The sequence below is a fragment of the Astatotilapia calliptera genome, chromosome 8 (assembly GCF_900246225.1).
Source record: "Astatotilapia calliptera chromosome 8, fAstCal1.2, whole genome shotgun sequence".
Classification (NCBI taxonomy): Eukaryota; Metazoa; Chordata; class Actinopteri; order Cichliformes; family Cichlidae; genus Astatotilapia; species Astatotilapia calliptera.
In genome coordinates, this window is record NC_039309.1 from 5,710,221 (window position 1) to 5,854,399 (window position 144,179).

The following is a 144,179-nucleotide window of genomic DNA, read 5'->3' on the forward strand; positions in this document are numbered from 1 at the left end:
AGCTTGATGAATTCAAAAAAACGCTCTTGAATACGGTTTCGTTGGTCAATGTATCTTAGCACCATGACTAACTGACAGTGTGTAGAAATGTCAGTGGTTTCATCAGCTTGAATGGCTAAAAACTTCGCTGCCTTTACTTCTTCCACGATCCTTTCTCTCAGAACTGCCAACATGCAATCCAGGATCTCGTTCTGGACTGTTTTCGAGGTGCCTTTAAATACAGTAGCATTTTCAAGGTGTTGCCTCAAGTCGTGATCAATTGATGCCATCAAGTCGACTAAACCTCTAAAAATCCCTGGATTGTCTGAGGAATCACTTTCATCATGTCCCCGCATTGCTAGCTCAAAAGCACCACAAAACTTAATACAATCGATGATTTTAGATAAAATATGACGGTTTTTATCTACCTCTTCGTTGTGCCTTCTTAAAGCAATCCGATGTCCATCATCTAGCTGCGCCGCTATGCTAGTTTTCCCTAGCACAGCTAGCTTTACACTGTTGTCCATATGAACTCGTGAGCTTTCACGTTTTCTGCAGGGGCGCAATTTTAAGCGCCCCCAAACCATTTAATTCAGCGACGCTGATAGGTCAAATATTTATTATTTTCCCCTGGCAACCATTTAATGATAGGCTATTTCGCTGCATATCAAGGGCGCTTTGACGAGCGCCCCAGAAGAAGAAAAACACCGTTTGTTGGTTGAACTTTAATGAGTCAGCTGGTGAAAATGTTAAAATACGCCTGGCTGTATATGGGCACACACATAGTAAAACTATCATTGATGAATTTTTTAAAAATATATATTTTTACTCCTCCACATTTGGGGGGGCGGAGCCCGAGCGCCCCCTATGGGCCAGCCGCCACTGGATCATTCTCTCCGACACATTTTTATAGAGCATTGTAGTGAAAAAAGTAACCTTGACTCTGTGACTGCAGCTTCTCTGATATGAACACTTCCAGATTTCTCCAGCCTGCTGTCACAGGAAACTCACTGTCAGTTTGGACTCTTAGGACTAAAATGAGTGTTGTGGTGTTGTGTGGAATGTCTTGTTGTCTTTGAAAAGGTTGTTTCGAGAACAACCAGGTCTTCAGTGGCTGTCTTTGTAGAAACTTTATTCTGTTGCTGTCCACCGAAACTACAACTACTTTAACTACCTTCATTCAGAGTTAAGCCATAATTCCTCCATAATTAGTGACGTGGTTGCTGCGTTCTCTAAGTGCGTTCTATCTAACATTCACACACATTCATCAGAGAGCAACTTGGGGTTATTATCTTGCCCAAGGACAGTCTAAACTTCAATCTATGCCTGATATTTCAATGTGGTTTCTATTTTTCCAGTGTATTAATCATTAAGTGATCATTATTGTCCTGATAGATGGGAGCTTTAGTCGTGCACATATTCCCATTGTTTCATATCTGGAGACTTTTTAATCTGAGTGTGACCTTTGTTCTCTTCCAGCCTGGATCCCAGTCCTGCCACTGCGTTCCTGAGACTGTCATCCACCTCCAGCCCTGGCCTCAAGGCCAGCTGATATACCCGAGGAACCTACATCATCTTTCATATTTTCCAGCATCACCCTGAGCAACAACACACCGGGTGCACTCCTTTTGGAGAAACGCCCAAAACCCACCTTCCGAGGACACCAGGGACCGGCCCCTAGGGACTGGCCCCTGTTATGTTTTGTTGACCGACTCGTCCCAACCGGCGAATGACAAGTGTGCATCCGAGGGTGGGGCTTGCCTCAGTCTCTCATGATTGGCTGCTGGATGGAATTAAGGTGAATGGAACACATGCCCAAGGAGCAGGACTCTAACCCATCAGAGGGAGAAGAGAAACAGTGAGTTTGAATTATGTATTTATTGTTTAACGTTAACACAGTTTAATGCCTCAGAAGCAAATTTTGAAATTTTGAAATGGCATCGTTGTTTCATAATGGCTGTTAAAAGTAAGCAGTAGTCGTACCAGTTCCTTTATAGCCATCCCATCTCCTTCTCTACCTTTAGCTTTCCTACTGTAGGTTGTATCTTTACTGAAGCAGCCATGATTTTTTTCTTAGTGCTGTAGAAAAGAGGTTTTCTGATAAGGCAGTATTCATTTTTCAAGATAAGCTAAGCATCGTCGTGTTCTCTTTTTTCCTCCGTACCACTCGCCCCTCTCTCCCTCTTGCCCTTTCCCTCTTGTCTGAATTGTTTCTGAGAAACTAGACCTTCAGCTGCTCCTGACCCTGACGTCCGCGCCCTCGCTCAGCTTCTTCAGACTGAGTCAGTCTAGCCTAAATGCAAACAAACATGGTGCTTTTTAAGCCCCTTCTCATTAATGAAAACATAATATTAGTGGAATGGACTGTTTTCTCATACTGCTAGAGGAAGGGGCCCCTCTGTATGGAAGAGGCCTCTGGGTAAAGGAAATAGTTATCGCTGTATATCAGGCTGCTTTGGGTTTGAAACAAGTCTTTAATTAGAAAGCACCACGATTTCCTTTCATTTGAACTGTGAAATGTCGAAGGTAAAGACACGTCGCCTTCACAGTTATTTGAAGGTGTAATGACAGGTTGGTTTTGTGGTTTCACAAAATAAGTGTTGAAAGCTTCATGAAAGCTTCTGTTTAATCACATCAGGTCTTTATTTTATAGTATTTGTTGTTGCCCATAAGTTCTTAAATGAGCAATTTTAACACAACAGAAATCTGTTTCACCCTTAAATCAAGTATACGTGTTTCTCCTCTGGCATGAATCTAGTGGAAACTAGCTGGTGGTCAGAATCTTAAGAAGTACACTATAGCAACACCTCTTTCCACAAATCATGACCTAGATATGTGTGTGCAGTTTCATGTCGGAACTGTCTGACTACATCCGCCAATTAAAGCGTGCAGCCAGCTAATTACAGCTCAGCTGAGTGGGTTCCCATTAGTGTTTACATCCTGCCACGCGGTCACGAGCATGAGGTCACGGGTAGCTCGTTTTGCACAGCGATACAGTTGATGGGGGTAGTTCGGTAGAAAGGAAGTAGGTCCTACATAAACCTGCTCACAGTCCTGTTGTATTTGAACAGATGGATTAATAGCACTTTCAGCTTTTGGTTGCTCCCTTTTGGGCTCACCACAGTAGATCATCTACCTTCAACGAGTATCTTCTTCTGTCACACCACTTCTCTGCATGTCCTACATTTGATTTTCAGGGTGAACTCTAACTTATTACAATAAAAAATGTATATATTTTGGATAAAACTGTCACAAAAACATGAAATGTTTGGATTAAATCATGCCGAAAAAGACCCTTCCTTACAGGTTTGTCGTCTTGTTGTCTTAAATGAGTAGTTGTATTTACACCATGTGGTATATACCATTTACAGGCTGAGCAGTCAGAGGATAAAGCGAGCATTTGAAGGCAGTACTGGACACCGGCATTAACATGCAGTGTTTGAATTTAACACCGGAACGTTTTCAGTCTTTCGTCTCCGCAGTCAAATTTATGTAAAATGTAAGGTCATGTTTTAGTTACCGTGTGGAGGGACTGACTGCCTGTTCCGCACCGTCAGAGGCCGACGGATTCCTAAGATAACACGGACACCTGTCAGGAGATTAACAGCTCTGCTGCCGGGGGAAACAGAAAGTCGGCGTGGCAGAAGACATCTTGCTTCATTTCACATGTGCGGGTGTAATAACTGAGTGTATCTCTGTTTACACGTGTACCTGCTGGCTGCAGTACTCTGCACGTTAAAAGGACGATGAATTAAGCTCCCGAGGCTACAGACTGGAGTGGTTTCTGCTTAGAGTGGATATCACTAGTGCGCTCAGCATGACAGTGGATTTTATTAAATTTCTACCCCTCCCTTCTGCGTGTTGTCAACCAGTTGTTGTGATCTGATCCGGTCCTTTAAAGTGGTGTTTTGGATACCAGAAGGCAGACGGAGAATACGCCCTCCTCCTAAAGATTGATTGATACATCGTCAGCCTTGTTCAGCTGATTTTTGTTTTCTTTTTTTTTTCTATAAATAAATCCATACAAATATACATTCTATGCACTAAATTTCATTCTCGGCACTCGCTTTTGATGCTGTTTTGCTTCGTGCTCCTATTAACATATTAAGATGCACAAATTGCTGCACATGTCGGATTCTTCCTTGCATCACTCCTCTGAACATGTCACCATAGCTGACGCAAGACTGCTTGCACTGTGTTGCATTAACAGTGGTAAAGGCTTACACCATACAAGTGTTGTGTAGTCTCTTGTATCCAGGAAACTTTGTTCACGAGGCGCGAGGCCTGTTTTTATCCTTTGGACTTATGTGAGATCCTCCCATCCATCATGCACGAGAGACGATCACAGCTCAGCTGGTGGTGCTTGTCTGCATGTGGAATCGTTGGCTTTCTCTGTGTACAATAAGTATTAAGTGCTCCTCTCAACTGTAAATAACATAAGATGGCTCGCAGTAATTGTGTCGTGCTGTTGGATTTGTGTCAGGGAACGCACTTAAGCCTCAAACAGACCTGCTGTTCTTAATTTCTACACGTAGAGACAAATGGAGGACGCCTGTCCTGCAAAGGAAAACAATGACATTGACACACATGGAGAATATGTGCTCTTTCTCCAAATCATATGCCGTATGTAAACCTAGAGATGGACTTAACGACTGTCAGGCCGATTATGAATGCAGTTTGGAGGTGCTGGCTGATGAGGACCAGTCCCACCAGATCAGTTCCAGTTGGGCTCAGCTGGTGTTTACATTCAGCAGATAACGCCGTGCAGTGTGTGCGGCGTGTAAAGATTCTAGTCTGAATTCTTCGGAACAGTCACTGCCAGACGTTCTCATTCAGATATTTTTTTAAACCTTGTTTAAAATTTGTAACTGACAGCCGCGATTTATGGCGTCACTGTTGCTTGGAAGATGCAAAACAAACACGAGAAGAGGAATGGCGGGCGAAAAAGTTTGTGACATAGAAGTATCCCTGCAGAGCGTCCCCTCCTTGGATGGTCTCGCACATTTTGATGACGCTATATACAAGCCGCACAGTGTTATGGTAAAAATAAAACCAGCTGTGATTGTTTGGCTCTCTGCGCTGCACAATTTCTTTGTTTGTTTGTTTCGTTTTTGCACACTACGTTTTATTCCAATCGTCACTTATTTGAAAAAGTGGGACGATCCTCATCGAAGCACGTGATTTTTATTTCCAGTTATGTCTGCTCTCTTGCATCTGAACGTAGTCCATAAAATGTCCAGTCATGGGACATTTAACTGAAAGATGAAGGTGAAAAACTGGGGATAGGAGCAAGAGTGAAAGGGAAGGTTTACAAGATGAGACCTGCTATGATGTATGGTTTGAAGACAGTGGCACTGACAAAAAGATGGTGGAGCTGAAGATGAAATGATTATCAGTGAGTCTGAAAGAGACAGTTCAGGCAGAGCAGTTTGGAGACAAAGTTAGCGAGACAAGGCTGACATGTTGAGAGGAGAGAGAGTGGATATACTGGACCAAGGATGTTGATGATGGAGCTGCCAGGCAGGAGGAAAACAGGGAGCAGAATGATATTATCAGCCATTAAGTGCAGTGCATAGTGGACTGCTTTAAGGGACTTCATGGTTATGCATTGATTGCAAAGCTTTGCAGACAGTCGTCTACATGTTGTAGCTGTTTCCTGTCGCCCCCACCCTCAAACCGGGCACGGCTGCCCCTCCCCGCGGCTGCTCCTGCTGGGAAGGAAAATGGTTTGATTGTTGGGGTTTTCTCCAGAACACTGCAGGGTCTTTATCATATAGTATAAAGCGCCTTGAGGTGATTGTTGGTGTTATTTAGATAAATAAACCTGAAGTGAATTTTTACGCCATCTGTGTCACTCAATCTGCATATTTTGATCTTCAAGCATGTTTTGTGCTTCTTTTTCTTTATGCACTCAAAAAAAAAATTTGCCCAAATTTCTGACTTGAATGTAAAATTTTCCCTGTAATTTTGTTACATAAGTAAAATTGTTACATTTGATTGAATCTGGTGAAGTACAATGTACTTGAATGAGCCTTTGATTGAAGGTGAAGAACGAGTGAAGGTTTGTTTCCTCACTGCCAAAGTCTCTGTGTTGGTCAGATTTTCCCACAACAGTGTCTTTGGTGGAACTGAGCACATAAACAACATTCAGCTTTTCCTTCCCCCTATACATGAGGATGTCCTGCTGTGCCCACGTTAAAAGCATTGTTATTCGCTCTCTTCCTATGGATTTTACGACTATTACTTCCTGTTCCCTTGTTTGTGGATGCAGAGTGTAGTGGTTTACACATTTGCCTAACCAAGCAAAAGATCCCCAGTTTGATCCCATGAGGAGATACAGATCCTTGTGGGGGTTGTGTCAGGAAGAGCATCCAGTGTAAAAATCTGCCAAATGTTTTTGACACTGTAGGCGACCTGTGGTGAATAGGGGATTAGCTGAAATAACTTTAAATGTCCCCTTCCTTTGTTCGTTGGGGACTTAAAAATGTATTTTGATCATCCTCGTTTGTTTGAGATCAGTGTGACCTGCAGTCTACCATCTTTTAAAGCTCTTAAACCAGAGTTTATTTCACAATTACCCCTAATGTGAGAGGCGGGTACCCATTAAGGCCAGGTGGGTGGGTGTCAATCTGTGAGTCAGTCGGCGTAAACCTCAGACTAATTGACTGAAACACTGTCAGGTTTTATTTCTGCATTTGTGAAAGAAAAGTCCCCCTGCAGGAGCTCAGTGATACTTTAAAGAGCTGTGAACATTTCACGGCAGAACTGCATTTGTGTTGTTCGATTTGGGTTATAAATTTGAGTTATTATATCATGATCACAGAAATAACAGCAAATACATGCTGCAGATCTCTTTGGTGTGGTTACGTGTAAAACAAGTGCTTCATACTGGCAAAAGCACTGGGATTTCTCTCTCATGATCATGTAAAACCACCACGCCCAGTATGAAACTGTGAAAACTTTCAGTGAGAATTGGTTTGATTCATGCAATATCAGTCTATATTCGCTTTGTCGTGTGCATTAGTCTGGACTGAGAATTGTGTGAATAAATAGACTTCAGCGCTACTATGTTTGCATGACAGATTAATTTTATTCATCCTGTCAAATTTGCTAAACGAACTTGCAGCTTTAGTGAAATCTTTCTTTAAAAAAAAAAAAATTCACTTCACAGTATCAACATAAATAAGTCTGAACCTCTATATTTATAACAGAGTGTATATGTGCACACCAGACACATCTGGATATGGAAAAAAAATCCAGTTAAATGTAGTCGAATACCTACTAAGTGTTTCCCTTTGGTTTTAGTTCAGAACATTTCAAGCTGTTTATATTTGAGCTTTTAACTACATGTTTATTATTGGTTATGTCTGGGTTACTGTAGAGTTATGGATTTAATCAGAGGGAGTTGTCTTGCTTTCACTCTGTGGCATACTACATCCCCTTCTTCCTCAGCCTGTAATTTAGAGTGTGGCGGGAACAAAGTGTCCATTAGCTCTGGATGTATAGGACGGGGCAGACGCAGCTGTTGGCCCGCAGCATGTAAGCACAACAATAGGCGACTGTGGCCCTCTAAACATAGGACAGGGGCCTCTTTCAGTGTTTGTTATGGATATAATTCTCCAGGCTATTTTGAGCATCTTTGTGTTGTTCTGTCTAAGATGCACGAGCTTCAGAGCAGACAGTTTCCGTTCACCTAGATTAAAAAAGGCAACAAACTCTAGCCAATCACAGGCAGAGTATCGGCAGAATGTAGATAAGTGTGAAAAAGGAAGAGTGAGCGTGGTTAGGAGGGTAAAAATATTACAAATATGTATTGATTACATAAAGAAAAACTTTAACTTTAACTGAGGTTACAACATACAAAAGTTATGAAAAGCTGTGTGTGTGTAATGCCACGGCTGTGGCTCAGGAGGTGGCGCAGGTCATCTCCTAATTGGAATGTCAGCGGTTCGATCCCATCTCTCCTAGATACTAGATACCATCCTTGGGTTGTCCCTGATGCATCCGTCACTGTGAATTTTAGGTTTAAAAAAAGCTTGTGTGAGCGAATGAGGCTTGTAGTAGGAAAGCGCTTTGAGTGCTCTGTTAGTAGGACCGATTATCTACAGAGCGCCTGCAGAGCTCTATAAATAAATATTTGCTGGCCTTTAGCAGCATAACACAAGGTTGATTCAGGGTCACCTGATCCAGTTCAAACTGTAAGCTTTATCAAAGAGCAAAGTTTAAATGTAGAGAGGTTTTCACGTCTTTGTCCTGCAGCCAAACTGGGAGCTGGTTCCACGGGAGAGGAGACTGATGGCTCATTGTGACATGTTGCATCATTAACATGGTCTAGAGTGCCAGATGTGCATTAATCCGCAGCCAAATATAGTCAACAACAAATGCTCTCACCAGCTGTTTTAGCTCCTTTTATAAATGCTATTTTTAAAAATGTATATGTCTCTAATGAGGGGAGGATTTAAGGCCTGAATGTCATTAACAGCTAGAGTATTCAGAGATTGTCTGTCTTTTTACGGGGGGAAATATATATTTACCCTTAATGATCTACACTGTAGTTCCCTGTGACTGGTGTTGGCTGCTTTTTATGTAGTGTATCTATATCTTTATTATTAAGTCCTCCAGTGTCAGTTACCTGACAGACCAGTAATACCTGTGTCGCGCTCACTGTCAGAGTCACAACTGGAGAAGCTGACTGTATAAGAGGAGCCTGGGTGGTACCAAGTTCCATGGATAGGAATAAAAGGGAGGGAGCGGCAGAGAGTATCCATGTGGGTCAGCAGGCTAAACATAGCACGAGTGGACGAGATATCAGTGTGAAGGAGAGTGGGAAAAACAGACAGTGTCCATGCATGAGGGCCGTGCACATCTTTAGCTGCGGCTTTAACTAGAACTGTACCTCAGCCATGCATATTTTACATTCCCACTGCTACATCAGGTCAGCACTATGTGTTTTGTTTGTGTCATCCTTTTGGCTCAAACTCTTGTTTCTTCTCTTGTGTATTTGTTTTTGGACCGCGCGGCCACATTCGGCACACATGTCGAGCCGCAAGGAATTCATCTGCTGCTCTTGAACGCCAGTTTAGGTTTTATACTGTTTACTGCGGAGAATGTAGAGTATGTGCATTGAGTTTTCCGAGAGGCACAGTCTACAGGACTCGCACATTTAGAACTGTGTTGCAATCTGTATCTCGCCGCGGAGCAAGACCTGGGAATTGAACTTACTTTGGTATGCTCGTATAGCACACGCTGTCCTGCCTCAACCTGCAGAGACTCAGATTCCATCAACATATATTCAGTTTAAACCCATGAACAGAAGGTCTTCTATGTGCTAAGTGACCAACGTCTTCCTCAACTGTGCAATACAATTATTTATATATATATATATATATATATATATAAAAAACAAATCTACTTTTCTGTTTGTTTGTAGCAACAAAACATCATAACAGATGAAGATGCAGCATGCCACTGTGAATCTAAACAGCCGTAAAAGCTTTCAGACTAAACCACTTTTTAAAATACAGTCATTTTATGCCATTATGTTATGTATTATACAGCTATTTTATTTTTCAGGGTCACTCGTCACAATGTCTGTCTTTTTTTAATGAGAGCTCTTTGAACAAAGAACACCTCTGAGGTTACTGCATAGACTGTATATAAAAGGCAGAGATAGGCAATGTAATATGACTCATTAGCTTCTGGATTCCCATATTAAAGCCTTGATTTTAGGCATTGCCATCTGGTAATAAGTTCTAAGTTGTGGTACCACAATGTGGATGTGACATCATGACTACATTTGAAGTTAGGGTGGGTTATAGCCTATTTTATCATGGCTTTAGCTGATGCTAATAGCATGCTTTTTACTGTGGCTAAAAACCTCTCTTGCATATTTGTAGAAACTCACTCTGTTGGTTACGTAATTCTTATTTTGATTTAATACAAAGTTTGTTTCTCTGCACTTGCGGCTGCTGTTGATCCTCATCTTCTCGCTGTTTTTCAAGTGGTCCACGTTAGCTAGCTAAGGCTAGCTGGCTGCTCTGGTCACAAAGGCCTAGAGACCAGTTAGCAACCACCGGTTGCTAGGGAAAAGTATTTCCTTTTTTCCTGTCACTAGTTAAAATTGGTCAGAAAGAGCTGTTGTTTCTGTGTTTTTGTTATTATTTTGTTATAATTTTCAGTGAATCACTAGTCATTACTCTGCCATTTGTTGCATCATTCATCAGAGCTCACGTTGCCGAGCTTGTGTTGCGGCACCTTAGGGTTTGTGCAAACTCTCTGTACAGAAATGCAGAGGTATAGGATAGTGTTTAGTGTAGTATAGAAGTATAGTCCTTGTAGGAGTGACAGAGACCTGATTAATGAGTATCTGATGTCATCCCGTTTGCTGATGTTCCCATCTGCACCAACATGCTGCTGCACTGGAAGACTGAGCTGTCACATAGCTGACAGTCTGATGGTTGTCGCCTCCAGCAGCTCCGTGGAGTGATGTTGGAGCCAGTTGGCAGAGGGAGAGATATTTACCTTTGAGTGGCATTGAGTGAAAACCCCATCGCATCTTTCTGCTGCTGTGACAGCTTTAATTCTTTTTTTTTCGCATCCTACTGGCACTTTAACTGACATGTTTGCCCACAAAGTGAATGAAAAACAACAGCCGTGTTCAAAGGCTCTCGGATTTCTTTAGGTATTACTTTGTAAAATATGCATATTGCATCAATTTGTTGTTGTATGTAGAAGTGTTGCTTCACAGGTGAGCAGCATAACTGCTAGAAATGGAGACGGTTGTCAGTGCCAGTAACATTATACCGTGCTTTTGACCACTGAAATCCACTAAAGAAGATACCCAACAGTCATGATAAATCAAGCCTTAATTCAACAGGCTGTTCAAGAGCCCAGTATAATACACATTTGTATTCTGAAAAGTGCAAAAGGGAACCATAGCTGAGAACAAGACACTGCTATAATTAAAACCAGTTTAAAATATGAAGGGTAGTTTGAGCCGGCATTCATGCACAATTATAGCAACTCGTGAGCCTGACAGGTAATTATATTGTTATGTTTCCCAGTTGGAGACAATGTTTGCTGGTGTGAAACACAAAAACATGCTCTCTTAGAGGAGAAAAGAAAAGCCTGTGTCTCATTTAGAAGCAGTAACATAAAACATGTTGTTTATCAGACGTGTGGTTTTTTTTTGACCAAGAGAGCAGAGAAGAAAAATGTGCTATATAGCCACAGAAACATTAAGCAATGAGTAACATGACTGGAGCTCATTTAGTGTAGAACTTTTTTGTTTTGTCTTTGTGTAAACAAGACATACTGAGAGCTGCAATCATGGCAGTATAGCGCTTTATCAAAGTCAAAGTCAAATTTATTTATATGGCACATGGCTGTACAATTAAGATAATCAAAAGAGAAAAACATAGGGAGACATGATAAAAGTTAAGAAAAACAATCATCAAATTAGAAGATTTGAGTAAAACATAAGATCAATAAAAGTCATACAAACTCATTCTGATTTAAAAGCCAGGGAGTAAAAGTTGGTTTTCAGACGGGTTTTGAAAGTTTCCAGTGTTGGGGAGGTCCTGATGTGAAGGGGCAATTTGTTCCACAATTTAGGAGCACCAAAGTCCCGATCTCCTCTGTACTTGAATTCTGCAGACCTCAGTGATTTTGCAGGAGTTTGCAGGAGTGTATCAATTTAAAAGATCGGAAAGGAATGAGGGTGCTAACCCATGCAACGCCTTAAAAACAAATAATAAAATCTTAAAATTAATTTGAAAACTAACTGGCAGACAGTGTAATGATGCCAGTATGGGAGATATGTGTTCTCGCTTGCGTGTGCCACTTAGTAACCGTGCTGCAGTGTTTTGGACCAGCTGCAGACGGCTAACTGATGACAGGCTAACAGCAGAGTAAAGACTATTACAATAGTCGAGGCAAGATGAAATGAAGGCATGGATAGCTCTCTCAAAGTCTCTAAAAAAGAGAAATGGCTTCACTTTAGCAAGTAGCCGAAGATGAAAAAAACTTGATTACAGCATTGATCTGTTTATCAAACATTACATTGGAGTCAAAAATCACTCCTAGGTTCCTCGCAAAGGTTTTTTTTTTTTTTAAACATTTCTAAGGGGCCAAAGTCGCAGTGGTCACAGGGACCAAACACAATCACCTCTGTTTTCTGTTCATTTAGGTTAAGAGAGTTTATCGCTTCATAAAGCAAGAAGGCTCCAGAAGCCACGCTCTCATGTTAAAACGCTAACTTCCTCCATACAGTTCATGGAGTCTGGATGGCAGTTGAATATTTTTGCAAGTCATTTGTTCAAATTATATCAAGCTTAAAGCTATTCTTTATTAAATGCATCAGCTAGATTTTAAAGCTCATCAAGCCACTGAACTGTCCATGTTGATGCTTTTTTGGATTTATTTCATGAAACAGTTCATATTGTTGCTATTCGTGAGTTTTCAGATTTACTGTTTTACAAAAAGGCTAGAAAATAGAAAAGCGTGTTATGATTTTTTTTGATTAAGATGACACTTATTTTCTCGCGTTCTTGAAAGTGTGCTGGGTCTAAAAATGTGAATTCACTGCTAGTATTAGGTAAGTTGGAGCTTACACTATTGTCCAATTGTGGCTTTAGAGACCAAGATGGCAACAGCAATAAGCTAAAGTTGAGACTTCTGAATTCAAGTATGCAAACAATGGCTGACTTCACAGTGGCTAACGCTCCTTTATCCATGTACAGTCTGGAGGAGACTAACCTACCTTTTATTTATTTGTTGTTGATGGCTAACAGGGCAACAGCTTGCATGAACTTTACTTAATAAAGGGATGATTTGTCAACTTGAGTTAGGAAGTTCAGTCCCATTTTAAGTTTACTATTCAAATCCACTCATATGCTTAAGTTAAGAGTATTTAAATTATTAAATTATCCATCTCTCTAGATGCCTGTCTTTGGATGTCTTATTGCAGTAGCTAATCAGGGACGGCTTGCCGTGACCGCCATTTGAACCCGGTTATGTCATTAGAAAGGCAGCGACTCTCTCATTAAAAACTCCTTTCATAAGATTAAAATGTAGCAGCAGAGGAAGGATCCTTTCACCCATTAATAAAGAGTACACTCTTATACATCTCTGTCACAGAGCAAATTTAACTCAGAGGCTTGTGTGTTGTGACCTAGAGTCCAGCAGAGTTGGAGCTCAGTTTATTTATGGTTGTAATGGAGTCCTGCTCCCTCTCCTGGAGCTGGCGTTAAAGGGTCCTGGTGTGGGAGGAGAGCCGGAGGCTGTTAGAGAGCAAAGAGCTGGACTCTTGGGATTCTAAACACATCCCAGACTTGCAGGGAGCACTCGCTGACTCCGGCCCATACTGTACTCGCTTTTCATAACCCCCCTTACCTCACCTCTCTCTGCTTTCATAACTCTCCTGCAAGCAGCCAGCTCCCATCTGCGCTTTACATGCCTTCCACATGTGTCAGCGTGGCTTCAGGTGTGTGTGCACATCCTTGCTGTGAATGCGTGTTGCTTTTGGCTGCATGGTTGACACCTACACTCTTTGCAGTTCTTGTCTTTCGGCTGCTATTGTGGGGTTTCCCCATGAGCGATCTCGTAATTGGCGTGGTTTTGGGGACCTTACTAGTATTCCCCGCAAAGTCTTTTTCCTGCTACTTGGATTCAGTTTGGGAGCACTTTCAGCTTTTACTGCCAAAATGCATCAATTTGCTGCAAGTAAAGCTGCCTTTTTCTTTGACATAAACTTTATGACTTAACTTTTGGTCTAGAGAGCTCAGTTACAACTGAAAATTAAAATTTATGGTGGCAAATCATGCTCCTATATCTCTACGTGATTTGAGTACCAGATGCTTGGCTGGTAAATGGATATAGGGAGAAGGTTTACACAAATAGAGAAGCCAGTTTACTTTCCATATATGGTTTAGCATGAATTATACAGATTACATTATCTCTTAGTCACTCGATCTGTTGTTTATAGATCTGTCCTGGAGCCCATTTATACCTGATATTAACGTGGAGACTTGGATTACTTGGAAAATGATATTTCCATCTGGTATTGATTCTCATTAGCTTGATTTTGAAGCTGACGAATCTCTATAAACAGAAGTGCTGACCATGTGTTTGCCAAAATGCAAGCTCAAAGCTACCATCTGTCATCTAAAGACATATAACAGAACTTACCTGTATTTATAATCAGTGACCACTGGATGGAACATAATATATCTGCTGGCTTCCCCTCACGATGTGGCCACATTGCTGATTGGTTTTGTTGGCATAAAGGGAAACGGTGCTATTGTATCAGATCTACTTATTTTCCATTCGCGGAGAAAGCATTTGTCTGCAGTTCTTTGATGTGCAATTTGAAAAATCACAATTGAGGGCACATAATCTGTCTGGCTGAACAACCAGACACCTGCCTGCAATGTGATGTCAGTGTGAGCCAAACCCCCTCCAGATGTGATTTGTCTGATTCAGCTCAGACTGTGATGTGTTTGGCATACCTGGCTATATATTTTCTTTATGACCTACATACATACAGCTTTACAGAAATAAGTGTTGTATATTTACAGGCGTTGATTGTTCCTCTTTGCTTGTCTCTCTTTGTTCCTTTGTTATTTCTCAGGTGGCTCAATGGCCCAAAAAGGAAGAGGAAGAACAGCCAATGTTCGGTGAAGAGCATGACTGGTGAGTGTCTGATGGATTGACTCTCTGGAGTGGCACCTAAGAAAAAAGCACTTCTCTTACCTGAAATATGCCTGACGTCTTCAGATGTACCCCTTTACTTTAGAGAACAAACAGTCTCCAAATATAGGTAACCATTCATTTTGAAAATTGCTTTTCCAGCACTTTGTTTTGGAGGTGTTTGATATATTTTTGGATTCTCTGAATCTTTTTTGCTTTATAAAAAAGGACTCTCAGTCTCGCCACAGTGTACCCAAGCACTGAGTGAGTGACTGCAAAGAAGTTAAGCACAAGATTGATTCCTGCCGCGTGTACATTACACTTTCAATTTGTCAAGAGCAAAGAGAAGAAGTAAAACATCTTGGCACCTGTCATCAATAAACGAAAGCCTTCTGCTTTGTCTGTTTTCATGTTGGATGCAGTTCATTGTCAGAGTGACAGCTCCAAATCCCCTGAGCTGGAAGAAGCGAGTGAGGAAGGGAGGTGAGAGATTGGGAGCGATAGAGTGGGAGGAACACCAACATAAAAATCCAAGTCTACAGGATAGCTGATTTAATAAAATATATCTCCCAAGGCTGAGTCCAAATGTTTCCCCTCCCAGCAGGCTTCCTCCCTGCATGACTGCTTGTGCCATGCTTTACCTGCCATGGTTCATTTGAACTGGGAAAGTATGACAGTATGTCTGTCTTAGGGGCATGGTTGTCTGAGATTCAATTATATACACTGTCAGAATTTTCCTCTGAGAGTGGACCAACCCTCAGCAAGTGAATGGATACCTTAACAACCATAATATCATTGTGTTGTGTCCATACAGTGCATTAATAGGCGACTAGCATAAATATAGACGATTATAATATGTTAATAATGAAGCCAATAATCTAAGCCTAGGTAACCAAATCATCTTGATAAATAGTAGATTTACAGTAGAGCTACTTTACAAGAGTAGCTTTGCATGAATCGCTAATGAGCCATTCATGTCCTTATTATCCATATGGCACATTTGGTGTAATTTCAGCTTGTCGTGCCCCTTCCAGTTCTCCAGGCTGGACACAGAAGTGTACAATCAAGTCAGTTATATGTGCAGGAGCGCAGAACTTCTCAGATTACACCAAGGAAAAGCTGAAACAGCTTGAAAAAGTTTCTTTGTTTTTAATCAATCGGTAGAAGATTGCAAGAAGTCCAGAGCACCCAAAATGCCAGGATAAGTGCTTACAGGGCTGTGATGATGTTACAAACTGTTGCATCCTTTAAACCAAAAACTTGTACGAGCTTTGACTGCAGACTGAAGACTGAGGTTTTGGATTACTGGCATTACTGGTAATATGTGCATCAAACATTTTAGGTTTTCGATTTTGGATGCAGGGCAAGCACAGTGGCATGGATGTCAGCACTGTTGCCTGAGTTCAATTCCACCATCAGGCCGGGGTCTTTCTATGTGGAGTTTGCATGTTCTCCCTGTGTTTGCGTGGGTTCTCTCCGGGTGCTCCGGCTTCCTCCCACAATCCAGAGACATGCAGTTAGTGGGGATAGGTTAATTGGAAACACTAAATTGCCTATAGGTGTGAATAGGGGAGTGAATGTGAGTGTGGTTGTTTGTCTCTGTCTGTGTGTTAGCCCTGCGACAGACTGGCAACCTATCCAGGGTGTACCCTGCCTCTCACCCTAAGACAGCTGGGATAGGCTCAAGCGCCCCCCGCGACCCTGACAAGGATAAGCAGGAGCGAATGCAAGGATTTTGGATGCACTGATTCTCTTTTTTTCCTTTGCACATTACTCTATTTTCCGTTCTCTCAAAGTGCACAAGCCTTCTGCCACCTCAGTTTCTTGTCGCTCCCTTTGTCTGCATTTTCACATCTTCTGTAAAGGAACCAGAAACTGGCTTTTGCCCCTGCAGGATTATGTTCCCAGGCAAAAATAAACCCTCCTCTGACAGAGCAACCCTGTGCCCACCGCTATTTTAGTTTCATTTTAACTTAATTCATTTATTAAAAGTTCAAGGACGTCCACCGCTTAAAAGAAGGCTGTTTAAAACAAAAAGCACCAGACAAAAGCGCATTGACCAAAACGATTTTTGCCACGTTTGCCATAATTGGTAGTTTGATCAATTCTTCTCGGGCCCTTTCAGCGGTACATAAACACAGCATTTAATCCATTTACAGCAATAGATTTTAAGTGGCATTCAGGGAAGGGACAATAAACACAGCTGCACTTAGCTTTGCGTAATAGCTGTTGATTCAACTCCAGCTATCGGTGTAGTATTGTCCTCCGGTGTCATCAGTGTTTACAGTTTCAAATGTCACCTCGCTTGGATGTTGTCATGTAAGGACCTCTAAGAAACAATCCCGAGACTCCTTCAGGGATTCAAACGCCCCTCCCCACCCGATTTCACTCACACACACAGACATACTCTCACATGCACACACACTTTGATAAAACAAAAACGGCAAGTGTTATGGTGGGAAACTTGCGGAGACAAAATATTTATCTTGACTCAGCCACACTTGAAAAATCTCCTTCCTTTTCCTGCGTTTTGCTGGTGGCCCGTCTGGGAGGGGCCGGCAGCCAGAGCCAGAGAGCTGCAGCGGTATTGATTTTGGGCTTGGCTTCCAAACACAGCCACAGCAGCGGCTCGGGGATCCGCCTGCTGCTGCCTGCCCTGCCAACACAGCGGGGCTCACATTTTATCTTATGTGATGGTTCTCTGGTTCTTCTGACTCCTTTTTAAACCTCTTTCCCCTCCTGCATTCTCCCATCTGACCTTTTGTCATTTCTCTGGCTCACCTCCCTTTTACTACTTTTCTTTCTTTTTCTCTTTTTAGATAAGTTCTTCTTATCTTTTTTTTTTTTTTTTTAAATTTGACAGAAAGAAGCCGAGTGCTCCTCAGTTTGGAAAACTGTCACTTTTGTGCCTTAGGCAAGTGCTCTTCTCTCTCTTTTGTCTTTTTTCTCTTCTTCCCACTATCCGCTTCTTGCCTTCCCCCTCCTCCTCTAAAATCTGTAACCGAGCCAAAAAGGCAGAGCCCAACTGACACTGCCAGTCACTGCTCTCACCACGCCTTGGTGTACGCACACAGACACACAAAAGCGTATATCACTGGATCCATTTTTAACCGCTAAAAATAAAGAAAAGCAGGCTTTCAAAGATTTCCCTCATTAGATTTTCTATATCATTTTTTTAATAGAAATATAATCAATAGAAAAAGTAAAACTACATTAAATCAATACTTATTGTGTACTTTGCCTTTAACATCACCGGTTTTTCAGCTTTTTTTTTTCTTTGAATCACCGAGAGCTTGCCACAGTTCTTCTGTGGATTCGCTTCCGTCTCCTAATGTAATCTGAAACTCTGTGGGGACCGAACCATCTGTTGCGCGAACCTTTAGTCTTCTTTCTTTATTATTGGGGTCTTTGTCGTGCTGCAGAATGAATTTGGGACCAATCAGACGCTTCCTTGGTGATACTGTGTGATAGATCACAATCTCAACACCCCGATCCTCACACACAGTGCGTGTATGTGCAAAGTGCAGAGATTTGTGTGGGGCTGCACTTAAAACACCCACACTGAATTTTTTTGCGACTTGTAGTGCATCGTCTCCGCCCCTCCCAGCTTCATAGCTACTGTAAATATCACATGAAATGTCTGCAAATCTGCTATTTCCTGTGTCTCCTTGCTTGCTTTTTTGGTCTCGCAGTATGGAAAAAAGAACAAACTGTGCCTTTTCTGAGTTTAAAGCAGAGGAACGACTGTGAAATAGGACAGAAAGAGAACAATCCAAATACTGTCACTTTAGATGAGCTGGCGCTGTAGTATCTGCTGTGAGAACCTCAGCTCAGTTAGGATCAAACCAAACAGTAAAGCTCTTGTGTGTTTAATTGTGTGACCACAGTAATTTGAGTAGCTTTGTGTCAGTACACAACTTAAAGGAATGACTGAAGTAGGAAAATATGCATAGTACTTTTTTCTTGTTTTAGTTTAAAACAAAGTTTGCAGACTTTCCAAAGTAATTCATGTAATACAGCTTCCTCCCAGTCTAACCCTATTAGTTACTTGGAAACCTTGTTGAATATCCTGTTTGCTAATTAAAGACTAATTACAAATGGGGGTTCACTTCTTACATGCTCTCCTCAGAGCATTATCATATGCCAGTGTAAAAAGAAGTATTTCAACTCCGGCCACATTTACTGTAGCACCAGAGGGTAAGTGGGGTTGATTGTGAGCTCTGCTGCCTCTGTAACCACACAGCGGTGTCACAGTGCACTGATGTGCTCGTCTGCATGGCTGTAGAAAGGTTAAACCATTACAGTTTACTAGGAGGGGAGCTTTAAAGAGACGAGAGCTAAAACCGTTTGGCTTCAAAGGTCACAGTAACATAAGTAACTTAGTTTTTTATTATGTGAATCATGCAAAATTACACTAGTAAAGTCTAAAACTAAAAATATGATGCTGGAAAGTGAACTCCCATTGACCACTTTAAAGGTGCCACAGGCTGCGTAGCGGTACTGTTCACCACAGAAACTGTGTGGGTATAGTCTAGTGGCCCTATTTGAATTATTAGCACTTGTCCCTATTAGAAAGGTACTGACTGCGTTACCCTGCAGGTTAAATGATGTGAAGAAACAGACGATTTTTTTTATTCAGGCATCACAGTGAAAAACTCGAACACTACTGTTGTGTTCCTTCCAAGGTCTCCAAATGTGCTTTTACTTTCTTATTCAGAGGTTTGAATTCACAGTGATGTACAGTAGCACAAAAAGGTAAGGACGACGATGATGAAGTACTTCTGCCGTGGTAGGATGTAATTGTTTTATAGATGCTCGCCCACAGCATCGGTGAGAAACACACGATCTGTCTTTTCATTGGTTCTTTCTCTTTCAGGGTACATTCCCAGCTACCTCGAAAAGGATGAGCCATGTGTGGTGTGTGGCGACAAGGCCACGGGTTACCACTACCGCTGCATTACCTGCGAGGGCTGCAAGGTACACACACAAACCCAGAGAAGCCCACAGCAGGTTCATAACCCGCATAATTGCTGCAGGAAAACTTAATTTAATGCCTTCGAGGTCAAGTGCCAAGACACACGACTCACAGCCGTGCACGCGCACACTCTTTTATAGTGAACAGCCATGCACCGAGGTCATACACATATTGCTGTCACTTCATCTCTGAGCCGTGTGTCATTTGTCTTCCTCGCTGTCAGTGTGCTGTGTGATCAGACTGCTTTGCTTCCTTTTGCTCATGTGTTTGTTTATCATTTTATATTTAGGCGTCACTGAAGGGATTGAGCGTTGCTGGCAATGATGCATTTGATGTCTCAGTTATTGGGCAGCATTGGGGGGGAAAAAGACTTTTTTTCCTTTTGTTTTTTTCAAATAAATCTGATTTATGGTAAATATTTCATGCTCACTTCCCTTCGGTATGTAGAAGTATCTACGCCTGTCAAAAGAATGCTTTAGATCTAATAATACAAGCATAATATTAAATCTCCTTTCACATTTCCATCTACAGTTTGTTTGTCTTGTGCGTAGATCATTGGGCCGCCGCGTAGCTTTCACAGAAATTGCCTCAGATTTAGTAGCAAGTGGGGCTGACAATACGTTTAATCAAATTTTGCATTAAACACATAAATTTCACAGTAAAGACGCAGCAGCGGTAATTAAAATGTCTCCCTTCCCGCCAGCAGCGGCTGCGGCTGGAAGCAAAATGTTTTCAGGGCTTTTACTGTGCTCGTATTTCTCCATCTGTGTCACATCCACGTCTGCCTGCTCTGTCTACCTCCAGGGTTTTTTTCGTAGGACCATTCAGAAGAACCTCCACCCGGCCTACTCCTGTAAGTACGATGGTTGCTGCATCATCGACAAGATCACCCGCAACCAGTGCCAGCTGTGCCGCTTCAAGAAGTGCATTGCTGTGGGCATGGCCATGGACTGTGAGTGCACGCACAAAAATATAAAACGAAAATGAATTGATGTCACTTGTTTATTTTTTTAATAACATTCAAGAGGTAGTAAGACTAAACAGCACGGGGACCTAATATTTCACAGCTGGAGCTGCAACTTTATATATATGCAAACAAATTTCAGGTGATACACAAGCAGTGTGCCTGCCTTTTTTTTCTAATTTCTTCCTCCTCCTCTTCCCACCTCCTTTTCCCTCCAGTGGTACTGGATGACTCAAAACGGGTGGCTAAACGGCGCCTGATTGAGGAGAACAGGGAGCGGCGTAAGAAGGAGGAGATGGTAAAATCCCTCCAGACCCGTCCGGAGCCCACGGGGGCTGAGTGGGAGCTGATCCGCTTGGTGACGGAAGCCCATCGTCACACCAATGCTCAGGGCGCACAGTGGAAGCAGAAGCGCAAATTCCTGGTGAGAAGCTACGGCACAGTGATACACAGCCAATTGTGATTGTGCATTTTCTTTTCTACATTGTTGCCGCACTGTTTTTCCAGCATATTTAAGTGATAGCTTAGGGTTACCTCAGCTGGGATTTTTCATTGCTGTCATTTCTTTAGAGCAATTTAAGGCGACTTCTTACATTACAAGATTATCTACTGAAAAAAGTAGCTTGTTAGGTTTCACCATTACCTTAGAAAAAAGCTGCTTCTCCGACAACATAAACAGCAACAAGCTCATTAATTTTACTCAGTGACAGCCTTAGCCGAACTAAAACCTAGCCATTGCTGTTTTGAAGCTGGCTTAATTGCCTTCCTCAGCGGGCTTCACAAACAGTGTTGGGGGACTGTGATTAGCTTGCAGTGACTGAGGTGGAGCTCACAGACACTTATTGATGTTGTTTGTGTCAGTTTCACTTGTAAGTTCAAGGTGATTACGGCATGATGTAAAGGTTGTCCTTTCTGAAATCCAGCACGCTGAGCTACAGATAAACGCTGTGGCAAAAGTACAATTCATTGTCTTTCAATATAAAGGATCCATAGTAGCTGCACACATACAGAAACTGTGGGGCAAGGAACAAAGGAGTACAGCAGCCTTTTAACAGCATAAAATTGCTCCTTTAAAAAAAATCTTTTGTTTTGTTTGGTTTTTTTGCATTACTTCATTTGCAAAACTTATCTGAGAACTCTTTACATCAGGAATACAGGTGAGAGACATCCGAAGCAGATTATCAGAGGGTCTTTTATTTTGAAAATTCTCTTTCTTTTGAAGGCAAACAATCTGCACTTCTGATTTGTGTCAAATTTTCACACTTTCATAACCACTTAGTGGGCGAGTTCTTATAGACAAGGCATTGTCTTTCATGTAAACTATGAGTGACTGTGGCAGTCTGCTAGCAACCACAGCAGTCACAAGGAGGCTCAAAGTGCAGCACTGTACACACCTTTGCAACAAATTTCACCTAGCAGCAGCAAACAATACTCATCAGTGTTCCATTTATGGAATACTCGGAGGTTGCCGGGGGTCTCGCCAGCCAGTCTCTAGACCTGTTCACTGGGGTTTTAGCTGTCAGTTTCACAGCAACTGCCAGCAACGTCCAGCAACCACTGGGTGAAATCAGAAAGCACTACGCCACATACCTCTTTGCGATTGTTTTGGTCTCAAAGTAATGGATTGCCACAGTCACTTTAGGTTTGAGCGGTGGTTGAAGAATAGTCATTTTTCCCTAGCAACCAATGGTTGACAGGCTGTCATCAACTGGTCTTTAGGCCTTAACATCATGACCTGTTTACATCGATGACGAATCAATTATCTTATTTAGTATTTTGATTTATCAACCTTTCCACTTCAGATTTTTCCTCATTTTGAAAAAGTTCATATTAAAAATATATTGCATGCATCTTAATTTTGGGATGATTTCAAAGATACCCAAGCTTTTATAGAAGCCATCACACCCATATTTCTTAACCTGCCTGCATACACAGAACCAGAGAAGCTCTCTGTGCATGTGTGAATATGTGTGTTTGACAGTGGCAGGGATAATTACATTTACCCCAAAAGATTTGAGGCTTATATGAACTTTTAATTTATATTCATATTTTGGGAGTAAAAAATACCCATTGCAGAAATAAAAAGAGAACCACTCCTGACAGAAGCATTCCCACCTGACTAATGTTATAATATTTCTTTCAAGTCATCTCCTTTCACCGGTGTGGGTTGTTGCAGGGGACACATCAATAATAACTGCACTTATAGTACTCTAACAAGTTCCTTTGGATGGATTCAATTCAATTCAGCTTTATGTATACAGCCCCCAAATCACAACAACAGTGACCTCAAGTTGCTTTAGATAATACGGTGAAGACACTACAGTAATACAGTGAAACTGAAATATTCAGACGACTCCCTATGAGCAAGAACTTGGCAACAATAGGGAGGAAAAACTCATTTTTAACAGGAAGAAACCTCTGACAGAGCCAGGCTCAGGGAGGGGCAGGGTGAGGGGAGAAGAATAGAAAGGCCATTACAGCCGAAACAAGTTTAAGTCACATTAAGGTCATTTTAAATCTGTTTAAAGCACTAAATATAGGTTGAAAATACCCAATAAACACAACCACCACAATCTATTTCACACAATAAAATTCTGTAGCTCTATTTTAGTGTTTTCCAACAAACATGCAGTCACTCACATGTCTTTATCGCTGTGTATTCCCTGGTCTTTTTCTATTTTTCTCACCTCGTCTGTGCCTTTATTCCTCAGTTCCCTCCAGAGTTGTGAGTTTTATTCATTCAAATCTTCTGGGTTCTTAACGCAGACATAATTCTCCACATAGTTTTCACCTCAACTTTTCGTTTCCACTTTAATCTCACGCTCGTCTTCATTTCTTTGTTTTCTCTCTCACTGTCCCTCGGCGTCTCCCCTCGCTTTCCTTTCTGTTTTGCCCATCTGCTTTCCGTAAGATCCTTTCTTATCTCAGCCAAGGCAAATCCTCAGTCATTAGCGCTCATCTGCAAGTTGGCAGGCATTGTGTGTGTCTCTCACACACTGCTCTCCTGCATGTGTTAGTGCTCAGATTCATCCTGGACAGCCCCGTCTGGGTGTCCCCGTCTGTATCAAGCTCCCCTGTCACGCATAAACACAGACTCTGACCTTATGTTTTGGCTCAGGCTTATCGGAGATACTTACACAGTTTTAAGTGCCTGTCAACAGCTTTGCAGCAGAATGAGATGATATGTCACGTACAAATCAAGGCGCTGTATTTAAAAAATTCTATCCCACCAAGGTGGAGAGGGTTTCAAAGCATTTGTGGCCTGCTTATTTCAGAAGGCAGTGGATGGATGTGATGAGAACGTACTCACATAGCTGCATAGCTTTGTCCTGTCACCACTTCCTCATGACTCATGACTTGGTTGAAGGCTACAGTGAGCAGGTGGAAGGTCAGAGTTGGTGTTAAAATTAGGGTTAAACATATTTTTAACAGCACTTAAAATTAAAGCGCTTTATGTTACGGACGGGTCTTGCACCAAGCAGAATTTAAAGCTCAGCACAGTAACCCTGAGCTTGGTTCCTCTAAAGGATCAACTGTTCCATTTCACACGGCATTCACACACTAACGGGGCGCTGGAGTCACTTAACCCTGAATATCTAAATTTAAATGCTAAGCCAACCAGGATGAGCCCATTCTGCCCTATGAGGACTACTACTTTAAAACAGCAGCAATCACACTTCTTCTCATACATTGTACTTCAGCATGCAAATGATGCCGGATGCACTGAGGGATGACCCTCCTCACTTAAACTGCAGTGTTTTCCTGAGAGAAGAGAAGAAATTCAGTATGTTGGAACGCTAGTTTCATTGTTACGCTGCATATATCAGGTACAGATCAGATACAGGCACAGAACAAATAAAGAATATGGGGGGGATACATGAGTACCTCGCATATATGTGTGGAAACCAGCTGCAACCCACACGAACAAATTGAAAATATGTAAATAGTTCGATTTCCTCTGGTGGCCGATTGAGGCTGACTACTGTAGCGATCAGTAGCGGTAGACTCTTATGTGAAAATGGCAAATTCTAAAGTAGAAATAACTGCCTGATGCTAAAAATGGTTTTGTTCTCTATAGCTGACTTAAACCTTTATAAGCACAGGGGAAAGTTAAACTGTCGTGTGGATGCCAATGCACATTTTAAGCATGAACTCACCACACTCATCTGTATGGTGTTAAAAGTCCCTAGAACCCTTTTGTTCAAATATGGGAACTTTAAGACCATGGCAGGCAATAATCTCAACACAATGCAGCCTAAAGTGGAAATTTTAATTCTAATGCATCTTTTTTAATTTAAAAAAAGTAACAAAGTGCTTGAGAGAGGTGGTCCTTAGGTGTCTTTCACACAGGCCTAGACACTGGATAGCAACCTGCTGGCAACCTTCAGTCTCCAGGCAAAAACGTGTATTCTCCAACTGCTTCGCAAGAGGTTGCCGGCAGTTGGTAGGTGAAGTTGGTCTCAAAGAAATGTATGGTGCTACCCCGAAAACCTTATTACGATCAATTTGGCCGCTAGCAGACTGCCGCAGTGACTTGTAGCTTGCGACTTGTTTACAAGCACTTGCCAACTCTTTGGTAGCGGCAGTGAAACTGTTAATAGTGTGAAGCGCAGAGAGCATTCCCCTTCAGATTAAATGTGTTTGTTTCAGCAGTAAGGCACGACTTCTGGTCTGCTTCTTCTAGCACTTGTTGGGTATTTAATAGAGATGGCACGATACCACTTTTTTATGTCCGATACCGATACCGATATCATAAATTTGGATATCTGCCGATACCGATATGAATCCGATATAGTGTTTTTTAATCAACAAAACTGTTTTTTAAATATCTTGCTGCATTTTGTATAAGTTCATACTCAAGTTTAAAACAACAACTACACTAAAGCTATTCTGTTATACCTGTATGCAAAAAAAAATATTTCATAGTTCAGCAATACTGATCAATCTAATAAACTTAAACCTACACCATCCTCCCTATTCTGGTATTTTAAAGAGTACTTAGCATAAATATTAAGCAACCTAACTAATAGGGTTCCAACTCCCAGCAACAACAAAAATAAATAAATAAAAAATAGGGAACCACCCCTCACGCTCCACCTCATGATGCTTAATCGACGTAATCAACCTTAATTTGATGCAGTGTGAAAAAAATGCACAGAAATCAATTATTTTTCAAGAAATATTAAATAGATTCAACATCTTTCTTCAACAAAATTGCAGACTGCACAGATGGTACCTTCCCAAAGGAAAAAGTACTATAGCTTACTAGGGTATATATATTAGACTTAATAGTCACTATATACAGTAATTGACTTCTATTCATTTTACATCAAATTGAAACTTTGGTGTCAGATAATTATTTATTAAAAGCTAGACATTTTAAATGAGAATAAGAAAGAAAAGTATGTCTTTGTGCCCCCTTTTCCCTGTTAATGCCCTATCGGCCCCCCTGGCTAAACTTTGCTAGATCCGCCCCTGCACAGTTACCAGCGTCAGCTACGTAGAAAAAGATCCTGGTGTAGAAAGTAATATTAAATACATTCTAACAACAGCTGATCAAGCTTAAACGTGCTGCTGTTGTTCAGCCCCTGGTTTCCTCTTTCCGGTGCAAAGTATTTAACATACTTTCTATGTAAATATACAGGTGACCACTGGTTCTAGCAACCAGAGAAATTCAAAGTATATTTTTAGTGCCTTAGCCTAAGTGCAATGAATTTCAGCCAGTGACAGCAGCAGCCTACAGAATCCAACCAGTTGAGGGAAACACATTTTTTCCCTACTGACCAGGGGTTCCCATTGGGTTGCTGACTGCTCTCTAGCTCTGTGTGGCTGAGGCTTTACAGACTATAAAGGATAATAAGAAAACATCTGCTATCATTACACTTAATCTAATTTTTAGACCAAGAAGAAGTGACACATGAGCCACTCTGTTTCCATTTTTAGTTTTGTGTGCTTTGTTTGTTTGTCTCGTGGCATCACCCACAGCGCATTGTGGCAGTGTTGACTGCTTGTGAATGAAACCGTTTCAGAGATAATGCGGGGCCTGATGTTTCAGATTTTTTATTGTTGCTAAGACCAACTAACATATCTAGCCCATTGAATCATTTATGGAGGGGAACACACTGCTCTGACTTGTAACACAGTGTTCTCTCTCACACGCTTTGGTCTGGCATCTGGAAACGGCGTTGATGAGAGAAGATTCGGTTCAGCTGTGTGCGGCAGCTGTGCCTGTGTGGGTCTCTACATCGGTCCAAAGGTCATAGCATTCCTAATTGTCTGATAGCGTTTCTATTAAAAGTAATAGCAAATCTTGTTCGTTCACAGTTCAACGCAGTCTGCAGAAAATGCATGAGATAGTTTTGTTTGTGCACACCTACATATTCATGTATCCATCAAACAAGCTGCAGACGAGGTGTAACGTCTCGTCGACGTCAACAACCCCGTCTCAAAGAAAGGAATGTCAGCACACTGGTGGTCTGCAGCTTTCCAATGCAGTAGGATAAGATTGATTCCATGTGTATTCAAAAGGCTTTTCCCTCAATATTCAGATAGTTCTCAAAGATAGAACTACAATACACGGGATCATACAAATTTGTGAAGCATGAATGCAAAATTATTCACTCATATTTACTAACAGGCGGGATGGCGAGCTATCCATCTTCCTTCTACTTCCCGGCTACTAATGGTCAAAATGCACTACTTGTTCCAAGTTTTCTATTCAGTTTGTTAGGCGGGAGAAGTGAAGCATAAATCGTCACGGCGGCACTTCATCTCACACAAACCTCCTTTTTTCCCCCGATTGGTCCTGAACTTCTGACCTTTAAGCTGTTGCTCTCAAAAACATTAAAAGGCCTTGAAAAGCTCTCTCTAGCTACTTAGTTGTGCTGCAACCAGGCAATGAGAAACAGACATATGTGATTCATGCATGATGGGCATATGGTTTTGGTTGAACAGAGATATCCAGAGTTAAAAACAGCAGTTTTTTAACCTGTATTCATGAGGTGCTCTTACGATCATGCCATGCAGTTCATTTTACTCTACTGTGTATTTAAAGCACTGATATGCAAATGATATGTGACCTTGTATATCTAAAATTCTTGCACCTTGCAAAGTCGCTTCTGAGTGATTGGCACTGATAACAATTCAGCATGTTGTGGCAGTTTCACTATCAATGTTCCGTCACATTTCTGTGATTGGTGATAATTTATTCATTAGTAATGCATTTTAACCACACACATGTTCACTGTTTCACAACAGTGAACCCAATTTATCTTCTCCAGCTCTGCAGCAGCAAACTTTTTGCAGACCTATTGCATCTGATAAAATAAAAGGTCAGGATGACACTGCAGCAAAAAGTTTTTACTGTTTTCTCCTCTTAATGAGCAAATCCCCTGAATGTAATGCTGCTCATCTTCAAGTCTAAATATCTTTTGGCTTCCTTTGGGACACATTCTGGGCCTTTTCCTTTTCAATGTGCAGTTCAAGGAGAGCTTAACACTTATTAAAAAGCCTGCTTCGGCTCCCTGACTAACTAGTCTGTACAGCAGCAAACAAACACATAATCCCTTGCCATCTCTGCAGGTACAGCTGAGTGCTTTTCCTCAGTGTCACCCAGATGGCTATGCAGTAAATAAACAATAACAGTTGCAAGAAAATCACACGAGTCCATTAGAAAGCACATATGAGCATTGCATAGGCCAGAGAAGAGGAAACTATTTACAAATACTAATTAATACCCGTACATTCATTGTGCATGAACGGCTCTATGGCAATACCAATTCACCAGCTGCAGTCATGTGAAAAAGAACGTTTTCACAGGCCTCTATGCAGGGCTGTGAAAGTTTTAGAACATCCCGATAACTTGAAGTTAGCATTTTCTGTGTGACTTTTTCAGTCTCATATCCATGTGGAGGAATTTTGGCCCAATCTTCTTTACAATGTTGCTTAGTTTTAGGTTTGCAGGCATTTGTTTATGCAGAGCTCTGTTGCAGCATTACAGTCGGTTTAAACACGTGAGTCTTTCCTTTTTCAGTCATTCTGTTTTGGATTTGCTGCTGCGCTTGTGATCATTGTCATATAGCATGACTTAGTTTGGGTCAAACTCTACCTGCCTTCACTCTTGTATACCTCTTTTTGGTATACAAGAGTAATCTGCGGTCGACTCAGTTACTGAAAGTCTTGTGGTTGCAAAACAGGCCTCCTCCACCACCCTGACAGTTGGTTTGAGGGGTTTGTGCTGGTATGCTGTATTTGGTTTTCACCAATTCTGGCGCTGTGCGTAATGACCAGACATCAGCGTTTTGGTCTCATAGAACTCTTGTGTTTTATTCACATGCAGCTCTGCAGACTTGCAGCTCTATCCTTTTTACAGAGAGGAGGCTTTTTTTAAATTGTCCTGTCATCAGCTTTAGCATTTAGCATCCATGTTGGTGTTTATTTGTTGTTTATTTTCAGATTGTTTTGGGTTTTTTTTTTTTTGCAATTTCTTTGAGCATTGCACACCACGCATCTGACCTTGGGATGAACAGCCACTGGGAAGACTGTAGCATTGTGTTAACACACAGTTGAGGAATGAATCAAATACACTACTCACACATATAGCTGGTTAAAACTTGGAAAATAGTCCTGCAAACTAGATACACGAAACAAATGCTGTTGAGCGGATTCTTAAAAATTGTGAACTGTATCACTGCCAGAGCAGAACAATGCTGCATGAACTTTATTCAAAGAACTGAAGGCTGCATTTGCATTTTGTTGATTAGGCAAGCTTTACTGAATCGCTTTTAATTTAAAGATACTGGATGCCACCCCTCCATAATACGCACTTGGCAAACTATCAAGTCTACTTTGTCATGTTTAATTTAAAAGGTCGGTAAGTCCGAATGAGTAATTAAAGAGTTTAAAAGTGTTCTTGTGTAAATAAAATTGTACCCATGAAGTCGGGTAGTGACGATGGGATCTGTGGAGTGTTGCCTTTACAGATGCATTGGTTCAAAGAAGAGAAGACCATCCCCAACTCTGTCTGTTGCTGCTGCCATCATGTGGGGTGGTTTCTGCACAGGCTGCAAATATTGCACAGTAGATTTGTAATTTTAGCAGATCTAAAGCCTGCTTGCTTTCTTTAAGTGCTTCTCTTTTGTCCCCATTAAGAGTGAGGGACATCAGCTGATGTTAGCAAGTGACAAAGCACATAAGATCATTGAGAAAAGGAGCTGAGGGACGTTTTCCCAAAGTCTTCGGCCTCCTGGGTCTCCTCCAAGTGGCTATCGAAAAGAGCATCTTCTTTTTACACTGTCTGTGCACTCACCTTTTTACCTATACTTGTATTAACTAGTGAAGTGTAATAATCAGCAACGATTGTATTTTTGTGCCTGTGCAAACTTCACTGGGAATTACATAACATATTTTGCCAGAGGACCTGTGAGAGTCAGCGTCTGCGATTTGAGCTCTTTTCTTTCCAAGTTTTTTGTTTTTCTGCTGCCTCTTTTTCTGCTTGAGAATTTGAGTAGAGGAGTTTGCGTCAGCAAAGCTTGGAGCAGCATTTGTGTGCGATTTCATGACTCATGTTGCCACACAGCATGATGAACAGTTTACAGAAAATGCAGGCTGAAATCCATCAGAAGCAAAATCCCAAAGGATGATCAGATGGATGGGATCAATGGCAGCGTGAGCTGAGCGACATTTTTCCTAATGAATATTTGTAATCAAGTCTGCGGATGATGGTAGAAAATTTGAGTGAAATACAAACTTTGCTTATGCCATACAAATTCATCACACAGAACAGTGACATGATGGGATCATTTCCAAATCACATTAAGTCCCCCGGTAATACTAATCCTGGATGGATTGAGCTAAAGACTATATTACATTGTCATCTGTGTCAATTGTGAATCGTGACACAGAGCTAAACCCGAGAGATCTGCCCGTCTCTCTCCCGACAGCTGTTTTCCCAATACTGACATGAAAAATGGCCGCTGACCTCCACCAACAAAAGCAATGTTTTGTTTTGGCTCTTGCACGACAAGAGTTGCAGTCCATCAAAGTTATTATAACAACTACTTGAAATTTTCCATAATTGCCCGGCTTTCAGCCTCACAGCAGAGGACTGGCTGTGTTTGCACTGACTTACGCAATCCTTCTTCCTCTGCATCATGATTGATGACTCTTTGTTCGAGGTGATTATTCCTCTACTTTTATCTCATCCCATTTATAGCCGGAGCAAAGTCTGAATAAATGACTCTGTCCCTGACACATGCTTTATTTACTGGAGCGGGAAACAATATTTTTCATAGTCATAACATCAATTCAAACAACTCTGTAAACATATATATTAGTGATCGGCGGTCTCCCTTTAAGTAAGTGTTATCAGTTTGATTACATGTCGCCGTCCTTTCTCCAAGGACACTCCACTGTCCTCTGAAAAACTGTTCGTTGATTTGCAGCACTTTGTGGAAAACAAACCATTTAGAAAAATGTTGTGTTCTGAAACACCTTAAAGAAATCCCATAAAAAGGCCATAATATTTACTACTTTGTCTGAGGTGCTCAACTACAACAACACACCGTACGAACTGGAAAGGCAAGCAGCTGTGACTGGGAGTTGGCTCGAATCACTTTGCTATTTTAAAAGAAGGCTATGCGTAGTACACATAGACAAATGTAGCCACAGATATAAAAGTGCAAAAATGTCTGTCTTAGACTGCAGAGACAAACAGGAGGGATGCTTTCTCTAAGTCAAGAAGTGGATCACAGATTAGGACATCTGACTGCGAGCGCATGATATCCTCAGCACATTTCCATTCCATTTATTTTGTAATTTTGTGTAGGATCATGCTTTAAACTATCAAGCTGATGAATGACATCACTTTAATGTCAAAGAGACATGAGGGGTGTGTTCCAAAGTCTCTCCTGCACAGGCCTCCTCAGTGTCCTCTTAAGTCAGGGGTGTCCAACTCCAGGCCTCAAGGGCTGCAGGTTTCAGATGCATCCTTGATCCATCACAGCTGATTCAAATGGCTAAATTACCTCCTCAAGATGTCTTGAAGGCCTGGTAATGAACTAATCATTTGATTCAGATGTTCTGACCCAGGGTGAGATCTAAAACCTGCAGGACGCTGGGCCTTGGGGCCTGGAGTTGGACACCCCTGTCTTAAGTCATACTGGTTTCCACGATTGGTACAGAAGCACTGAACTACTGTCCACTGGATACTTAGGATATTATAGGCTTTGGACAACACTGAGCGTGGTTGTTTTTGATGTTTTTATGGAATTGTTGACTATAAGCATTTGAAACAATGCAACTGGCCCACAGTTCAGTCAGTTCAGTCTTTTGACTGCATTTAAAAGATGTAGGTAGCAATCGTGACATTGTGCATTGTTTAGTAAGCCCTACTTTATCCTTGTTTCTGACTCATAATTTACAAAATCAGCATTTTGTTGCACATAGGTGTTAAACCAGCAACTGAACCCAAAAATATTCATGAAAGTGTTTACTGAGGTCAAAGATCGAGGGACCCTCAGGGCTGGTTTGCAGTTGCTTGGGCATTAGAAGCCTGGGCTTCACTTTGCAGAGCTGTAAACTAGGTTCATCATATATGGATGAAACAGTTTTTATTCTTTTCTGCTTTACTAATATCTAATTTAACTTTTCCTCTGTGCACTAATCAACCGCCCACATTTATTTCCCCATTTAGCCAGAGAAAATCGGCCAGTCTCCAGTCGCTCCAACATCAGACGGAGACAAGGTGGACCTGGAGGCCTTCAGCGAGTTCACCAAGATCATCACTCCCGCCATCACCCGTGTCGTTGACTTTGCCAAAAAACTGCCCATGTTCTCTGAGGTGAGTGGCGGTTAATTTGACCTGAAGAGCACAGCGGAGGCCAGAATTAACACAAAAATTGGCAAAACTGTTCATTTACCACAGCTAAACCAAGATTGCTTCAGTTTACCAGAAAAGTCCAGCACACAAGGAAAGTGCTGATCATTTACATATTTCCTCAAGCAATCGCAGTGTTTGCAAAATAAACCGGCCTTTGTTTCTGACAATTAGTGAAGCATTCCTGCTCCTGTTTGGCCTGCCTCACTTAGCAGCACGTAATCATGTTTCCCTTCTGCGCTGCTTGTAATGAGACCTCGGGTGATTGGATAATTATCAGGGTGTATCAGAACTGTTGTCTAGCGGGACAGCTGTAGTGACAGAGCAGTATGACTGTGAGTCTGCTGCGTGATGAATTACAGAAGAGGAAAAAGTCTTTACTGTGATCTATTAGAGTTTATGAAAATGTCACTTTTTTATTTTTTAATCAGCATATTTTAATGCATTGTATAATTATTATACAAGAATCGCTATCATGATGGATACTACTAATCAAGTCAGTGTCTGAGCATAGATAAACTCCTCTTAGTTTAGCTATAACAAATTTAAAGTTTGAATATTCCAGACACAAGCACATGATCAGCAATGTTTAATTTCCTATCTTCTTCTCACATTGTAACATATTTTATTATAAAAGAAGCCATTTTAATCTGATTAAAGAGGCAGAGGGAGGGAACTTGTTTGGCTTACAAGCGATCTGTTCGTGGCTCTGCAATAAATTACTAATAAGAATCCACAGAAACAAAGCCAGCATTCATTTAGCCAGTAAAAATTAATCTGTTGCTTTTTGACAAATTGATGCAGTACTAACTGCATTATTAGGCATTTACTTTTAAGCCTGCCCCCTAGTTAGAAATTTACAAGACAAATCAAGCCAGTGAATGTCAATTAATCTGCTCTGCAGTCAAGAGCAACGAGGAAAGAAACCAGCTTACATCAAGGTACGATTAATTCAGCACATCAGAGGCTGCAGATTTAATTGAACAGGTTTTAACCCAGAGTTTCTAATATCCATGTAAATCAGGGTGTATTAGTCATAATCTGTGTTCATCAGTGGGGGGGGAGGTATGCCTATTTTCAGCCCATCTTCATATTTCTCCTCCTCCCATCCCTTCCTCTTTAGCACGTCTCTCTGCCTTCCTTGCTCTCATTTATTATTTAGTATCCTCTTTACCTAAATTCTCTCTGCCATTATTTGCTGTACTGCTTTATTGACACTTGGATAATGGCGAAGATGTGGGAAGGTAGCAACGCAGCTGAGTCATATCTAATGTGTGAGCACTAAGGCAATCAACTGAAGGGCAGATATTTCTCATTTTTCTATGAAACTTACTGAATTAAATAAAAAATTGGTGTCAAAGATTCAGTTTGTGGATGGCAGGTTTACAGGGCAGTACCGGCTGTGAAACCATGGATGTATACAGATGCCAGTGTTTGAAATAATGCTGCAGAAGACATTTTTTTGTTAGCTTGCTTCATTTTTGTAGTTATTTATTACTACGACCCGTTGATATCGGCCATAAAATGAGATGATACAAGCAGCTTAATTGAGTTTCCACTGAAGGGTGTCTGCGATCCAGATTGGCTGAGGAGCTCAGTAATTTGGGATGGACTCAGATTAGAGCCACTATTCCTCCACATTGAAAGGAGCTAGGTGAAGTGGTTGGAGCACCTGATTAGGACGCCTCCTGAACACCTCCTTGTTGAGGTGTTTTTGGCATGTTCAGCTGGAATGTTGGCCCCGGGCAAACCAGGGCTCACTGCAGAGAATATACCTCTCAGATGGCTTCTGGTGTTTCTGGAAGAAGAGCTGGTGAAAAGGAGGTCTGGGCATCTCTGCTCAGACTGCTGCCCCAGCCTTTAGATCCAGATAATGAGCAGATGGATGGATATTATACAGCAAAATGGTTTATAAAGGAACACAGCTCTCTGAAATACAGTAAACTAAATAAAATACAGTAAAAATGGGTTAATAATAAATTTGGTAAAAACATACAAGGACATCAACTTTCAGATGACATTATAGTGACTCAGCATAAACAGCATGTAAAGTATAGTGGTATCTTTTATTGAATGATTATTTATTTATTTAAAAAACCTGTTAAATCGTTTTGTTTTTGGTTTTTTTGCACTTAATGTTCACGTTTATTTTTAGCCTTTCGCGTGACCGCTTGTCTGTGAAAAGCGCTTCATAGATAAACTTTTCTTACGTACTTGCTTTGTTTTTGAGAATATGACAATATGTTTGCTCGGAAATGAAAACGAACGTGTTTTTCATTCACCAGCTGCCTTGTGAAGACCAGATCATCCTGTTGAAGGGCTGCTGCATGGAGATCATGTCCTTGCGCGCAGCCATGCGCTACGACCCGGAGAGCGAGACGCTGACGCTCAGTGGGGAGATGGCTGTGAAGCGGGAGCAACTGAAGAACGGCGGGCTGGGCGTGGTGTCGGACGCCATCTTTGATTTGGGCAAGAGCCTGGCGCAGTTCAACCTTGACGACACGGAAGTGGCGCTCTTGCAAGCCGTGCTTCTCATGAGCTCAGGTTAATGCTAAAACCTTTATTCCACATATTTAAAGCTACATGGCAGTCTCTGGACTTGTTGCACATGTTATTAGTGATATATCAGTTTGAATTTAATGCAATTTAAATGCAAATTTTTAGAGTCCTTTGGCCTCGCAGTTGCAATACAAAGACATCATTACTCGATACTCTACATATTATACAATGTAGCCTATTTTGAATCAAAATCTAATTATAGTCTGAAGATAAATGTCCACATGCATATTCAGTGTTGGGAGCTCAATTTAAATGTGATGAATAAGTCTTTGCATGTCTCTAGTCTTGGTTTATTTATTGTAGAACATTTATTACGTACATGCGCAAAAGTGCAGTTTTTTCAAATAGTAGGATGCAAAAAAAGAGGGGATGCCCTCGTCTCTCTCAGTGCATCCACCAATTATTTAAAATATGGCAAATATACATAAATAATATATGAATATATATTTGGTGCTGCTGCCCCATGGTTAGCACCATCGGCTCACAGCAAGAAGGTGCTGGGATCTATGTGGTCATTTCTTTTCATTTTGTTGAGTGATATTCCGGCCTTCTCCCACATTCCTAAAACATGCATGGTTAAAGTACTTCTAAACTGGCCATAGGTGTGAGTGTGAATGGTTGTCTATCTCTATGTGTTGGCCCTGTGATAGACTGGCACCCTTTCAGGGCCTACCCAGTCTTTAGCTCTATGACAGTTGAAATAGGCTGCAGCGCCCCTGAACTGGATAAATGGAATAAATTGGATAGATGAATGAACGTAAATAATTTAAAGTTGTTTTTGTTTTTTTTTACTGATATATATATATATATATATATATATATATATATATATATATATATATTAATAAACTGGAAAATTAGGATTTTTTTCTGGGTTGTAATCACCCAGATGGCACCATGATAATATAATGCTATTTGCAGTAAGAACCTTGGACATGATGCTTGATAACAGGTCTCATCTTATTTAGTATTGCTAACATTTATAGTTCTTACATCTTCAACTATGTAGTACTCATTGTCCATATGTTCTCTTTTCCCTTCTCCTTCTTCTATCCTTTTCCCATATTTCTTCTCCAACCCCCTCCCCACCGCCATCTGTGCTCCCTCTTCCCGCTCGCCTTCTTTGCTTTGTGCAGATCGCTCAGGCCTGACCTGTACGGAAAAGATCGAGAAGTGCCAGGAGACGTACCTGCTGGCGTTCGAGCACTACATCAACTACCGCAAGCACAACATTCCCCACTTCTGGCCGAAGCTTCTGATGAAGGTGACGGACCTGCGGATGATCGGGGCGTGCCACGCCAGTCGCTTCCTTCACATGAAGGTGGAATGTCCCAACGAACTCTTCCCCCCGCTCTTCTTAGAGGTCTTCGAGGACCAGGAGGTGTGAGGCACACTTGCCGGCACGCAAAGGGAAGAGAAAGTTGGAGCGAAACAGAAGATGGGTTAGTCCATCGTGCTTGTGGGGGAAGAATGGAGGGAGAATCCTCTCTGCAGGAATCTGCATTTCTCTGACATCACATTCACAGTATGTGGTTTTAAAACTGGAAACAACAATATCAGAAACGACACACCAGCAACAGGAGAGTGAAGCAAACAGAGGATTTTGTTTTGTGAACACCCTCTTCTCCACCTCTTTACCCTCCTTATACCAACCCCTGTTTTAAAATCTGTTTGGGGGCCCTTCTGTCTGAGCATGATGTCTTATCTAGTAAGAGTTGTAGCCATTTGCCAAGACACAAACACACACAGACACACACACACACACTCACAGCCTGTTCCACCTCAGTTCTTCAGGGCAGCACTCTTTGGAGGGTCAGTTCCCCCTCCTTGGTTTTATTGTAGCGGTCACAGATTTACACTTGTCTTGAAGCCCATGTTTCCGGCGTCAAAGCTGGCCAGCACCTCTCAGTATTATTTCTGAATAAGTGTTAAGGCATTGATTCAGAAAGTATGGACAGTAGTGTCATCTTGTTGCTCACAGTCATGCAGGCGCACGAATTTAGCAGACACTGCACATAAAAATTTCAGCAGACGTAAACGTTTCCGTGGTGCATAACGGCGGCAGTAAAGCAGAGCAGCCACACCACTTATCAATTACTCAACTCAATCTGAGCCATGACAGCTGTTTTTGGAGCTTGTTCTTCTCATATCCCTGTGAAACCGGTGCTATATTTATATAAGGCTACTCCAGTTTTATGAAATTGTGTTCTCTACCTTTGAAAAACATACAGACCATGGCTTCATATCTACTTTCATTTTTGTCATTGGACCGGTTCCTGTGACATACAACACACACATACGCACACACACGAGCAGACTTGCCTTGTCATTGCCTATGCTGCTTGTGCCAGCAGCCTACCATCTTATGAATGACAAGTAAGCCCTTCTCTGTCTGAAGAGTTACAGCATTGAAGGAAGGGAAGGAAGAGAAAAAGAAGGGGAAGGAGAAAGGGAGATGCTTAGAGGGGAGGTGGGAGAAAAGGAAGGCGCAGGGACAGAGAGAGGAATTACAACGTAAAAGCTGGACTGTAGCCAGAGTTCAGAAGTAAATCTCCCACACCCAACCTCCGAGGAGGCTCTGAATAGCAGCAAACACCAGCAAGACGGCAGGCCTCATCACATACACACTGACTCTCTTTTTGTCTTTTTAACTCTCTCACACACACACGAAAACACACATCACCTCAGAGTAACGTGAATGCCTCATTTTACTGAATGCACTGCACGGCAGTGTTGATATACAGCCCTAACCTGCAGGGTTTGTACAGAGTCCTCTTATCGTGGGCTCAACTCAGTGTGGCCCCTCCAGGCTTCCATACACATTTGCCTTCTGTTTTGTTTTGTTTTTTTTCTTGTTTCTTGGTTATTTTATTCTTTTTTTTTTTTTTTTTTTACCATGGACGTCACTGAGAGCAGGCAAATGCCAAGAAGGCTACCATTTACCTCAAAGTGGACACACCCCTAGGCTGGGGCAGCATTACTGCCCCTGTGGTGTCAGGCACTACCTCACCTCTGTGGACACAGGGCAGCTGCCCACAGCCTACACACAGACATACACCATTCGAGTTGGAGTATGTGTAGAATGATACACAGATGTGCATAGCTTTTTGCATAGGTGCACACTCGTAGTCATGGAAAGACTAAAACACTCACAGAATACACACATACACACAGCGCTGTCACTTGGTTCAAATGAAATACCACTGAAGACAGGAGGGCCAACCATCCCCCTGGAAGGTTTTACCCCCTTCCAGGGAGTGGTACCCATAACATTCGGGTTATCTCTTCTTCTTTTTCTTTTTCTTTTTTTTTATCAAGTGGGACCAAGTGTCATCTTTTCAAATTTGGATTTACCAGTTTCTCTAAAGACAGAAACCGGCTCGCAGAAGCAACGAAGGACAGCGTGGGATGTGCAGCCCATTAAAGCAAAAAGCAGCAAGAGGAACGATTACACGGAGTAACTGAAAAGTCAAGGTGGCCACGCCCGTCAAATCAGCATGTGGTGATGACGTACCACGCTACACTTACGATAGCTGCCACTGGAGCTTGGTAAATATTTTCATGGAAAATTTCAGCTTTCTGTCATGCATGGGCAGTGTGTTTGACATAAAAAATGATGGAGTGAAGCCTCCTCACAAGCAACTCAATCGCACTTCTAGCTCCCCAACGCTCACTACTATAGCAGTAATATCTCAGCTCAAACATCCATGGCAGATATGACAAGTTTACCCTCCAAATGACCATACAAGAGTGTTTGATTTGATTTCAAAAGCTCACTCTGTTCAATCCAATTCTGGGGCCAAGCCAAATCTCACTGGGTTGAAAGAAATCTAGTTTATTTTCTATCCAATACCAAGCAGTAGTTTATACTGGGCACATGCACAGGATGGGTTATCCACACCTCCTCAGAGCTTGAGTGCAGTTGGGAGGGGAGAGGAACTGGAACGCCATCTTTGGGCACAGCGGTGGAGTCTGGTTTGACTCTTCCTAAAGTGCATCACCACCTCTAGAGATCCATCCCCACTCTTTTCTTTTCTACCCTCCTCTTGTCCAGTCCGTGACACTGCCCTTTCTGGAGCCTAGCTCAAGTCTAACCCCCCTCCTGCCATCAATATGATAACAGACCCCACTCAGCCAGGCTGGTGGGAGTTTTTGCACTAATGCAACACCCCATAAACTCTCCTTTTCGGGTTAGTTTCCCCAATTAAAATTGACCACAAATGGGTATCCTGAACTGCTCTGTTTAACTGGGCCTTTGCACTTGCAGTGGGCTTGGCCCTAAACCTGTCCTGTTGTCAGCATTACACCAGTAGAGCCAAAACAGCCCAAAAGCAGTGGGCAGAGATCCCTCCATAGGAGGGCTTTCTCTTTATCCGTGTAGTACTCACTGTCCCATACTAGAGCCCACTCAAAGTTCACTTTAAGCCCTCTTCTGAACACTGAAAATCCTCTCCTTTACCCAAAGCATCCTAGCTGTCACCGCTGAGCAGTTCATACCCAGTTTTGTCCAGATTCATTCACACCAAACAGGATCCAGGCCTTGTGAAACAAGGCTGGCCATAACTGCCCTTTTAGAGTGGCGCCACCAATTGAATGTGACCGACAAAGCAGCAGGGACGAGAGACTGGAGTGTGAGAATGCGTGGATGCAAGAGAAGAAGAAAGGACAGGAAACAAACAAACAAAAAAAGCTGAGGGCCCCAACTCTCACTGCCATCATTGACATGGGCGAGAGGGGGTGATGTGGCTGGTTGCAGAGACAATGTCGTCAAACACAGGGAGGAAGGGCAGATGTCCCCTTCGGCTCCCACGCAGCCCCACGCAAACCCCCGCTCCCGTGCCAGCTGACGACCCCAAATGTCCTCCCTCAGCTCCCACTGTAAGGATTACCTCCAACGTTCAGATTGTGAGGATCAGGAAGACAGATCCCGCAATCCTGAGATGCAGGTTTGGGATTCCAACACATCTTTGTACAAGAACCGATAAAGAAATCGACGGCCTTTGTTTTTGTGAGCTGACTGGGTATGTGCGTGTGACAGTAGGGGTTATAATGCTGCTTTTTACCTTCTGAGTCTGATGTAGATTAAGAAAACAAAAGATATATGAAAAGGATTTTACATCCGTCAAACAATATGAAAAAAAAAGATGACTTTAAAAAAAAAAAAGACTCCGGAACAAAATTATTGGAGATTTTTTTTTTTTCATTTTATCATTGTTTTCTTATATTTCTGTTTGTTTGTTTTTTTTGACCCTTCAACTGCTCTGTGTAAAAGAAAAACAAAACAGCTGTTGTCACTTTTTGACCATGTGTGCAGTGTAACATATTTCACTTCTTTTTCACGTCTATAGTTTGTGTTTGTAAGCCAACTGATCTGTTTGTCCCTGTCCCCGTGTCTGTCCAGTTGTCCGTCCCCTTTTATCAGGAGGAAATTTACAACCAACAAAAAAAACCCAGGAATTTCTTTTTTTATATATATTTTGTTCCTTTTTTTTTTAATGAAATACATCTTTGGAGGAAAGAAAAAAAAACAAATAGAAAAAAAATAACGCAACAAAAACTGAAAATACAAAAAAAAACTGAAACACAATCTTGTCATACCTCACACAACACAAGACTCAAAGGAACTTGGGAGGAGTCATATTTTGCAGGCACATGTGAAAGTTCAGAGATGCATATATAGATTTTAAAAAAGTGTACATGTCGAGATAATATGTGCTTGTGTACGCATCAGTGTAAGTTACAAAAGGACTCTTCCCTCAAGCTTTGGTGCCCTCTACCTTATTGATTTGGTTCTCGAATGACAGGAGGTGCAACTTAAATTCAAGAAAATGTCGAGACATCAGCTCTGAGCGCTGCCAACGTGAGCACTTCTCCACCTTAAAGGCACAGTCTTTAGACGGTAAACCTAAAATGTGAATGGCCCAGAGACTGAGGGATTGACTTCTGTAATAGCTGAGTGTTTTATGGAATTGAATGTAGCTGACAGGAGGGGGCTGGACCTGACCCCGGCACCCACAACCTAACTTCCACACACCAGCAGAGAGGATAGTGGTGTCACATAGATGTTACAAAACAACCAACAAAACTGAGAATATATATATTGCCCATCTGCAAGGTGCAATACTATGTTATGTATTTTTCTATGTTTTGTGTTTTGTTTTGTTTTTTTCATTTACAGCTTATTTTGGCCATAACCAAGGATGTAAATACAAAAACATACAACACTCGAAGATTCATTGTAAAAAGTCAATTTAACCGCTCCATCCCATTGTCATGCAAGTGGATAAAAGTAAAAAGAAAAAAAAGAGCAAAGTAATGTGTAATGCTTGTTACATTTTTTTTATGTGTGCACCCTCTCACATGTGCATGCAGATCCATATTCAGAAGTGCCCTGTGACATTAATCGTAAGCCCTGTGCCTCGTGTTGTTTGCAAAGAGATGGATGCATACCCCTCGTGTTCTCACGCTTCACATGAATGACTATAGTTTTGTGTGTGAGTGTGCGTTTACCTATGGGATCAGATTCCGTTTTTCCAAACTATTGATGTGAGTGTTGCCAGCAGCTGTGGCAGTTAAAGGTCAGGAGTGCAGTGGGGGATGTTTTATTAAAGAGACGCTTCACCCCAAAGTCAAATCTACATGGCCCATAGTAGAGCCGGGGTTCTCTAAGTGTGCTCCAGTGGCTCTCAGTGGCATTTTTGTGGCCCAAGTAAGAATCCACTACTATTATAATTTCATATATTTGCATATATTTTATTCATCCACAGTTCTATCAGGACTGAGAAGCCAAAAGTAAGACATGACAGGAAAACAAGGACTTTATTAAAGTGTCAAAGAGCAGTGGATAAAGAGGCAGGTCGAGCTAGCAATAGGGAACCCAACAGAAAAATAGGGAAACAACAGAAAAGACTTGGGAAAAATGAGGCTTGACCAAGATGGATAGGTAAGGGTGATAAGCAACAGGTGAATTCAATCAACAGAACATGTTAAAAGAAAATTCAATAATCAACTAGTTTTCTGAAGATACACACACTTAAAAAGCCTTTGATTAAATGTGCATTTTTCTTGTGCTCCCTAAATCTGCAATTGGTCATCGAAACACCGAGAACCCCTGACCGAGATTATGTTGGTGTGAGTTGCCTTTTTCTTTTCCAGAGACATGAGCTGCAGAAACGTCAGCCTTCTCTTGAGGAACAATAATTCTAACGGGCCCATTTACTTTGTGCTTCTTAAAAACTCCCCTGTCCAACTGAGCTTTCAGTCGCCAAGTCGCTGCACTGAAGGAAAGCATGCATCTACCATGTGACAAGAAGCTCGTGCCTATGACAGAATGTGAACATGACCGGCATTCATTTCAGCTGAGCGGTAATGCTTTTCATTTGCAATGGCAGGCTTAGTTTAGTGCAAAGAAAACAGTCTGTACCTGAAACTGGTCATGTCGCAACACGGTTTCTGACTTTTCTGTAAGTAACTTCACATTACTTCTGAGTTTTATAGATTTTGGGGCACTTATGTTATAATTAAAGAGAAAACAGGCGTATCTACAAATTATATATCCAAAACTCTGCAACTCACACCAAATACTCCAGGTAGATAAACGTGTATATTTGATTTTGGGTGACTTACAAAGGAAAGTTGGAAGTGGGATAGGGAGCAGGGTATTATTGGGCATGAATGCCAAACAGCTGTTTAACACCCACATCGTAGTTGTCAAAGTCTAAAATGGATTTGTTCACCAATGCCCCAAAAAGCCAGCCTAAATACACTGAATCCGAACTTTCTGTGAGGATCAATTTAACTGAAACCTGAAGTAGTTTGCAACAAGTACGTGAGGCCTCATTAACACAAGTCATTTCAGATGCCATTGGGGCCTTCTTCCACAGGTCATTTGCTGATGTGGTTGCACTTGTGAGGCATAAAGATTACTTGTGCATCTTGGAAAGACAAATGTGTATGTATAGCATTTCAGTAACTAGCTAAAACGAGTCTGGAATCACCTCTCGAATTAGTTTCAGTAATCAGATCTCAGTCAGTTTTAAATGCTTTTCTGGATCCATTTCCTTTTTTCTGCTTCTATGAGATTGAATAGCTAACCAACCTTCCCACAATGCATAAATGAAAGTACAAATGGTGTCTTAAATGATGCAAGTTTGAACCAAGCATCATATTTTCAGCTCCAACTGTTTAAAGCTGAAAGTAATTTTGGTTTATAACAATTGGTGACACCCCGAGCTCACACAAATCATGCTGTTCCTCACCACAACAAGCAGACTGATGTTTTTGAGGCTGGCTTTGTGGAGCTTCTCAGCCCTTCCCCTCCATGGATCCTGGTTTATTCTCACATGTTGACATGTTGGACAAGGGTGGAGATTGTCTGTAATGTCTTTTGGTTTTATGGTTGTTTTTGGTTTCCCTCTCCCCTCCCCCATGCCAAATGTAGAGTTTGTTAAGACATGCAAGTAGCAAGATGTCTATGCAATTTTCCTCCAAATCCCTCCAAAAGACATGCTCACTGTAACAACTGTGAGCCGGTCTTGCTTATGAAATCAGATTTGGCCCTTGCTTGAATTCCAGAGGTTCTTTGCATGACCCAGAGACCCTTGCTACTTTCTGTGGGTGTGGGCCAGAACTGTTGGGGTTAGCTGGCCTTTAGCCCAGCCTGCTGGCTGGTCCTTAGGCTCAGTAAATCTCCACAGTCGTCTGGGACCCAGAGAAGTAGGAGGGGTTCCGGGGATGTTGTGGAGAACAAGGATTCTACGAGACGTGCTGTTTTTTTGTAAACTGCTCAGAAAGTGGTGTGTGTATGTATATGTGTGTTGTTTGGAACTTTGCTTGTGTGCGTCGAATGCGATGCTCTCATTGTTTGGTGTGTCTCAGAGCCTCAAAATATAAAATTAAAACCAGGCCCTAAATTCAGTCTTTCTTGAAAATGTAGCTTTAATCTTTGCATATCGCGACCAAGTTGCTGAAATTTATGTAGCACAAGTAAGGTTAGTTAACCATGTGCTTACCTCTTCTTTTGAAATGTGAGGCAAGTGTTTGATAGCAAAAATCCATTTTCCTTTAGCACTTACTTAGAAGCACTTTGAATTGACCAAACCAACAGTAGGTAGAAGATTCTTCAGAGGTAATACTATAATTATGAATATATATATATGTATATTTAAATTGCACCCAAGCCAAATGACTTTTGCACCATTAAATTTCTGTTCAATCTGAAAGTAAAAACGGCAGAGGCCTTTGGGCAAAGCCATGCAATGAAATAATCAATTATAGCGTTTACAGTTATTTTGAATGAAGTGCAATAAGTGGCCGAGTAAACATTGTGAATTTTATTTGATTTTTATGTCTAATCAGATCTCTTTCTTACATTTGTGTGAAAATAATGCACTGTCCCATGAGAGCATCGGCAAGACCCAGTACACACACACAGACACACACACGTGCACGCACACACGCAAACACAGACCACTTTTTGTGAATGGGTAAAGGAAGCTATTGAAGGATTCTCTCAGGTAAAAGAACATTTTCTAATAAATGATGATGAACCTTGGATGAAAAAACCATTGTTAGCTCCTCTTTTTTGTCTCAATTTGCAATCACCAGTGTTCATTTTACACTTGTTCTGTCATCCTTTCCTGGATGGAAAGGAGTAGACATCCAGGTTCCCAGAAATCGGACCCCAAGTCCAACCTCGGGCAGACATAACCAGGCCCTCACTGCTTTCTTAACCCTAAATCGAAATCGATTTCTTTACATGTGGGGAGTGTTTTGTCTGTTGGTTTTTGTTTGTTTGGGTTTGGGTGCTTTTGTGTATCGCTTGGGTTTTGTGCCGCACTATATGGAAGACCATTCCTGCCAGAAAAAAAGAAAAACATCTGAAATATTAGGAGTATTTTTTAAAGCATCAGATTGATAAGAAAATGCTGAGAGACCAAGTCATCATTTTTACTTAAAGGAGATCGACTCCCATGTTCAAGTCGTATATTTTGATTTCACACGGTGATTATCATCACTTAACTCATTCACTGCAATTGACGTCTATAGCCGTCAATTGCAGTGAATGAGTCAATGGGTTTAACTCATTCACTGCCAATGGCTGGCAGTGAATGAGTTAATTTTGACATTTGATTAATTTAAAGTGTTAATTACGGGGTTATAACATCAAAGTCACATATGTTTCATGAAACACTTCTTTCATAAAAGATCATGAAAGAGAAAGTCAAGATCTGTTGTTTTTGACTCCGTTTGGTCAGTTTTTTCGTGGAATAGGTGAGTTACCATAACACAGTAAAGACATACAAAATGATTGATTTTGGTTACAGTTTTATTTTTGATTATCAATAAATTACATTCGCATAGATATGTGCAAGAAAAACTGTGTGCAAAAATTAATTCATCCTTTCATGTCAGCAACACTCTAGCGTCTTTGCACTCTTTAGGGTCAAAGTGCCAGCAGCAATATTCAGCTTTTCCTCATCCAATTGCTTGTGGTGTACATACAGCAGTGCATGGCTCCCATCCAAGCCAGGCACTATTTGCCCTCAGCGGGGCAAATGAACTGGCTGTAGTCCTCCAGCCACAGGCCTCTTTTATTTTCTGTTTAACTCTCAGTTGTATGGCTAAAACCAAGGCTGTGCATGTATATAAGTGTGTGCACGTGGATGTTGCTGTTTCACATGAGAACTGTGCTGTGTGCAAGTGAACGTTGAGTGTAAGTGTGTGAATGCTGAATGTCTGATGGACCTGCTTTGCGTCCCCTTCCAAAAATCCCTAAAGCACCTTTTCAGGCCGCGGTGTGTGACGGAAGTCTGTAAAAACAGATTCCTGTCACATACTTGTGTTATTTCCTTTGAAGAATGTAACCAACACTGTGTTCAGCGGGCTAACAGAGAGGAAGTAGGAGGGGTCACTTGGGAAGCATTTCTACTTGAGTGTGGCGGGACTGCAAGAGATAAAAAACAAAACAAAACTGTGAATTTCAGGAGTGGGTGATATTTTAAACTAAAAGCTGCATCAATTCTTACAAATGGACTGTTGCTGCAGAAAAGAGCAGCCACGGCTGCGCTTCGAGGCTTTGCAATTTTGGGTTCTCCTTTCCAATGATGGCCTTATCGATTGTTTTTATATCCCTCCTCTTGTGTGGCATTGCTGTACAGCATGTTTCATAGGACTCCAGAGGATTTATTATGAAGGCTTGCACTTAGAAATGCTGTGGAGTTTGTTCTCGGGGAAAAGAATGAATTAATATGCTGCATGGTAGGAACTGAGGACTCCCAAGAGTGACTTTAAGGTTATCACTACATACAATATTAAATGACTATGTCCAAGCTAGTACTCCCTTTGTGGCTGCATTAGTGCAACAAGAAAATCAGAAGAGAAAATTGAAACCCATGAGCTAAACAATGTAATCAAAGCACCAAATGTTATTTATTGGACAAGCTACAAACATTGTTACAAGTTTCTGACAATGTTCAGTAAGCGTGAATTATAATTGACTGTTAGAGTATGTTTGGATAGCTATGCATTAATGGCTGAGTAAGATGCATATAAATTAAGCTGTATTGATCAAGAGACTAAAGTCACCCCGTTTATCCAAGGTTACATTAAAGGGAACAGTTATCCTCATTTCCAGCTAAATATTTTTTATTCTTGGACTGTACTTGAGTTGCTCTGAATGAGTCACAATTCATTATTATCCTTGTTTACCTCATGCTCCAGTCACACTACAGAAAACAGAGGCTGGAGACACAAATTATTGCAACAGTGTGCAATGAACTTGCAATCTTGTTACCTTTGAAATGGTTGCTTTAGAGACGGGCGACCACTCGTCAGTTGCTGCCATCAAGACAATGATAAAACATTTGCAAGGTAATTCCCCTGCTGCAAAGACGTGTCATAGATGAGTTTTGCTGATTGGCGCAGACTATTGCTGATTGCATTGTGTTGGCAGTCTGTCTGGATTTATAAATCCGACTGTAATTATTTGCAAACCTGTTCCAGTTTGTTTGAGAGTGATTGCACGCAGCCCAACTCAGATCACGTTTGTTTGGAGACTGGTCGCCTCCCAACTGGCAATCTGTGCAATTGCCTTGTGATCAAATGTGGTCACTGAGAAGTTGAGGGTGTTGCACGCTCAACCGCTGCAACAATCAATGCAATCACTGGGCAACCGCCCTTTTTTCTTTGTCGCACGGAGGCTGCCTTTTTTTACTCTCATGTGACTGAGCCATCATACTCTGTCACTATTATACTTTACGATTTTACCCTGTAAGCCAACTTTCTTCTGATTGGCTGCCCCTCATAAACAAAACAAAAAAGGAAACTTCTGTGCTGGCAGCCTGAGCTGTGTGCCTGAAATTACCATATTAGGGGATATCTGTTCTCAGCGACATCACACCAAGTGAAGAGCACACTTATTTAGAAAAGATGAACTTTGCCACCGTGGCACCCAATTATTAGGGAAGTCCCATCTTGTGACATTCACAGGAATTACCCCTTTGTGGCCATTAGAAAGAATGCTGGTTTAAGGCACTTTCACAGTGCCTTTAATAGTCACACCTATGTTTTATATGCAGTTTATAGCCAAGAGTAGAGAAAACTATCTGAAATTTGAGCTTATGGCTCACAGGAACTACTTGAACTTATCTCAACCTCATTATTTGAAACACTGATCATGTTTAATATGAGTATCCAGAGAATATATGTGACAGAAAATATGTAAAAGTATAGTTGGTCCCCTGTTAGCTGAGTTCAGTGCTGTATGATTTGGCCACTATGAATAACTTTATGTGGACACTGTTTTCCTTTTTACACCAAATACCAAGTAAGACCTGAAGATACTTATAGGTGGTACAGTGGTGTGGTCTTGGAATAAGTTTTATGCTGCTCTGACTGTCTGCATGGAGATTTATAGCAATGTTTTTTGTAAACGGGTGTAAAATGCATGCCTAGACAGATAAGAATGTACACGGATTAGCTCATTTATTAACAGTCTATCAATCAGAGATACAGATCAGAGAATATATGAATATATAAACTGTATAGTAGTTGTATGGAGGTGGGGGCTGCTTCTAAGAAAATTATGCAATGCTTGTCAGGTTGAAAAATTGGTTTAAAACTGCTCAGGTTTGATTAAAAAGGCCTCAAAGGGTGCTTTCATCCATCCTCTGTCTTTCCCACTCTATTGGTCCAAGATGTCTCACTTGTCCTGTTTTGTCAAACGCTCTCAGAGCATGTGCACCATCAGCTCTCATGGCCCATGAGCCCATTCTTGTACGCAAAATCCGAAGAAAACTCTCTCTGGTCAGAAAACCTTAAGGAAAGAAATCCATTTATTTCACTATGTAGCAGGTCCAAGTCACTTGATACAGCACCAGCAAATTACCAAAAACCACCATGGCTTCAAGGCGCCATGCCCACTGCTTACATCGTCTTTACTGCACACCTTTTTGCCCACAATGTTTGTAACAGATAGGTCTCAGTGTTGCATGTACAGAAAGCTTAGCATGCTTATAGTATGTTCTGTGAAACTCGCAAAAACTGTGTTTCAAGGAAGGTTTCATTTTACCAGGTTTTTGTGTCAGACTATTTCTAGATGGGGTTGTCATGTACAAATGTCTATGAGCTATATGTGTCTGTATTCACTATTTTACTATTGATTGTCCTATTTAAAAGAGACACTTTGTGCAACACGGGTGTGTGAGGCCATATGATAAATCAAGAACAAGTAAAGTCTTTAGAGCTGCAATTAATAGACTGAACGACTTAGTAGGATGTATTTTTTTCTTGATTTAACATGAAAACATCAGTTTCACGGTCTGTATTGTGCATTACCCTCAACACTTTTTACAAACCTCATGTGGTAAATATTACAGAAAAATCAGCCAATAGAAGCAAAGTAACCTCACAGTCGGAGATGAAGAGCTCTTTCGCTCTCTCCCTCTTTTTTCTCTCTCTTTCTCTCGCTCTCTGGGTTAAGTTTTAATTTGATGTTTCTTTGGGAATTTTCTTTCTCCTCTGATCTTCTCAAGGACAGTCTTTCAGCCTGCATATTTGTGTCGGTGGAAAAACACACTACAATACATTTAACAAAATTACAAAAAAGGAACCACTGTTCTTTGTTTGATACCACTCTTTCAAATGTTCCTTGTTTCACTGTGACTGCAGAAGCTGCTGGGAAAAAGATGTGTTCTGCAGACACTCAGGGGTTGACCTGACCAGTCAGGGATAATTGGAAGGTGCCAAAGACAGGATGCTAGGTGTTTTTGTTAGTTATTTTGAAACTTTTCAGCCAGGTTATTATCTTTGGAGCAACCACAAACAATTGTTACTTACCCCAATCCAGGATAATGTGTAGGATTTCATCAAGTCAGTGGCTCATGAAGTTCCTTTAGTTCATTTTAATTTAAACAAAACCTCACGTAATGAAGTGATTATTAGTTGCAACATTAGAAAAAGATTTGCATAGCTACTGTTACATGGTCATACTGTTACACAGTCCCATTTTGATGCACAAAATTAATGTTCAAAATAGATTACTTTATTAAATATGACTTAAAGCGACTGAATGACCCCAGAAACTCATCAGGACAGTGCTAAAAAGTCAAGACAGAAAACTGTTTTCCCATACAGTTCTATAGAACTCGAAATCTTTTTGCGACCACAACTATCGCCATCTGGTGGCCTCTAAATAGAATGCAGGTTTAAGACACTTCCGCATAGGCTTTATTTTTTCCACTCGGAAGCTATGTCCGCGTTTTATATTGTCTGTTAGTTATATTGGCAATTTTGGAAAAAAAAAATAGGCTAGAATCTGATTAACAATCACCAGTAACTAGGGAAAAATAAGTATCGCCAAAGAGGTTGCTTGCTTTGTTAGGTGAAACTGGTTGCAAAAAGGTATATACTGCTGCACCGGCAACCTCCTTGCGATTGCTTTGTTGCTATCAGATTGATTGACGCAGTTTGAATAAAACACACCAACTTGTTTGCAAATAGTCACCAACTACTCTCTGAGCTGTAGTAAAACAGAGGCACTTCACTTTCAAAGTAAATCAATCAATTGTCGAATGACTTCTACCGCTAGCAATGTCAAATGTCAAACATTGTTGATTTTAGCTAATTAAATCATGTTGTGCAAATATACTGAGAGAGCGACATGGTAGCCTGTGTAGTTCAACACCAATATGTGGGAAAAGTTGCACATTGCTGTGAATTATCACCCTGTTGTATAGGAACATAGTTACTAACATGTAGCTAACTTGGCTAATACTAACTGCTAATCGACAGGTGGTTAATTTGCCATGTGTTGATTGGTTGATTGATTGTTGCTATAATGATTCCACCAACAAAGATAAATGGTGTATCTCTCAGCGCGACACACATGTCATACAGTAAACACAACATACGATAACAGTGTGTCTTAGTACTAGTTTGGCAATAACGCAAACGGAAACAACAAGATTCGGACTTGACTTCACATGGTGGGTGTCATTAATAATAACAATTTTATGGCTGTTACACGAGAACCTTTAAAGTTGGCGCCAACTTCCAAGAAAGAAAAAAAGTGTTGCTTTATATTGTAAGCCAGAACAATAGAGATCTCCTGTTTAGCAAGAACTTGGCAATTGTGCTGCTTTTAGGACACTGTGCAAACATAAAAGAAGGAAATCCAGAAGCTGGTAGATATTTCTTTTTTATGGGCTCAAGAGAACAGCGTCATCTTGGAATTCAGTTATTAAAACACATTCATGGTTATTTTTCACTTGTCAATCACTGATATCCCTCATCTTAGAAGTTACTACGAAGACTGCCTAAAACTGGAAGAGTTTTTATTTTTATTATTCTTGAGCTGAATATTATGAGTCACTGAAGGATTGATGTCGAGGTCCTGGAACAGTACTAGACAAGGGGAGAGAATACAACTCCAAAGGAAATAAACACTGAGATGGAAAGCTTCAATAGAAAACCATTGAGACTGCAGGTACAGCCTTTGCTAGACTTTGGTGCATTATAGGAAACAGTGCACAGAAAATAAAGGCCATTAACTGTATGAGTACAGATCTCTCATTCAATCTTGATCCCGAGGTGCCAGACCGTCATGTATTATCAGGGTAATAAAAGGGTTACAGAAGGTCTTTAAAAGTTTACTCTTATGTTACTGACATATGGGAGACTATGTAAATTTCCTTGGTACGACAAACCCCACCTTCTGGATGTCTGGTGCCAGTTCAACCACACAAGAATAACATTATACCAACAAATTTGAGGAAACCCAGGTTTTGTTCTTTTTGTCTCCTTTTCCTCTCTTTATTTACCTCTCAGTTGACGCCACTGTCACTGGCATGCAAAGCAAAGGAACAATGTTCAGGATTCATTCCCATGATGCACGGGGGTAAACAAACATGCAAAGACATACAATGAAGCTTAAGGCAATGCTCTGGGCTAAATAAATCCACACTGACAGCACTTATTGCAGATAAACGCATATACACGCAGGAAACATCCGAATATCTACTGTGATCTCCTCTCACACCACCCACAACTTCATCACACCAAACCCTTCCTCACCTGGACCTATTACCCACCCCTCCATTTTACACCCTCCACCCCCCCCCCCCCCCCCCCAAACTTGAGTCCAGTGGGTGGTGTGCTGTCAGGTTTATATGGTGGGCTGCTTACGACAGGTCCAGACAATCAGCGTGTTTGTAAATGTCAGTGTGTGATTTTCAAATCTTTGTTTATGGTCAGGGTTTTAAAGGAAGATATTTTTTATGGTAATTGTTGCTGGTCTATTTTACTATATATTTATGTAATAAATATGTGAGTACATTTACATCTCATTGGCTCTTTGGTCTGTTATTAGCCCTCGGTTTTCCAGCTGAACCATGTGCTGGAAGGTTTTCATTAATGGACTAATAAATGGAATTCACAAAAACCTTTTTCTCATTGTCTCTTTGTGTTTTTACAGCTGTATAAGCGTGGGATTTGTTCTTAGATTTACAATCAGATCCATATGTGCAATGACATTTTTTTGTAGTTTTGCCTTTGCACACTGCCAAGTATGCACCAGACAATCAAGATGTGATTGAATTGTAGAGTTTTAGATTTGATTCAAGGGGTTTGGCAAAAGTGTTCCATTAACAGTTTGCAATTTTTAAACAGTGTCCCGATTAATTGGATTATTTGCCAGTAAACACTTTCGTGGCTGGTTATTATTTCATCACAAATTAGGCAGATAAGACATCTGGAGTTGATTCTTATTGTCATAAATGCATTTTGTAGCCATTTGCTGGAACTTTCCATGTTAGGAAAGTCCAAAGAAATTACAGTGCAAGTGAATGACACCATCACTAGGCTGAAAAACAAAATAAACATGTCAGAGGACATTTTTCCAAATGAGCAATGTTGTGCAATTAAAAAAAAAGAAGAAGAAAGAAACACCAAAAGACCTGAAAGACCACAGAAGGCAACCGAAGTGCATGATGACAGAATTATTTCCACTGTTAAGAAAAACAACATCGTAGTATAGTAGGCAGTTGACCTGGGTCACGGCTGTTTATTAATGAAGCTGCTGCTAGTGCTGATAGAAGCAGCAGGATGAATTTTAAAGCATACAGGACTATACTCTGCTCAGATTCCGACACATTTTCCAAAACTATTTCACTGTAGAGAGATAATGACAAAAAAATGTACTGCAAAAGCAGCCCAAAAAGTTTATCAAGGAAATTTGATAGTCTTCAATGTCCTAGTCAGTCATCCATTCCCAGCCCATCAGAGCATGCTTTTCAGATACTAAAGAGAAACCTTTAGGCAGAGAAATCCACAAACAAGCAGTGACTAAAGGGCCTAGCAGTGCATCTCAAGGGAGGAAACAGACTTCAGTGGCTACAAAGGATTTTCATCCAAGTATTAGAAACAATCCTTCACCAATTACTTTTGAACCTCAAAATGTGGGCTATGTGTAAACATGGCTGTAATACTAAACAGTTAATGCAATACTTTTCCTAAACCCCTTTAAATAAACCTGAAAGTCAGCACTTCAATTACATATTGATTTAACATCCACAGTGATGGTGTAGAGAGGCAAAATAGCCAACAAGAAGTCACCATCCTAAGACTTTTTCCCTTGATTGTACACACCGTGAATAGAAATTAAATTAAAATGTTATTTCAATATCTTGAATTTATAAGAGCTGCAGTAAACATAAAATCCTGACAGTTTATTTTCACTGTGCCAAAAAAATATAAAAACATTATCACTGTTTGAACTCTTTTTAATGACCAGTCTAGCATGCTATGCAGTTCTGAGAGAGGTTTTGGTATTAATATCAGAAAATGTAAATATCCCTGTAAACCATAATCCAAGAGGAACACTTAATCCTTCTTAGGTGAAGGACAACGATGTTTGCCAGTGGTCTGTGTGTACCTCCTCTTAGTGAAACACATTTGCATAATTGCAAACAACATTCTTTACAGTTTGCAGGCAGCAACTATATAAACTCAGTGTGCTGAAATAATGGCTAAATGAGGAGTAAACGAGATTTGTCTGCTCAAATCAGCATCAGAGGAGAAGGACAGGCGCTGGCAGCACTGCTCAGTTCATCAGCGCATGTCACAGCACATCCCGTCCGATTTATTGACAGATCAACTCAGATGTCTCTCAGCGTGCTGTGAGGTTTCCCAGTGAGGTACAGTGAGTCACAGGGCTATGACTGCTAATTCTTTAACTCACAGTGAATTTCCTCATGACAGATGGGAAAGGTGTCCGCCTGCTTGGTGGGGAATTCAGCAGATTCCAGCTGATGTATTAATAACATTTAGAGATGCTAAATCTTTATTTATAATTAACATAAATAAACATATCTTTTTAATGTTGGTAGACAAATCTATGGTACCAGTTAAAAAATAATACATCTTCCTCTTCTGATGTTAATGCATTTACAAGATGTTCACAAAACTTATTCTGATCTTGAGGTCCTTGAGGTCAAGTTCACTGACATTACACTTTCTTTTTGCCAAAGCCCACCCAAGCTGGTGGAAAAATCCTATTCAGTTATCACACTCCCAAGAAGATCGAAAGTCTTATCCTTCATTTTCAAGACAACAGGAACTTTCAAGAGTTGGATTCCTACTTTATTGAAAATAATAATGGCCCAAGTGACTTCATGTAGGTCTGTTTGCTCATAAGGAAGTGTTAAACCAGTGTGAGTTGTTTGTTTGAGTCACTTGTGATTTGCATACTTTATTTATTCTAATGTAATCAATAAATAGATTAAAATGTAAGAAATTCTTGCTCAAAAGTCTATATAGGACATCCAGGTGATGCTTAAAAAGTAGGTTTAAGCAATGCCATAACTATGACTGAATGCTGAAAAAAGACTGCCTGCAGCATGGCCCTTTTCACATGAAGTCCGCCATGTGGGTGGAAGCTGTTGTGGGGGCTGTGATCTCACAAAGGCAGCTTTTCCGCCAACCAATCCCTCACTTGCTGTTTGGACGCAAGCCCAGCCCCCCTTGGATCGCCCTCCTCTTTTCCTCTCTCGCTCTCACTGGTGTGTGTGTCATGCACATACACTCTCTCGCTCACATATACACACTTAATGCTCCATGCTCAGTCATAGTAGGAATTTTCCACTCAGCAGCAGCAGGAGAACATTGCAGCCAGCTGTGCTGTCAATTGCAGTATATGCTCAAATCCCAAAGACTGTTTGCAGACATCCTTATACTCCCAACCAGCTTTTTCTGTCTTCCCTCATGTGTATGGATACAGGCACGCACACAACTGTGGGGGCAGAAAAGCACATGGCGTGCTAGTGTGTTGATGTCTATTAGCAGCAAGACTCTAACCTACAAACTACGTATTGCAAGAATAACTAAAAAGAACTTTATGCAAAGATCAATGTGTGCTTTTTAACAGAAGAGTGAAGCAGAAGCATATAAATCCAACTACTGGGATCCAGAGGAGGCTGTTTCTTTCACTCTTTTCTAAACTCTCACCTTCTCAAGAATCTTTCATGGATCCCCTCCAACAACAGCACACTCTCCCTTTCTCCTTTTCTCGCTCCTCACAGTCTCTCCCTCTTTTGCGTCATCATCACTCACCATAGAAATCATGCGTAAGGACAGACATGCACATCTAGCATGTGTTCTGTTTACATTGGAGGGCTGTTATGTAAGTGAGAGCCCACCCACTTCCCTTCCCCCTTAGCCCATACGTTTCCCTGCTTCCTCTCAAATCAGGTCAGGTGAGGACTGCTGACTGAGAGAATTGCCCTCAATCGGCCCCTAAATGAAAATATATGTACAATCTTGGAAGTCTACACCAGACAGAGAAAGCAGTGACGGGGGGAAATGAGGAGTTTGAGGAACATGTTTGATAAACATTGGTTGGATGTACGTAAATGGACAAAGAGAAAAACAAATCGGTTCTCTATGAATCTTTGAATCCCCAGTCTGACACAGCAGATGGTGCAGCCTGTTTCCAAATACAGTTTTGTAAAACAGTATTTTCCCCCTTCTTTCCTTGCAGGTTTGTTTCAGTTCATCAAACAAATTGTAACATTAGATAAAGATAGCCCAAGTACACACAAAATGCAGTTTTTAAGTGATGGCTTCATTTGTTATGGGGAACAACTCCATCCAAACCTACCTGGCCCTATGTGAAAAAGTAACTTTTTCAAGCATGACCAGCCTGTTTAGGGTTCAGATCATTGTCCTGCTACATAACATGAACTGACGGCTGGACATCCCCGTCCAGTATTTTATGGTAGAGACCAGAATTCATCGCCCTTCAATTATGGCAAATTGCCCAGGTCCTGATAGATGCTGGAGCTATTTGTAACTTAGCTGCACCATAATCAGTAAAACGGATGTGCAATTTCCAGCAATGTGGCAACCACAACACCATAAAAAGTCAATGGCATTCAGCAAGTTAAAGTCAGCAGGTAAAATAACTGTTTGTGATGCAAAATGTGGAAGTCCCAAGTTAAACTTTTCTTAGTTTCAAGACAAGAGACCACCACTGACTGTCTGGACTGTCTGGAGTCAGCTTTTATGTCGTTGTACCAATACTCAAGTACATAAGACACTATATATGGTTGCTTCATAGTCTAGTGGTTAACATATTTGCTTTACAAATGAAAGGTTGTTGGTTTGATGCTAGTTGGAGACACAAATCCCTTTAGAGTTGTGTCAGAGGAAAGGCATCTGGCATAGAACTCTCTGAAGTCAAGCTATGTGGGCCTACTAACTGTTGTGACCCCTTGTGAAAAGAGAGCAGCCAAAAGTAGCTTTTATAGTATACTGTTTATGCTCTTGGTCATGGAACAGAATCCATGGCATGCAGTATATACAACAGTGCAACGTAAGCTTGCAGGACAGTCTTGTGTGTTTTGGTAGATATGGAGTAAGAGTCCCCTCACCACAGTACAGGGTTTGTGTCCCAATGATCCTAGGGGCTATGTTGCCTTTTGCCCCTGACAGTGTTTCCTGGGGCAAACTGGCCTGGTGGGGGGCCAGACAAAGAGTGATTTAGAGGACCCCCATGAAAAAGAAAAAATCATGGGACCAGTTTATCCTGCCCAGTATAGGGTTACCAGGGCACCACTCTGTAGCCAGGCCTGGGGATGTAGCTTAAGGGAGAGTGCCTGGTGGCTGGGCCTTAGCCCACGGGGTTCTGGGCATGTTCTATTGGAAGGATGCCCCAGGACACGCTGGAGAGATTAGATCTTGGTTAGGCTGCTGTCTCTGATAAGCAGGACACCATTGATGAGGAATTTACTCATTGCTATACCAAAAATATTTTGACATGAAGACATTCATGTTACAGAGCTTGGAAAACATTTTGGAAACAGCTATTTCATCTCTCCTTAAAGCACCTAAAATCACCAACAAACAATAGTTGAATAGTTGATAAATGATTGTAACAAGACTCCAGAGAGTTGCTGCACCTATTCACTAAGAAATAGTTACAGCACTTAACTTGCCCTGAAAGCATAAACTGTCATCTGAGTATTTAGATTAAACAAACAAGAGACATTGTGTTCGCTAACAAGCTTTAAATAGCAACAGCATCAACTGTATAAAAGATGGGTGTAGTCACTGTGAAGTTCCCGATTAGTGAAGTTCCTTAATGAAGCCCTAAGCTGACTTTTTGTTGTTGTTGCTGTTGTCATTGTTGGTGAGTGTGGTGCAGATCTGCATGAGAAGCAAGAACGCAGCAAAGTACATCCCCACATATCCGCAATGGGGACCGTCTTTGTCATATTCAGGACAACGTGAACCAGCACTAAGCCCATAGTCTTATGGGAGACAAGTGCCATTTTCCTATAACTTCTACACTACCTGAAATGTCATTGCAACTGGAGTAGTCGAAAAAAATGACAGTTTAAGGCAGTATCGCACTGACTTCACTTTTTAGATTTAGAAAGTGCACTCATCTCTTATATGAAGTTCGATAAATCGAGATGCTTTGAAATGTGGTTTATTAACATTTGATTCTAATTAATAAGCTTAGTAATAATTCAGATATGATTAATAAGCTATTTCTTGATCATACTCCATTGAATCATCATAGCAGTTCTGAGTCCCAGCGATGATTGGATTTTGGTAAGGATCTCTGTAGAGTCTAGATGTTGGTGCTGGTAAAGGTGAAGATGTAGGCTTGAACGAGGCTCTGAATGACCAGGGAGAGGTGGAAATGGGAAAAAGGGATGCACAAATGATACTCTTAAAAGCAGACTGACAGAAGAGTACTGAGATTACTGAAGCACACAGGAAAGAGGCTTATTGGCTCACAGAAGATGGGCAAGAAAAGGACTGGTTTAGAGTAATGGTGCCATTACTGATCCCATAAAGTCGATTCTGTCCATCTCGACATAACATTTTCAGTGTGAGAAGATGAAATGAAAACACTACGTCTACATGAACAAAATCATCTTTCTCAGATTTCCTTCCTTATGCATGCACCAAGACATGGTGTCAGTACTGAATTTGAAAGCGTGTGAAAGAAGAAGCAATGTAAAGAATAGAGTTGTAGCCTGAACACACAGGATACCACACAGACGCATGATTACTGGTGTTCCTTACTGAACATACCCATTAGCTCACAAACTCCAGGCCTCGAGGGCCGGTGTCCTGCATGTTTTAGATGTCTCCTTGATCCAAACACAGCTGATTTAAAGGCTAAATTACCTCCTCAACTTATCCTGAAGTTCTCCAGAAGCCTGGTAATGACCTAATCATTTGATTCAGGTGTGTTGAAACAGGGTGATATCTAAAACCTGCAGCACACCGGCCCTCGAGGCCAGGAGTTTGACACCCATGCTTTAAAGTGAAGTAAGGGCTCTTTAGAAAAATAAGTGCCAACTGCATGTTTCAACATGACAATAGCATAGCATGCAAAGCCAGATGCAGATTTTCTGACCTCACCTCTATTCAGAAGCCTTGGGATGAATCAGAGCACTATGTGTTAGTGAGACTTTATCACCCTACCTCCATGCTCAACCTCGCTAATACTATTGTGGCAGAATCTGAGCCTGTCCCTGAAGATTGGAGGACATTGTTCCAGTAGATTAATGCCCATACCTTTGGAATGAGATCTTTTACAATCACACATGGGTGTAATGTTCAGGTGTCCACACATTTCTGGCTGCGCTGTGTACATGCTTTGAACTTTTGGCAGCATAGACAGTACCAAAGAGATAAACAGTGAAATAAATTCCAGATTGCATTTTGAACAGTGTGAGAGTGGGAGAAACTGACTTGCAAAAGATCATGAGGGATTTATTAGGAAAGCAGACTGCTACAATGGGAGATTCTCCATGAGAATCCCTTTCTGACTAAGTCATACTACAGGAACAAATGGAAGGATGTGATGGCAGAAATGTCAAGTGAAGTAAAAGGAAAAAAAAAGATCAAACATGAGTGAAATTCAGGACTCGTCTGACACGGCAAAACACATTGGGAGATAATGTTCTTTTCAAAAATGATAAAATGTCAGAAGTTATGTAGATGTTATGTGAAAACAAGGCTCTTAATCAGGATTAAAGTGGTGTGTGAAATAAGTAGTGTGTTTATGAATGGTAATGAGGATTGATTTTAATAAGGAGATTACAGGCGGGAGGCTTGTGAGGAGGGAGACACCAACTGAGGGAAATGTGTAAACAGACAGATGGTGGTGGTGTGTGTGTGTGTGTGTGTGTGTGTGTGTGTGTGTGTGTGTGTGTGTGTGTGTGTGTGAACATGCACTAGGGTTCATAAGATGGGTGGGGTGTCCATTAATCGCAGGGTTAGCGGTTTGATCTCTGGTCCCACCCTGTGCCGAAGTGTCCTTGGGTAAAACTTAGAACTCCGGGTTTTTCCCAATGGTAAACGAGCAGCTTACATGGGAGCTCTGCCCCCTTTGGGGCGCATATGAGTGAGAATGAGAAACAAAGGGTTCTGCAGAGCGAAGCTGAGGTTTAAAAGAGCTATAAGACTGCAGGTGATTTATCAGTCATGAGATCAAAGCTGGGAGGTATCCAAGGAGTAGACGAGGAAGGTTATCTCCTGTGCAGTGCATACCTTAATTTATCATATAAACATAGCTTTTTGCAGTAAGTTAAGATGCAGGTGATACAACATACAGTCTTGATTTTCCTTGCACCTTTACCTCAGTGAAACGTTCTCAAGACTCCACAAGAGATAAAACAGTTAGCGGGTAAAGAACTATGAATCAGCGACAGTGGCAGAAACAAAAACAGAAGTAAAGTCATAGCGTGAAACTGCTTAAACGTTCACGATTGCACAGCGTGATTCATTACTAGAAACTGAATTCTTGCTGTTGCAAATCACTTTGCTTCTCATGACCCATACACATAGTTCAGCATACAGTGCATGTGGGTAATCTTTAAATTTTCATATGTGCGGTTGCTGAACATTTCATGCCAAATCACTGGTCGTTCATTTTCTAGCGGCCTCTGCTCTTGTGTAAAGATCTAACTGCAGAGAGTAGTTCCCACAAGCATTTGCAATTTCATGCAAATGCGTTGGATGGGGATGAGGTAAGGGCTGCTTGCTACTTACGCATAAAAAACCTTATCTTAATGGACTGGGTATGTGCATGATGTGCTGAAACAGAGGAGTGCCTTTACATTCTCTGGCCAAAACCATAAAAGTCAAGACGGCAACTATACCTGTCCACATACCATTAGTAGCAGGGTTGAGGCTTTCTTTTATCATTTCAAATACCCTGCACTCATCAGTGGCAATTAATTATTCATTGCACTGCAACGTTTTTTTTATGCAACAAGGCAACAACAGACATTTGTGTTTTGAAATGCATCCCAAGCTATGGCCCATCATCATAACATCACCCGCTGGTTTTTGGATCTGCATTTCAAAGCCTCATCTTTAGGATTTTGCCCATTTTTTGTTGATATTTGTAGCCAGATGTGTTCATATTTACCTGTCATCATGCTGTATTTATTCACTTTATGGGTGCAAAGAACAGCTATATACTAGAATTTCACTCACCAAAACGATGTACCAGATTCTTGTGATATTTGTACTAAAATGGGCCGAAAGAAGTTCACAACATAGAGAAAGGTTCACTGGTGAAAGGTTCACTTCAGTGCCTCAGATTAGTGGGGGTGAAGCACAGAAGACAATTGTCAGCTACAGCTCCCTGTGTCAGCACACCTGTCAGTCAAAACAGCCGCACCTAACTCATTACATACCAAATTCATTTATGGTGTTAGGTTCTAAACATGCTTTTTTTTAATGAAGCGAAGTTTAGATGCTTTAATAAAGGAGTCTATGGGCATTAACTTGCTTTCAGAGAAACCTCAATTGAACATAAGAGGGGCTGGTGCTGGCTTTATTTTTTCATTTCTCACCACTTGAGAAGAAAGAACATAAAACATGAAAAAAAGTCAATTTATCATCTATATTGTGGCAAAAAATAACGTATTAAACATTTGCACGAATAAACCATATACAGTTTATAAAACAAGCACAAAAGGCAAAATAAGGAGGAAAGCATATGGGCTAAGAACTGGCAAACCTCTTGCAAACGACATGAAATGAAAACCCCACATGTGAAGACATCTGTGGTGGAGACGTTTCAATTCAAATTTATTGTGAGGGTTTTGAGTGCCATCGTGTGGCAAGTAGGAGCCAGACCTTGAACTCTACTAAGTGTTTCCGTAAAGGGCGGAAGGGGATGTTGCCCATATCCAATATGTCTGCCGGCGTCTACGTTGTGTGAACAAAAACAACTCGTGGACGATGGCAGACATCGGAGTCGACGAGCTATCGCAGCTCGAATATCTGTCTTTAGTGTCGAAAGTCTGCACGGAGCTTGACAACCACCTGGGAATAAATGACAAAGATTTAGGTACGTATTTTATGTCTTTAAAAATCGCCTTCTGCCAAAACTAGCTAGCTAGCTTATGCTAACTAGCGGTTGTTAGCAAACTAGCATCTGTATTTACTGTAAACATATGAGTTCTTTTTGGATGTATTGTGTCGTTTACTAGATTTAAAAAAACTTTACGTACTAATCATTCAATAAATTCGTTGTGGGTCACTTTTTAATGCTGGGATATAAACTTCGACAGTTATGAGTCTCATGTAGTTCTTCGTTAATGTGTTGTTTGTGGTTCCTTTATAGCTGAATTTGTCATCAGCCTTGCCGAAAAACAACCGAGCTTTGATGGATTCAAAGCACTTTTACTCGAAAATGGAGCCGAATTCACAGTAAGTTAGTCTCTACGAGTTGTTCATGAAGCTTATTGTTATTCAACTAAACATTAACGTTTTCTTCGCTTATTGTAGGATTCTCTCATCAGTAATCTGCTCAGGCTCATTCAGACGATGCGACCACCATCCAAAGCATCTACAAGTAAAGGTAACGTAGTTAGGCTAACTGTAAACTGGGCAGCTAATGGTCCCAAGGACATATTTTACTCCTTAAAAGTGACATTTCTAACCGTGTGCTCCTCTTCCAGCATCCGAGTCTGTGGCTAAGCCGAAATCAGAAAAGGAAAAGCTGAGGGAGATGTTTCCTGCACTGTGTAGACCAAATGAGCCGGCACCGAAGGTGTGTGGCTTCTTCACACTGACATGAAGCTGCAGTGTCCACATTATCTTTATTGCAAAACAAGCTTGTACACATGGGCGCTGTACAAAGAAACGATCTAAACACACACAGGGTGTCTTCTGTTGGCAATCAGGCTAAACGGTGTCACTAAGCTGGTTATCATTTTGATAAGTGAACCCAGGATTTTCCTTTTTGTGTTTACATGAAAGGGCTGGTGTTGGCAGTACAGCTAGGAGATGCAGCCTCAAAATTACAATATTTTAAGAAACTGCGATGATAATACAATGTATACTGACAATATATACACAAAATACCAAATGTGGTATTGATGCTTGTAGGTAGGCAATAGAAACGTTGACCAATTTATGTTGACTGATTTTTGTTATACTGAACTTCGTAGGCTCTCCTGGATGAAGATGATGTTAAAGTAGCAGCTGATGCCATGAAGGAACTGGAAATGTTCATGCCCAGTGTCAGTGGGACAGAGTCCAAAGGGAGCAAGAACAGGTAAGACTCAAGTCACTGGTCACATTTCATTGTCATGTTGGGTTTATTTAAATCTCTGATACCTGTGCTCCAACTAGCAAACTTGCGACGGCTGTTTGAATTCAGGATATTATTGTTGTGTTTATTGTGTTATGTATTTCTGGCTCTTCTCCTCTCGTAGATCAGAAAAAAACAGGCGAAGTCGCAGCAGAAGCAGAGAAAAAGACAGACACAGAGATCGAGACAGAGATCGGGAAAAGGACCGAAAGAGACGGCATCGTTCCAGATCCTATTCCAGATCCAGGTCACGCTCCAGAGACCGTGATCGGCATAGAGATAGAGATAGAGACCGTGGCAAGAGAAGAGACAAATCTTCCCGCTGGTCTGAGCGCTCACCTAGTCCGAGAAAAGACCAAGAGAGAGAGTCTGACCGCTGGAAGGACAAACACGTGGATCGCCCTCCACCTGAGGAACCTTCTGTTGGTGATATCTACAATGGAAAGGTTACCAGCATCATGCAGTTTGGATGCTTTGTTCAGCTTGAGGGACTCAGGTTAGTATAAGGTCGCAAACATTGTATAAATATACTTTCAGTTTTAAAGGGGTCTGCTGGTTACTAAAGATGTTTTCAGTGCATACTATTTAGAGATGTCTCCTCTTTTGTCCTGTCTCTTATTTCATTGTTAAAGTTGTCCATGATCATCTTCTCAATTTCTAGGAAGCGATGGGAGGGTCTGGTCCACATTTCTGAGCTGCGCAGGGAGGGTCGTGTGGCCAACGTGGCCGACGTTGTTAGCAAAGGCCAAAGAGTCAAAGTCAAGGTGCTCTCATTCACAGGGTCCAAGACCAGCCTCAGTATGAAGGTAAAAAAACAAAACATAACAGTGTGGTGCTCAGTTGATTTTAGAGTAGTAAGTAGAGATTTTCTGTGTTAAAGTGAAGGAAGTTTTCAGATGTCTTCCTTCTGATCCTGTCTGAAGAAATAAGATTTTTATCAAATAATTTGTGCTTAATTAATTTCACATTTATTATATTATAAATGTATGTATTTATTCATTCTGGTGCGTTTCAGCCAGTAGAACTAAATCAAATTTTCCTTGAGATTTTTCAGCTGTTGTATCTCAGCTCCAGGTACAGATAATGGAACGTTTTTATTTCCTCCTCTGTTTGCCAGGATGTAGACCAGGAGACGGGAGAAGACCTGAACCCCAACAGGAGGAGGAACGTTGGCCCCGACGGGGGGGAGGAAATTTCCATGAGGAATCCTGATCGGCCGAGCAACCTGAACCTCGGCCACGCGCCGGAGCTGGAACAGGATGACACACTGGAGCGCAAGAGGCTCACCAAAATCTCAGACCCAGAGAAGTGGGAGATCAAACAGGTGGGTTCACATTTGAAGTGGCTGAAGCTTCGTTTATGTCTGTGCGTCTATCTAATTTTAAAAGGTGTTTGTTAAAATCATCAGATGATTGCTGCCAATGTTTTGTCCAAAGAAGAATTTCCTGATTTTGATGATGAGACAGGCATCCTTCCTAAAGTTGATGATGAAGAGGGTAAGAAATTGTTTTGTCTATGACTGAACTGCTTTAATAAATGAGTAATTCAGGCTAGTAAAGGCACTTAATAAAACAGTCATCAAGTATTTAAACAATTTCAGTTTTTTAGCATTAAGCATAAATATTTAATACTATCTTGTATATTTGGGTTAGGGTTAGCTCTTGTTCATGTGAACCATGACTAAGTGTGACCTGATTGCTAACTGGTTGGTTTCATTTCATACAGATGAAGACTTGGAAATTGAGCTGGTTGAAGAGGAACCACCGTTTCTGAGAGGCCACACGAAGCAAAGCATGGACATGAGCCCTGTCAAGATTGTCAAGGTAACAGTAGAAGTTTGAGTGAAAGGAAAAAAAGAATAAACTAGGAGTAAATTTTCAAAAAATGATCAGGCCATAAAGTTTTCCAGCACCCTGCTGTGATTTATAAATTGAATTAATTATATTATAATTCTGGCGAAATATTCTTGTTTATATTTAATAGTTAAATTTAAGCATCTCGGCAGTCAAACAAACAGAACGTCCCTGGTTTGAATCCATTGGCCAGCTGGAGCCTTTCTGTAAGGAATTTGCATGTGTTTCCTGCGTGGGTTCTCTCTAGGTTCCTCCCAGTGGAACATGCAGATTAGGTCAATTGGTAATGCTGAGTTGGCTGTAGGTGTGAGTGGTTGTGTCAGCGCTGGGATAGACTGGTGAACCTTTCCAACCAGCTTAACCACAGCCTTGAGCAAGAATGGTGAAAAAAGATGGATGAGTTTATAAATTTTTAATGTTATGAAGTAAATGAGTTTCTGTAATATATCACCATGGACTGATTCAGGAAAAGGCACAACTTGGTGCATAAAACACCATCTCCTGCAGATAGTGATCTTATAGTCAGAGCAATACAGTATGTGGTTTAATTTGGATTTAAGGATTTATACGGTATTTAATTATGATCTCTTCCTGTGCTCTTCATAGAATCCAGATGGCTCGCTGTCCCAGGCAGCCATGATGCAGAGTGCTCTGGCAAAAGAGAGACGAGAACTGAAGCAGGCGGCGCGGGAAGCAGAGATGGACTCCATCCCCATGGGGCTGAACAAACACTGGGTTGACCCGCTGCCAGATGGTTAGAAATCTTTTGGACGTCCTCATTAAATCAGTTTTAAACTAATGCTAAATAGGAGTTTGTTGAGCAACACATCTGCAATCGTGACATGAGGAAGTATCTTAAATTGGGTTTTCAGATGTTATTGGACAATATTTTATCTTTGCTTTTGGATAAGCTTTAAATTAATGTAGCACTGTAGCATGTATGCTAGCCCTGCTTATTAAAAACCACAGCCCAGACACGACACTTCCTCTATGCTGGCAGACAGCACCCCTCAGGCTTGCCGGTACTGGAGATAGTTATCTGGTTTCCTGCCGCCCCCCATCTGGCCGGAATAGTCTTGTCATGGTTTAGTGTGCCTGTGTGCCCTCCTTAAGCACAAGGTGGTCTAGATGGCTTCCACTGGTGGGCATTATTCTGCCAACCCAACAGAGATGTAGCTTAATATGCGGTCAAACTTGAGTTGTAAAGCTAGATATATTTCCTCTTCTCTCTTACAGTTGATGGTCGACAGATTGCCGCTAACATGAGAGGCATTGGCATGATGCCCAATGACATCCCAGAGTGGAAGAAACATGCGTTTGGAGGGAACAAGGCATCCTATGGAAAGAAGACCCAACTCTCTATCCTGGAGCAGAGAGAGAGCCTACCCATCTACAAGCTGAAAGAGCAGCTCATTCAGGTTCATTACAGTTTAAACTCAGTGGGAGAAATTTCTGAGATTTAGTTTCACGTTTCAAAAATTTGTTTCTGACTGAATCTATTCAAAGATGGCTGCAGGTTGTTAAACGTCCTAGGCAGACACTTTCACCTATAAATGGCCTTTAAAAAGAAAAGAAATGACTAAAATTGGACTTTGAAAGTTTAGATTGCTCAATCTGACTGTTGGGCTAATATGGTCATTTATAGTTTGAGCGTTTCAGGGTATGTTGTGTAATAAAAAACTTCTGAAATACTAAAACATTCTCAGCCTAAAAACATCCTCAAAATACAAAAATCCACAAAGCTTCAGCCCAGTGGGGTGGAAATATTGACATGTGCAAGTCTAATAACAAATAGCTATCCTAAAGAGGATATTTTCACGTTTTTTCTAAGATTTAGCAATGACATTTTCAAGTTGATATGTAAAAGTTCTTAAAATGTTTTACATTAACTTGGTCCTTGATGTTGATGATTAGGTTAATTGAGCTTTTAGTAATGTTAATGACCAGATTTTTAGCTGGTGTCTTCTTTCTTCTGGTTCTGACTAAGTAAAATACAACACCCCCAATAAAAACTCTGTTATTCCCTCTAAAAAAAATAAACCCAAATAAGGATGGATGCTTTTTGTTTACCAGTTACTAACTGTTGCCGTGTCCTTGTTAATCTGTTGCAGGCTGTTCACGACAACCAGATCCTGATCGTCATTGGAGAGACGGGATCTGGAAAGACCACACAGATCACCCAGTACCTGGCAGAGGCTGGTTACACAGCCAGGGGGAAGATTGGCTGTACGCAGCCCCGTCGTGTGGCTGCCATGTCAGTGGCTAAGAGAGTCTCTGAGGAGTACGGTTGTTGTCTGGGACAAGAGGTTAGTTAAATATTTCTGATCTTGAGTAAAGTGCAATCGTGTTACAGTATATAATTACTGAGCACCTTTTGCACACTGCAGCTTTGCTTAATCTCATTGGGACTTATCTTTTTGTGTTTTCCAGGTGGGCTACACCATCCGTTTTGAGGATTGCACAAGTCCTGAGACTGTAATCAAGTACATGACAGACGGTATGTTATTGAGAGAGTGTTTGATTGACTCAGAGTTGGGTCAGTACGCCATTATCATGTTAGATGAAGCTCATGAGAGGACAATCCACACTGATGTTCTTTTTGGCCTCCTCAAGAAGGTAAGCAAAGGTTTCCTACATTTAATCTATGACTTAATGGAGAATCAGAGACAAAAGGGATTCTGAGTGTTTCTTCTTGTGTTTGTCAGACTGTACAGAAGCGCACAGACATGAAGCTTATTGTGACATCAGCTACACTGGATGCTGTGAAGTTCTCTCAGTATTTCTATGAAGCACCCATCTTCACCATCCCCGGCAGAACGTATCCAGTAGAGGTTCTTTACACCAAAGAACCTGAGACGGACTACCTGGATGCCAGCCTCATCACTGTCATGCAGATTCATCTGACTGAGCCTCCAGGTATGTTTTTTTCTCTTTAAGTCATGAAAAATGGATGTTCTTTCCACCTTTGGACTCTAGTATCAGTCCATGTCATCCATCTTACTGTGACTCTTCCTTTGCAGGAGACATCCTGGTGTTTTTAACTGGACAGGAGGAGATCGACACAGCCTGTGAGATCCTTTATGAGCGAATGAAGTCTCTTGGGCCTGATGTTCCTGAGCTGATCATTCTGCCAGTTTATTCTGCCCTGCCCAGTGAGATGCAGACCAGAATCTTTGACCCAGCACCCCCAGGCAGCAGAAAGGTACTTTCAGTAAATCTTTAGAATCTATAGAAACATATAACATTCGTTTTGTTCAAAGATTACAATTTGTGTAACTGTCTGTCCCTTTTCATTTGTCTGTAGAACTAAAAGTTTGGTTCATTTAATATGTTTCAGTGATTTAGTCAGTGTGTTTAGTATTTTTGTGGCCTTATATTGACATGGGTAAAGTCAATTCCGGATATTTTGTTGCTTCAGAGCAAATATATAACGTCCTTTGTGCTTTCTCTCAGGTTGTCATCGCCACAAACATTGCAGAGACCTCTCTGACCATCGATGGAATCTATTATGTTGTAGATCCAGGCTTTGTCAAGCAGAAAGTGTACAACTCTAAGACTGGCATTGATCAGCTGGTGGTGACGCCAATCTCACAGGTACAGCGGTTTTGTGATGTACTTGATGTTGTAGCAAAGGAGGTCTTAGAGCCTCGCTGAAGGCATTAGTGTTTCAAAATGATTTAGTGTGACATAAAACTCTTTATTGTATTTGCTCCAGGCTCAGGCTAAGCAGAGGGCAGGTCGTGCCGGCAGAACAGGCCCTGGAAAGTGTTACAGGCTGTACACTGAGAGAGCCTACAGAGATGAGATGCTGACAACCAATGTACCTGAAATCCAGAGAACCAACTTGGCCAGCACTGTGCTGTCGCTGAAGGTAGGAGCTGTTGTCCTTCAGTTCTTATCATGCATAGGATGACATCCTGCGTTATTGAGAAGAAGAAATTAAACGAGTTAAAAAACAAACAAACAAAACAACTAACAGACAGGAGAAGTAAACTAGACCTCTGCTTTAACATTTCAGATCACTAACGTTCATATTAATATTTACTCCTCCAGGCAATGGGCATCAATGATCTGCTGTCTTTTGACTTCATGGACGCTCCTCCTATGGAGACTCTGATCACAGCCATGGAGCAGCTCTACACCTTAGGAGCTCTGGACGATGAAGGCTTACTCACACGACTGGGTCGAAGGGTAAGGATGTTTTTACCCAATGGTTTCTCTTTGCTGCAAAGAAGAGCAGATAAATCTACATGTAATCAGATTTATGTAGCTGTATTTTCTTTAACTTCTTGTCTTTCTGTTATTCTGATAAGACTTTTAATCTCCTGTGCGTTTGTGTCTGCTAGATGGCTGAGTTCCCTCTGGAGCCCATGTTGTGTAAGATGCTGATCATGTCCGTCCATCTGGGCTGCAGCGAAGAGATGCTCACAATCGTGTCGATGCTGTCTGTGCAGAATGTCTTTTACAGGCCTAAGGTATGCTTTGAACACCGTCCAGTCATTTCTACACATCTCATTCCTTATCTGTGTAAGCAGTCATGCAATGTGTTGTGGTAGCGCTTCCTTTGAATCAATGGAGCATTGAATCCACTACGGTTTAACTGCATTAAGTTGAGATCAAGGCCACTTTATACAGATTAGTGGATGTCCAGTGGAAATGAACACTTCTGGGAAATCTTTAGCAACCTCAGGACTTATTTACTTCAGATGTTTTTAGAAACATTTAAACTTGAAAATGCAAAGTTTCATAAAAACTTTACAAATGTTGAAAGTGGCTATGAGAGCTGCAGCTGAGTGTTTGTGATGTTTTTAACATTTTTATAGTAAAAGATTTTGAAATGTATTCTGAATTCAATGATTCCCCCCCCCCCCCCCCCCCCCCATTTTTTGTGTTAAAGGACAAGCAGGCCTTGGCTGACCAGAAGAAGGCAAAGTTCCACCAACCTGAGGGCGATCACCTCACCCTGCTAGCTGTCTACAACTCCTGGAAGAACAACAAGTTCTCCAACCCCTGGTGCTACGAGAACTTCATCCAGGCTCGCTCCCTGCGCAGAGCCCAGGATATCCGCAAACAGATGCTGGGGATCATGGACAGGTACATTAGGGCCAAAATGTTAAATACTAAAAATCAAAAATCACTTTAAATGTTAACGGTAGCGCAAGAAATTATATTGCTTAGAAAGATTTAACATGTTCTTTTCTCTCTAGACATAAACTGGATGTAGTATCTTGTGGTAAAGCTACTGTGCGAGTCCAGAAAGCCATCTGCAGTGGTTTCTTCAGGAATGCGGCCAAAAAAGATCCTCAGGAGGGCTACAGAACCCTGATAGACCAGCAAGTTGTTTACATCCACCCCTCCAGTGCTCTGTTCAACCGGCAGCCTGAGTGGTATGTCAGCATTTCAGTTTTACTGTGCCACAGCGAAAGAGGAAGTAAATCTTTCTTGCAAGTTGGGCACTGTCTGATTTCTCAAATTCTTTGTCGACAGGGTTGTGTACCACGAGCTGGTGCTGACTACAAAGGAGTACATGCGTGAGGTGACCACCATCGACCCTCGCTGGCTGGTGGAGTTCGCACCTGCCTTCTTTAAAGTGTCCGACCCCACCCGCCTCAGCAAGCAGAAGAAACAGCAGCGCCTCGAGCCCCTGTACAACCGTTACGAAGAGCCCAACGCTTGGAGAATCTCACGCGCCTTCAGACGCCGATAATGTGTGTGACATCACAAACTCGCAACTCGGGTACTTGGACAGTAGTGGCAAAGTCGGACGTGTGGTCTCGTACCAGCACTGGGAAAACCCTGCAGGATGAAGGGTTTGCGTCACAGTTTGATTTGACGCTGCAGTCAGTCCTCCTTTCAGTTTTGTAAACAGTGTACATTTTCCACCAAAACTTACTGATCACATTTCTGTATTCGTCTTGACTTTTTGTTGTTGTTTTGTTTTTAAAAAAAATTGAGATGGGATGGGAATCTTGGTGTCAGTTGTTTTAGAAACACCAGAGGTATTTCCTTTGTTTAAGACTAGCAGGAAAAATTGGCGATTTTAATGTTCTGTTTGCAGATTTTGCAAAACAATTTATATTTATTTCTATTCTCTAAATTGTAACAGTAATATTGTACTGCAATGTTAAGTCTTAAGTAATGACCTAAAGGAAATCATAATGGGCTTTTATATTTTAACTAATCGACTGATGTCAGAGTAAAAGGATGGAAAAACATTTGTTTGATGTATTTTGTACAGGAATTGAGACTTTCACTTGTCGGTGTATCAAAGAATTACAGTGAAACTATGAAAACGTGTTCTCATTAAATACTGAATTTTCCTAAGCCTGTTGAGATTTTGTTGTCATCCATCCATTTTTATCCAGCTATCTGAAGTCGAGTCAGAGCTTTTTCCCTTCCTCCTGAGGGATGCCGAATGCCAGACAGATCTCTGGGTTAGGTGTGCCAGAAAAACATCCAATGGGAGTCATCCAGGAGAGGTCCTCATCAGATGCCCAAACCACCTTAGCTGATTTGTTTTGGATGGGAAGGTGGGGTGGCTGCTCTGAGCTTCCTCTGCATGTCCAAGTTACTCTTCCTGATCAGTTGGTAAATTAAAAGCTTTAACTTCTAGCTCAGCTTTCTCTTCACAACCATCAGTAACACCGCTGACTCGTAAGCTCTTCTTACGAAGGTAGAGAATGGTACACTGGAAATTTTCCTGAGGGGGAAATTGTGGTATTGTAGCTAGGCACAAAGAGGAGAATAAAAATGAGCCAAAGAAGTTAATAGAAGAAAAACAATTACAGAAATTTGAATGAGGATGTTTAAAAATGCATGAAAAAGATCAATTTGATAACTTTGATGTTAAGGGTGGATATGCTAGGGATTAAGAATCAGCGGTGGTAACAAGCTAACAGGTAACCTAAGGACACCTAAGAAAATATATGAAAAGTCTTATATGAAGATGGAAACTCAAGATTTAAAACTTTAGGATGTTTACAAAGAGACACACTAAATGTAACCAGAGGTTTTCATTACCAGAATTATTCCACAGGCCACTTACAATATATTTTTAATAATGGGATTATCAATATATATATGTATAGTATTGGGTTATTAATGAGTTAAAAATAAAACGTGAAGGCTAGGTGAGTATAAGCGCATAAGCCAAAAAAATTTTTTTAAACCCCACGCTTAATGCATATTAACCTTGAGCTATGTAGAGTTGCCCAACAGGGGGCAGCAGTGCTGAAACATTTAGCTTCAATCACGAGAAGCGAAATGGCGTTTGACGTGTAACAACTTGCACGTTTGTGTTTGGTGTGCACAGAGCTGGAGAATCTTGATGACAACATTACTCATAAAGACATAATTAGTTATCTTGAGCCGTCTTTATAGTAAGTACTCCTTAAATTATTATTATTTTTTATCCATTTGCTGCTGTTGTTTTATTACTTTTTTAAAATGTTTTTTTTTAAGTTCGTTTTTAGTATAGCTTTATTGGTTACTTATACTTAAATATAATGGCCTTGGCATAAGAAAAGTCTCATTGGGTGTGTTGTCGGCCTTTTGTTTTGATTGTCAGTGTATTTCCTTAAAAAAAAAAAGCTTCCATATTTTAGTGAGTCAGGAGTGTGAATAAAAAAAACAGCAAAAAAATTAAATTGAAGTTGGACTGCAGGATACATTTTTACTCTATGCTTTCAAACTGCAGATGATGAAACGGATGGAGGTGGTTAAATGGTACTCACCATTCCTGAGGGTCAGACTAATGGTCAGCAGACGTCATTCACAGTTTTCAAGGTATACTGTCTGATATTATCCATGTGAACACTATGTACTTCTTACTTACTGACATTTTCCAGTTCTGTTATGTGTTATTTCCTACATATGGAAACTTTAAGGGTCACTTCATATGAAATCTACCAAATCTAAAAGAATTCCCTCTTGACTCCCTCAGAAAGAAATTATTTACAATTATCGTACAATAACTTTACCATATTTAACCATATTTAATGATACCATGCAAAATTCATACTCTGAATATTTAGGAGTTGTGGTACTTTCTAGTTTTGCCTTATTTGCTTTTTCCAGCATTTTCACATAACTTCATAAGTACAGGAGATAGTCACACAGACGTTTCACACATCACACAAGACAACTCTCTGAAGGTTTACCCAAAATGCACTTAGAAGGTTTTCTGCACTGAGTTGCAAAAAAAGAAAAACATCCAGGGTAGCTTGTTTTTCCTCACTCTGCACTGATGCTCAAAATTGCTTATAGAAAAATTGTGCTGTGAGTTTGGCTTTAGATTGTGACACAGACTGATTTGATTTTAATTTCTAACAGAACGTATGCTTTTTCAGCCCCTGTGGATATCTCCCATATTTATAGTCTCGAGAGCTCACAAATGCTAGAAAAATAGCTCAAATTTAAGTGGCAAACCTCGATTGAGGACCAGTTTTAAGTACCTTCCATGTGTTCCTCTTGACTAAGCAAGGTGAGAAATGTAACTGGTAGGAATCAACAAAAACCAGATGGATTTTTTTAAATCTTCAAAATGCCCACATATGAACATTTCCAAAATTTGTGTAACCTTTGCAGTGTCTTTCTCTTGCAATAATTCTCAAGCATCCTTGAAAGAAACCTACTTCCAGCCGGAAACTTAATTAAAATGCAACACCACCAATCTCTTGTTTGAGATTTGAAATTTAAAGAAATCAAACTCTAATTTCTCTTCTACGCCAGGCCTATTCCATTGTGACCTCAGAGCTGGAGATGATTATCAGGGCTTCCTCTGACTTTCCACTGGCACACAGAGGCGTAATGCACTCTTGTCTTCAGTAGCCTGAGGGGTCTCTGAGGTTTTACAAGTTCCTTCCAGCCCTGCTCACTACCTCTGACTCATACTTTAATACACAATGATCTTGTTGGGAAGTTTATTATCTTGGCAATTCATCTTAATTAAACAAAATGAAGACTGTTCTATGGATCTAGCTGGAAATTTACACATGTTCAGACTCACTGGAAGATCAGTGCCAACACAGTGTCACAATGCCTGGTGAGAAAAATGGAAAGTGGAACGACTGTATAGCATGCATCTTTAGTGATTTTAAAGCAACAAGAATTAGTTGCATGTGAATTTATTTTTGATTTTCTCTAAGAAACACAGGGTCAAAAGTATACATATCCCCCTTGACATTTCATATCTGGTGAAATGTCAAGTTGCACCTTGACCAGATACTTTTGTTCACTATCAACAAGCTTTTGGCATAATTTTGTCGATATTTAATGACTTTTCTTAACACAGTTTATTTAAACTGGTTAGTTTCCTGGCGTGAACCTGGCTTTTAAGCGCAGTCGACAAATTTTCAGTAGGGCTGAGGTCGGGGCTTTTGAAAGGCCATTCCAGAAGCTTAATGTTAGCCTGCTTTGTCCGTTCCCAAACTAGTTTTGATGTATATTTGGGGTCATTGTCCTGTTAGGACACCCAGTTTTCAACCATCGAGCGATTTGTGGTTATGTTGAAGAATTTGGAGGTAGTCCTCCTCCATTATTTCATCCACTTTGTGCAATGTACCAATGGCATGAGAACAGCCTCAGAGCATGATGCTGCCATCACCGTGCTTGACGGTGCTCTTAAGTTTGAAAGCCTCACATACCTCTTGTCATTGTGGCGAAATAGTCTTTGCCTCAACTGACCATAAAACTTTACTCCAAAACACATTTGTCTTGTCCATGTAGGCAGCTGAAAATTTCAGCTGAGCTTAAAGGTGCTAATTTTGAAAAAGTGGCTTCTTTCTTTGTCCATGGTGATGTAAAACTCACTTCACTGGACAGTGACACTGGTGTTCTGCAGTTTCCAGTTCATAGCAGGCCTGGGTTGATTCCTGGGTTGTTCCTGAATGTCCCAAGTAATTTCCTCTCGTCTCCGAGGGTGATAGTTTGCCAAGGTTAGAAGAATACCTAAAGATCTTCTCTGAGTTCCTTGGTCTTTCCTATTGTTTGGAGTATTGGTCAATCCAATGAGTGCAGTCAGTTTATGCTAGCAAAGAAAAACTACCAGTTGTAGCCAATCATGATCACTTAAGACAACTTAATGGCCTTGTCAAGTTAAAAGACATTGTAATCCCTTCAGCACCACTTTAAACAAAAGATTTCAGTGAGTGTATGTATAAAATTCATCTTGCATGTATGATTTTGATCTGGTGAGGACTGGAGTAAACCCAAAATAAATTAAAACTTAGGAACCCAGTTCTTGTTGGGTCTGTGTAATCTATACGGTTATTCCACACTGAAAACAGTTGAAAGAAATTACTACCATTCAGTGCCTTGATGAGTGGATGTAAACTTCTGACCACAACTGTATATGATCTTACTTGGAACTTTTTCTCTCTAGGGCTATTTATCCACTTCAAAGTAGTTGCTTTTTTTTGTTAGCCTTAGCATCTATTAGCAACCCTAATTTCAAGTTGGTTAATTTATCAGTTTTGTGTGTATCAATCAAGTACATGACCCATGGTGTGCTGCAGCGATATGGACCCAGACATGACTCGGTATGCTAGACAAAGTCCACAACCCTACCAGTACTTTTTAGAAGTAATTTACTTAAAGTTAAATCAAGCTATTTGATTCAATCAATCAATCTTAGTTCAGGGTGATGATATCTCCCCCCTGACCTGTCATCCTGGCTCCCCCTCGCCATACCATGTTGGAACAGTGAGCTACTTGTTGTTTCACCGACCCTTACTTATTTTATGGATACAGATGCCCCCAGAAAGGAATCCGAACTTGTGATCCTCCACTCCAAAGGTGTGTAGTCTTGCCACTACGCTATACAGCTGGCCATAAATAGTATGTATTAAATAGTGTATATATAGTCACTTTAAGATAACATTATGGAGTCAGATGAATTATCACGTTCAAATGGCATTTATTATATTAGTAAGCAATGATTTAGTGTGCCTTCTTGAATTTGGTGCCTAACACCTGTAATCGACTTCTTTTGTTCTCTGCAGTGGTTTTCAAACGTCCTGCCTGAGGCACATCGAAGGGCAAGCCAGAATTTCAAGGCACACAATGGAGGTAGCAATCGTTATTGCTACCTCCAGTTAAAAGCTCTTTGGGTTTTAAAGTGTGTCTGTAGAGACTTTGCATCGTTTTAGTGCTAGTTAACTCCAAATGATGCATTTAGCCAGAAAGCTGTTGACATTTTACAACTGAACTTGTAACAGGTAGCTTTTGCAGTTTGTTTTTTTTCCCCTCATCTTTGTGGTTTTGTGTTGCTGTCTCCAAACGAAAACGTTTCACCACCTCACAAATGTTATCCTCCCCACTATGAACCAGAATGTTTCAGTTATGCTAAAATATCATCTTTTAAAGCTCAAAGGTATGCGGCCATACCTTGGTTGGTACCATAACCAGTTTTAGCAGCAGATGGTGCAGCTCCACCCTTACAACTATCCCTTAAACTGCCCTCCTGAATGACAAATAGTACCTGGCTACAACGGGTCAGTCTAATTTGAATTAAGAAACACTTGATTAAAATTCTCATCACTATTCAGTAACATTGCTTTCAGCTGTGTTAAAGAATTCTCAGGACTTCAGTTTGAATATTATTATGAGTATTTATTAAGCAATCTCTTCAACCACAGTCAGGTTTATGGATTGAATAAGCCTCGAATGTGAGAGGAATACAGCTCTTAAAAATAAAACAAAACCAAAAAAAATCCCTAATGCGATTAATTTAAAATAAAAACACCATATCCTTATATACAAGAGGATGGGGTGGGCATGTGCAAGAGGTGCATGGGGTTTTGTGGGGCATGTATGATGGTGGGTTGGTACAATGGGAACATCTCTGAAGGTGGGGTAGAAAGGAGGGCGTGTTGGGGCTGGCTTTAGTACATGTAGCCTTTGGAGTAGGGCTGAGGGCCCATGTTTTGAGGGGCTTGTTCCGGGGTGTAAGGCACCCCCTCGTCCAGGTGCGACAGAGGCACTGTGTCCTCCTCGTTGACGTAGCGCTCGAACTCAGCCTTCAGGCTGGGTCGCTGATTGTCGGGGAAGGCCAGGGAGATTAGAGCCTCGGGCTCACAAACGAACTTGTAAACGTAGCGCTCCCCAGCCACCTAGAGAGAGAGAGAGAGGAGGATTATTTAAAATGAAATACGAATGCATTTGTAAACTAATATTTCACAGTTTCTGTAGCCTCTGAGGGCTGCAGAGACTAAGCACTCAGTATAAGAGAAAATTGGGAGATGTATATAAATATAAAAGTGCTGGAAATGTGTTATATCCACTGTTACGATTCGGTGTTGTCAGTGTTTTGTTTTAGGCGTGACTGTAATGTGTTTCCTGCTTTACTTTGAAAGTCTGTCTTATCTCAGTGTTTTCAGTTTACGCTTTCTTGTCTCGTCAGTTCTGATTTGCCCCAGCTGTGTTTCCCTCCTGTTGTCCATTCCCTGATTGCTCCCTCTATGTATTTAAACCCTGTGTTTCAGTGTGTCATGGTCGCGATCTTCCCCCCCGTTGTAAATAGTTTGACGTCTGGTGTTTGGTGATGTAAATAAATGTGGTATTTTGCTTTAAATCTCGTTTTGGGATTATTTTTATTTTCCTTATTTTTATTTTCCTGCGTTGCACCCCGGTTGCCTAGGCCGGGGTGTAACATATGGGGGCTCGTCCGGGATTGCCTTCGCTGGGGGGTCCGGGGACCGCCCCAGCCTTTGTCGTCTGCTGGAGGGTCCGTGGGACCGCTCCAGCCTTCATTCGCCTTCGCTGGAGGGTCCGAGGGACCACTCCAGCCTTCATCCGCCTTCGCTGGAGGGTCCGAGGGACCGCTCCAGCCTTCGTCGTCTGCTGGAGGGTCAGTGGGACCGCTCCAGCCTTCATCAGTTTCATCTGCCTTCGCTTTAGCCGTCCGTCTCCGCTGGAGGGTCCGAGGGACCGCTCCAGCCTTCGTCGTCTGCTGGAGGGTCAGTGGGACCGCTCCAGCCTTCATCAGCCTTCGTCCGTCTTCGCTGGAGGGTCCGTTGGAGGGACCGCTTCAGCCTTCGTCCGCCTTCGCTGGAGGATCCGAGGGACCGCTCCAGCCTTCTGCAGCTGGTGGGCTGCGTGTCCGTGTGTGCAGCTGGTGGGCTGCGTGTCCGTGTGTGCAGCTGGTGGGCTGCGTGTCCGTGTGTGCAGCTGGCGGGCTGCGTGTCCGTGTGTGCAGCTGGTGAGCTGCTCATCCGCCTTCGCTGGAGCGTCCAAGTGACCGCTCCAGCCTTCATCCGCTTCTGCTGGAGGGTCCGAGGGACCGCTCCAGCCTTCGTTGTCTGCTGGAGGGTCAGTGGGACCGCTCCAGCCTTCATCAGCTTCGTCTGCCTTCGCTGAGGGGAGGGTCCGTGGGACCGCCCCAGCCTTTGTCGTCGCTGGAGGGTCCGTGGGACCGCTCCAGCCTTCATCCGCCTTCGCTGGAGGGTCCGTGGGACTGCTCCAGCCTTCGTCGTCTGCTGGAGGGTCAGTGGGACCGCTCCAGCCTTCATCGGCTTCATCTGTCTGGATCAAACTTTTCACTTGGTGTTAAATGTTTGATTTTTGGGTGGGGGGAACTGTTACGATTCGGTGTTGTCAGTGTTTTGTTTTAGGCGTGACTGTAATGTGTTTCCTGCTTTACTTTGAAAGTCTGTCTTATCTCAGTGTTTTCAGTTTACGCTTTCTTGTCTCGTCAGTTCTGATTTGCCCCAGCTGTGTTTCCCTCCTGTTGTCCATTCCCTGATTGCTCCCTCTATGTATTTAAACCCTGTGTTTCAGTGTGTCATGGTCGCGATCTTCCCCCCCGTTGTAAATAGTTTGACGTCTGGTGTTTGGTGATGTAAATAAATGTGGTATTTTGCTTTAAATCTCGTTTTGGGATTATTTTTATTTTCCTTATTTTTATTTTCCTGCGTTGCACCCCGGTTGCCTAGGCCGGGGTGTAACACCACTTTGAACGAGAACACCAAACTGTTTCCTTTTCTTTAGCTATCCAGCAAGACGAGTGCACGAGTATATTCCTATTCCAGGGCGTCAGATTCTAACTTTTTGTCTTAAGTTGTCACAGACAAATGCACAAGATGCCTTTTCGGAATATTTGGTGTGAGAGTTTATGTTCCTGTTTTTATGGAGCATCCAGTGTGTGGTGATATTTAGACAAAGGGCAAATCTCAAAATCAGCACCTCTCCAGCCTTTTACTGAGTGAAAACAAAGCAAATCAGTGTATTTAGTGTACTTAGACATAAATCCAGGGGTTCCTTTGCAAACATTCATACGTGACAAGTTGCAAGAGGTCTATTTTTTTAATAACTTGCCAATGCATCAGGCACTGACATTAAGGGCACTTTTGTGCATCTTTGACTGCCCTCTGACAACTGGAGGCGCTGTACTGAAAACCTATGTGGGATTACTTTGGTTCCCAGTAGATTTAGTGCTGGCTGCGTTTTGTACCTTTTGCATGATTCCCTTCTCGTAGTAGTAGCGCAGAGAACGGCTGAGCTTGTCATAGTTCATGGCTGGACGGTTCTTCTGCATTCCCCACAGCCTGGCAACCTGAGAAAGAAGAAATAAATCAGTTAAAAATGTGTTTGCATGCTTTTAAATAGTGTAAAACATAACCTTCCTCAAATTACATTTCAAGAAGATCGAGTCTTTTTGCGCTAATAGTTGGACACAGGTAGTTAATTCCACAGGTTGCCCACTAGAGGGCCTCAGTAGCAAGCCAAACTTCATTCTGCTATTAAATTCGACAGTATCAACATGCCAAGACCAGGGCGAGTCCTCACATGTGGATTCACTTCCTTTTTATGTAACCATTACCACTTGAATGCAACCAGAGTCCCACAGTGTTTGCAGTGAAACAGGAGTCAGGGTGGGTTGTCAGGGGCAGCCCAAAATTTGAACCCTGGGCTGATAAAGCAGCTCTGCCTCTTATAGAAAATGAATGCCTCACATTAACACCCCCCCCCCCCCCACCACCCCACCACACACACACACACACACACACACACACACACACACACACACACACACACACACACACACACACAAGGGGAAATAAATCAAGGAATTGTGCAACAGTGGATAAATTTTCTGTTGACAAACACCTTGGATGTAGGAAGAAACCGTAAAGCTTGGGATGGGGGGGGGGGGGGGCATTGATATTCATGACTCAGGAAGACAGGTTGTATCCCACAGTGGCCCAGCAGCCCCGTTTGATCTCTGAGTGCGCTCTCAGCTCTAATTGCGCTTGTAAAACTCTTACCCCATTCATTTTTAATGTACAGTAAAAAGATAATGGAAAACACAATATAGGCCTGTCTGTATTAGGGCCCACCTAAATGGAGGCGCTCTGATATCCAATCAAACTGCAGACTTAAACATTGCAAAAATGTCTGGACTTAAGAAATGTGAGGAGGTGAGAGAGAACAAGGGTGTTGGATGTTTCTGTGATAGTGCTTGTCCTTCATTTATCAATCCAGTGCGTGTTGAATAATGTATGGGGGCCTAATGGAAGATGGATCAGAAAATAGGCCTATGAGGAAAGTGGCCAAATCCCCCTTCTCATTGAAGGTGCTACCTAGATTACAGCAAGCCCTCACTAAATTTATTTAAAGAGTATCCTTATCATATTAATGTCACAATCACTACCAGTACTATCAGTGGACAAGGCCACACAGTAATGTGTTAAAAATAATGCATTTTATATCGCAGTAGTCTTTTTTTCAAACATTTAAAGTGATATTGTTACTGCAGAGAAAGCTCCAGTTAAACTGGAACTTCTTTTAAAGTTACCCAACAAAGTGAGATGTGAGATCACATATGTCTGACACTCACTGGATATTAAAGTCTAAGGAACTTAGCAAACTGAAACATAAAGATGTCTCTCTTAAGAGCTAGACAGCCTCTGCATCTGTGTATGGCCATTTTCAAAGATGCATTAAATCTAGTTTATGTAGTGCTGCGCAACACCTTCTGCCTCAGGGTGCTTTAAGGTAAAGACCCTACAACATTTGAGAGAGAATCCCAGGAATCAGACAGTCCCCTCTGAACAAGCACTAGGTGACTGTGGGAAGGAAGAACTCCTGTTTAACAGGAAGAGACCTGCAGCACTGATCGAATGAGCTTCTGAAGGGTTGCCCCTGTACTTCTGTAAACAAAAGTGTAAAAGATGGACATGACTACTGGACCTTAAAAAGTTTAGCAAGCATCGCTGTGCCTTAACCCTTTAAGACCTACCATAGAACCAAGTCCGCCAGAGCTTATATTATATTTTTACATGCTGTAGTGCCATTTTTGGGAGCATTTCAAGTTGCTATACATCAATATAACCATTACAGCCTAAATTTTAATAATATGTCTGCATTAAGTGCATAGTAATTACATAAATTGCAAAAAAGTGCAGTAAACTACCAAAAAATTGAAAATCGTTTTTGTTTTTTTAACATATATTTCTAGTTAGAGAAATTTAAGAGGCTTATCCCTCAAAACTGTAAATACAAAAAAGTTGCACAAAATAGTTTCCCACCACAGGAAATTTATTTTGAGTGTCTTCATAGTTTTATTTTTGAAATACACCAATTTCTATACACTGCAGGAAAAACGAAAATAAATATTATAGTGCAAATTTGCAAAAAAAACAGCATATGCATCAAAATAAACTATTTTCAGCAGTGCAATATGTGTCCTAAGCATCCCAGAAACGACACAGAAAGTCATAAAGTCAAAGATAACTTTCAAAAACACCAGTATAGGCTCATGAGGCCCTGATGGTAAAAAACTACATTTCCGCGAAAATGACGCCACTTCCGGTTTCGGGCAGGTCATGGCAGACATGTGAAAGTTCGCGCTGACGTCTATTCCAACATAGGAAGTGTTACAAACAGCTGATCGGATCAGCAAAGCGTGTTTCTGAATATTATGTTTTTGTTCCTGCAAGCGCTTTTTATGCAGTTTTTGCAAAGCTATATGTGGAAGGAAACTGTGACTTAGGGCAGGCTGATGGCATAAGATGTAAGTACAACTCCTCCGGTTTCATATGCAAAAAAATTATTTGCGCTAGCTTACGTGGTTGCAGAGCTACCAGGATTTAAAAATAGTTACGCAAAACAGAGCGTGCCTGCTCCGATCGATTTTAAAGGGTTAAACCTTTGTTCTTTGTAATGGCCAGCAGGGGGCGGCTCTTCTTGTTTCAAAGAATTTCATTTTGTATTGAAGTCTTGGAAACAACCATTGACTCACTTTTACTGGGATGCCAGCGAACTCTTTCCTGATGATTTTATGGGCTTAGTCGTTAGTTTAAATTCATGTGACTACCAGTGATGGTGAAGGACACTGGTAATAGACATGTGATGTGGGAACTACACTACACTACACTTTTCTAAGCAGCCACATCCTGTCTGCTGGTTATAATCAACTGTCAAGTACAAAACAAGAAAAACGGGAAATGAGAGAACCGCTTTCGGTGTGGAAGCCCCTTAATTTTGTTTGCAATTTATGGTCATTCTAATAGTTAGAAAGGATGATCATTCAGACTCTAACCAGAGTAGATAATACCGTTTCAGTTACAAATCATTAGCCAATGAGTGTGTGGTTTCACAGTCTGATTCATCCTCTGTTATCAAATCGGGTTAAAATAGTAAGACCAGTGGGTGACATCATGATGGCTAGCCTGGTCGATTATAGTGCCTACAGACAACGCTTCCCCACCATCTTTGATTGAAGAAAAAAAAAGGTCGTTTACAGTTCAGACTTACCTCTTCTGGTTCAATTAGTTTGAATTCCATGCCGCGGCCTGTCCAGGCGATGAAGTGGGCATTGCCTGGGTCATCCAGAAGGGCCACCAGGAACTGCCAGAGCTGCAAAGAGCCACGGCGCTGGTAAGGTGTACCCTCACGGAAAAGACCACCCCCTTCCTGCTTCACCTCACCTGGACGAGGAATACAGAGGTACTCAGTATGTTTATAGGCGTCAAAATGCTTTCCATCTATTTCATGTAACCAGGAATTTAGAGATTTGTTGCCCTATGTGCACTGTGGTTTATCTCCAGCCAGTTAATGTGATAGTTGATATATTTTCAGCACATTAATGCATCCGACCATTAAGATTCAATCACTAAATTATGGTCTAAAGTACTTCTTGCTGTGCAAACAAGAAACATTTGACCCCTAACAGCCCAAAAGTGGCTTAATTCTAGTAGGATAAGTACATCCGTAGGTCATCTAATCTTGATTTTTTTTTCCCCCCCCCCCATGTTTGCATACTCACGTAAACCCAAATCCCCATAAATGTCAGCTTGCAGCTAAAAAAGCCAGAGCATGTTGAACTAGAGGCAAATAGAGATAAAAGTAAGGGGCAGTACAGGGCAAAAAGAAAGAAATCAAGCTTACTACTTAGTAAGGTAAATGGACACTGATTGGTGTTTGGTTCTCGGTTGTTTACCAGGTACTTGATATGTTGTACACAGGTGTTGGAACATGAGATGCACAGCTAAGTTACTGCTGTCGTCTCTCAGAGAACTTGCACACTTGACTGGTTCAACGAGTGCTGACGGCCTCAGGCTCTTCACTCAATCTCCCTTAGCATCAATAACCAACAACACCATGGGAAAAGCTTGTTTCTGTGACAGAGGAGCCCTGCCTGGAGGGTACAAGGAAACCAAACCCACTAACTCAGTTTCTGAGGACACCGGGATCCTTCTGATGTGTGTATAATATGATAGACAGTAAGGCAGTAGTTCCCAACTTTTTTTTTTTTTGTACTATGATGTACCTCGGTTTCCAGCAGTTTCATTTTCTGCAACCACCATGACCCCACATTAACCAATTAGCATGCAGATAAAATGGGAAAAATTGGCTTCTGTGTAAGAAAAACTAGACGTTGTTTTACTCCATACTGTCAGTACACTGTGAACATTAAAATGACGTGTAAATAATAATTATTGCTGCTCTGTTCACTTCGATTCTAAAGTGCAATTCACTTTCTGCAGCAAATTGCAAATGTATACCACTTTCTTGCTTTTTGACCATCATTAAACGCATTTCTTTTTCTTCTGCTTAGCCATTTACTTTTTTTTTTTTTTTTAAATAAACCATTAACCTTTCTTCTCAAACTTGTTAAGGTTCACTAAAATTGTAATAGTTGAGTTAATCCTTTCATGTCCCCCCACAGCGACTGTAGTGATACCCTTGGGGGTACTTTTACTTCTGGCAGAGAATCAGTCATGTAAGAGATTGAAGTAAGTGACTGTGTTTCCTGTGATTTTCTTTTCTTCCTGTTGTCACTAAGTAACACCTGTGTGCTGTGCATTTGAAGTTGTGTGTGTGCATGCAGAGGGGATATGTGGTAAGCAGGCTCACCTTCGAACTTCTCTGGAACCACACGGGAGTCATTTTCAAACAGATACCCTAAGAGACGAGGGGGGAGAATTGTGTCAGTATTTCAAATGGAATTCATCCTGGCACAACAAGGTTGTTCATCTGGAACCAGTGGCAAGCTTTAAATATATTTCAACCAAAATAACTCACAACATTAATGTCCTTTTAGTATACTAGACCTGTGATATCTTATATGCTGAGTGCATCTGAATGAGATTTCAAATTGCCGAAAATGGTCTTGCAAACAATGGTAAAGAAGGGAGGGCTTGTTTTCCTTTTTGCTGGGGAAATAGTGTGCTTTTTCTAAGACTTATGTTTATTCAGGGATTCTTGAGGCAGGGGTGAGGCGAGAGCCTCTGCCAATGGAAACAGACACACCACTGGTTGGCCAATGGAAGCACGCCACTCTAGGCCAGTTAGCCAATGACCGCAGACCTCTAACCAGAGTAGATAAAGCTTTTGAGACAGGGCAGATTGGGTACATGCAATTTCTGTATACTGACATCACTTAAATTCCTTTAACTCCATAATAACTTTTATTGGAGGCCTTTAAAGGGCATTATTGCAGTAGAATGCAAAACATTCACATTACCTTCATTGCCATGCTGGGAGTTTGGGTAGCCCTCATTGTGATGGTAAATAGAGGGACATCCAGGCACATCTGTAACAGAAACAACGAACTACAGGTTAACAAATTGAACCGACATTTAGATTATGGCATAAAGTACCATTTAGAAATCCCTGTAAGGTGTCAAGTCAAATTAAAATGCAAGGATGGCTGCTAATGTGCTTTCCTAAGCACTACCTGTTTGAGAAAAGTGGGTGTATTAGCTGGATTTAGTGGGATCATTGTGACCTGCAAGGGCAAATGCTGCATTTATCATATCACTTCTCTTGTCCCTGGTGGTATTTTTAGGCCATGAGCAAGCACCTGCACCAGACCAGAAAAGTGGTACAGTATACAGTGTCTGCACTTTGTCTGGGCACATCGTTGGCTCGCTCAAATCACTGATATAGATTTTACACTGCTCTTCATAAACCTTCCGGCAAAATTCTCTGCAAGTTGGGACAGTTGTGAAGTGCATTTCACATGTAATGTGAGAATATTGTTTTCCATTTCCTGTGACCGAGCCACTAACCTTTGTCTGTGTGTTTTTCTCTTTCTTTGGCTAAGCATACAAAAAAAGGTGACTCATTGCCTATTATAAGAGCTTGTTTGTCTGTTTTTTACAGTCTGTCAACTGTATCAATGAGCCAAGCAAGTGTATAAAACTGAAAGGTGCAGCTCTTTGCCTCTGGCTCTGACCGTGACTCACTCCTGGGGAATGCAGCTGCAGCTCTGCGACTGTGATAAGATGCCACTGGGGAAAATCAAACCTCCATTCCAGAGCAGCGGCGCTCGATCATACTGTAAATAATATGTCTGCCAGAGATGGCAGGCTCTCACCAGGGATTGATGGGTAGACTGGGTGTGAGAGCACTGGGGTTAATTGTCTGCTCCGTGGCATGACCATTCTGCGTCTTTGATTCAACACAATAGCAGTGATTAAGCAATGGAATGCCAATTTGTATGTGAAACTACGAGTCTCATTATCTACCCGGCTTTTAAAATGAGACTGTATACTTGCGGCATTTGACTGTCATTGTTCACATTGTGCAAAGTGAAAGAAAACACTGGTGGTGTTTTTTATTACTCGCTTTCCATTACGTGCTTCTGACATCAAAATTTTGGGATAGAATTTCTTACAGTGACACTGTAATTCAGCAGAAAATAACAAATAACTGAAGGAAAGTATGTCTTCAGACCTGCCTGTATGTATGCAACCTTGCAGATGTTGCGGCTGGCATGGCTGGGTTTTGTATGCTGCACATTAAGAAGCTCAAGAAGATCAATCGACAAGTATGTAGCATGTACTACTTGATCACTTAAAAAAAAAAAAAAAAGGCAATAACAACTGTCCTCAATCATTGCTTAGGAGATTTTTGGGATGCGGTTTCTATCGTGAAGACTCCAATTCAGCTGCCTAAAAGAAACATCATTTTCCATTTAAATGTTTGCAGAATGCTTTTGGATTTTTATTGACGTGTTAAAAGAAAAAGGTTCTTTTAGACCAGCGGTCCCCAACCTTTTTTGAGCCACAGACCGGTTTAATGACAAACAGTATTTTCACGGGCCGACTTTTAAGGTGTCACGGATAAATACAACAAAATAAAATGATACGACCAAGACACAAACTGTGGTATTTTGTAAATATAATAATAAACGTGAATTCTCGGTGTAATTGTGTAACTTTATTAGGAGCGTCCTCCTGAAGTGCGCCAACAACATTGAGAGTAACATCCTCCTCTCTGCCCCTTAGCGCTCTATGGTCGCTATGGTAACCCGTAAATATTCCTTTCAAAATAAGACACACAACTACAACACGGGAAAAGACCCAGGGAAACCTAGTTAACTACAAAAAACCTGAAAACCATAATTTCACACCTGAGCAACAACTCTCACGGCCCGGTACCGATCCGTGGCCCGAGGGTTGGGGACCGCTGTTTTAGACCACCTGAGATCCAGTGACTGACTTTTCAATACAGATGTTAAACACTGCTCAGTAACAGAGAGAGAGAGTACATGTTCTTGAGTGCAGAAAATTTACTGGTAATCACATCCAAGTTTTAGGCCCCTGTCACTTTCTATTATCCTGCACACAGTCCAGTCACTTGTTGTATAATCATCTACAAAAATAAAGATAAACTTTGATCTTTCATGTCAGATCAGCCTCTGGATTGGTTAAAACCCATATCAGAGAGAGTCTTTTAAGGAAACCCCACCAAATAAAACTTGCTCCTCCACCTAGCAGTTATCCACAGAAAAACATCCTTTGGTACTTTCCCCCATTTCTTTCTCAAGGTTGTGTGACTCTTGTCATTGTTACTGTAAAAACAGCAAGTCAAGACAGTCAGAAATTCTGTTTTCTTTGGATTTCAGCCGTTTTCAGCACATGTGGACCGCTGTCAGCCCTCTAGCCATTTTAATACAGGTGAACGAGGATGCTACGTGTTACTTTTCTCGCTCATTTTAGATTTAGGGAGAAGCCAACAGAAGAGCTACTTTGTATACTCGAATGCTGGTAGTGCTTGTTGTTAAAGTGCCTGAGCTGGCTACCCCACCCCTTACCTCCCCCCATTACCCTTCCACTCCCTCCCCTCACCCACTCCCAAAGCCCGGCCAGTGAGAGGTTCGAGTTACTGTGGCCACGCTCATTTTTCCATTATGAGTTCATCTGCCTGCAGAAAAAGGAAGCCGCTGGTGCAACATGAAACCCTGGAGCACTCCACCGGGGACTCTAGTCTTTCCAGTGCCCTCCATTTTCTCAATGAAATTCCTCTGCCTCTCTCTCACAGAGAGCGGTGAAGGAAGGAGGGAGGGAGGGAGGGAGGGAGGGAGGGAGGGGTGTAGCTACAGCAGAAAAAAAACTTTTTTTTTCTTCCTTTTCACTGCAAAGTGTCAGAGGGTTGAAAGGAGGAGTTTTGGAGGCTAAGAGGGAGTTGAGTAGGAGTGCAGATACAGTGAAGAAGTTTGTTTGCCTTTTGGACATTTTGTTCTAGAGTAAGCAATGTACACAGGGGAGGGTTTTCAACCCATTGATTCGCAAGCAGTCTAACAAGGAGAAATGCTCTATATTTGCTGTTTTGAGTCCCTCAAATGCTTTTTTTCCTCTAATATGACCATTAACTGGTTGTGAACTATTTTCTGGACCAAAAGACAAAAAAGATTAGGACATGCCACCCAGGTCTTGGAAATTAATAGAGTAAAAGAATTTTAGCATACTCTTCAATTGTGTCTTTTGGCTCTTGTGCAAAACCTTTACATGCGCAGAAAAAGAAAACACAGTTGTGTCCATGCCAAACAGAGTTATAATCTCCCAGTAAAAAACAACAACAAAAAAAACACTATCATTGTGCCTGCAATGCCTTGTTTGCAGAGAAGGTTTTTTATACGGTCCTTATCTCCATCACTATGTAACATACTGGCACAATGTGTCTCACTTTCCCATCTGTTTCCTTCTCGCCTAATCTCTGTGGTCACATCCACTGCATTTCAAGATGGATGAAGTCCCAAATAAAGCTTTTCTCTTCTTTTACATATTTTTCAGTTGAATTTGTTAAACAGTGGAACAAATCTGACTAAAGCAGCTGTTACTTTCAAGTCATTTTTTAGTCCACGGCATTGCTTAAGTCCTGAACATTGACATCTTTAATCAACACCCAGTAATTGGGTGTTGATTACTTGGATCACTTAGAAGAAAAGTTGGAGATGTCAGAATGTCTTAGTGTTGCTAAAATGTTTTTGTTAGCAGAGCAAGTGCTTAAACAGTGTTGTCCTGTTTTTGGAATTCCACCTGACCAATCAGAGCAGGTTTGTCTTTACTGGTGGTCCTTGGACAGGAGCTAAAACGATGCGTTTCAGACAGATGAGTGTCATTATTGCTCACCTGGTTCATAGGTGTAATCTGTGGGCTCCTGCTTGACCATCATGTGGGCTGGTGGGAACCGATGTGGGTGCGAGTGTAACTGTGGGTGTTGGTGTGGTCCATGGCCATGGTTGTGTCCGTGTCCATGCCCGTGTCCCTGTCCACTCACATGACCCGGCCCCGCCATATGGGCTGCCCGCTCATACAGCGGGTCCATGTATTCTTGCTTAAAGCTTTGCTGCAGGTAAGGCATGCAGGGGTCAGAGTGCTGCCGATGGTAGCCAACACCACCACCGCCCCCTGGCCCCCCACCGCCACCCCCACCTCCACCAGTGGTGCAGTGGCCAGCTGGGGCAGATGGCATGCGCTGAAAGGCCTGCGCTGGTTGGGGGAACTGAGGGCACATGGGGTCTCCTGAAGGTCCCTGAAACCTGGAACTGGGAAATGAAATAAGGCAGTTTAGGATGCATTCGTCAGGAGAAATCAACATAATATCCAGAATTCCCAATGGTAAGATTTCAGTGCCGTGTCACCTGGCGTTCATGGGGTAACTGTTGCTGGGAAGTGGCTGGGAGGTGGCACCTGGGTTCATGTAACCAGCATCGGGCCGTCCGGCCGTGGCAGGTTTGGGGGAGTAATGCTGCTGCATGGGAGACACGGGGGTCCCTGGGCAGGAGCTCTTTGCTCCTCCTGCTGCCCTTTTCTGCTCATAGGCACTGTGAAGTCAAATAACACATGAATACACTCATGACAAAAAAAACATCCATGCATGACTACACATGTCACAACAGGGGTGAGCTGTTTCTTCAATGAATACAACAAACAAAGCAAGAGTTCATGTGCAGGGATTCAGTCAATAACGTGTGATAAGAGTTTACATGTGGGTTGACCAACTTGGGCTTGGTCATTGTACACTTTTGTTGAGAGAAAAAGTAAAATAAGCATTTATTTTGTCTTTGGTAAGAGTGGATGTCTAAATATCTGAGGAGGCAATTAATCATCCTTTTGTGTCACTTCAGAGTTCCTCCCCCACTTTCATACAGCAGAAATTAGTTGTTACGGTTGCCACAAATACTCATTGCTTGAGGTGTGCTTACTCATTGCCCATCATTTAGCAGAAAAAATGCTTATAGCCGCGGACTTGGTTGCACACTTTTGATTCCAGGTCAGCCACACTGGTCCCGTTAAGCGGGCAAGTTCACAAAATTGGGAGATGTGATAAAGGCAATTTAAGACTTGCCATTGTCATCATCATGCATGGCAGCGTTTACAAAAGTGATGCAATGACTGCTGGTATACTGCACACTTTGGTGTTGTCTCCCATTTTGTGCAACGTGGGACAAGTCTGTGCCAGCCTGCTGATTCCCCTCCACAGAGATCTCTCTGATACAGATGACACCATCACAGAGAAGTTGTTGCTACAGTTGGAAAGTTTGCAGAAAAATTTCACCACCTTCAAACTTTTCCTCCCTGTTTTGACTTCTTGTATCCTTATTCCAGTGTTGTTCAGGTTTACTACCAGGATTAGACTGCAGCGAGTCGAGCGCACGTCAAGCGAGAGCAGCTCTCTAATGTGTCAACCATAAGCCAAAAACAACACCAAAGCACGAGTAGTGGTGACACTGCTTTTGTTTGTGCTGTTGCGTGCCGAGGCTTAAATTTAGAGGCGACGGTGGTGGCGGTGCTTTTGCCCTTCAGCTTTTGAACAGTTTGCCCGAGGGGGATGAGGCTTGCAGTGATTTCCTGTATATCAAGCTTCAAAACACTTAAGTTCGTGACATGACATCATATTTTCTTTATTTTAATTGACGTTTTATTTTTTGCATTATTACTTTTGTGATCTCCATTGGGTTTTTTTTGTTTGTTTGTTTTAAAGGTGTTGTACAAAAAACTTACTGTGACTGAAACTATCCTATATTGAAGAAACAAGACCGTTTTGTCTGGATTGTCTTGAATAATCATGAAGGTAATTTTTGATGTTTGATGGCATTGTTGATGAAGAAATCCCAGAGATAAAATATTAAAAGTTCGACAGATTCAACCAAGAATTTATCTTCATAGTGAGATAAAGATAAGTTGAATGCACCGTTTTTATTTGGGTGAAGTCATCCATGACTAAACATGCACTACAGTAAATACCTGGCATAAAGGCACTGCTCTCCACTGGGGTAGCTGAAGCTCGGTTTGTGGCTACAAGACTGGCTGGGGTCGGAGCCCGGGCTCTGCGGTTCCTTCTTGATGGTGACTGGAGGGCTGTGAAATGCCACCGCTACAAGAGACAGTAAACAGAGATGAAACTTGGCGCACACACAGGACAACTTTTGTATATTCTTTTGTCATCCAGCCCTGCCCTGATACTACTGCTATTAAGCTCAAAGGCAAAAACGGCAAAAACAAATTCTTCTGTCTGCACAGGAATCTCTTTTACATGCCAGCCTAGATGCTTTAGTGACTGTCAACTGCAAAACACAGGGCAGCAGATAGACACGTATAAACACACATACACACACACTTACATAAACACTGACAGGGACAGGCACACAAAAGCACACATGCTCGCACACGACCACATTCCAGCAGTCATTTGAAAGCGCAGAGTGTCCTCGCCCACTTTTCTTCGCTCTTCCAGACACAACAGCAGTCAAAACTTCCTCTTTCAAAGTTAAGCTTCGTGTTAAACTTCAAGTTAAACAACTGTACGGGCCAGAGAGATGTCTATGGAGCGATGAAAGCAAATGTCACAGCTCTGTTAGAACGGCATATACACTCAGCATTCTTTCCGATTTGGTATCCAGATGTCAGCCTTTGCTTGTATCCTTCTTTTTTTGCATTTGATGGCGAGATAAAAAAGAAAGCACAGACAGCGATAACAGATAACCTGATAATGTGTCATGTGCTACAAAAAAAAAAAAAAAGTTTCAGCTTCTTTTTAACTAAATGTTTTTTCCATATGATGATCCCCCAAAGGAATCTACTCAATCTTTAACACACCAAACTGTCCATCAAGCCAGACTGCTGGAGGGGACCTTTGCCTCGACAGCCACAGAAACCACCCAAAGTGGAGCTTCAAAATGTGCCGAGGGCTTGTGTTTATTATGTGAGGGGAGGTTTTCACCCGGAGAACTGTACAGGATGTTTTTCTGGTCCCGACAGGGTAAACAGCAGCAGCTGCGCACTTCCAGCTGGGGAGGCATGTATTTAAGTGTGCGCATGTGTGCAGGAGCGCGCGTGTGTATTAGCAATCTCGGCTAGTCTCAAAGTGGGCTGCGTGCATAAAAGTGTGTATCCCTTTTGTGTGTGGGTGTGGGTGTGTGTTCAGTGGGTGTGGAGCTGACGGAGCAGACCACACTGAAAGCTCAACCCAGGTAATTATATAGCATCGTCCATTCACAAAAAGAGGAGGAAAAAGAAGTCTGGCTCTACTGAATGAAGCCCAAAATGACTGTCCCACTAAAGCAGGAGGTAGAAAGTGAAACAAAATGGAAACTGACACAACATTACAGTGACATAAACCACAAACTGCCTCAGGGATCTGCTGTTAAGATGGAAGTTGGAAGTATTACTTCTTAAAAAAAGAAATAAAATGGCAACATTAAAATAGTTTTCATTAAATGGTTGTACACTCGGTCAACAAACATATGTAGTCACATGAAAACAGTTATTATTTTGCAGGACTCTTCAGAAGCTTTGTCAGTTTGCTGGTCTGAAGCTTTCCGGTGTGTGCTAACACAATTCCACCCCATAGTCCTACCATTCAATGCTTAACAAACTGCCAAAAAAAGGTCAAGAGCTACATCTCAGATTCTACAGGCCTCGGTGTGTTAAATGTTAACGTTCATGAGAGTATAATTAGAAAAAGACAGATTATTTGGAAGGGTTGCCAGGCGACGACCTCTTGGTGGCAGAGCTCAAGTTTGCAAAGTTACAACTGAACAAACCACGACACTTCTGGAACAGTGTCCTTTGGACTGATAAGACCAAAGTAGAGACGTCTGGGTACAATATACAACATATGATGATCTGGGCTTGTTTTGCAGTCATTGAGGCCATCTGCCCTCCAGCTAAAGCTTGGGCCAAACAGAGACATACAAGAGTGTCATCCCAAGCACAGCAGCAAATCTACAACAGAAAAACCTATGAGATGGATGCAGTGGTGCCATCCACACCTAAACCTGATTGAAACTGATATAAACAAATGTCTGCAAGCCTTGATGAACTCATGTACACTGTAAAGAAAAGAGGGCTAAAGTCCCTCCACAGTGACCTGAGAAACTGATGAAATCATATAGAAAACCATTACCTGAAAACATTGCTGCTAAAGGTGGTTTTTACAAGTTACTGAATAATGGGACGTACTTAGTTTTGCAGGACTGTACAAGTGTAATACCTTTACACAACGCTATCGCTAAAGTAATAATAATAATATTTAGTTGATAAAAAAAAAGTTTGGAAATGCCAACAATTCACCCGAGTTTTTTTGCTTCTCACTCACTAGTTTCACACACAGCAGAACATTTTATATATGGTCCCATTTACAGTAAAATAAGAAACAAAACAAAAATATACTACAGGGTGTGACATCAACTGCTGTCCAATATACCTTGCCCTGCCCTTTATTATTTTCCCTCTCTGAGCATGTGTCACAAATACCCTTTTTAAACATTTTCAATAACACCTACGCATATCCAAAATCCTCTGCCAACTGCTGTGGATTCAAACTTGCAATTCCTGTTCGAGTGTTTGTTTTACTTTAACCTGAATGCCTTTGAGAAAGCAAACACATTAAATGATAAATTATGTGATTTCAGAGCGCTGCTCATCATCATATCCTTCCTATTTTTGGTCTGTACTTACTCTCCCATGGCAGGCAGGCAGGTGAGGAAGTGTTGGCTTTAGTGGAGGATCAACAGGATTAGAGAGCATTTACCCAGATTTCCCAGACAGACGCGATGGGATTCCAGCCTCCTCTAAGTCTCCGACAGTTTGTCTGCTAGCACACAGAGGGTGGCACATGACCGCTGCTCTAATAATACAGCAGTGTTTGTCTGTTGACATCCCCATCTTTCTCTGTCTTGGTCATGAACTGCAGACAATCCTCAGAGAGTGTCCACTCACAGCGCGGCCAAGCAGAGCCACTAATGCGATTGGCAGGAATATTGCCCTTGATGTGGCTTTCAGTTCATGATGATGTTCCATTTCAAAGAGACCGGCCGGGTAACGGCGTCAGCTGTACTCAGAAGGGTCTGGGTATGTGTGTGTGTTTGAGTTATTTGTGTGTGACCTTTCTGGAATATTAATTAATCTGGTAAATGAGCACCATGCAGATTTGTGTGTTTGTGTAATTTGCCTGCGAGTGTGACTGCTGTCGCATGGGGACTTCAATTAGACACACACACAGAGTTGGTGAAACATGAATACAGCAATTTCTGAGAGAATCTGCAGTCATTTTCACTAAAGGAACACAATCGCACTTGCAATGAATGATAACGTGTGATTTGGAAAAGCATTGTGCTGACAATGGCCTAAACATGCTGGGTCCCTTAGAAACACGGATCCATCTACACTATCTATTGTTAATGTTTATCTACACTAACAAGTGACAATGATTTATGAAATCTGGGGACTGTTTACTATACATAAGTGTTCAGAGGCCTATTTTAAGCAGCCAAATCTCCTGTGCCCTGGGGCAGATTGCACTCCATTACTCAAATTTATCATCTTACATTTTTTAATTCTTTCAGCTATGCTAAAATGTGTGCTACTCCCCAGCTATTACAATCTAGTTCTTAAGAGTACCATGACATCAGTTTTAGGACCTGTAAGGCTCTGATGGCCTCTCTTTTTTTCTGGTTCGGGCCACTTTGTATCTTTCTGCTAAGGAAGCACACAAAGTTGTATTGTTTCCGTTTGTGGACATTTTGTTGCTTCGAATTTCTCATGAAACTTGTCATAGAGTTCTTGTACAAAGAAAGTTCTTTTTGTTTTTTCTTCCCCAAAAGAAATACCCCCGCGGGCGATGCTTCAGACATCATACAATGAGCCAAATGTATCACTTCTAACAGTTTTCACATGTGTACTTACGTAATTGGAAAAGGGTGGGTTTTTGTAATTAACCCTTAAGACCAGTTAAGTCTTTAATATATTGACTTGCTTTAGATAAAGTGGTCCACTGGGCTGACTGGAGCTAAAAATGGCTTCTCCAGCACATCCCTGTATCTGTAGTATCAAACCCATGAGTGAAAATGCTCCCTGAACCACTTCTTCATTGTTTGAGTTGAACTAATCCTGGCATTATCATCCTGGAGTATGTCTGTGCCAGCAGCGAATACAAAAGAAAACTCCATTTAAAATGGAAAAACCTGGTCTTTTTTTTCTGACCTCATTTCAGGTCACATCATAAGACTGCCCCTACTGGCTTGTACGGTAGCCACGAGGCGTGATGGGAATGCCACTTTATCCCCTTCTCTTCTTACCCAGAGGCATCCATTGGTCTGGACCAGGGCAAATCTGGATTCAGACCAAACAGTGTTTTCTTTACCATTGCTCCAGAGTCCAGCGTTTATGCTCCCCAAGCAAACTAAAGCCTTTAATTTTGATTAGCCTCACTGATAAGTGGTTTTCTTAAGGCTCTACAGCTGTTTAGTCACAATCCCTCGAATTCTTTTTACACTGTGAGCGTGGAAATGTTCTTAATTTCACTGTTAAACACAATCAAGAGTTTTATTGCTGATTTCAATGATTTTATTTCACCAAGTGTTTAATGAACCTCCAGTTTCTGACTGCATTTATTTCTCAGAGATGACTATTATTCACCACTATGTCCTTCCAGGTTTAATGGACAGCATTATTAACTCAGTTTTATTTGTTTCAGTAGATTTTCTTAGGTTTTTTTTTTTCCATCACTTGATGCGGGCCACCAATGACTAACTCTTCAGACGTGGAATAACATCTTTTCCACGAACACGGGATGTGTCTTCCTACATGGTGCTTTAAGAAATAAGCTATTGAGTGCATCAGTTGGGGTTAAATAACCTGTTGCCAGCTGAAACATATTATTCACTGCAGTAATTATCCAGTGGAAGGCTCTTACCTGTTTGCTTAGTGAAATCCAAGTGGGGACTTTTTTTCCCCCCAGGTAGTGTATATTGTTTAAGGTGCACGTGTGCATGCAGAAAATCTTCTTCTTGACACAGTAAAACTTTGATATATTAGAGCTAGAATGGAAAATTGGGGATTGCCACAATAAAAAAAAAAAAAAAAAAAAATGTTGGGACATTGCCATCTTTAAAGCCAAGCCGCTGGTGTATCTTAAAACATAATCTGGGAATAAGTGTAACATCCAGCTCCAGGAATAGTCATTAAAACAAACTCTGGTCTCCCCCAACTATTACAAACTCTCTGGTATATCACAGTAAATCTCTCTGTCCAAATGATGTCAAATTTGCAGCTAAAGTTTATACGGTGCTGGCAGTCTTGTAAACGGATCCAGGGAGAGTTATGTTCTTCCACGTTCACTTCTCTTCCTGCTTTTATTTGGGGCAGTATAACCTCCCGGGCGCCCAATGGCTGCCCACTGTTTCACTGAGTGAATGGGTTAAATGCAGAGAGCAATTTCCCCACGGGGCTCAATAAAGTACAATAATGTACACACTTTCTTCTTCTTCTAACTGCTTTGTTAAATGTTACATCATCACAGAGACCCTCATATTTCATGGTTTTAGGGGGAGGGACAGTTTGTGAACTTAAACATGGATCACGGAGGAAACTGAAAGGTGTTTAGAAGTCAAGAGACAGATACAGTACACAACAGCTTTTGCGTTGTAAATCAGACAATTTTGAGATAACACAGAAGTATATACGGTAAAATAAATGTATGCGAGTGTAGTGATGTGTATGCCTTTCCACATTTCATGCACAGGAGTGTATAAAATGTGTGCAACGTCTGTTAGATTCCCACCACCTCTTAAGGTCAAAGGGCTCTTCCTCAATCCAAACACATCTCATCTCCTCCTTCCTTATTTTGTCGTATTCTTTGCCATTTGCACCCTTTTTTGAGCCCTGTGTAAAGGGATAACCCTGAGCTAAAGACAGGGTGGAGATGCGCTCTTACATATGTAAATGTTGGCTCTTAGAGGGGGAGGATGCAGGGTGAAAGGTGATGGTCATGGTTGAGTGCTTTAGGAAGTAGAGGGATAATTACATTGGGTAGGTTTCCATTCAACAGACACCTACCACAAACAAATGGCATAAGCAAGCACGATCCCCACACAGACTCTTCACTACACAATGGTCTCCTCAGCTGAGCCATATGGAGTTGGGGTGAAAATGTCAGGAAACACTATTGGGGTTCCACACAAAAACACAAATAGTACTGACACCGACTGATATTTTAAACCAGTTTTTGCAAAAATCTCTACGATCGCCTTGATTGAAAGAGACAGAATGATGGGATTAAACTTTCATGAACTGTATCAGTCAAAAATATTTTAATATCTTAAGTGAAGGAGCTGCTGCGTGCAGTTGACAAGACCTGGCTATGAACTCTTCCATCTTATTTTGGACAGATTATTTCCTACCATTAAAGGCTCTAGTGTAGGGAAATCCAATCTGAAGACAGGAGTGCATCTGGAGAGTCTTACGTTGGATGTTTATATGCTGCTTGGCCAAGTGCTAAGCCTCTGGAAGTCTGCAGCACACGACAGCCTCGCTCACAATAACTCATTGGACATCAGCCTCGGTGTCAAACAGGGTGACTGGAGCTTGCTAAAGCGAGGAACTTGTGAAGCGTAACGTAAATACACACTTAATGCATCCAATCATACAAATAAGATTCAAGTCGGACTCTTGGAGGGATCTTCTCGGGGTTATCTAGAGATCTGGTTCCCGTCTCACATGAAATGTGCTGTACATGGCAGAACGAATGACACGTGGCCTCAGCGTGCTGCACAGCCGCGTTAAAAGCAAGCTGCAAAGATGGCCTACACCTGGTCTCCCACTCTTTCCAATTGATCTCTTGTGGTGAGTGATCAATAATAACAAGGATGCCAATTATGCCATGATGGTTTTAAAGGTTAAAAAGGAAGTTATTGATTTACAGAGGCTGTGAATCACGTTATTTGCTTAGTGAATACATTGTGGTGGAGACATAATAGGAGAATGCCTGGCACAGTATAAAAGAATCTAAAAGCATTTAAAGTGTAGGTTACATCAAACCTATAATGCATGTGTTGACAGTCAAAGTTTTGCACAGACTGGTGGATTTTACTTTGTGAGACCAAGCTTATGGTCTAATTCTAAGTTTATATAGTTTGTTTTGTGTGGGTTCTCTTTTTTAAACACTAAACAGATAAAAATAAATAGATCGCAGCTGTGTACCTGATTTTTGAGCTTCATATTAAATGACTAATACCGCATGTTGAAGTGAATGTTTTGGCCTAGTAAACAGAGAAACAAATGCTTTATTGCATTACTTCTTTCAATTTTTACACCATTTGTCATGGTCAAAAAACGGTCAAGTCGATGTACATATGGAGACCAGGGATAGCGCTAACATGCAATTCCTCAGTCCAAAAACGAGCTAGTGTGATTGCACATGCTCATTAGGATTCCCTCTCTGCTTGTGGAAATGCTGTGTTACTTTCTTTCTGCAGAGATTCAAGGGCAAAAGTAATTTGCTGTAAGAAATTCACTTTTTGGACAAATAGAACAGAAGTAGTTTGCTTCTGTGTAAAGTTCAGATGAATGAATTGAAATTTACATCAGTTTATCCAGTAAAAATGAACCATGATCAATGAATATGAATGACCCATCCTTATACAGGTGCTACCAGCTAGAACACATTTTTTAAATCATGGGTGCCATATTATTATAAGCAATCATATTAGTAACAATTGCAGGAACCTTGTTTAATTGTCTTTCTTACCGTTTCACTAAACTAAATTTTGTAATGATATTTAAAAATTAAAGTACATCTTTTTGTAGAAAATATATACATCTTATGTGTTAAAGAACTATTAGCTTAAATACTGATAGTATAGAACACACACTGTATCATGCATTGTAATGCACACACTTAAATATATCATGAATTTCAATTCTTTTCCTTGTTCATTTTTCCCAGTTTAGGGCTGCATTTTTCATGTGCATTTTAAGAGTCAAAAGTGCCCAGTAATTGTGAAATAGAGCACCAAGGGCAAATCTTAAAAATCACCTAAATCTCATTTATCAAAGACAAGCTATAACTATAGCTAAAATGAGTGTCTTCCACATGTATTTAAGAACACAAGATTGTAACATTTGACTGCACAAATTACTTGTCTAAAACCTTAAAGGGGGGAAAAATAGAAGTTTAAAAAGTCAAAATCTGGTCACAATGTGGTACTGACTTTGGCCAAGTTTCTACTTATGTGTGAAAATGTGCAAGAGTGAGAGCAAAAAGAGAGCGAGGGAGGCTAGGCGAACCAATGTGATCCAGACCGTTTCGAGCCTGTCCAGTGGTGCATGGAAACATGTGTTGGGCATGTGTGCATGCTTTTAAGGCCACTGCACAATCAGGAAGACGAACTCACCCTCGTCTCTGGGAGCCAACGGGCTCAGGAGTGGCTTCACTGTCTGTCTGCTCGGGGGAGGCCCAGGAGTGTTGGCTCCATTAGTGTCTGCTTTATCAGATTTACAGATCATCTTCTCTCATCTGATAATGGTTCAGGCTACTTGAATATTTAAAGAACGGTTGTCAGATAGCTGCCAAACAAGCCTAACGAGATTGATGGAAAGTACTATAGTATCAGTAGGGCGGAGAGATGATTTCTTTGGATAGCACAGTGGCACTTCTGACAAATGTTTTCTGGACTTTGTTGGCCGTTGGAACGCCTCTGGTGCACTATGTTGCATTGGCTAACAGGATGTAGATCTAAATGACACTAAACATGGGAACAACAGTGACGCTACAGTTTTGCAAGCATCATAGTATCACTTCCCATTTTTTGAAATCGAAACAATATTTTTTGAAAGGGGTGTAATTGTTGTCTTAACAACTAAACTTAGATTTCTTCCCCCAGAATTCCTCCTACAGTACAACCTTGAATCCTCAGTGAACTGGATCAATTTGTATTGATATTGCTCTCGTTATAAGAGAAATGGGAAAAACTGAGTACGAGGGAGAGAAAATAAAGTATCAGGGGATCAGAATTTAATTGGTAAATCTTCTGAAATCATATGTTTTCCCTATTGTCCACTTCACTTTCAATTGTGCAGCGCTGGCTTTTTATAAATGGCCATTGAACAGCCATAAATCTTGGAGCCTTATTGCTGTTTAGTGCAGGCGATACAATACATTCCTGTCTTGGGACGTGCCATGAGAGGGACATCCCGTCACAGGCGAGAGGTGGATGTAATTAATCTGGAACAATATTGACTCTCGACTCTCAATCCCTCAGCCCCCAATATAGCTGTCCCCTCTTAATGTTTAATGTAGCGATCGATCCACCCCCTCACACTGTTACTGAAATGATATAATGAGCTGCCCACCGGGGCATCTCGTGGATGTGAGTGTGCAGTCGTTCACGTGTTTGTGAGAATGCATGCCTTTACGTATTTGGAGGTGAAATCTACCTCATCAGAAGGAGGAGATAACACACTGAAAGGCCGGGACACCTTCCTTGAAATTATCAGTGAGCATGCCACATCCACAGCTCTTCCCGCACTTCTCAGAAAGCCCCCACCCCCGGCCCTCTCGATAGTGATCTTGACCGTAATGCTTCGTGGCACGTTTGACCCGCTCCTAGCCCTCCACTTTCCCCTCCCTCTCCTACAGACTGATTTATCTCTGCTTTATCTTTATCAAGTCATCCATCCACCCTCTCCATCTCCTCCTGTTCCTCTCCTGGACTAGCGAGGATCAATATCAGCGTACGCCAGCTCTCAGCTCACGCTACACACCTTCTGCTGTGTGTCAGCAGGTTACTATGCATTGACCTCCTCTGCTCAGAAGCTGGACGTGTTTGGTGTGTTGATAACTGTGTTTGCTGAACTGTCTGGTTGGCCATGCAGCTACTAATTTCTTTGTTTTATCGTAAAACTGATGGAAAGACAGCAGCATTGGTACAAGGAAAAAAAATTAGAGAGGAATGACAACACAGGTGGTTCTAAAGACAAATTTAGTTTGCAAAATTGCAAAATATCAAAGTCATTTTCTTACATGAGCTGTGAAAGCTGAAGTTGCCCCCTCTCAGTTCTAGCACATAGTGTCAGGCTTTGTCTCTTAGACGACGGTGCTGTCTGGGTAGCCTGTGCAGAAGGGAGCACATGATGCCCACTTGCTTACTGGGAATTCACCAGACTTTTACTGTCCAAGTTATTCTCACATGGGCTCAGTTAGGCATAACAAGTACTTTGTGCTAACAAGCCGGCAGGTTAAAGACTCCTTAACGCCTCAACTGACTGTGTTGGAGCTTTGTGTTCTCTCAAGCAGCTAAGCTGGGTAATGTCTAAAAATGTTGAGCGCTGCGGTACACATGATGATGGCCACCATACAAGGGACAAAGCCAAATAATGGTTTAGATGGGGTTGGGTTAAGTAAAGTATAAACAGTGCTAAAGTCTGAGTTCTGTCATGGACAGTCAAAACTTCTGTTTGGGAAAGTTACAAACTTAAAGTGATTATGACTTCAGAAAGGGTTGAAGAAGAGGGGGAAGAAGTGGAGCTGAAAATGTTGGGAATAATTGTAATTATACTGGACAACTGTATATGTACTGTAGATGGTCATTTTACCAGTTCTCTCTTATTTTAAGTGTCTTACAACTTGTTTTTATGCCTAACTGGAGAAAAACCCTATAAACTTTCAGGATATTGAGATTGAAGTGGACTGAAGGTAAACTAGACTCCTGCACCTGCCCTGGGTTTCGTTTTCGGGCCAATCACAGGTCTTTTCATACGGATTGGGTGAGTAAAGTCTCCAGATGACTTCCACCAAGGTGAATGGGGTTCGAGTCTGTTGAAATTGCCCTGGTGTGAGTGTGGTCTCTTCTGCCTAAGTGCCGTCCGTTGGGTACAGCTGACTCCAATCAGCAGTTAGAGGTACTTAAGGCCAGAGAAAGGTGAGCTCTAGGCTCAGCTGGTGAACTGTGTGTGCGCGCATCCTGCTCGATTACTCCTGCTCTGTGGAGAGGAGTGTGTTTGGTGATTAACATTTTGTTTTACTTACTTTCCAGGGCTTTGACCAACTACTGAGTTTTGTTGTGTTTCCCTTTAAAAGAGTGATAGCGGCTTGACCGTCTCTTTGAATTAGTATTGTTGAAACATTAATAAAGCCTTTTAATTAAACCAGCTTGCCTCTTTCTCTCCTTTTTCAATCCGGACACTTTTTTGTTACTTCCCCTCATCCCCAGGACCTTTAGGGGGGAACGTAACAAGTGGGGGCTCGTCCGGGACGTCTCGCACCCGAAGCAAGAATCATACGCCTTGTTACGTTCCCCTCTAAAGGTCCAGGGAATAAGGGGAAGTAACAGAGTCTCGTGTGAAGCCAAAAGTAAGCACCGACTTATTTTTAGCTTTTATGGAACGTGGAACGTGTACTTAAAAGAGATGCCTAATTGTCAAATCCAAATTGACACTAAAGTTGTAATAAACACTGATTATCATAACAGCCAACATGTTCAAACTGGCCTTTGTCATTGCAATTGCTGCTTCTTCCTATTATTATTCAATCAAGTTAAGCTACTGTTGTTTTTATGGCCTCACCCTCTTCCACGGCATCTGTTCCCCACTTTGGTCTGTGCTCTCCTTTAAAAGAGAAAAATTCCAGCTGCAGAAAGCAAAGCTGTTCATGTAAATAACACAGAAAGAGACAGGCATGCATATGAGCATCCCATCAACCCTTTTTTCCTTGCACATACACCTCCCATCACTCTCCTGTAATAAAACACATACTGCTGTCCATTCACAGAACTATGCTGCTGACATGCGGGCTGTGCTGCCTGGCTCAAATCCCCCATGGCCCCCTGGCTTTTACAGGGCTGTTCTGAATCAACACAGGAGTTCAGCTTTAACTTCCCCACTGGAAGTTATTAAACGCCTTTTCCTCTACATTGTAGACATTACAAACTCCTTTTCAGTGGATTTGATTGCCTAAAACATGACTAAAAGATGTTGTAAACCTAAAGTAACTTTTATGTATATTTAAAAGGTCCCATCTTAACTGAATTTAGGACATTTAAACCAAACATGTGGCTCTAACTCCACCAAACAGAGAAAATACAAATAAAGACCTAGCAAAACAAACTCTCTGTATCACTGTAGTCAGTCAAAGACTGGCAGAAAAGAAGCCTGTACTTCTATAGGTGTTTTGGTAGAGGAATAACTCATGTTAATGTCATGAATGAAGGTTTACTCCCCCTAACTCAATGTGCTGCCTCAGCCAGTCTTTCACAACCAACCCATTCATAAAACTGCAGGGCTGAAGCCTGTGTATAAAAAACAAAACGTATACCAGCCCAAGTGTGTTTATGTACATGCGTGAGTAAGTGGAGGAGAAGCTGTCAAAAGAAATCATATGTTCATGTTAGAGAAATCAAGTGTTTTACTCATAAACAAAACAAAATGCCGCAACAAACACAGTCATTGAGGAAGGCTCGCCTCCCCCAGAGCGAGAAGGCGAGCGGTATCTGTGCATGTCTGGCAGGCACCTGGATGTTTTTGCACACTTTGTTGCATAGCAGCTGTATTTTGGAAAGTGGAGAACACAGAGCTGCATGTTTCTCTTTTGGGGAAAGAGGGAGCAGGGAAAGGGGGTGGGGATGGGTTCGATTCACCCATCGCCCCACGCTCCAAATAGGGCCTGATTGGGCCAGTTCGGATCCAGAAAAACAACCCAAACAAGAGGAACGCTGTGAATTCATGACAAAGCAGAACACAGGGAGCCAGAGAGCCACGCTGCTGGGAGGATTTAGTTAGAGCTGGGTTACTGGAACCTTTTCTTCTTTTTTCTACCTTCTTTCCTTTCTTTAGAAAGAGAATCAGCAACTTTTAGTAACAGTTTAAATAGTTATATTTTTAGGCAAACGTGTCAAATCTATTCTGATTCTGTCAAAGACTGATCAAAAAGGCAGTGAGATGGAGTCAGTCTATTCGTTCTATTACTAGACAGACCCTCTAATCTGAAACAAAATTCAGAAATTCTTCCAATCAACTACAGTCAACCATTGCAAAGAGATGGGTGGCAGACGAGCTGTGCTCAGTGCCACAAACTGACTAGGATTGATTGCAATGCATCATTAGAGGCTGGGCTACCTTAACAGGTGGTGAGAGGTACCTTTAGCCACCATCCTCTTCTGCTCAAGATTTAGTGCCAACTAGCATATAAATACGTCTAGAATTTAATGCACAGATTTGCAGGTGTCTGTGCAATGCATGGATACAGTCTACAGATGCGGTGTGCTAACCAAGCTTCCTCAGCTCTTCCAGATAACCCAACACTCCACCTGCTTGCCAAAATAAAGCCTCTCCTTGCTTCCAAACACCAAGATAGCCACAATGCTAAAACTGAGGCTTCAGAATAAGAGTTCGCAAAACAAACAGGTGCCACTGCGGTGGCTATGTCTATGTTTTATACACAGTTTGTGATTATATCTTGCATAACTTCAGCCTTTTAATGTCGGTCAGACAAAACAAGCAATCTGACAATGATGCCTTTGGGCTTTTCAGACACCTTTTGACACTTTCTGGACAGTGTATAGAAACGGATCATGCAGCCCTATTTCATAGCATGGTGTGCTACAATTAAAGAAAAGGTTGCAAAGAATAAAATGGAAAAACAGCTGCATGTAGACAATGTGTAAGGACCCCAGAAGGACGAAAGGTAGAAATTATTTTGACAAAGTTGATTTTCAGTTTTATGTGTTCATCTTTTTTTCTTTTCTTCCCCCTTTGCCCTCAGAAACTCTCGCTCTTTGTCATTTTGCTTTCTCTCCCTTGGTAAACTTACTCGCCGAGAAGAACTGTAACAGCATTCTATAGCCACAACTTCCTATATAATTACTGCAAGGCACAAAACTAAACAATCGTCCCACACAACTCTTAAAATCACTGGATTAGTTCACATCTTGGAACACTCAGCGTGTGCATGAATGTGTGTGTTTGGAGAGAAAGACAGAGAGAGGTAGAGAGAAAAGGGAAAGGGGAGTCCAGATTTTTAAATTTGACTTAGTTTGTACAGACACAGGAAGGGAGGGAGGAGTTTGGAGTATCTACTTGAAGAGTGGAGGGGGGGGGGGGGGGGGGCGTCAGAAAGGGGGGGGGGGGGGTCTGTAGTACTGTAGGGCTTTTTTATGAATGAAGACTGAAGGAGAGGACTGAGAGAGGGAGAAAGCGCAAGAGAGAGAGAGAGAAAGAGGGGGGAGGGAGAGGCACACTTCCTTTTACGCACACAGGGAAGAAAATTTATGAATGGGTCACATCTCTCGAGCTGCTCCAAGTGTAAACAACATACTTGAACAAAGAACAAGCTCTCAGTGCAGGCAAAGCCTCGGCAAAGCCTCCGACTGTGGTCTTTTAGTGCGAAACTAGTGACGCGTCTAAACTATTTTAATTACGCTTGTGCACTGTAAATTTGACTGACACCTCCATGTGTTTCTCCCCCGAAGGCAGTAAACAGACAAAGTAATCTGTCTGACAGTAGCGTCAGCCTAACCCTTGAAGGTGCTGTCACCACAGAAAAACAAGCATTAATCCTCACGGGCAATCACATGAAGCCGATGGAAAAAACATAGGGTGCACTGTTATCACCAATGGCTCAATTACCTTTAAGCACACACAGGCAGGTCAGCAAGTACATAAAAGTTGCATGTTTGCATAACCTTCCCTCAGTGGCGGCCTGCAGACAGAGCATGCTTGTTAGCTGTGAACTGAGGGAGAATGGACCAGATGAGATACATTTACCAGATGTGCAGGTATTGCACAATCCCTGCTTTGCCCCCTCCTCTTCTCTAATCTAGCATTCCAACATGTTCCAATGTTTTTGCCTCTCTTTTGCCATTTCACTGGCTCCACATTTCCTCCCTTCGTCAGCACCACACCCATGCAGGTAACAACTTGACTCGGTAAACAACAATGTTTAATTTTTTACTAGGATGCTTATTCAGTGGAGGCCTCAATTATATTCCGGTCACCTGGGATTAAGGCTTTCCTTTATGTTTTTTTTTTTTCTCAATGTTTTTGAGTTTCCAAAACAGGTGAGTCACCTCTTTCTTTTTTAAACACTTGCTGAGAACGCCTTTTCAGTTCAGCATGGGAACAGAACAAGCGCAAATATTTAAAGTCGCTTGTCAGCTTCAGTTTTCCACCAGTCAGAGCTGAATAGAGATGCTCTAAGTGGACTCAGCGGCTATTGACCGTGATCAGCAGGGACACTGTCTGTCAACGCAGGAGTGTCTCTGCTGCGTATAAGTGAGCTGCCTGTCAAATTGAAGCCCCGCTGACCCTGCAAATCATACCCAGGTCAACCCTTAGTGGAGGCCTGACAGCTGATTGGCTGACAGTCCAGGGGGTTAAGTAGACATGACCTCTGTGTGGCCCGGGGATCATCCGCACATCCTCCTCCGCATTGTCGGCCGACACAGTGACAATATTGCGCAGGGCATGTGTCACCGAGGGGCTGAACAGTGGTGACACGGAGCTGGTTAAATCACATGATGTTTGCACACAAAAGTCACATGGAGGAAGCGCCTTTGACCGGGAACCAAAGCTGCCAGTTTTACTTAGGGGGTGGGATTAATTCTAGAAGTTCCCTTTAAGATTCCTTTAAGATTCCAGCCATTTCGGTGTCATTGCTTAAGACGGAGAAGCCTTCAATGTGCTGAATGGGGCCGAAAAAAACAAAAAACTGTTTGTAGAGCAACACGTACTCCCACCCATATCCTGAATCGCCATTGTTAAAACACACAACAAGAAAGGGAAACTCATTCAAATAGGCGCTCAGTTGTGCAGCCCAGGAATTTGCTTTTCTATTTTACACCTTCCGATGTGGACAAAAGGCCATCTTTGTACCTGGGCCCTGAATAATTTTTTTACTGGTTTCCTGGGCCGTCTCCATTCAACTTTTCAAAGGCATGCAAATGGATGGCGGCAGGACATAATGCCAGGATCCAAACTCACTCCATGTTGACTGGGTCATTAGCCCCTCTGTTTCTGCATAGCTTTGCCTCCCAAAGAGATTACTGTAACATCAGCGAGTTACAGTATCCCCACGTAAGCCTCTGGTGGCTTCACAGCCCAAATCTGACCGCTGCTTTCATCCCGTCTTTCTCGTAACATGCAAAATTCAACAGGAATTATATGAACAGGCTAAATGCCAAAGCAGAAAGATGGGGTTAGACGGGCATGTACAGCACTGTGTGTTACATGACTCAATACTGATTGAATTAGAAATTTTGTGACAAAGTGTGGTCAAAAGGCCAGAGTTTTGTTTTCTATGAAACTGACACAGAGCGCATTTCCAGACATTCGTTTAAAGGACAAAAACTGAATGTACTCACAGTTCTCAGAATGGAAATCAGGAACAAATTGCTCATCGCTGTCAGGAACCTGAGCTGAAATGAAGAAGAAACAGATTGTGTTTTAGACAAGAATCTAATAGAGTCGTGCTCATTCAGGTGACCTTCATGATTTGTGTGTGTAGCATGCCAGCAGTTTACTCATCGATAAATCAATAAAACAACAACATGGATACACTGTAGATGTTAACCTGCCAAACTGGTTTTGTGTAGCATTTGTAGCAGTCACACCAAGTCGGAGAAAATACAAATTTTTCTTTGCCCTTGCTTTAAGACTATTATATAGAGGAAATAAAGTCCTTCAGCCCCCCACTCCCCCACCCAGCCTGCCCGCTTCGATTTCACAATGTTTTTGTCTATAAGTGAAAGTTCCCTCCGCCTCTTTAAAAACACTCATCTCAAACCCGTCACTAACAGGCAGGTGTTATCTAGTTTCTACTCGAAATCCCAACAGACAATACAAGCCGCTCTGGCCAAACCAGTGAAGAGATCTGTCACATGGTGTGACAAACCAGCTCTTTTCTTTTTTGATTTGTTTCCAAAGAGTTGGGGACTTTTGTCTAACAATCTAAAAGCAGTCTGGATTTCATCTTCTGCAGAGATGGCGACTGGCTTAAAATAGAAGTAGAGAGAAAACAAGGAAACTAAAAGCAAAAAGAAGAAGTGGAAGAGCGAAACAAGAGCAAGTGAAGATTACGTGAATAGTTCCCCACAAAATCAAGTCTAGATAATTTTCTTTTTGCTTGTAGGGTTATCAAGTATCTAGATTGTTTTGGTGTGCCATATTGGCTGTATTCTCTTGAATATAATAGAGCTACATTGACCGACCGCTTTATTAAGTGTACCTTGCTAGCACTGGGTTGGAGCCCATTTTGCTTTCAGGACTGCATTCTTCATGGCATAAATTCAACAAGGCGATGGAAACATTCCTCAGAGACTTTGGTCCATATGACGTGATACTGAAACAATGCTCAGTCGGTAATAAAGCAGGATGCTACCACGCTTTCGTGATGTTTACACCAAGTTCTGACCTCACCATCTAAGTGTCACAGCAGAAACTCATACCTGATGATGTTTGTACAATTTTCTGTTGTCCGATTTTTTCGAGCTATTGCAAATTGTAGCCTCGGTTTCCTGTTTCTAGCTGACAGGAGCGACTCCTGGTGTGGTCTTCTACTTGAAGGTTTCGCATCTTGTGCGTTAAGATATGCTCTTTTGCATGCCTGGTTATTTGAGTTACTGTTGCCTTCCTCAAAACAATCTCATCCCTTTAACATCAAGAAGGAATTTTTGCCCAGAGAACAGCCGCTCGTTGGTTATTTTTGCTTTTTGCACCGTTCACTGTAAACCCTTGAAAAGGTTGTGCAGCAGTTATACTTAAAGTGGCCGGTGAGTGATTAAAATAAAAATGAATCTGCAAGCATAAATCCCCAAATTCCAGCCAAGTTTCAGTCCCATTAAAAGCTACATGATGTGATTTAAATCCCCCAAATATTGTGTAGATTGATAAAAGGCATTAGAGACAATGGATATGTGACTTTAGTAAAGTGCCCTCCATATGTGAGAGTGAATACTATTTAATGTGAGTAATATATTAACCCAAATTATATTCAGTTACCTTTCAGTGATAGAAAAGTTTGCATCTAAGAAACAAAATACACCCAACTTACACTGATTTGTAAAAATAGACGAGTCAATACGGTGATATGTGATATCTTCATCTGATCTGTAATGACTTGCAGTGGTGTACATTTTCAGTGGGCCTGATTAGGCACTCTCTCATAATGAATCTCATCTAGGATCTAACTGAATAAGCAGAGCCAGCGACGCCAAGCCCAGGTGCAGCAGAGCTAGACAGACGCTATTGTGCTACTCTTTCCAAACCCCATTCACAATTATCCTTTTGGAGCTTTGGACTTTGAGTCACACAAACGCAGTTGAAAAGCCTAAATCGTTGGACTGCCAACACCCTACTAAGGGTGAAGAGGTCAGATACACGCACTGGCATTTCTTTTGCCAACCCTCGAGTTAATGACCTAACCCTAATCGTAGCGCAGAGCCAGAGCTCGCAACCTTTTTAATCTGGCAATGCTCCAGCTACACAAGAGTGTGGACTTTAAGTGTTTCCATTGCTTGGGACTCAAACTTACGTCATGGTACAACCTAACTGGTAAGGAAAATTTGATGGGTATCATTAAATATCATGAACCCAATCAGGGGTGTAATGAGCTACAAAAAACACACTGTGGGTACTTAAGCATCATTTACCCACTAAAAAGAGGAAAAGTATCTACTTTTTAGATAAAGAGCAACTTTTTTTTTACCTTACAAAAAGACATTTGCAGATGGCACTGCAACTCTGCAACAGGACCTTTGATTGTAACCTCACCCAAGAACCACAATCTGACCCAGCGTTCGACCTCAGTGGCCTCATCGCTCGCTCTCTCACTTCATCAGTGGAGACAACAAAACTCAGACAGCGAGCGAGCAGCAGAGGCAGAGGACAAAAAGAGGAAATAAGAAATTCAAATCCACTTTCTTGTTGTCACACTCCTCCTTCCTGTGCAGAGGAAACCGGATGACTCCGTTTTGGAGCATGTTCTGATAAATGACATCGATTTCTTATATAACGCCGCATCCTGTGGTTTACTATACCATAATAATATTACCCCCTTTTAACTTTTCAGTCTTTTGCCCTCAGGGGGGAGGAATAAAGCTGCCGTATGAGACAGAGCAGGGGCCAATATTTAGTTCTGCACATCCAACAATCAATCATTTCCACTAGTTTCAACATGTCCAAAGCGGAACATGCTGGACCTCGTAGAAACGCGGGAGAGGGAAAACAAATGATGAGCATCAGGCATCATCCTGTGTGTTTGTGTGTGCGTTTGTGTCTGCACACTTTCCTGTGTGCGTATGAGCGCTTGCACGTGTATCTGATTTGTTTCCAGGAACACCTCATCAGGGACTTTGAGATGCAAGTCAGCACAAGAAGGAAAGTGTGTTTATTCGGGCACAGACGCATGTTCTCCTCGATGCTTCCAGGCACCTTGAATGACTCCCCCCCCCCCCCCCCCCCTTTCTTCTCACAGTGGGAGATCCTGGGAGGAGCTAAACAGCTACAGACATACAAACCTAAAGGCCCAGAAATCAGACAAGATGTGACAAGCTCCTGAACTCTTGCCATTCAGCGCTTCACCCTTTTTGTCTCACTCCTGCTTCCGCTCTCCTTTGGTAGAAAAAAAAAAAATCCCTCCAGCAAACCAGCTTTTACAACCTCGGTGAATCCCTCACAACTGCAATCACTCATGATAAGGTCTTTAATTAATGCAACAGGAAAGGAGAGGTCTTAGCTGAAAGCTGAAAACAAGCCCCATACTTAGGGTTAAATAACACTTTGATAAAGTTACACTTACACACTTCGTTTGGTCTTTCCCCCACCCCCTCCTTCACTCTCTGTGACTCAACAATAAGCTGCCAAACAATGTTTTAAATTCCTTTAAACGCCTGGTTTATCTAATTATAGAAAGGGCCTAATTTTCACTTTAAATGTTGCTTTCTGTGGTGTTTAGCCATGCAGACAGTTTTAGGTTTTATTGTTCCAGGATCTCTAGAGAAAACTCTACAAGTGACTTAAATATCTGAAAAACTGAGATTGAAACAGTCAAACGTCCATTATCAGATTTCAAAGGGACCGTTTCTTTGGTAGGAAGTTGCTATGCGAACTAAAAAGGCCCCGTGAATTAGTCAGCGTAACCACAACACTGTATCTGGGAAGCAACATTTCAAGACTGTGAGCGCCACAAACTAAACTTAATTTAGCTTCTATGTAGTAAAGTTGTTGGCAAAGATATCTAAATGGCTTAACACCACTGGAGGTAAGTGGAGAAGGTACATTTAAGTGTGGCCTTTAATAGCCAAATGTGTGAATACAAATAGGGCCTCAGCTTTGAAGTGACTTTCATCGTTGCACTTTATTGGTTTGGGGTCTTGTCTTTTTGTTAAAGCGAGACGCTGGTGTGAAGAGAAATTGCAGGTATTTGACGCCGCATGTGAAAAGGTGTGGAAGCTAACGTGGAAACGACATTGTTTGCTGTAAACAGTAGCTGGCTCAGAAGTAGGATCTATTTAAATATCCATCTGCTGTTTGGGCAGACACAAGCGCTTTCCACAAGGTCTCAGATCAAAGTTGCTTCACCTCCCTTATTCTCCTATGTACTACAGATGACTCAGAATGGGTCCCATTTGACTGTTAAAAGTAATCCAACGATCCTTAATCAAGTCAAAAGACACACATTGATCACATTCAGGTTCCACCAAAAATATGTTTACAAGAGATTTTACATTTTTTGGGGGGGGAACATGGAAGGAAAAAAAAAAAAAAAGACTCTTTTCATCCTACTAAATGAGTTAACTGGTCGACCAAAATGTTAACAGATGCTGATTAAACATGGGCTTAGACTAGATTAGCCAACTAGAGAACAATATTTTTTTAAAGCATTTTTTTGTGACTAAGAAACATGACAGACTGCACGCTACTCCCCGATCACTCTTTCACTGCATGCACAGTGTCGTTAAGGAGGAGTTGCTAGCTACCACTTTCCATGAAATGATGACTAAAATATAATTTTGGCTGCCTTATTTGACTGAGCTACACCAGCAGTTTTATTCATATCCCCCTTTGCTTTGGCTTATTTTACAGTTGTACATGACTAAGTAATATTTTTAAAAAACAAAACAAAAACAAAAAACGTAAAACAACTACTACCACTTTATGTGCATCGGGAAACACAACGGAGATGAAAATATCCCCTAGTAGGGCATTTTGTCCTACTAGGGGTTGAGTCCATAGTGTCAAAATGAGCTGGCTAATTGATCTACATAGCAACAGGAAGGTTTGTTGCTCTTTGAGAAAAGTGATTAACTTCTTTATAGGTTAATGTATCAAAGCTTTCTATTGGCCCAAAGATGACGTGAGAGGACTGATGGACACTATATCTATCCATCTATCTATAGGCATACATGTTTTAATGATACATCATGAGTTTTCCATTGATGGCAAACTAAATTAACAGGAGCTGATCCTAAAGTGTGGCACAAACTGTCTTTATTTGTATATTCTATTTTCATTCATTGGCTTTTAAACCTGACTGATATCCATTTTTTTAAATGTTATTTTAATGCATTTTTACTTATATAGCACCTTAGTAAATCCCTGTTTTTTAAATGTACTCATAAATAAATTGACCCTTTGGCTTTAGCCCTCAAACCTTTGAGAACCATAGTTTAGAAAGAAACCAAAGACACTAAAAAACACTGCTCGGAGCAATAATTTGTGCACGACTGTCCCCAAAATTCAAAGCACAGCGCATGAAACAATCTTGAGCCTATGAACACATTAATATTTTTCAATTCCCAAATTTAACTGAGGAATATAACGCATCTCCAACTTCAAGGAAAAGTACCCTCTCACTGCATATTAGACCACCCTTAGTTTTGTGCATATGCAGCAGACAAACATTAAAAAAAAGCGTCCAACTTTAATCTTCTGCACATTCATTCTGCATGGTGAAGTTCAAACATTCAAGTAAGCAAACAGAGTAGAAAATGACCTTAAGCAGCATTTATCAGGTTGTTCTGGCTCACATTGGAGTGAATGGCATATTTTATTAATCTTCCCCATCAAAGCAATTGACACAACAAAATTCACACCCAGTGATGATCTTCTCAATTTACTTGCAGCTTTTCTGCAAATTTAAACTCACTGTCCTGCCACTGCTGTGCTCCAGGTTACCACTAAAAAAAAATAACCCACTCAGTGACTCACTGGTTGTGTTGTTTTCCCCCTCTTGACATACAGTATAATTACTCCATTGCAGCTCACGTCATCAGTGCACTTATTAAGTCTACTAGCTGACAATCACCTCTGACTGGGCCTCATTTCATCGCTATGCGCCTTTGAGTGACACAAGCCAAACAGCCTGTTTGTTTGCATTGGCCCCTAACTCGCACGCATACTACATGCCAACATGGCCAAAATAGGGTATGCTCAAAGCTAATAATGTCCCGTCTGTGTTCACTTTTTGGAGGTGGGGGGGATTCTGAGTATTTTATGAGCATGTGTGTTGAGTCAGAAAAATCGAGATCCTGTATGGCAGCAAAACTAACCCGATTAGCTTTGTCATAAAGTTTGAAAGCAGTTCAATAAAAGTGCAAAATGTTGTGGCATAAGCACAAAAAACAGGGAGCCATGCACATCTGTAGTAGTCTCAGAATGTTTCAAGCAAATCTTAGTATCAAATAAAACGATTCTTTGTGGTTTCAGTGGTTACAGATCTGTCCAGACACATGTAGCATCAACCCCCACGGCTGTCAAAGTCACATCACAGAAATTATACATTAAGAGTCAGCCAAGTCTCACCTTCTGTGAGCCACGTCTCTTGGAGCTGGCTTAAATCCTGGAAGAGGTCTGAACAGAAAGACAGAAAAACAAAGAGTGAATATTCATCGACACACAGTAGCTATGACACAGACTGACTGACACTAACCATACATCATGATGTATAACATGTAAAAAGACCAGAGGACAAAACTTCTACTCTTTCACTTTACCTTCAGATTCCTGAGGGGGCAATTCTGTGTCCATGTATTTCCTTTTCGCTGCCATCAACAGTCTATTTAGGGGCCCATTTCCTTGCGACTTCTGCAAAAGCCATAGAGGTTAAGAGAGGAAAAGAAGTGAGAAATGGACTCCCAACAGGGCATTTTAAGCACATCAGTGTCAAAGCAGTTAACAGCTCTTTACTATGGCCAGGAAAAATGGCATGAAGTGATGCAAAAGCTACCACTTGGACTGATGATGATGATAATAATAATGATAACAGTGTCATGGATTACAAATGAGATCCTACTGCAGTTGGTGAGCGTCAAGCTCCACTGAAAACAACTGATTTCCCAGTTGTGGAGGCAATCTTGGAAAAACAAACACGCCGTATGCGTCTGAACGACGTGACCATTTGGCACACATTGACACGTTCTCCAAACAAACTCGTTCACGTAAGAAACCCCGCGGACAAACATTAAATGCGCCACATTATATCCTTTACTTTGAGTGGGTTTTTTTTCATAGTTTTAAGCGGCTTGACAAACAGTTTCCTATCGCGCGCACGCACACACAGCTGCTCCAGCCAAAACTCGTGCAGACGCGACGCCGAGAGAAATGTAAAAAACAAAAACAAAACCCGGTAGCAGAAACGTAAAAAACCAGGCAAAAGAGAAGTGGAGAGTTAATCCGAATATACGTACATTTGCTAAAGTGTAAGGCACTTGCTGGTCCAGATATCCATCCATCTTATAATCCATCCGTTAACCGTTTGTGGTCATTTAGGCTGAGTTGAGTGAGATCCACGCAGCCTGCAGAGAGAGGAGGGAGCGCTGCTTGTGAATGGAGCTGCGTGGAGGCTGCATGCATAATGAGCTCCATTCACAAAAAATGCCAAGGGGAAGCGATGGCGAGTGATTACCCAGCGGGCTGCGGCCCTCTTTACAAATCTTCTTTTTGCGTTTGTGTGTGTCTGTGTGAGTGTGACAGACAGCTCGACAGATTGCAAGTTTCAGGTAAAGTTAAAAACAACAACAACAACAACAAAAAAAAAAAAACCGAGCAACCATCTATTTACTTGTATTTGCAGAAGGATGCAGCTTTGTTAGTTAATGTGCGCAAAAAAGTTCCCCTTTCTGGTTCAAAAACACTTCGGATGTTTAGAAAAGTGCACAACATATAAGATGTGTGTATTTGAGACATTTCGTGGGCTTTTTGCCACGTCTGCCCAGATTGCCAGGCTCCACTTTTTTTTTTTGTAAGAAACTGCGAGGGGAAAACAGATGTCGGATTTTTTGTGAGCGTGTGTTGTCGAGAGGCAACAACTAAACTAAACCCGATTTGATTGACGCACGCTCTTAGATAAAGTTTATACCGAAGTGTGGTGACTTTGAACGCCAGCTGTGCTGTCACTTCTCCAGCATAGATGATTTGGGGGTAATATGGAGACGTGCTTTTCTGGCTCGGTCCAGAGAGACTCGTGATTGGTGGATTTCCTCTTCAAGAGCTCGAATTTCTTGCCTTTGTCCGGATGAATACACTGGCTTATGAATGAAGTCTCGGTCCCCTCTATTAGCCAATCAGAGGCCTGGTAGTCAGGATCCTAGCAACCGTAGGTGGAGTTTGGGTCTTAGCAGCCAATCATATCTCGGCAGGCTGTTAGCTTTTATACTGGATTTTCCAGTTGTTTTTCATTCACAAAAAAGAGAGAGGAAAAAAAACCCCGTCCATTCATAAAAACCTGCCCTGGCACGAAAGTCCTGACATGTTTTTCTTTTCTGCCCAGACAAACTCAAAGAACCTCATGTTGTTTACCTCATTTCATGTCTCTCCCCCATATTTATAACAAGAGATCACAGCCAGGCCAGGAAAAAGTGGAACTAGCCCTGCAGGAGTTACATAGATCAAAATAAGCTTTAAAAAAGTGACGCAAATGAATTCAGGATTAAGGATTCTTACGTTTTTGTGGTTTTAACTCTACGCCACATGATAACCACAGGATTTAAAGCTCTTCGAGGCTGAGAGAATGGGGAAGTGCTCACTGCTTATGAAACTATTTTGCCAAATTAAAGCCACAGAAACAGTTTGAAAAAACAGAGAGAGGCCAGTCAAGAGACAGGAAATCAAGTCCTAAAGGGATTTGCGTTTAGTTTCAGTGGTGAACGAGATTCAGAGATACAGCAATGAGCCTTATAAGAGCATGTGCACCCTCCTCGTCCTCATTTCTCCTCTGTTGATATTCAGTCTCCATAACAAGGGATACTGTACAGGTTATTTCCTGCTTAATGATATTTAGATGCACATTTAGATGTACACAACAGGCTATAAATATTGCATCAGCTCTGCTCTGTACTGCTACAGTAGCACTGAGCAGTTTCACCACTGAACAGGAACACAGACTCAAGGAAATTAGAAAAGATTCTGATAATTTAATTGAATTTAAGCCGCTCAGTGCTCTTCTATAAGATGGTACAGTGGGTCTCAAGTCAGGGTTTGATGCCCCTCAAAATGCTGGAAGATGAAAGTAAAGTGGTGAAACCCCCCCCCCCCATCAAGTTACACAATTTTGTTTTTCTTTTGCGTAAGACACAGCATACCTTTGCAATCTTTGTTGGATCTCAAACTGCATAAACTAGGGGAGGTTGATATTCTGCATCCATTATGGATTTGCCTATAAAAGCACGCAGCTTCAGGGATGTTTTACGTGTTGTTTTGATGGATTTTCAACGTGTGTGTCAGTGTATGACCTTAAATAGGTCAAAAGACTACAGCTTAGACAGGCGTAGGTTCTCATTAGTCATTTGTCCGTGGTGTATATCGTCAAATAAAACATAAAAAGCAAAAATGAATTGTGATAACACACAGTGTGAGTTATGAAAATGGGTGTGCTGTTTATCCATAAATACAAGTCATTTCAACATATCAGGCCATTTGGGTCAATATGTACCAACAGTTATATGCACTGCAGCTAAATACTCAACCAAGATTTATGATCCCAAACAAATTCTGTCATTTGTTTCATATACCTCTACTGGTTACTCCACGTTTTGACGTATCCAGTAAAATATCTCAAGAAGTTCTATACGTTAAGTTGTGGGCTAAAGAGGATGGATCTGTCTGATATTGTTATCCTTTTAACTTTCCTCTAGCACCACTTCAAGAGTGGCTTTTGTGGTTTCTGATAACGTGTACTAAGCACTTGTTCACTAGAATATTTGGTACACTGGTGTTCACTTAGCTAACCTTATCTCTTTAGACAATCCTACTTGTGTCTAGTGTCAGTCAGAACGCTAATATGCAAAACACTGAGGGTAAACTTGTGGTATACAAATGTCATTGTATTTGTCAAGTTCACAGGATAAAGAACCCAAATGCAGAGGGCTATACTGCAAATGATGTTCAACATAGCCAGGGTTTCTTTGCCTTCACTAGCTCAACAAAACATGAAACTCCAGTTGGCAATAATGGGTATCACGGTGATGATTGTTAGCTCTCTATTTCTTAAGCAGGGCTTTCTGCTTCAGGGTCCGTATGCACTTACATAAAAATGGCCGTCATATGACTCTTCTGCACAAAATGATCCCAATGAGTGCCACCTACTCCGATCAGTGGTCGATGATGAAAAATCTATAAAGAACATAAAATGCAACTATTTTACAAACACTATGAGAAGAATCCTGAGAACTTGCACCTATAAAACAACGACAATGCACGGAAAACATGCTGTGAATATAACAGTCAGTGTCAGTTGATTTTGAACCTGACTATAACTTGCTTGCTGACCAGGTTAAGTACTCAGTAGTTTATCACGGTGATGTAGCCAGGTAGAAGGTCAGCCGCTTTTGTGACAACAAAGCTCTGACTTCCATCTTGATATAGCTTGCTAAACCATGAATCTTGCACCTGTGGTCACAAGAGCAGGTAGATGTAACTGAAAACGAAGCAAACTTTTTATTCAGGTTGATCTAGAGTCCAAAGCGGGTGCACAGGTACACACCTAATAAACATGGCCCTGTGTGTGTGTGTGTGTGTGTGTGTGTGTGTGTTAATGTTGTTTTTTAATTTCCAAACTTTATAATAAATGGATATTTTTCACAGGCTGTCCTCATTTATATTACCTGCATTAAGCAAAAATGTAAGAAGCTCTTGTAGCGAGTTAAGATTTGCATGTTATAATCCAACTTCTGCACATCTGGCATTACATTGTTGTCCAGGCACCTACTGTAAAAACCTTCAAATTCTCAGTACACTACCCTTCTCCAGATACAAAAATTTAAGAGAACGGTCTGGACTATTTATACTCATGGAGTAATTGGGGAAGTGGAGACAGCTGGGGCAAAGGGGACACAGGTGAAGGCAATAAAGACAACCATGGGTAAGGCAGTCAAACTCAGATTTAGATACAAGAGATTAACTGATAATTAACAAAGTAAAATAGGAAATAACTAGAGGTTTAAACTAAGAAAACTCACTGAACGAAGGATGCTGGGGAGACAAAAACATTATACCAAAATATAAGGAACAAATCTCAAATGACAAGCTTCATAAACACTAAACTAGAAAAATAGGAAAAAATACAGAAACAAACTGGAATTGACTCGATACAACTACTAATCAAAAACCTGGAGCTTCTCAATAGCAAAGAAGGTCAAACTGAAAATGCTTAAAAATGAGAAAAACCCATAGACTCTAACATTACCTATATTTTAAAACATCTAAAATCTTTTGATTTAATTGTTCATGTCAGTATTAAAAGCAATGTTTGAAACGCACACAAACCCCCCCAGCAACAACAACAGAAAAAGCAAAAACAGGCCGAAAACGTATGAGTCAAACCCAACATAGAAAGCTCACCAGTGTTCCCCAGAGAAGTCACAACCTAAAAAGCCCGGGCTTTACATAACCAGCTCTTTTCCAGTGACCGGTTGGAAAAAAACAAAGATTTTTTGCTGATGGTTGCACTACACTGCGCTTTATTAAAGCAACACTCAACATTATGGTGCCGTTACCACAGAGTATTGGCAAATACCTGCAAAAATAAGTCAGATGTGACAATCCACGTGACCGGAAGACATGTGAAAATTCCCCATTTTCCCTGTGAAAAAGACGATCTTTGTGTTTGTAAATGATCTCTTTCTTTATGCAAAATGAACTTTTCAGATGTGAAAAACGACGCTGTTATTTCAAAATCCTCACATGGAAACCCCCTCTCTCTTTGGCTTACTGTTACTTTTCACCCACGAGTCAACATTTTTACATCTAAAGTGGGAACTGTCACATGTGCTTCCAGACAATGCACCATGGAAAAAAAAAAGTTGACTTTGGAGATGTGGCACGTGCTCGGAAAGCACACATGTTTTTAATTCGACTTCCTCAAATTGGATAAAAGAGGAGAAAGGAGCAGAAACAGCACGTTAAGTACCTACACAGTGATACACCTACATTTAGCGTTGTGCTGATACAGTTCTGTTGCTACAGCTTATGCAAGATTTACAACTTCTTTAGGTCCTTTAGGATGAATGGAGAAGTGAAGCACATGGGCAGTGACTATAGATCACCTCCCATCTATTTCATTTACAGAACACACATACACACGCATAGTGCTGAAAAGCATTGTGAAATCTATTGTAATAGTCATCCACCCTTCAGTCTAATATAGCTTTGTCAGCAGAGAGATAAGTACTAACAGAGACAGAGGGGAGACATTTTAAGTTCAGTGCGGTGCTGCAGAGTGGACTCAAAGTGCTTATTGATCAAAGCTGGCTGTGCTTGATGGATGGATGAAATGTTATTATAGCTTTAGCTGTTGCCGCTATGGGGAGAGAAGAAGTGAGGTGTGTTGAAATGGAGGAAAGATGGGCAGAAAGTTTTCCAAAAGAGTGAAATGCTTTCAATAAAGAACGAAATCAAAGCATAAATGCATGACGGGAATGACAAACTGATGCAGAGGGAGACGAGGGGGCAGAAGGCGTCTGTGGGGGGATGGGTGTGTGTGGAAGGGCCGTCGACAACACCTCTCTGTCTTTCCTCTCTCCTCCCTCGCTCCTGATAAGGCTGATGGTGACTGATAAACATAAAATGAACTCTGATAAAACAAGGGCAACATCACACGAGGATTTACTGGAATCACGATGCATAATCAAAACAATCACACCCATACTACAGAGTTTCCCTCACCAACTCTTATGCATGTATTAATGTATTAAAATGATGTTGCTTTCAGGCATTTTAACCTAATCGTATTTTTTTAAACACAGGAAATCACAAAAGCAAAACCCCAGAATAACAACTTTACAGAGCAAGTTTGAGCGTTTGTTGTATTTGAGCTTCATCAGCACGTGAAGATTTCTTGTCATGTTGTTGTGCAAATTTTAGATTATTTCTGAAAAATTTAAAGACTTTTGGTCGATGTTAGCATAAATGCACCACGTGCAGGTATAAGCGTTCAACATTTATTTATGTTTTTTTAAATGGACAGACACTCACTGCCAGTTTTTGAGGTGCATGTGTTCAACTGCAAGTATCTAATCAGCCAGTCACACAGCAGCAGCTCTGTGTTTTTGTGCATGGTCAAAACAACCTGCTCAAGTTCAAACCTGAGTATAGGGTTGAGGAAGAAAGGTGTCTTAGGTGACTTTGAACATGGCATGGTTGTTGGTGCCAGATGGGCTGCTGTGAGCATTTCAGAAACTGATGATCTACTTTGATTTTCAGACACAACAATCTCCTGAGTTTAGAGAGAAGGTCAAAAAAAAAAAAAAAAGAGAACATATCCAAAGAGTTATCTGGGAGAAAATGCATCGTTGATGTCAGAGGTCAAAGAGGTCAATGGCCAGACTCATTTGAGCTGACAGTAACTCAAATAACCACTGGTTCCCACCAAGAGAAGAGCTTCTAACATGTCAAACCTTTAAGCAGATGGGCTGTAATAGCAGAAGACCACACTGGGTCCCATAGCTATTAGCAGGAAAGCGAGGCAGTTTACACAGGATCACCAAAATTGGACAATTGAAGATTGGAAAAATGTTGCCTGGTCTGATGAGTCTTTATTTCTGTTGCAACATTCAGATCGCAGGGTCAGAATCTGCTTTGAGTGACATAGAAATATGGATCCATTCTGCCTCGTATCAGTGGTTCAGGCTGTGGTGGTATAATAGTGTGGGAAACTTCACACATTTTAGGCTCATTAGAACCAGTTGAGCATCATTCATATGTGAGAGCCTACCTGAGTATTATTACTGACGTGTCCATCCCTTTATGACCACAGTGAGTGACCTTAGATGATATCAAACCGGTTTATTGAACATAACAATGAGTTTACTGTAGTTAAATGGCATCCACAGTCACAGACCACGATCCAATAGAGCACCTTTGGGATGTGTTTGAACATGAGATTCACACCATGAATGAGCATCCAACAAATCTGCAGCAACTGTCTAATGCAACTCTGATGCTATCATGTCAATATGAACCAAAATCTCTGAGGAACGTTTCCAGCACCTTGTTGAATCTATGCCAAAAAGAAGTGAGGCAATTCTGAAGTCCAACCTAGTAGAGTGGGTTTAACAGTTATGGGGTATATGTAGCATATTAGGGGAAGGTGAAAGCGTAGTTGTTGAAAGCCTGTGACTTAGTAGGAAAACATTAACTTGGGAATAAAAAACAAAAAACACAGATTTATTTATTCTGATATACCAGGATAGAATAGAATTGTCTCTTCTTTTAAAATCAAAACATTTGCAATGACATTTAAATAGAGAGCACCTTTTTAAAGTTTAAAGCAGTTTGTTGTTGATATGGTATTTGTTGACTTGTCTTCTATGCTGTAAATGAAGATGAAGTGATTTAAATATTAACTCTACTTCCTAATGTTATGTGATGAGCCGCCACCCTGAGCACTTGCCAGCCATTAGTCATTCTCTGACAAAAACACTCTGACCCTGGTCTCCATTACTTGAGTAATATGAATTCAACACATCCTGTGTATATATGTGGGTTTGCCAGCAACCTTCATTGTCAGTTTATTTCACAAAGCTGCCCATTTCCACCAAGCATTTGTCGACAGTTTGCATGCAGCAGCTGCAGCTTTACTGGGAATGTAATAGATTCCCCATAACAGCTATTGTTCTGCTTTGCTGGGCAGTGGTTGTTAAGGGGAATCCAAAACTAAAACATATGGGTTCAATCTATGCTTGCAAATCTTCCCTGCAAATAAAACTATGTTTATTTGTTCATTCTTTTTACTGTCTTCACTCACTTTAGTTAAAATAGATTATGTCAGGCTCCTCGCTCAGTTTGGTTTCAGGGGATAGATACCCTTTGTAACCACTCTGGGTTCAGGGGGTAGAGACCCTCTCTACTTTTAAGATCAGGCTTTAAACCTTCCTTCTTGAGAAAGCTTAAGGCTGGATCAGACGACCTTAAATCATCCTTTAGTTATCCTGCTGAGAGACCTCCTCTGAGGATCTCTCCTCTATGCTCCTTTTTTCCCCTCCATGCATTTATATGCTAGTATGCCATGTCATTTCAACCAGTTGGCCTTCACTCTCCCCCAGTGTGTGCTTTGTCCTTTTAGTCGTCTCTCTGTCTTCCTCTTTTGTCTCTTCTTATTTCTCTAACAATACCCATCTGGCTGTGCTCCCTACTGCAGATGTCTTCCTATTAAAAGTGAGCTCTTCCTCTCTGCTGTCACAAAGTTCTTGCCTGTAGTGGATCACTGGATCATAGAGTTTCTATCTATAGCGTTGTAAGGTTCTCAAAATTTAAAGTGTTTTCAAATGGCTGATCAAACAGGTCTAAGTGAGGGTAACAGTGTATTCTTAGTAATTCTTCTGATTCTACTGAGGACAGGGATGCTAAGGTGGAGCTGGAGGTTAGCGTAGCAACAACCACATGTGTTTGTTGTCTTTTGTGGCTTCCATGCTGACAATGGACTTGTAAAAGTAGTGTTTTAGCCAGGTATGCAAAATGTGGTGGTTTGACTCCCATGAGATGCAACACCATAGAGCATTATCCCAGATGAAGTTAGGTGATAGTGACTATAACCCACTGGTGGTAGAGCTGAGTAAGTGGATATTTTTCTGGACAATCTGAATGACTTGGAGAGTGGGAGGAGGAGGGCCTGAAAGGGACAGTGACAGAACACAGTGAATTTAAAGGAAGCAGAGTAGAGGCTCAGAAAACACATGCAGGTACGTAATTGGAGCAGAATATTCATGTAAATATTTATAGCATGGGAAAGGAATGAAGACAGGACAAGAGAGAACTTACTGAACTCTCAGTTTCCTAATTTTCTCTCTGAATTACTTGTGCTCACTGTGTGTGAGCACCAAAGATTGCAAATTAAGAAGAAATGTGAGTAAAAATTGCTTTGTGAAGCCTTCCTTGTTGGTCCATCTCTCCTTAGTGTTACTTGCTCAGCTCATGTTTACATGGATTTTTTTTCCAGATATGCCGACACTGCAATAATATTTGCTTATGTCTAGACCATTCCCATCACACCAACATTAGTCACTGGAGTCAGAGCATGAAAAGAAAAATGGGCTTCTAAGGAATTGTGTGAAGTGACGATACACAAGGAAGCGAAGACTTTCGCCAAGAAATATTGGAACAATGAAAAGATTTCTTTGGTCCACAAAAGCCTTATTGTTGTGATTAAGTGCTACTTAAGTAAATATTTATGCAAACGTTTAAATATTTAATCAGTACTAAATATTTAAATATTTATGCAAACATGGCTGAATCAAAAACTTACGGGTTGTTTGAGTATTTCAGAAACTGCTGATCTACTGGGAAAAAACAGAGAAAAGCAGAAGAAGACCACACCGAGTGCCACTCCTATCATATAAGAACAGGAAACTGAGACTACAGTTCACACATGCTCACCAAATTTGGACAACAGAAGACTGGAAAAGTGTTGCCTGATCGATTTATGCTGATGCATTTGGATGGAAAGGTCAGGTTCAGGCTGGACGTGACGATGCAATGCTGTGAGGGATATTTTCTGGGCACACTTTAGGCTCCTCGGTACCATCTGAGCATTGCTTATGCACCAAAGCATTGTTTGGTTCCCGTTATTGGTATGCAGCCAACAAATCTGCTGCACTTTTGTCAGTATTACCAAAATGACTGAGGAATGCTTCCAGCACCTTGTTGAATCTGTGCCATGAACAGTTAAGGCAGTTCTGAAGGTAAAACGGTCCAACCTGGCAGTAGAAAAGTGTATTTCATAATCCTTCTGGTGTTTGTATATTCTAATCTTCTGAATGGCCCAAACTCAAACTTTCCAGTGCAAAACAGAAATAAAATAGCCATTCTTCTATATCTTGAAGCATACATCAGATGTCTTCACGGACAGTGGACCGTTAAAACAAACACTCTGAGGCTGGAAGCTAACAGGGAGCTCGGTTTGTTTGGAATATGGAATAGGCTTGCAAGGAAGAGCAGCCTCTCTGACATGCCATGCCAACTGGAAAATCCTTCATAATGCAAACAAGAACAACTGTGTGTACTGCCTGTGTGCATGTCCTACATGTCCTTGCAACATGTAAGACACCTTTTCCAGTTTTTTCCCCCCAAGGTGACCAAAAATAATATCAGCTCCACCTCCGCTCCCGACTATCTCACATCCTTAGTATGCTATGTTGCCAAATCTAGACCCCCCCAGGGCTGCCTCGTGTCCTGCCTGTGCAAAACCCAAGGTGCCTGATTTACATCCAGGACAATTTCCTTTGCAAACAATACATACCTGAAAATAACTCTAGACAAAATAGAGCCAGCTATGTTTGCTGTATGATTTTACAGGACACTTCCTCCAAAGGCCATGCGGGATTATTGAAACTTGGAACCTTCCTGAAAAGATCCTATTGTTTAAGGCGTTAAAAGACTATATCACGTTGCTACGCTTTGACAAACTGATGGTGATCATGCTGCATTTGAGCCTGTATGTACAAGAAAGCTGAGAGCTGATTTGTGATTCACTTTGCTTGACATGTTTGGTTCTTAACTCTGAGGCTGGTTCCAGGATTTTGATTTACGCCTTTTGGCAATGTGCAGAGGATTGTTACTGCCTGCTGGGTTTTAGACCACAGAGACATACCAAGTGATTTCCCACCCGTGCACCACCCTGTGGAATTCCTGGCAGTGATGTGCAGCCAGCACCAAAGACAGGCTTCACTCGCCTCAGCTGCAGCAGATGAGCTTCATCGGAGGTGCGTCTGTGAAAAGAGAGAGGTTAAAAGAGGTTGTGTGTTTATGAGGAAGTGTCTGTTTCATGTTTAATGCATACTACCATGTATGTGCACTCCCCCTCCTCCTTCCCCCATGTGTGCTGTAAAATCCACCCAAGGTCCTTTTACTTCATTCCCCCCAGGACGCTGCACCGTTGCTGGGATGCCTGCTTGTGTATAGCCATAGTCAGGAAATGTCACTGTTGGCATCTGACGAAGGCTAGTGCGCCAACCCAAGCGTGCCTCCTCGCCACCTGCGGCCCAACCTCCTCTGCTGCAGACACTGGCTCGCTTGTTTGTTCACCAACCATTCCCTGCCATTCCTCTCCAAAGTCAGCCTGTCTGGCCTGCCCTGAGCTTGTGAAAGATCAATCAGGTGAGCACAATAGCATTTATAGGGTTGTTTTTGACTGGTGGCCCTGTAAGTGGCTGCCATGCAGCTGCACCGTCCCAGCTGAGCTGCCAGGAACACAAACACAAAGCTGACTCTAAAGTCTCCCCCACAGAGATACTCCCACTCACACACACACATACATACACATTGGAAAATACCAATTTTAATGCTTTGAAATGGGAGAATATATCATAAACATAAATGTAATCTATGCCGTATTTATTTGTTATTTGATTTTATTTGTGTTTTTCTCCTGTATGTCCTTACAATCTTTTACAATCACCACTTAACCTAACACCATGTACATCTTTGGACTGTTGGAGGAAGCTGGTGACACCAGAGAGATTCCACGCAGACTTAAGAAGAACAGACCAAATGTACACGTAAAGGTCCCAGATTGAATTCAAACCGACTCTGCCCTCTTGCTGTGAGGTGCCAGTGCTAACCGCTGCAGTACTTAAACGGCTGGGTGATATCAACTTTTTTTTAAAGGCCAGTCTATGGAGGCATGGACATTTGCATTAACCTCCTAAGACCTGAACTCTTCCACGGCATGCATTTTTAATTTTTCTTTGATATTTGAGCTGATTGGGACCCGATGAATGTAAAAACAAAGAATTACCAGATATTTTTTTTAACCTAATTTTTGTTTCTAAGAAAAATGAGAGCCACATATGAGGATATTTGTTTAAAATTCTGATAGAACAGTAGCAGTATAATGTCCTCGTAAGTGGATATCAGACCCTTGTAGAGCAAAATTGAGTATTTTGGTCTAAATAACCCAAAATGTGATGTCCACAGATGTGGACGCCAGGTCCTAGGAGGTTAAGGTAAGGCTAAGAGATAAAGCTCCAGTGCATTCGTACTCCTAATGCTTAATTTATGCTACCACAGTCGGGTCTGTTTGCAGTGGTATTTGCCTACAGACAGCCAACTGAAAGGGGTGGTCAACTAAACCAAACATGCTCCCAAATGCAGATTCCTCATCATGGATGATAGTGTGCATGTTATTTTTACACGGTGTCATACCAAAATCAAAAGTAAATAAATAAAAGAAGAAGAAAAAGTTAATAAAATGTTGAAAGAACTGTGATATTCAGATTCAGTCATTTGTGCAAAAGGAAGAAAGTAAAGCAGATTAAGTTAATCTGGTGTTTTGAGTTTTTAAGCACGATGATGACCGAGTCTACACTCTCTATATTATGGCAAAAACATACAAAAGATTATCACAACTAATTATTCTTTAAAGAAGGAGGATATTTTTACTTATTATTCGCAACATAAACCACTTGCTATTGCATCCGGTCATTTATAGACTGTTAAAGATACATTCAAATGCGTTTTTATCCATGGTTGACATACCGACACCATAAAACTGGGCTTCTATTACTAGCCAGACATCCATCATGGAGACCAAAGTCAGTTGTGGGAGACGCTGTTTTGTTCTAAAAGCAGAATAGCTTTGAGAAGACACAGAAGAGCCTTGTTATGTCTCTTTCTCTGACTCTCCCACTGCTCACATCGGGCTGGTTTTGAGTAAACCCTCTTATTGTTGCCAGCAGCCCCCTCTTCACCCACATTTCCATTTATATCCCATTTTCCACTTCATTTCCATGCTAATTTCAGGAGACAAAAAAATCCCATGTTATGTCATTTATAGGGCTGCAGCTGGTTTATCTATCCATACAAGGGGAAAACCAGTGGGGCTGGCCTCGGGGCATGGGCTCCCCTTCATCAAAACCTCCTCTGTTAAATCAAAGGCAGGACATGTAGATGGTAGGACTGTTTGGCATACTGATGATAAAGATGTCTGTTATGGGATGCCTGGCATTGAGATCGAAAGAACAAAAACAGATTAATAACAAGTTATTTTAGCTTTCCTGAGCTGTGCTCCACATTTTCTGCTGGGGTTTCATGGTTTTGCAACCCTGTATTGTGCTGTTTTCACAAGGGGGCCTGTCTAATTTTCTTGGATTCCTGCTTGTAATGACTCTCAATCCTTGTTAACTCTGTGGTGTAAACAATGCCTCCAGATCTTTCCACCAAAACAACACACAAGCCTGTTTGGAGGCCTGAACAAGTGGGTGGTTGTGTTTAGTTTGGGTTTATCCGGTACTAGGAGACCTGATAACGCAGCTTGACCGCAGATGTCCTACTATGGGTGATTGTGAGTTTAATAGGATGTGAGGGTCAGGGAAAACTATCCCAAGGAATGTCTTAAAGTTTCTGTATGATTCTGTATATTCTTTGTTGTCAGTGTAGATTTTTTTTCCACACAAAATACAGACAAATAAAATCTTCTCCGTCCACTATTTAACAATTTAACAAGACAAGTCAGATCAGATTAAAACAAACCCTTTATGCTGACTGTCTGCAGTCTGCATGGACATCTTCATTTTTCTGCACTCCTTCCTGGCTGGATATCTCTGTGTAGGTTCTCAGTCATCCAGGTAGTCTAAGGAGTTTGGTTAAAAAGCGATAGACTTATTTAAGTTTCAAAACCTGAAAGTCAGGAATTGTACAATATTGATTACTTGTATAGCTAAATAAACACCTGTTATTTTACCAAAAACTATTGACTAGTAGCTGACAGCAACAAGTAGTGGAGGAATTTTATTTAAACTACACTTCAGTACGCACAAAACGTGTGCATAAAGTATACAAAGTAAAAATAATTCCTCTGCAGAAAAAAGATTCACATCAGTGTTAAATGATCAATATTACTCCTGCATATATTTAAAGTTTATCTCATTTAAAATACTTTATATTCTGTTTAATGTTCAGCATCATATCCTATAAATGATGTTTGTTGCTGTCCTATGAGGATTATGCAGCTCTGAAAATAAAAACAATAAAACAAACAACAAAACAGCTGTTCATGACCTCTGAAACACAAGCCTAAATCTTGATTTTAAAAATAAAATAAAATATATTAATTTAAAAAATCATCCATATTACACAGTGTGTGATTGTCAATATCTACAAGGGAGTGACGGTGAACACTGGCGGGGGAGTGTTTATAAAAACTGCTGGACCAAGTGATTTCTCACAGATGCTAATCTGAAAGTGCTGCTGAGCCTGCACCTGGTCGATTTAGCTTCTGTTTTCATTGTCAGAGATTTCCTTGATGATGTACTAAAGTAGTTTTATTACTCGATCTCCTCTACATCACACATGTTGCTCAATGTGGTTATCAAGAGGAAACTCATCTGTTGCAATGCTAATTCACTGACGCTCATTTATTTGCTAAAGCTAAATGGGTTTTGAAACAAAGCGCAGATCATAACTAATCTCGGAGAAGTGAAAGTAGAACCAGTGACAGCTTCCCTCGCACGCTGGTCTCCCATTAGTTTACTTTGAAAGAAGGTTGATCCACAATGGATATGTGCACACCGCTAAAAATAAGCACAAGTCATTGTTACTGGTGAATGGACGCACCAGTAAATTGGAGCCAGCTACAGTTTCAGTAAGTACAGTGGCAAGCGGTGCTTTTAGTGACAATAGCAAACTGCTGCCACAATATGACTGTAATGTAAAGGATAGATGGAAATAAGTAACGGGTTTTATGACAGCACCAATCTTTTTTTCGGTGGACTGCAATTTATGGTTTGCCTGAAAATGTCCTCGTCTATCCTCTGCAAATGTTGCAAGTGGATGACGGTCCGTCCTAATCAACAATGCTTCATAGGTTAAACTGCTGACAGTATCTGCTAACATTATATAAATGCTTAACCTCCTAAGACCTGAACTCTTCCACGGCATACATTTTTAATTTCTCTTTGAAATTTGGGCTGCTTGGGGTTCTGTAAAATGTAAAAACAAAGAATTACCAGATTTATTTATTTCTTTTACCTAATTTTTGTTTCTAAGAAAAATGAGAGCCACATACGAGGATATTTGTTTTAAATTTAGATAGAACAGTAGCACTATAATGTCCTTTTAAGTGGATATCAGGCCCTTGTTGAGCAAAATTGAGTATTTTGGTCTAAATAACCCAAAATGTGATGTCCACAAATGTGGTTCGCCAGGTCCTAGGAGGTTAAGCTAACATAATGCAACTAACATTATACCTCATAGGTTGGTAGTGTACTCGGCAACCATACTTTTCAACATTTCAGCCTGTGTCCTGTCAAAAACATCAAAATTTATGTTCACATTTTACAATAATATTTCATTTAAAAGGTGTATGGTAAATAAACAGTGTACAACCATGACTTTTAAATATCTAAATGCATGGGATGCTGAACATGGAGCTGCCTGACAGGAGGAAGCGAGACCATAGAGAAGATTTGTGGATGTAGGAAAGAAGGACATGTGAGATGGAGGCAGATGATCCTGAAATATTTCCAGGGAATCGTTCCCCTTGTAAGCTACATTCAAGCAAAAGAAACTTCCCGTTCTAATTCTCCCAACAATTTCTTTAGTTCATACGTGAAACATGCGTGAAATATGTGAACATAACCAAATCCTCTCTTTCAGCCTTCTAGTTGTTGGGATTTATTATTTGGAGACCATAACTGTCTGTAAATTTTCATCGCAATCCATCCAGTAGTTGTCGAGATATTTCACTCTGATGTTCTTTATCTAAAACCCTTCCATAATGTTTCTAGATCAAATGTTGCCTTTATTTTCAAACAATGACAAATAAAGTATTATTAGATATTAAATATGTTTAAACATGGAAGTTGCAGCTATAGTTAAAAAAGTAAATCACATGAGACATCCCTACCATCACTACAGAGATGCCCCTCTTCAAACACACATTCACACACACCCTGCAAACAACTGTCACAGGAAGTCCAAAGACACAAGGTGACCTTTTGCACCTGTAAGAATCAGCTAATGCTCCACATGTATGAAATGCCTGGCACGCCACACTGTCTTTGAAGTTCTCCACCAGGCTATGTCAGACTAGCACCCATGCCATCCTGTGCCATCTGGGCCATCACCAGAGCAGGAATGTGAATGACTGCCCTTGATAGAGGAGTATGCACTGTATGTAGGTCTGATTGTCCAGGAGCAGATAGGATGTGGTTTAAGGGCCTCTGACATAAGCTTTGTCCTTGGGAGTGGAGATTCTACAATTTTGCATCAATGAAAAATATTCTTTGACACATGCTGGATGCCTGTCAGTAACAATAAAAATGAATTTCTAGTAGTTGGGGGCTTCTATTTTAGTCTGTTAGTGTCGCAAGACACTGAGCAGAATTTAGGAAAAGTGTTGAAATAACCACAAAGTAGTCATCACAAAAATGAATTAAATGCAATACTAATATTACTGGTAATATTTAGTTTGATTTTGGTGAGGGTGCTGCATCAATGGAGCATGCAGGAGGGAGGAAACAGGATGCCCTACATGCTTGCTGTGAATTTACTGGCCATGTAAGAATAGACGACAGTTCCCTGCTCTATTCTTAGATTACAAAAGTCTAACATGACACAGCCTTTGGGTACTAAGTTCATTTAAGACCATTTTATGTTAGATCTAACTGAATCAGGCTTTTGCACTCTCCCATGCAGCTCAGTTGGATCGTGCACAAAAAAGTTCAGGTCTGCAATGCATGTGTCAAATCAGCTTAAATCGATATTAAGCTAATAAAGCCTTGTTAAAATGAATGCTTGCAGACGTACGTAGGTATTAATAACTTGGGGTCCATCAATGCCAACTTTTAACTTCTGTCTTCTATGAACCTATGCAATGTTTATAACTGGTTAAGAAGCATTTAAGCTCCTGCTGATTTCACAGGACAGTCTTGAGCTGTCTGAGACTTGATAGGAGGGGCTGTATGAATGTAGACTTTGGGACTTTGACCTGATACTGAAAATGTGCTTAGCCAGTGTAACCAATAAACATATACTGTTTACTTATTGGGTTTCCTGATACAATAAATTCCAAGTGAAGTAAAACAGTTTGTCCCCAGAAGTAAGTGCGCAACTTATAAACAGTTTCTCTAAATAGAGCTCTATGTGACATTATGCATGTTCAATTCTAATCAGGGTTTGTCATTTATCAGGACACATCTGTCTATACCCGACATCATATTTGATTGGATTTCATGTGGACTGCAACTGATTAGATAGACGGACATATTCATGATAATAATAATTATTAAAGTGACATAGTTAGTTAAACATATTTGGAAGCTAAAGCAAAAGTAAAAAAGTGAAAAAGACCAAATTCTCTCAAGACTTTCATCTAAACCGTCATATCTGTTGTTTTGCTCCTAATATTTTTAAGATTGTAAATTACATTTACGAGTATTTACACTTTAAAAGAGGGAAGAATGCAGTGCTTGAAAGGTGCACACTTGACTTTTAGCTAGGAAGCTGATGTTTTGTGCTTGGTTAAAGCTAGAAGAGATGGTTTAAGTAGAAATATTTATTAGTAACCTTGAATCTTAGACCTCCAGTTTTCCGAGTTCTGCCACATAAATATAGGACAACACCTGCACACGTTTCGCATCAGTCTACTCAGCTGTTGCTAACAGGTACCCTAAATAGCTTGCACAAAAGAGCCACAAGATTATTTTATCCTGAAATAAAATAAAAGCTTAAAACAAGAAATCTGCTACAGCCCTTATAAAATTAAAGGTGCTTTCACATCTCTGCTGTTCAGTTTGTTTAAACTCTGGTCCATTTGTGCAAATCTGAATATAGTAAATGTACTCGGGGTCTGGGTGTGGACCCAAACAACCTCACAGAGACCCCTTGGAGGAATTGGTCTTGGTCTACTTCAAAAATATTTTTTATGGTGAGAATGTAACCTAGAGCTGACCCCACTACTAGGTGAATACTTCAAATTTCAGCTAAACACCTTACTGTAACTGAAGATGCTTTGAATTGTGGAATGCAACAGACCATAGACATGAAGAGTACGCACTGCCAGATAAATTTAAATGCTGGGAGTAAATCCAGAACAGAGCATCTTCTTCCTGTATTTACTTTTGTTGCTCCCGCCACAGACGTATCTGGCCAATAAACAGACTAACGTTCTCACACTGCGGTGACGCACTTTGGTTTGTTTGGAGTTTTCTTGAAGTGAAAAGAAATCAAAGACATGAGAAAATAAAAGCCCACAGTTAATGTCTTTAGAGTTTGTATTTGTCATCTTGGTTGAATGTATTAATACAACCAGCACTTGGAGCACATGCTTGAAAGTTAATTGAAATCGAAACAAAAAATAAATAAGAACAACTTAGGACTATAATACCAGATTTCCCCAGAGTCCTTGTTTAAAGATTGCCTGGCCATGTATTTAAGAAACGTGCATTTGAAACAGTTTTTGAGCAGTTTCATGTTTCATGTCACCTTATTGTAATTGTTCCCCAGCCCATGTTTGCATGTATAACACCATGCAACATGATGCAATAAAAACAACATTCCCCTGAGAAAACTTGGCCTGGTTTGAAGTGGCCACTCCCTACTCATGTCATTATTATTTATTTGCTCTGCTCAGGTAAAGCTGCACTGATGTCAGCCCTTTCTCAGTCTAACATCAGGGTATGAAGTCAGAGGCGTTTGAAGGAGTGAGATCATTTTTCCATTGACTGGAGAGTGGGGCAATGTAAGGGACACCTCTTGTGGCAATCAGGGAGATGTTGCTCGTCTGCCTGTTTGTCTCTCTATCGACCTGCCTGTCTACCTGCCTTTCTACTTACCTGCCTGTCTGCTTGCAGCTGTCTGCCTGAAAGTAACTCTTTTTCAGTTCATTCCAAAGACACGAGGCGCGTATCCGATGCAGGTCATGGTTTTAGTTTCTCTTTTTCTTTGTTTAATGGTCTTTGTGGGCGTATCATTCGACATACACTGTGGACCTTAAAATACCTAATGCTTGAGGTAATTCAATGAAAGCACATACTGTATGTACTACATGCTCTATGATCTAACAAAAAGAACCTACAGAGATACCAAAAAAAGATACAAAACAACACAAAAACAAATAAGAAAAATGGTTCACTCTTGAAATTGTAAATATGATTAGATATGTAAATATGAACTTAGACTTGATGCTATTGTACTGTATTAAATCCGTGTGTCTACACTGTAAATCCACTGCTGAGTGAAACTGAGCCGACACCTTGAGCTAGGTAACAGCTATTCTACTTTAACTGAAATGTAGGAAAAAGATTTTAGAACTTCTAAAAAGGAGTTTTAGACCTAATCTGAAAGGTAGGGAGGACGTCTGTCTCCTGAATTCAAAGTAGGAGCTGGTTCCAAAGAAGAGGGGCCTGGAAGCCAAAGCCTCTGCCTCCCATATGGTTCCGCTTTTTAGTCTCGGTCAGTACTCTCGCTGTAGCATTTTAGATCAACTGATGGCTTTTCAGATAACTTTAAAATCAACATAATAATAATGAATTACAACAGTTCAACCTAAAAGTAATAAATGCACAAACTAGCTTCTTAGCATCGCTCTGAGACAGGATGTTTCTAATTTTAGAAATATTGCGCAAATGAAGTCAGTCCTACATATTTGTTTCATGTGCTCACTGAAAGACAGAGCCTGGTTAAAAACAAAACAAAACAAAGAAACTTTCTCCAAACACACAGTGTTTTTGGAGGCAAAGGTAATGCCATCTAAAGTATCTGGTTAGATATGATATTTAGAACCGAGTACACTAACCTGAGTTTTATCTAAAGTTTAGCAGGAAATTAGAGATCATCGAGGTATTTATGTCTTCAAGATATGTCTGTATTTTAACTAGTTGAATTCTGTCTTTATGTTTTCCTGGATAAATAAATGTAGGTATCATCTGCATAGGAATGAAAACATATACAGTGTTTTGTAATCATACTGCCTAAGAGAAGCTTGTATAATAAAAAAAGTAATGGTCCCAACACAGAATTCTGTGGAACTTGGTGACTAACTTTTGTGTGTGAAGAAGACTTTTCATTTATGGCCAAAAAGATATGATTCAAAGAGCTGCAGCACATTTCCTTTAATACCAACCATGTGTTTTAATGTCTGTTGTAAGATACTCTGGTCAAGGGTATCGAATGCTGCTCTAAGGTCTAGCAGGACAAGCAGGGATGTCAGAGACAAGCAGGCATTATCAGAGGCCACACGAGGGTAATGTTAAACCTTCACTAGAGCAGTTCCTGTGCAACTACTCTTACAAGAATTTCTGAAGTAAAAAGGTTAGAAACTAATTTGTTATTAACTAAGCTTGATGAAGTAAGGTTTTTCAAGTAATCGTTTAATTGCTGCCACCTTGTACTTAGCCTTTTCATAAAGATCAACGTCATATTTAAACTGCAGCATTAATTAATAATAAAACAGTCTTTAAGATGGGGGTCTAAAAGACACATTGATGGTTTAGATGAGGAAATTATTGAAGATACCTGAGAAAACTCAATAAAGACTCCAAGTAAAGCCATTATTAAAATTTTTGTACTTAAGGATACATCTGTGTGAAGGCTGTGAATATTCTTTTCTCTAATGGTTACATTTTCTTGGAAAGAAATTCATGAAGTCATTACTAGTTAAGGTTAAAGGAATACTTTGCTCAACAGAACATCTTTGCCAGCCTAGCTACATTGAGGAATAGTCAGATGTCCTAGCTTTAAGAAAAGTGTTTTTACAGCACAAAACACTCTTTTTTTTAGGCTGAATGAAGATCTTTCAACCAATTCCTCTTCAGCTTACGTCGTATCTGTTCACGTTTGAGCATTATATCAGGGAGTCAAGCGTCTCTGATTTGTTGCCTTCTCTTTCAAAGGAACTACACTAAACAGAATTGTATGCAGTGAGGATGTAACTCTATTAACAAGATATTCGACCTCTGTGGTTTTAGAGTTTAGATAGCTGCTCCGCATTGTGTGCGTGGCATTGAAGAAGATAACGGCGGAGGAGTCACTTCCATTAATTTAGTTACAGCACTTTCAGAAAGACATCTACTTCAGGTTGTTCAGGTTCTATGACGTATATCTGAACAGGATCCAGAGTATGATTAAAACAATGAATGGGATCAGGTACATTTTGAGAGTAGCTTGTTGAGTTTAATAAATAATGTTAAGACTGTCATTTTCAACCTGTACTTAAAATCACCTGCAACAATTCATTTATCAGAACCGAGCATGAAATGTGATTAAAGTCAGAAATCAGATAGAAACTCTGAAGCACTTAGAAGAGAGAGATCGAATGTATGAATAATAGTGTACACGTAACTGATTTACCCTTTGGGGGACTTGAGGATGTCATATTGTTCTTTGTGAATTTTTAATTATTATTACTTTTATTTTTGCTGGTTTTTGGTTTCATGGGAGCAGAAACAGTCTGTATGGGGATGGGGACATCTGCAGAGCAGCATGTATGACTGCTACTCTGCTCCCTGGTCCCAACTCTGGACAGTCATGATTTGGGGTATTTAATAAATAAGTCAAATATCTAGAAATGAGAGCAGCTCTATCTGAAGTGGTACGTGTGCCATTTTTCCTATTAAGTTTTGGTTTTTGAGATTTGTGCTGTTACTTGTTACTTCTGTACATGTGATTTTATAGTTGAAATTTTACAAATATTGTATGGTTTGGTTTGTGTTCTTCAGTCGGCTTTTCCACTCACTATGTGTTAATAGACCTCTCTGTATTGAATCATGCTTGTTATTAATCTCTGGCTCTCTTCCACAGCATGTCTTTATCCTGTCTTCCTTCTCTTGGCACTGTATAAATAAAATTAAATTGAATTTACAAGTTACTTTTGAAAGTAAACTGAGGACATGTATAGTTACTGACATACTTTAACAGGCATAGCCTGGCTGTGCATTTACAGTACCTCTGAGAGCACACTGCAGCACACAAAATGAAACAAAACCCTTACAGTGTTGGCCGAACTCACACACACACACACACACACACACACACACACTGCTTCTTTTGTTGAAAGGACACTCACTGACGTTGTGTCGACCAGCCAAAGTGTCCCCACATGGTAGCAATGTCCTCACAGTGGTTTGAACCATATGCGCGCACACACATTTCACCAGGTCTGACTGTGTTACATCATGAGGTCCATGGGGGCACCGTTAGTCATATGACTTAACCTCATCTCCTGATCTCAGAGAAACACACACACAGACACAAACTATGTCTGAAACATGGCCATTGGCACACACAAATGGATGGGTTGCACACACACGCACGCACACACGCACGCACACACACACACACACTCCTCCCCCTCTGTACCCATCTCGGCATGACATCAGCTCATCCTGGGTTACTCGGCCTCCCGAGTGTCCTGATAGCAAAGATAAGGTAGGAAAGTCACTGATTAGCTGGGAATCTCGTTACACAGGGAGCAACGGATCCCTCCCTTCTTCCTCCTCCTCCCTCCTCCACTGCTGATGCCATGCGTGAGTGCTTCTGAGGGCGAATCATGAGTAGATGGAGAAGAAAATAAAGAGGTCAAACGCAGTCTTCGCCACACTGACATAAAGCCAGACCTTGAATAATTTGCTGTAATGCTTTTGGGTTGTGGTCTTTTGACTTTTTCTGAAGAAGCACCAGCATGTTTTATTTTTGACTTTCTTATTATTTTTATCTGAATTTTTGAATTACTGTAGCATCTTATAAATCTTATATTTAAATGACGTTTGCTATCATCTAACCTCTGCTCTAGAATGGATTTCTTGGTTTTTTTCGTCATGGTTTTCTTGCCTACAACATCATGACTTTCATTATGTCATGTTTGTGTCTGTTTGGTTAGATATTTTGCTACATAGATAATTTTCGGTGTTGGTCCAGATTGAACATTTCTGGAGAGATCAGAAAATGCCTTGTACTGATATTCCCTATCCTAGCTGATGGTGTTTGTTCTGCAAAGAAGACGGAGAGAAACCGCCCAAAAATAGGTGTGCCAAGCATGTAGCATCATACTCAAAAACACTTGAGGCTTTAATTGCTTCAACAAAGTACTGAGCTGTGAATACTTATGTAAATGTTATATTTTAGTTTTTGATTTTTAATAAATTTGGAAACATTTCAAGCAAAATTATGTGTTTAATTTTGAAGTGAAAAAGAAATTATATCCTTTCCTGTATTCTCACTTTGGTCTTCTTTGCAGCTGAGCTAAGCTATAGTACCAATAGCACCGCAAACACCATCAAGAGAAGCCCACTGACCAGCTGAGCCACATATTTTGAACACTATTACTGCTGATAGATAGCTGCAACATGAAGATAATGGTCTGTAAAGCTCTACATAGGACATCCAGCAGAAATCCATGCTGGTCATTTGATGTTATAAATTTGTGACTTGTGGAGAAAAAGCACATGTGGGATATTTGCCTCCAAGGGTTTCTAAAACATATTTAAAGCTGTGAAAGGGTCAATTTCAGTCCAAACCATTACCGTAACTGGTCTGCACTTTACAATGTGTTCCCGATGCACCCAGTCACACTGTGGAACCGCCATCCATGGCACTGGTCTGCCATGGATGGCAGGAACAACACTGATTTTAGTGTTTTGGACACTTCAGAGTAAAGGGGAGAACTGACCTGCTCCATCACTGGAGCCATAACAGTTCACGATTGCTTTCTAAACCCAACCAAGAGTTGAGTTTCCTAAGGCTTGGTGACCCTGTGGCAACTTCACTAGAGAAAAATGTGTCCCAGTTTCACCTAGTGAGACCTAAACCTAATCCAACTATACAGTAAGTATACAAAAAATGTAAACTAAAAGTCAAAAAGTATATAAAGTCAGTATTACTCTTTGTTTTTCACAATCTGCTCCCTGCATGGCTCTCAAATGAACCAATTTTTAAGAAGTGATGAAGTTCACGTCCCCCCTCTTTACTTTAAATCACAAATGAACAATAAAGAAGGCTTATTCTAGGGAAATAAATGCTGATAAACCTTTTTTTTTGCTTATACTTGAGGTTAAAAAATATTTTCAGCTCAGTTTCACTCCTTCTGTTTCTTCACGCCACACCTGCAGAGGCTCTAACCTCTTGAGAAACCCTGCCTTAACTTAAACCCAGTCTCACCCTTACCTTCACCTCATCCTAAACTCTTTATCTAACCTTAAAAGCATCTTTACTTTAAAATTAAATTATGTTGACTAAATGAGATTGAGCCGCTGACCAGAAGCGCTGATGCTTCTGGAGCAACTATGATATTGTTCTAGGAGCAACCTCCATATGGTAATATAACGCTGTCTGCCACCTGGAGGTGGACATTTGAACCATTCAGCAAAATGCTCGAAATATTATTTGGTTATTCAGGTTTTTTTAAAATTGAAAATCTTCCATTAATTCACTTTAAAATGTAAACATTTAAATCCAGCTGAGGCTGTATGAGATTGCTGCATTGTGCTCTATTCTTCTGATGTTACAGCATTTCTCAGTAAGGGTGTTGTTGCTCAACTGCTGCGTTGGGCCCATTGTCTCAAATACAAGGAGAGCAAATGTATGCTTGAGGGAGCCCCTATTAAGACTCAATCAGTCCTTTGGTGGGGTCCACTGACCCAGAAAATGGGTTTCCACAGCTAGAGGAAATGATACTCCATAATCACCTTACTGGCAACACTGGGGAGGGATTTTACTGGGATCCCACTCATTGTTACCGAGCAGAACTAAAATTGAACCTTTGCTTTTAGGATATTGCAGAAGATGTTTTTTTTTTGGACAAACTTATGAGTCAAAATTTATGGATAACATTTTCAAGCCTGTTTATTTTCTCGCAGGTAATCGACACATTTGCTGGTTGTTTTGTTCACAGCCTGTATTGCTTCATGGTTTGTTAGTGTTTCCCACGCATTCCTGTTATATATGTATAATACAAGTGCAGGTATATCATGTGTCCTTAGTGCTACTTTCACATGGGAGATGCAGTTATGGTAAATGGTAAATGGCCTGCATTTGTATAGCGCTTTACTCAGTCCCTAAGGACCCCAAAGCGCTTTACACTACATTCAGTCATTCACCCATTCACACACACTGGCAATGGCAAGCTACATTGTAGCCACAGCTGCCCTGGGGCGCACTGACAGAGTTGATGTTTCAAGACAGACAAGTCAAACCCTGCTTTTATTTCTACTTTGGAAGTTGAGTTATGATTTTTAGTTTTTGAATAGGAACATTTTACCCAAGCTTTTAACCAGTTCACTTCAAAATCTCTCAAATATTAAATGAACTGCCATGACATTTGTTGGCTGCAGATATTCCTAGTCCCCAGCGGATGAAACTTAATGTCTTCAGTGATATTTTACTGAACAGGATGTACACCGAAAATGGCTATAACAACAACTGAGGTTCTCCTTTTCAGCTAAACCATACATTTGGTTGTATTATTCACAGCCTTTCCCACACATTCCTGACATGCACGTATAATCCAAGTGCAGGTGTATCGTATGTCTTTCACCTTAGTTACTCATGGGTGATGCAGCTAATAAGTAAACAGAGACAAAGAATGCTCAACCCATTATTTCAAGCATATACTTTTCTTCATTTCTGATTTATACTTTAGTTATACTACATTTATTACCCTGCACTGACTGTCTAGCACTATGGATGCTTGTACCAGTCATTATTTTGATTCAAACTGAAATAACGTGTCATTATAGACAGTCCTGGATATTCATAGTCCCCATTGGATGAATCCTGTGGGACTGTGCCCCACACTGAGCCTTTATAGCTGCTAAGTGACCTCTCTTTTTGACCTACCACTGTACGACATGTGAAAAACAACAAACTTGCAATATCCCTTAAACTAATAACGCCATATTATGACACATAGTACACTTGATACGGGAGGGTCTAGTTCAGTGAAAACATTTTCCCTGTGCTATTCGGTTACACATGCCATTGCATAATCACAAGTGATTCTAAATGAGTCATTCAGGCACTTGTTATTTAAGATCTTCAGAGGACCTGTTTTGACAGCCGTGCCGATTGATCTGGCTTGGAGTCCTGTTTCACATGGGAATTGATTGTGTGATAAAGATAGAAAGACTGATTGACTTGACTCGGTAAGCTTTATATTCAACAGCATCACAGATACAGAAATTAAACTACACGTTATAGCCTAGAGTTATTTTTATAGAGAACTAGAACTGAATTTAAAAAGACTAAGCATTGCTCTACAAATGCTTTACCCCTCCCCCTAAGTGAAGGAGGGGTCTCAAACCAATTTTGGTTCACTGGCCACAAGTGATTCAGTTTGATTTCAGGTGTTCTGGGTCATTAAAATGCACAGTCTCTATTCCAAAAACAAAAAAAGTACCTCATATTTTTCTGAGATATTAACAATTATAACAGTTTGAGATATTACTGGGAATTAGGCTTGTTTAATCAAAGCCTCCAAACCTTAAGCCTGTACTTCGGAGGAAGGCAAAACTGACTTTTTTGGAAAAAACTGATCTAGTGTTTGATGTGTGTCAGAATGATATTTTCTGTTCCCTGATATTTAATAAAAACAACAACGAATTATTATGATTGCCTAGGGTCATAGGTAGAAGTAGGGTTAGGGTTGAGTTTGTCACAGATGAATTAAAAACTGATGGCAAAGAGAGTAAGTACATTTATAGGTTGAAAAAAAGCTGCTGAAAACAGTTGCGACAGCTACCTTTATTTTGGCTTTAGCTGGACAGGGCATGTCAACTCCCCTTTGTGTGTCATATGTTAGGAGATGTTTGATAATGCTAAAAGAAACGTGGCCTACATCAAAGCAGTGAGTCCAAATCATCGGCTGGAAGACTGTTGGACTGCGCGGGAGAACAGAGTCGCTAAAAACTGAGCAGCTAAACCTGACTTTTCCTTCGAGAGTTAATGGAGAACAGAAGAGCGTAAACAAGATTAGACTTTTATCTGCCTGTGGACAGACACATGACTCCAAATAAATGGTAATGCTGCTGCTATCAGCTGAAAATGTGAGTCAGTATATTTCCATTGCCCCAAGTAGTAAAATAACTACACAGTTATATCACTGTGATGTGTGTGGCTGAGCTAGCAAGCATCAGGTATACCCCCTTTATAAGTGCTGTTATTTAAAATTAAAAACAAAACTCAAATACATAGATTTGATTTCAAAGATACAATATAATAGCTGGCTATGAGATACGTATAACATTATTTACCTATAAGTAACATAAACTTATCTTTTCCTTGATCTCAAGTCTTATTTAATACATTATCCCACTGTAAGTCTTTCAGCAATCCCTCATTTCTTTATACTTTGTTAGGAAAATGAGAAATGGGTGCAGTGGTTTATTGAAACATGCAGACATTAGGCAAAAAACTTGAATGTTAATATTTGCTAAGACCACCTTGCATTTGATAAACACTTCAATAATGTTGAGATCCAGGCCCCGGGGAGGTCAGTCCGTGCCTGTTTTTTTATCTAGGCATGCTTGTCCACAGTGTGATCATTATCATACTAACACAGTACTGCATTTCACTTTTAATATAAAGGAAGATGTGGACGTGCAGTCTTTGTGTTTTCCTTTCTTGTTATCAGCGCAGCTTCTAGGTCAACACAACACAAAGTGCCAAAGAAATGGAAAAAAGATTGGCATAAAACAACACCGTGATTACTTAAATCCACTTTAACACCATGTAGCTACCTGAGAAAGTGACTGGCAATGCAAAATGTGAGCAAGAGCAGATGGCAGAGGTGATCAACTGAGAGAAGACGATAAGGTTTATTGGTGACATCCCCCGGCAACACAGCGTGTGAGAGATAAACTGCTGGTGCCATGTTTGGTTTGAGTAAATATTTTTGGAGGATGGATGGTGGTAGCTGCGTGATAGTCTGTCATATTCATGTTAATGATTGTGGAACATGTTCAGCATCTCTATGATGTTGGTCTGGTTATTGTTTGCTGGCTGTTTCCAGTAATAAGCCTTTCAAAAGAAACAGGGGCCGATGACCTGAACGGTTATTCAGTCAGTGCAGGTCAAATTGTAGTCAGAGGCGCCACCGTGAGGCTACTTATAGTAGAGCATGATTTTCCTGCAGGCTTGCACATGAATGTTTATGCAGTATGAGTCACCTACTACTCAGACACAACATAAAAGATATCCACATACACTTAAATCCAAGATAACAGTGGAATTAAAACTGGGCTACATTATGAAAACATCTATATCGATTGTGAATTACCACTTTTTTTCATTATTCACTCGTCTTTTTTATATGAACCAGCTGAGATAACAATCAATCTCAAAATATTTCAAGTCAAGTCAATTTTATTTATAAAGCACATTTAAAAACAACAAGAGCTGACCAAAGCGCTGTAAGGGAGGTTTAAAGACCAGTGAATTAAAATGGGGTTTTAAATGAGCTTTTAAAAGGAAGGACAGGTTCTAATATGCTGGGTCGGTTTATTTCACAGTTTCAGAGCAGCTACTGCAAAAGCCCTCTGCCCTCTGTGTTTCAGCCTGGATCTGGGAACGACAAGAAGATACTGTCAGCAGACCTTAGTGATCTAGCTGGTGTGTGTATAGTCAACAGATCACTGAGATAGTGGGGTGCCAGTCCATTTAAAATCAATTCTAAACCGCACAATTAACCAGTGAAGAAGAAGCCAGTATGATGGCAGTAATGTAGTCTTGCCTGCATGTGCCAGTTAAAAGTCGAGCTGCAGCATTTTGGACCAACTGCAGTCGGTTAATCCGTCATAAAGTCTGTTGCAATGGTCCATGCAATATAAAATCAAGGCCAGAAAAAAGACAGAAAGGGCTTCACCTTTGCGATCACTCATAACTGAAAGAAGCTAACTACATGTTTTGCATCAAGACAAGATGATTATCTGTCCTGTTTGTCGTTGTATCGTTTTCATTTGTTTTCATCCAAAGTATGTGAAGCTACATAATTTATTAACATAAAGAAACTATTTGTGCACTGTGTATATTTGTGTCTCAGTGTTTTATCGCTCAGTTTAGTTAAACCAACAAGTCATAATGTGTTCCTAAAATCTTTTTTGTTTTTGTCAGTTACCTATAAACCAATGTCTGGCTGTTACATGGAAAAATTGAACTAATGCTTTGAAGAAGACAAAGAGGAGAGAAGCAAACAAATCTAGTAAGTACTATAACATGCATTTTGTAGTATATTTTAATAAAAGCAGGAGTTTGTGTTTTATCCCTCCCTAACTTTATGAACTCTCTTAGATACATTTAAAAAGCTGTTAATTTAGCATAGATAGATAGAGTGTCCCACATTAACAAAACATTTAGTTAGGGGTAACAGTAAGGTAATAAAAAAATCAGTATACATGCATGGACTTTAAAAGCTTGGTGGTTCCTTGAGGTATTGGTATTAACAAATTTGCTTTATACATGAAATATCCCCATTCTGAGACCAGGAGGAGACACAAAACCCAGCCCAACCAAAGGAAGGACATCTGGTTTAAAGTCCCTACCAAATGAAACATTTTGATCCCATCTGGTGGGGACCTTTGGGAAAGATGGGAGCAGCCCAAAGTACCTACATGGATTTAAAAGCTGTGGGCAAGCTCTCATAAGTGAAGGATTGAAAGTGTCTCTTAGGTTGCTTTTGAGGGTACTCAAAGGTAGACTTAAATCGAAAGCCAAACATTAAAATCACACAAGTGCAAACACTGAAAAATAAAATATACAAATAAATAAATGAACGACTGGAGGCAGGCAATAAGCAAGACAGCTAAAGGACAACAAGCATAAGATTTTAAAACAACGATCTGCAAAGGAATCACATAAAAGCAGATCAATAAAGAAGTGATTTAAATGACAAAGTAGAATAGAATGCCTTTATTGACACTATACAGTTGTACAATGAGATACAGAAAATGTTACAATGAGATACAAAAAGTATACATGTAATCAGTGCTAAACCTGCGAGGCCTCGAAAGATGATTTTCTTTGAAGCTTTTTTACTATGCCTGACATTTTTTGCACTGGTTTTAGACGTTTTATCAGCATCATAGGTTTTTATAGCATCATCAAGTTGGAACAAGGTACATTTGGGACGTCTTTGGACTGTAAGAGGCTGGAGTAGCTGGAGGAAGCTCGTACAGATACAGATAGATCGTGTAATCTCTGCACAACCAGCTCATCCAAGAAGGAAGTTCAAATCTTCTT

The 144,179-nt window shown here is 41.1% G+C and overlaps 4 protein-coding genes across 11 annotated transcripts in view; 2 read left to right on the forward strand and 2 right to left on the reverse strand.

Moving 5' to 3' along the window:
* LOC113028099 (zinc finger MYM-type protein 1-like) overlaps nucleotides 1-874 on the reverse strand; it is a 2,859-nt gene extending 1,985 nt beyond the window's left edge. Inside the window, exon 1 of the mRNA XM_026178089.1 lies at nucleotides 1-874. This exon is cut by the window's left edge and continues 651 nt beyond it. Coding sequence (XP_026033874.1) covers nucleotides 1-566 — 566 coding nt within the window. The 5' untranslated portion in view covers nucleotides 567-874.
* LOC113028102 (thyroid hormone receptor alpha-B) overlaps nucleotides 1-40,209 on the forward strand; it is a 161,278-nt gene extending 121,069 nt beyond the window's left edge. For both annotated transcript variants that reach the window (XM_026178098.1, XM_026178097.1), the window contains 8 exons: nucleotides 1,459-1,837; nucleotides 14,609-14,670; nucleotides 19,544-19,644; nucleotides 20,447-20,594; nucleotides 20,825-21,030; nucleotides 32,299-32,445; nucleotides 34,767-35,025; nucleotides 36,177-40,209. In XM_026178098.1, coding sequence (XP_026033883.1) covers nucleotides 1,782-1,837; nucleotides 14,609-14,670; nucleotides 19,544-19,644; nucleotides 20,447-20,594; nucleotides 20,825-21,030; nucleotides 32,299-32,445; nucleotides 34,767-35,025; nucleotides 36,177-36,427 — 1,230 coding nt within the window. In that variant the 5' untranslated portion in view covers nucleotides 1,459-1,781 and the 3' untranslated portion in view covers nucleotides 36,428-40,209. The remainder of the gene's footprint in view (nucleotides 1-1,458; nucleotides 1,838-14,608; nucleotides 14,671-19,543; nucleotides 19,645-20,446; nucleotides 20,595-20,824; nucleotides 21,031-32,298; nucleotides 32,446-34,766; nucleotides 35,026-36,176) is intronic.
* A 21,009-nt stretch (nucleotides 40,210-61,218) lies between these two features.
* dhx8 (DEAH (Asp-Glu-Ala-His) box polypeptide 8) lies at nucleotides 61,219-70,845 on the forward strand. The gene is made up of 23 exons (XM_026178088.1): nucleotides 61,219-61,420; nucleotides 61,697-61,782; nucleotides 61,861-61,933; nucleotides 62,034-62,125; nucleotides 62,526-62,632; nucleotides 62,793-63,164; nucleotides 63,330-63,474; nucleotides 63,786-63,992; nucleotides 64,077-64,164; nucleotides 64,394-64,491; nucleotides 65,128-65,275; nucleotides 65,758-65,939; nucleotides 66,633-66,827; nucleotides 66,952-67,137; nucleotides 67,227-67,437; nucleotides 67,542-67,723; nucleotides 67,975-68,115; nucleotides 68,237-68,392; nucleotides 68,575-68,712; nucleotides 68,868-68,996; nucleotides 69,419-69,615; nucleotides 69,729-69,908; nucleotides 70,009-70,845. The coding sequence occupies exons 1-23, from the start codon at nucleotides 61,312-61,314 to the stop codon at nucleotides 70,226-70,228; spliced, it is 3,642 nt and encodes a 1,213-aa protein (XP_026033873.1). The 5' UTR covers nucleotides 61,219-61,311; the 3' UTR covers nucleotides 70,229-70,845.
* A 5,265-nt stretch (nucleotides 70,846-76,110) lies between these two features.
* Nucleotides 76,111-117,776, reverse strand: etv4 (ETS variant transcription factor 4). Of its 7 annotated transcripts, XM_026178091.1 has the most exons (15): nucleotides 117,626-117,776; nucleotides 117,291-117,410; nucleotides 117,049-117,134; nucleotides 114,212-114,319; nucleotides 113,519-113,609; nucleotides 113,328-113,375; nucleotides 106,889-106,942; nucleotides 90,501-90,630; nucleotides 88,895-89,077; nucleotides 88,383-88,798; nucleotides 84,488-84,556; nucleotides 83,878-83,925; nucleotides 82,276-82,448; nucleotides 78,971-79,072; nucleotides 76,111-76,631 (listed from the first exon to the last, which is right to left on the reverse strand). In XM_026178091.1, exons 4-15 carry the CDS (start codon nucleotides 114,266-114,268, stop codon nucleotides 76,404-76,406), a joined length of 1,599 nt encoding a protein of 532 aa, XP_026033876.1. In that variant the 5' UTR covers nucleotides 114,269-114,319; nucleotides 117,049-117,134; nucleotides 117,291-117,410; nucleotides 117,626-117,776; the 3' UTR covers nucleotides 76,111-76,403. The 7 variants fall into 7 exon arrangements, with proteins under 7 accessions (XP_026033876.1, XP_026033875.1, XP_026033877.1 ...); XM_026178090.1 differs by lacking the exon at nucleotides 117,291-117,410; XM_026178092.1 differs by lacking the exons at nucleotides 117,049-117,134; nucleotides 117,291-117,410.
* Nucleotides 117,777-144,179: the final 26,403 nt, after the last annotated feature.

Excerpts from the sequence above, each read along its gene's own strand:
- etv4 (XM_026178092.1), bottom strand. The coding sequence starts at position 114,268 with ATGGATTATAAGATGGATGGATATCTGGACCAGCAAGTGCCTTACACT. Across the intron at positions 82,449-83,877 it reads GGTTCCAGAGAAGTTCGAAG|GTGAGGTGAAGCAGGAAGGG; the intron begins GTGAGCCTGCTT and ends TTCCTCGTCCAG. Across the intron at positions 79,073-82,275 it reads AACTAATTGAACCAGAAGAG|GTTGCCAGGCTGTGGGGAAT; the intron begins GTAAGTCTGAAC and ends CTTCTTTCTCAG.
- dhx8 (XM_026178088.1), top strand. The coding sequence starts at position 61,312 with ATGGCAGACATCGGAGTCGACGAGCTATCGCAGCTCGAATATCTGTCT. Across the intron at positions 65,276-65,757 it reads GGTTGACCCGCTGCCAGATG|TTGATGGTCGACAGATTGCC; the intron begins GTTAGAAATCTT and ends TCTCTCTTACAG. Across the intron at positions 68,997-69,418 it reads ATGTCTTTTACAGGCCTAAG|GACAAGCAGGCCTTGGCTGA; the intron begins GTATGCTTTGAA and ends TTTGTGTTAAAG.